The 109,652-nt window shown below is 33.2% G+C and overlaps 13 protein-coding genes and 1 non-coding gene across 33 annotated transcripts; 6 read left to right on the forward strand and 8 right to left on the reverse strand.

Annotated features, from left to right (window-relative positions):
* Positions 1 to 1,122: 1,122 nt before the first annotated feature.
* Positions 1,123 to 3,124, reverse strand: LOC126834338 (holocytochrome c-type synthase). The gene is made up of 4 exons (XM_050566190.1): positions 2,746 to 3,124; positions 1,968 to 2,084; positions 1,473 to 1,877; positions 1,123 to 1,374 (listed from the first exon to the last, which is right to left on the reverse strand). The coding sequence occupies exons 1-4, from the start codon at positions 2,977 to 2,979 to the stop codon at positions 1,285 to 1,287; spliced, it is 846 nt and encodes a 281-aa protein (XP_050422147.1). The 5' UTR covers positions 2,980 to 3,124; the 3' UTR covers positions 1,123 to 1,284.
* Positions 3,125 to 3,298: 174 nt separating this feature from the next.
* Positions 3,299 to 11,384, forward strand: LOC126834337 (uncharacterized). Of its 2 annotated transcripts, none has more exons than XM_050566188.1 (14): positions 3,299 to 3,721; positions 5,799 to 5,914; positions 5,986 to 6,255; positions 6,319 to 6,437; positions 6,525 to 6,759; positions 6,827 to 6,926; positions 7,001 to 7,093; positions 7,247 to 7,715; positions 7,819 to 7,935; positions 8,186 to 8,289; positions 8,805 to 8,939; positions 9,019 to 9,119; positions 9,353 to 9,594; positions 9,668 to 11,384. In XM_050566188.1, exons 1-14 carry the CDS (start codon positions 3,674 to 3,676, stop codon positions 9,787 to 9,789), a joined length of 2,271 nt encoding a protein of 756 aa, XP_050422145.1. In that variant the 5' UTR covers positions 3,299 to 3,673; the 3' UTR covers positions 9,790 to 11,384. The 2 variants fall into 2 exon arrangements, with proteins under 2 accessions (XP_050422145.1, XP_050422146.1); XM_050566189.1 differs by lacking the exon at positions 3,299 to 3,721 and adding an exon at positions 4,006 to 4,207.
* Positions 11,385 to 11,524: 140 nt separating this feature from the next.
* On the reverse strand, positions 11,525 to 54,651 carry LOC126834978 (uncharacterized). The gene is made up of 41 exons (XM_050567240.1): positions 54,382 to 54,651; positions 38,008 to 38,084; positions 32,530 to 32,569; positions 26,033 to 26,114; positions 25,778 to 25,965; positions 25,571 to 25,711; positions 25,285 to 25,514; positions 25,020 to 25,213; positions 24,791 to 24,950; positions 24,178 to 24,721; positions 23,924 to 24,103; positions 23,675 to 23,857; positions 23,407 to 23,589; positions 23,165 to 23,344; positions 22,876 to 23,078; positions 22,027 to 22,777; positions 21,787 to 21,968; positions 21,251 to 21,711; positions 21,062 to 21,173; positions 20,788 to 20,989; positions 20,596 to 20,706; positions 20,263 to 20,514; positions 19,957 to 20,195; positions 19,411 to 19,842; positions 19,072 to 19,324; positions 18,674 to 19,006; positions 18,054 to 18,562; positions 17,091 to 17,974; positions 16,619 to 16,998; positions 16,388 to 16,556; positions 16,075 to 16,317; positions 15,463 to 16,001; positions 14,897 to 15,368; positions 14,774 to 14,830; positions 14,507 to 14,697; positions 14,094 to 14,419; positions 13,791 to 13,977; positions 13,557 to 13,681; positions 12,921 to 13,470; positions 12,177 to 12,290; positions 11,525 to 12,060 (listed from the first exon to the last, which is right to left on the reverse strand). The coding sequence occupies exons 2-41, from the start codon at positions 38,068 to 38,070 to the stop codon at positions 12,029 to 12,031; spliced, it is 10,677 nt and encodes a 3,558-aa protein (XP_050423197.1). The 5' UTR covers positions 38,071 to 38,084; positions 54,382 to 54,651; the 3' UTR covers positions 11,525 to 12,028.
* On the reverse strand, positions 32,640 to 32,711 carry Trnae-uuc (transfer RNA glutamic acid (anticodon UUC)). The gene has a single exon. It is a non-coding gene; the product is annotated as a tRNA-Glu (tRNA).
* An 11,967-nt stretch (positions 54,652 to 66,618) lies between the features above and the next one.
* Positions 66,619 to 67,485, reverse strand: LOC126834562 (39S ribosomal protein L54, mitochondrial). Its single transcript, XM_050566584.1, has 3 exons — positions 67,258 to 67,485; positions 66,961 to 67,161; positions 66,619 to 66,865 (listed from the first exon to the last, which is right to left on the reverse strand). The coding sequence occupies exons 1-3, from the start codon at positions 67,331 to 67,333 to the stop codon at positions 66,753 to 66,755; spliced, it is 390 nt and encodes a 129-aa protein (XP_050422541.1). The 5' UTR covers positions 67,334 to 67,485; the 3' UTR covers positions 66,619 to 66,752.
* Positions 67,486 to 70,156: 2,671 nt separating this feature from the next.
* LOC126834872 (beta-hexosaminidase subunit beta-like) lies at positions 70,157 to 74,420 on the forward strand. Its single transcript, XM_050567074.1, has 8 exons — positions 70,157 to 70,513; positions 71,482 to 71,695; positions 71,768 to 71,883; positions 72,458 to 72,663; positions 72,735 to 72,847; positions 72,901 to 73,102; positions 73,172 to 73,388; positions 73,733 to 74,420. The coding sequence occupies exons 1-8, from the start codon at positions 70,328 to 70,330 to the stop codon at positions 74,084 to 74,086; spliced, it is 1,608 nt and encodes a 535-aa protein (XP_050423031.1). The 5' UTR covers positions 70,157 to 70,327; the 3' UTR covers positions 74,087 to 74,420.
* A 117-nt stretch (positions 74,421 to 74,537) lies between these two features.
* Positions 74,538 to 76,417, forward strand: LOC126834875 (electron transfer flavoprotein beta subunit lysine methyltransferase-like). Of its 2 annotated transcripts, none has more exons than XM_050567079.1 (4): positions 74,538 to 75,344; positions 75,391 to 75,691; positions 75,772 to 75,902; positions 75,967 to 76,417. In XM_050567079.1, exons 2-4 carry the CDS (start codon positions 75,426 to 75,428, stop codon positions 76,302 to 76,304), a joined length of 735 nt encoding a protein of 244 aa, XP_050423036.1. In that variant the 5' UTR covers positions 74,538 to 75,344; positions 75,391 to 75,425; the 3' UTR covers positions 76,305 to 76,417. The 2 variants fall into 2 exon arrangements, with proteins under 2 accessions (XP_050423036.1, XP_050423035.1); XM_050567078.1 differs by having other exon boundaries at positions 75,411 to 75,691.
* A 315-nt stretch (positions 76,418 to 76,732) lies between these two features.
* Positions 76,733 to 81,508, forward strand: LOC126834876 (uncharacterized). Its single transcript, XM_050567080.1, has 5 exons — positions 76,733 to 77,317; positions 78,165 to 78,231; positions 78,355 to 78,469; positions 78,653 to 78,797; positions 78,869 to 81,508. The coding sequence occupies exons 1-5, from the start codon at positions 77,229 to 77,231 to the stop codon at positions 79,011 to 79,013; spliced, it is 561 nt and encodes a 186-aa protein (XP_050423037.1). The 5' UTR covers positions 76,733 to 77,228; the 3' UTR covers positions 79,014 to 81,508.
* LOC126834871 (asparagine synthetase domain-containing protein CG17486) lies at positions 78,287 to 81,714 on the reverse strand. Its single transcript, XM_050567073.1, has 7 exons — positions 81,259 to 81,714; positions 80,997 to 81,197; positions 80,633 to 80,930; positions 80,078 to 80,574; positions 79,844 to 80,008; positions 79,412 to 79,653; positions 78,287 to 79,345 (listed from the first exon to the last, which is right to left on the reverse strand). The coding sequence occupies exons 1-7, from the start codon at positions 81,307 to 81,309 to the stop codon at positions 79,171 to 79,173; spliced, it is 1,629 nt and encodes a 542-aa protein (XP_050423030.1). The 5' UTR covers positions 81,310 to 81,714; the 3' UTR covers positions 78,287 to 79,170.
* Positions 81,715 to 81,911: 197 nt separating this feature from the next.
* LOC126834873 (cytochrome b-c1 complex subunit 2, mitochondrial) lies at positions 81,912 to 83,838 on the forward strand. The gene has a single exon (XM_050567075.1). The coding sequence runs from the start codon at positions 82,038 to 82,040 to the stop codon at positions 83,367 to 83,369; it is 1,332 nt and encodes a 443-aa protein (XP_050423032.1). The 5' UTR covers positions 81,912 to 82,037; the 3' UTR covers positions 83,370 to 83,838.
* LOC126834877 (signal recognition particle 19 kDa protein) lies at positions 83,534 to 85,764 on the reverse strand. Its single transcript, XM_050567081.1, has 3 exons — positions 85,640 to 85,764; positions 85,326 to 85,582; positions 83,534 to 83,788 (listed from the first exon to the last, which is right to left on the reverse strand). Exons 1-3 carry the CDS (start codon positions 85,681 to 85,683, stop codon positions 83,655 to 83,657), a joined length of 435 nt encoding a protein of 144 aa, XP_050423038.1. The 5' UTR covers positions 85,684 to 85,764; the 3' UTR covers positions 83,534 to 83,654.
* Positions 85,765 to 85,835: 71 nt separating this feature from the next.
* On the forward strand, positions 85,836 to 88,065 carry LOC126834874 (zinc finger protein 830). The gene is made up of 5 exons (XM_050567077.1): positions 85,836 to 86,143; positions 86,576 to 86,796; positions 86,857 to 87,056; positions 87,115 to 87,284; positions 87,730 to 88,065. Exons 1-5 carry the CDS (start codon positions 86,022 to 86,024, stop codon positions 87,875 to 87,877), a joined length of 861 nt encoding a protein of 286 aa, XP_050423034.1. The 5' UTR covers positions 85,836 to 86,021; the 3' UTR covers positions 87,878 to 88,065.
* A 341-nt stretch (positions 88,066 to 88,406) lies between these two features.
* LOC126834591 (proteoglycan 4-like) lies at positions 88,407 to 96,287 on the reverse strand. 18 transcript variants are annotated; one of them, XM_050566628.1, is made up of 8 exons: positions 94,306 to 94,403; positions 93,553 to 93,614; positions 93,401 to 93,498; positions 93,215 to 93,335; positions 93,024 to 93,134; positions 90,039 to 91,165; positions 89,841 to 89,939; positions 88,407 to 89,741 (listed from the first exon to the last, which is right to left on the reverse strand). In XM_050566628.1, the coding sequence occupies exons 1-8, from the start codon at positions 94,379 to 94,381 to the stop codon at positions 88,967 to 88,969; spliced, it is 2,469 nt and encodes an 822-aa protein (XP_050422585.1). In that variant the 5' UTR covers positions 94,382 to 94,403; the 3' UTR covers positions 88,407 to 88,966. The 18 variants fall into 18 exon arrangements, with proteins under 18 accessions (XP_050422585.1, XP_050422594.1, XP_050422590.1 ...); XM_050566637.1 differs by having other exon boundaries at positions 88,407 to 90,236; positions 90,732 to 91,165; positions 94,306 to 94,409; XM_050566633.1 differs by having other exon boundaries at positions 88,407 to 90,236; positions 90,633 to 91,165; positions 94,306 to 94,405.
* A 1,897-nt stretch (positions 96,288 to 98,184) lies between these two features.
* Positions 98,185 to 101,468, reverse strand: LOC126834431 (homeobox protein orthopedia B-like). Its single transcript, XM_050566342.1, has 4 exons — positions 100,527 to 101,468; positions 100,368 to 100,449; positions 100,016 to 100,215; positions 98,185 to 98,944 (listed from the first exon to the last, which is right to left on the reverse strand). Exons 1-4 carry the CDS (start codon positions 100,930 to 100,932, stop codon positions 98,313 to 98,315), a joined length of 1,320 nt encoding a protein of 439 aa, XP_050422299.1. The 5' UTR covers positions 100,933 to 101,468; the 3' UTR covers positions 98,185 to 98,312.
* Between the last annotated feature and the right edge of the window lie 8,184 nt (positions 101,469 to 109,652).

The following is a 109,652-nucleotide window of genomic DNA, read 5'->3' on the forward strand; positions in this document are numbered from 1 at the left end:
ATATTTGGACCTCAAAGAATATAATTTAGTCTAGGCCGGTTTCACAACAGACTGGCTAGATGTGCGGTGCGCAATGAAGAAAATCATTTAATAAAAGTTTGAACGCATAAGAAGAAAGTAACGCTTAGACATACTGAATACATCATTTTATTTTTATATATTATTATCACTGAAGTACTCATGTTCTGTGTCAATCATTGTATACAATTTAAAAGCTCAAATTTGAAGGTCAACTCAATGACAACCATTAATATGTTTTGTTAGTTAAAACTTTTTAGGTAATTCATATTAAACATAACATATATTATATATCATATAATATATGGCTCTAAAAAAAAAAAAAAAAAAATGTTTTTGGTGTATTGTAGAAATCATTACAATTTTAGCCTTCTAGGAAAACTGATTAAAAAACTGCATATGTGTATAAGTATTTTATAAGTACAAGTGTCAGCTTTAAGAATCTTTTTATAAATTAAAAAAATATGTGTAGAAATGATGAAGATTTTTTATAAGAAAACAATTATTTTTACGGGTTAATTCCATGGGAAAAACATGGCTCTATAGACTATAGAAACCACTTCATCGCCTTAGGGGTTGCAAAAATATATTTATATAATACGAATATATGTATGCTTAAGTATGTATACTTATAAAATGTTTGTAGGGGTCCAACCTTATTGAAATGAATTTATTTGGGAATGATGGATTAAAAAAAGTTGCGCTCCACTTGCCTAGAAGACTGAAATTTTAAACATTTCTTCTTTTCAATACATAAAAACATTTCAAGGGATAGCAAAAAAAATAATATATATATATATTACTATAAATATACTTTATAATATTATATATATATATAAACTATGGCTTACTAATGTAGAAATTAAAATACAAGTTTTTTTTTTACTTTAGATGTAATTGTCACATTTAAAAAGAAAATGCATATTAACTTACATACTGATCCCTCAATTAAAATTAAAAAATGTAATATAGTACAGTCGGTCAAAACATTTTTTTCAATACTTTGAAAATCTCAATTTCAAATAATTTAAGGTAGGATTTTATAGTTTGGATTGTATTTTGTAACTTTTCTGTAAATAAAAAAGGATTCATAGTATTCATAAATCCTTGAAAATGCTTTTTATTTTCCACCTATTTATGTAAACTGACAAATAATTGTATTTAAAAAATCTACTAATTAAGAACTATAGACTTTATTAAAACAATCCATCGTGGACGCCAATGCATACGGCTCGCATAGACTAAACAAAAATATACAAGTAACAATTATGCTTTATCGGAGTTTTTTAATTCTTCCATTTTGTTCACAACATTTCTCTCCATTTCTGCTTCAAAACGCCATCTCAAATATGAAGCCTATTATAAATTAGTTTAATATTAATATAAATTAATATATACGAGGTGATTAATTGTATATATGAATTTAAAAATATAATAATACAGCTTTTTTATACCTTAGTCCGATCCCAAAGAGCTTGAAATGAGTCTAACGCAGGCCTAACGTCTAGTGCTGCTACTTGGTGTTTGGTTTCTGTTTTATTAATGCTATAGTAATCAATAACATAACGGACGTCTTTTCCACAACGATCGACAACCCAATCGTGTCTGTCAAAAGGCATCTCATAGCCCATCCAATTCCGTATTCTAGCTCTTGGTGAGTAATCTTTAGCTTTTCCGCCAAAGCTTTTGAGTTTCGGGGACATACACTCGTTTGCATGCCACGCTTCCCATTTAAGTACTTCTTGCCAAGCTAATTCATTATTAACATTATGTATTTTTATTATAACTTCCATATCTTTTGGTGACAGATTATCATCCTTCCAGCGCCAACCTTTGCGTAACATTGCATTCCAAAACATCTAAATATTGGAAAACAAAATAACTTGTTACAGCAAAACACATTTGAATGCTTTTGTCTAGACAATTATTATAAAATTATAAAAACTCACTTGGGCTGATGGATAAACCCAAAAGTCGCCATCGGCTTTAGGTATAGTAGAAACTTCTCTCTCAGTTGGTAGAGTAAACGGTTGATCGGGTGCTGGTTGTTGATTAGGTGGAGGCATCTATATTAAATCAACATAAAGAGTAGTTTAAATAAAATGTTTTATCATACTGTACACCATGTTAAATATTCAGAAATTGTTACTGAAATAGTTAGGGTTAAGTTTTAACCCAGTAAACAATGTTGCAGATTCTTTAAAGCCACACATTTTTGAGAGCATGGCTTGGAAATATTTTGATTTAAATTTACATTCCGATTGCACCCTTTTTTTTTTTGAGATTTCTTTCCTTCTAATTAAAAAGCTTTAACGCCCATTTAAAAACTGAAATTTAACTCCTCTAGACTCTTTTTCAAAAGTTAGGTACTTACACTATGGAAATTATTAATGCACAAGTATGCGAATCGGTCGCAGTGCCCTGTGACACCATTCACATCAGTACAGCAACAACTTTTCAAGGCGTTTTTCTAATTTTTTTTTTTTTGTAAATGATCATACATCTAATTTCAGAAATAATTAATACACGGTTTACTTAAAAGATTAATATTATTATTATTGTAAGCACTAAGAAAACATGTGGTGCCACATGTTTGACTGTCCCGAGCACAGCATATTAGCACAACAAAAATTCATTAAGTTCAAGTACCTAAAATTTTTTATGTAAAAGAGTTCGCGAGTTTCAGACTTTAGATTTGTTTTTCGTGAAATTATTTAGAAAAATTACCATGTTTAGTGGATTGATGTCGTCAAGACCACCAGCTACTGCACAGCCAGATTTTTTAGGTTCTTCTATTTTATCCATTTTATTGTGCATTGGACATTCAGGTGGAGGATTTTGTCCGGTGTTTGTTGCAAAATTATGTGGATTGTTTTGCACATTATTATTACTGTTCGATTTGTCCTGACTTACGAAGGACTGAGCTGCATCCGTTTGAGCGTTAGAAACTGTATTACCCATTATAAACTATGTATTTTTTTCTCAGATATTTCTAAATAGTTAATACATTACATAATTATATACAATTGGGACTTGCGTACAAACTACAAGAAGAATAAAGAATTGTTAACAGACTAAATTCCAATTTTTCTCGATTCAGATTATTATTGATAACTCTATAGATCACGGTTACATACCTATTACCTAGATGAATTTTAAGGTTTTCTGGTTTAAGGTATTAATCTACAACCATGGTCGAAAGTTTTGGGCAAGCGCGGATTTTACCTCCACCACTCATGGAAAAATAATGGATATTTTGATATGTTATCACAATAATTGCTACTGTTTTGTTTGTGAATTGTCGTACTTGGCTAGGCTCGGTACTTCAGAGTTTAGCTATGTTACAGAGTTATTGTGTCTTGTCTTGTGTAATTACTGTCTTTTTTTCTCTAGTTTTAGATACTAAATTTTGTATTTTCAACGATTATTGTAAAAATGTATAAAATTCTTTATTCTTCATAATATGTCTTTCATAATTCAATAATGAAGTGTGGACGTGTCTACCAATACTTACATTCAATTTGACTATGAAGTTAATCGAATGAATCTATATAATATTACCGTGTCTGCCTCCTGGTCATAACAGGCAGATCTAAAAAAAAAACTCTAATAGTATTTACCTACATCTTCGTAAAGAGCAAACCATAATATCAAAATGTCCTCTTCGTCAGAAAATTTACTTAACAAGCTTTACAATCGTCAGGTAAAAATCATTTATTCATTAATTATGGTGAAGATAAACTATTTTTACTTATTGTATAATTTGATTTTTATTATTAATTTAATTATAATTAAGATATATATTTGTTATCAACATACACTAATAGTATTTCAAAGTTTATTTGATAACTCTTAATTGATTAAATGTGTGTAATTAAATTGTATCCATAAATTAGTCGTAAGTGAATTATAAGATAAAATTATTGTTAACATGTTTAACAATGTCCATTTTATATTAGCTCAGTTGGAATTTTTTATTTGGTATGTTGACTTTACAGCTTGTTGACAACTTTGCACTCAAATAAGTTTAAAGGCACCTATACACCTGCCGAACACAGGGAGCCGAACCGTTCGCGAGAATCCATCTATCAACGGGTTTTTTGACACGAACCTAACGCGAACCAAGCCGAATTAGGATAGGCTCGCGATAGGTTTGGCTTGCTAGTGTATACGCGGCTTAAAGTATCAAGTGAGATTAGGGCGATGAATACTTTTTTTAAGCATTAGATATCTTTTCCCAAGACAAAATCTGTCAATACTTAACAATATAACAGGCTACCGATAATGTTGATTTACCTTTTTAACTACATATATCCTCATGCTGAATTATTATTATTAACAGGGATTGAAAACGTTGCCAAGCCAAAATATATACTATTTGTTATATCCATTACAAAAGTAGATTAAAAGATTAGTAGTAGCAGTGGCAAACTAGAGACTAAAGTGCCCAGGGCAAGACATTTTTTTTTACACCTTATATTACATATTAACGTGAATAGTAAACCGTACAAAAACACCTTACATTAAAAAGTCCCCGGAGGCAGCTGCCCCCTTCACCTACGGTACCTAGGTACCTATACTACTGGGTCTACTGGGTCAGATAGCTTACCTGATTTTGAACTTGTCTATAAAAAGTTTTTAAAGTTAAGTTATACCTTTTGGAACAATATAAACGTTTTGCTTCAGGAACAATATTTTATATTGTTCCAAAAGACATAACTTAACTTTAAAATATTTTTATTGACTTTTTTTTAAAAGTTCAAAATCAGTTAAGCTATCAGGCTATCATACTACCAATCATTTTAATCTATGTTTGTGGTAGTTATATTAAATAGTGTAAATTTTGGCTTGGTAATGTTTTCAATACCTGATAATCTCTCTTAAGTTTAACGTCCGTTATTCCTGCCAATCGGGGCTTAGACGGTTTAGATTTGGCATTTTTGGGCTTAGAGCTGGCAGCCGACCTAACGCTACCAAACAAGTTGGCCCCAGAGAGAGGTGCATGTGGCCGTGTTTTCCTCGAGACAGTTGCCCGCTTGGAGGAACAAACCGCCAGTGGCCGATATTCGAAACGGCAATCGTGCGTTGATACACTGACACCTTATCTCACTCCGCCACGCACCTGCACCGCCTTTCAATACCTGATAATAAATATTAAATATAAATGTAGATTAAGTTTTATTTTAAAATAAAAAATTATAACTATATAGATTAAAGTGTAAGCGTATAAGTGAATTTAGATTGAACGTTGCACTATTTTCATCCTTAAAATTTTGGTTTTTACATTTATACACAATTACTAAAAGTATAAAATTAAAATACAATATCCTTTGATATTTCTTGCATGAGCGAGTTAAATAGTAACACAGAAAGTTGTCTTGAATAATTTAAAAAATTATAAATAATTAAGCTGGCTCTTCACGTGTCATTTATCTAATTTGTCATATGACCAACATTTGATATTTGGCGAGTATTAAATTGTGTGTAAAGAACATTTAGCTATTCGGATAGCTGTTCGGTATGTACCAAATATTTTCCATTTCATGTTTGTAAAATACACTAAATTAAAGGGACAAGTATTAGTTGTATGTTTACTGTAGCCAAACTGTCGTGTATGTTATTTAAGTATTTTTGTTATGACGAATATTCAGTACACAGCCAATAACGCGTGTGTAGAGCCTACTTTATATAAGTTTTAGAAAATTTTTTAAATTTTTAAATTGTCTTAATTAGTACACTTCTGGGTGCTTCAATGAATATGTTATGTTTTATATTTGCAGGTTTATGGGTCTCTTAAGTATAAATACAATCCTCAGAATAAAACCAAATATTTATTCAAAGACACTCCAGACTACTGCAAATTTTTCTTGCCTGATATTATCGAAGATATATCTGAGTAATTATAGATAATGGTGTTAATAGTAACCATTTTTCATTATTACCATATTATTATGTTTTGTTTTCTAGCCATGTTTTTATGGGCTTAACACGCTGTGGTCAATTTTTATTGACTTATACAATAGCGGATACAGAAAACTTGGTGATCGTTGATGGACCTATTATGTCTTCATTGAGTATGAAGTATAAATTACATTTTTGGGCATTTAGACCTGGTCAATCAGCATATAGGGTTTCAGAAATAGTACTGTTTGAAAATGCTGAATTCAGCGATTTTTTAAATTTTTACATTGTACAATGGCCCAATCGATCCGACAAAGTTGTGATATTTGGTGAAAAGTAATTGTTTTTAATAAGTTTTTTTTACACTATATTAATTTTAATTATCAACATTACTTTTAGCGTTACTTCTGATGACGATGAAAGTGATACACATAAAATTTATATAACTGTTGCAACATTGCCGTCTTTAAATAACTGTAAGGAGTGTCGAGAAGTAGCACACGCACATAGACATGAAGGTAATATAAATATTTGTTCAAAATGCTTAGTAGACCATCCATTTATGGACCTTCATGATGTACATAAATTGAAACCTTTTCTTTCAGATTTCTCCAAGTATTACATAGGAAACACATGCCTTGTACACGGTCTTACAGTCCATACGTCATTTACAGTGTCACATCCTTATCCCCTATTGGAACCATCTATATCATTAAAATACGATAACCATATTATACTCAATACATGCAGTTTTATTCATGTATTAAACATTGATTTAGTTCAAGATCAAAACTTCGAATCAGATCAATCAGAAAATATTAACGCTCCGTTATCCCACAAGTACTTGAAAGTTTAATTATTAAATTGCTTTTTTCTTTTTAACTGCAATGTGTAATTTTTATACCAGGCTTAATGAAAATCTGTCCGAATTTGGCTATAAAATGGCGAATAAAATTGATTCTCAAGAAAGAGGTGTTAAAAGAAGGCATTTCGATACAAGATGTTTTGTATGTATAAATTTGAATTATTTTATATATTAGATTTTGTACTAACAGCAAGTTTTATATTTGTATAATTCTAGTTTGATAAAGAGCAAGATATGACTATGGCTGCTCTTAGCCCCAAAACCAGTTATAACAACCATTATCTTTTAAGAATGAAAGATGCTGAAAAGGTAAATCTAAGTTAAAAAGCCTGGACCTGGCAAAATTTTAACAAAAAAAAAACTTAAATAGAAATATGTGGACAATAATTTTACAAATTGAAAAAAGCACAGTTATAAGATTTTTAACATTTTTTGATTTATTTATTTATTTTTTATATATAGATTTATGATTTTGATGAAAATGACGACAATTGTATGCTTAAGTTTAAATGGTTCAGGAGAAGACGAAAAGCTGACAAAATGTATGAATTTTGTTCCGAAGAAGAAGACATGGAAAATGTGCATCCTTCAACAAAAAAAAGTTCATGTCATTTTCGGGAATCCCCTGGACCGTCAGCCGTTGACCAAACGCCATTATACATTCAAACTGATTATGAAGACGATAGACTTAATGACTGTGATAGAAAAATGTTCTTTGCTCAAGAATTGAATGCAATAATTGCTGACTGGGACTGTTTATCGTCACCTCGATCAGTTACCTCTGAAGACAGAGATCTCAAAAGTCCTGAATGCACCAACAGAAAAATTACCAATGTGCTCAAACCTAGAAATAAAACTCCTTTAGCTAAAAATTCCAAGAGTCCATGTGATAAAAAAATTAGTCTCATGCTGGTTACCGATAACATTCAAGGTATGAAATATGTGTTCAAATTTAGCTATAAATAATTGCACTTACATATTAAAAAAATTATATTATTGTTAAAATTACAAATAAATAAATTTCTATGATTTAGGCAATCAACCAAGCAATACTCTCCGATCTGTGCCGTTGCAAGGATGCTCTGCAAAATTAGAAAGACAGTATATTGAAGTTGATGAAGAAGTAATTTCTGTCAACACAGATATGGATGGTATGTTTAATTTTTTTTTTTCATGCAAAAACCCGTTTTAAAGATATAACTCCTCGTGTAGGCTACATAACATTTACACAATGTTACAATAAATATGTATATAATTGTTTTGATAAAATATGTAAAATTATTGGAAGCGTTGTGGGTGCCCTGTACCATTGGCTAGCTTAACCTAAACGAATAATATGCAGTTTTCAAAAAAAACATTTATGTTATATTTATGTAATAAGAAATTTTTTCTACATTGCAGAAGAAGACGGCTTAACAGGGTCATTATGTGCTTTACCATTATCTGTTCACGGGTCTGGGTCTGCTCAAATGCAAATAGTTAACACTATTAAAATTAATAAACAGGTATTGTATTTGATACTAATTATTCAACTTTGTAGCGCTAAAAAATCATTTTAAAAATTAATTTGTTGTGACGTTTTAAAACATGAACACATTTTTTAACTTTAATAATTTTAATTAAAATATTGTTTTCTTTTAAATATTCAGTTATTTATATTTAGTTTAGTTATATTCAGTTTTATTTATATTGTATGTGACATACTGTATGTCATTTAAGGTACTTTTAAGACTAAAAATAAGGTTGTATATTAATTTTAATACTAATGAGTAAGCGCATACTTATTTTGTAATAATTTTCTGACTAATACTGACGGTCTACCAAGCAAATTTGTATTCAGAACTATTACACAAAACGTTTAACAGAATAAAAATTAAAAATTAAAGTACTATCTAAAACTCAATTATTATATATAAAAAAAATATATTTTAAACATTTTATCTCAATGTACTTAAATGTAAAGTTAAATATAAACTATAAATACATATATTTTTAATTATTACATTATTTGTATTTTTAGGAGAAAAATGTTTGTGTTGTTAAACAAGCAAGTTTAGATTTTGAACACGTCAGCTACAAAGTAGCAGAAATTATTTGTAATCTGGAAGGTCACAAGTTTTGGTGCTACAATGATTACGATTCTGCTATAGTCGATGTATGTAATTATAGTTTAAGGTGTATTGCAATAATTTTTTTACTACACATGATCTGCTTTCTTTTTAAAATTGAAATAGGTCTGTCCTTTAAATGGTGACATATTAATCTCACTTTGTATAAGACTGAACACAGAAGAAGACAAAAAACTAATTCCTCTATGCCAACCAGAATCCAGCAGGTATTTATAAAAATATAAACTAATTTTTACTCAATTAAGTAGTCGTAAAAGTGTACTCATCTTCCTTCTTTCAATGTAAAAGTGCACTCATAAATCATAATGAATATAGTGTACTTTACAATACTCACAATACTCAATTTTAAACTGGGAGACCCGTACATATAGTATACGTTACGACTTCAACACTCATATTATTATAAGTTAGTTTAACTTAACTGTATCTCATTGCACAGGGGTAGGGGTTTCGAGACAAAGTGTATAATTTTGTGGAATCCTCAAGCCGACACTTGTTTCCTAGAAGCGTATTGGCAATTAGAAATGACTGCGGATGTGCCAAACTGTCCCAATTGGAATCCGGCACGCGACGAAGCCAATATACTAAGGCAGTCGCCCTTAGGATTTTTCAACATTCCTATGGCTCGACAAGTTAGGTGTTTATCTCATGAAGTGTGGTCTTGTCAAGTTGGAAACACAAGTAAGTTTAGTGGGTTATACCCTAAATTGTTATATTATCGACTCTTATCACTTATTAATTGTTATAATTACAGATCCGTCTTTGCTAGAAATCAGAGATGACGATAATTTAATCACTATTTTAAGAAACCGGAGAGCTGTCGTAGTCGAAGACAACAATGTAATGGTATTGCTTCGTCACAGACTGCCTGTATAGTCATTTTACTTAACAGTAAATTTAAATTAATTTAAAAACGTGTGATAAGTTTTTTTAATAATAAACAAAAGTAGTTTTTTTTTTTTTCAATTCGACTGTTCTATACTTTTGTATGGAGCTTAAGTTATTATTTCTTACATTTTTTTCTCTTTTTAACTATTATTTTTTTACTTAAGTAGTTCTCTGATTAAATGTATTTTAGAATACAAAATATTAATTCTTAAATAAATATTTAATTTAAAACATTATATTATTTATTATTGTTTTAAAACAAAAAAATTATATTACATTACTTTTCGAGTTATTAAGCCGTGCATTTAAATTTCATGAAAATCATTTTTACTTTTAAATAATAACTTGTAAATTGTTAGCGCGTAAAAGATTTATAAGGTAATTAGTACTACATTTACATGTTTTGAAATTTACTTATTTATTGTGTTTTAAAACCTGAATGTTATTTTTTATGCCTAATAATTCGTAAAATATGAAATAAGATAAATATTATTAATATTATTGTTGTTGTGTATCAGATTTTAGTTATTGAAAAAAGTTTAAAATAGAGTTTTAAATGTAACCAGATTTGAAAAATGTATAATATACCGTTTAACTCGTTTTTGTACACTTTATACTCCGGTCACTTAAGATGATACCTCGTCGTGTCGGCAAGAACTAATTTCTACCTAGCAACATCGTCTTAGTTCGGCACCACCTACCGTGCATACAGATACGATGTGCGCGGCGGCGGACCATAACTCGTCCTTCGCCCTGGGGTTATCTTCTTAAAGTGACCAGAGTATAGAGCATGTAAAAAATTATACATAAGTAACTTAATAACTGCTGTGTATATTATTATGATTTTACCAATGTAAAAAACTGACTAATAAGCTGCTTGAAATGTATTACTCTGTATTATTCTAAATATTGCTGTTTTGCGTACAACTCAAACAAAGCCAAGGCTTGGTGTCGAACATTTATTTTTTATTGATTGTGACGACTTTTAAGATTATTAACTATTTAACATCTCAAGCAGCTACTAGTTTCTATACAATGTGCAGATTCGAATTTAAATTTGGCCATTGTTGATACGTAAAAAAAAATATATATATTTTTAGTGTGCATTTCAGAACAATTTTAAAATGTTTAAATTTAGATTAATTATTTCCCTTTTATTCTTAAGATAATTATAAAAAAATCAATATGTATAATCCTACGGCTGTAAAGTAAAATATATAAATATTATTTATAAATGAAACATCACATTGTCGTGTAACTGTAACACGTATTTTAGACTGTCTTTTTAAAATATAATATTTCAAAAGCGATTACTTTACTTTGCTTTTGTGAACAAACCACTTAACAATTAATGGCAAAGTAACTTGTCTATAATATTTGATTTATAAAATTTAAGGAATAAGCGCTTATAAACGTTTATGTTCGTAAGTCAACTTTGAAGTTAGTGGTGCTGAAAATTAATTTTTTTTTTTACGATTATAGTTATCCTTATATTTTTCCCATTGTAACGTTTGCTTTTTATCTGACGAATGTTCAATTATTGTTAGTTCCTTTTTATGGATTGTTTATTTATTATAATGTCCACAAATATTTATCTTTATTATTATTTTAATAACTTACAGAGTGTTACTATTATATCAGAAATAAATTAAATAATCCACAAATGTATATTTTGTATTCTCATTTATTTAATGGTAAAAAAAAACGTATAATGAAAAAAAAAATACTTAACAAATAAATTAATATTGTCTTATGAGCTATGATATAAATGTTCGATAAATGACACACTTAAAAAAAATAATGTAAATAATTAACGTGTCTAAACTGTACAAAATTTGGTTTACGAGCCAATAGTCTCTTGAATAATACGTATATGCACTAATATTGGATATACAACATTAGGTTTTTGTTAAAATTAATAACAGTTATATTTATAATATCTATTTACATGTTACATACAAAATATTATCGCGTACTTTATGACACTAAAATTTTCATAAAATAATATAATTTATAATTAGGTTTTTTATTTTGAGGAAAGTCCGATGTCGAGCAAAAGTAGGTAGTTGCCGACGGTTCACCGATCCGTGTAAAACTTGTTTTTACTTGTTTCACACGCCGTATTGGCTCTGATTTCTGACCGAGAATCTTCACCTGACTATTACTGTATTTATATATATATATATTTTTTTTTTTTGAGCAACTAATTATTTTCATCGTAGTCTATTCACTGGCATTCGCTTTCAGTATCGCTTTTATCTGTAAATCAACATATTTGGTTATGTTAAACAAAGTGAAATTAATATCATGGCCAAACGTGACAAAAAGTCAATTTGTATAAGAAAGAAATCATATTTTTCTTTGATGCTTCTCACCTTTCTTGCCGTTATAAGCATGTCTCTTGAGTCTGTCGTACAAGTCTTCTTTGTTACCATAAATGCTGGCGTTGGACCTGGCCAAGCTGTTCATTTTTCCATTGTGCAAACTCTCTGTGAACAGAAAACGAGTAAAATTACTAATGTTTACAATTTTAGGATTTTTAAAAACACATTTAGCTTTCAGTTTGTATCGATACGATGATTTATCATAAGCGGCAGTAATAGTTATAGTAAGATATTTGTCGATAGAGTATCCCTAACAGCACCGGCAGTCCATGGATCAATTCTGCTTTAATCCAAACAGGACTCTTGGCTTGGAAACCGCTGGACACGTTCATCATTTATTTTTATAGAGTAGTGCTTAAATAGGCAAGAACAGCAATAGTATTCCCACTAGATAGACCTCCGTCCTTACCTGAATGTAAGGATGGATTATCGTCATAGGTTCAACACCCACCAAGACTCGATTTTTTTAGCTTTTGACTCCTTGTGATGGTTTAACAAGAATTCTTAATTCTACATTAGACTCCCGCGTATAATTCCTACGGAGGGTCATTCGACTACAACGGGGTACAAATAGGACACCATGCCCGGACACTACAGTGGCTCTACAGTCCGGCAAAGTATACTCTAAACGGTGGAAAGGACTTTCCGGTGTTGTTAGGGTTATCGACTCCTCATTGTCCTAAATCTACTTCTACTCTAGTGAATAGTGCGAAACTATGGTAGATGGGCTCGTACCTTTCATGTAAGTCTCGTTGTAAAAGTTGGGCATCTCCCAGCCGTCTTCTTCGTCGTCGTAGTAATGGGCATAGGTCGAGTGATGCGACGGTGCTATGGACTCGGCGTACGGAGCGGCACCGTAGTAGAAGTTAACCTGCGACCCCGTCTGGTCGTTGGTCTGGGCCATCAATTTTTTCGGCTCCTTGACGCGTTCAGACCGGGCGCATATCATCCACACGAACAGCGCGATGACGATCAGGAATATAACGGTGGCGGCGATACCGCCGGCGATGTACGCGAAGTCAGACTTGTCCTCGCAATGAGGACCTATGAACGACCCCACGCACCTGCACGACGGCTGACCCCGTAAGTCCTTCAAGCACGTGCCCTTGTTCTCGCAGTAATTGTCACACACGTCCTTGCACACCTTACCGGTGCCGTTGAACCCTGGTCGGCACTCGCACTTGAAGTCCGACGTTTCGGGTATCAGCAGACAGTCGGCGTTAATGTCGCAGTGCTTGCCCGCAACATTGGCCTCGCACGGGTTCCAACACTCCGACTTGCTGGTCTAAAATCGCATGGGAAGAAAATCGACCGTCGTTATTCGTGGTTCGTAATTTTTACAGGTAATTTACAGGTATATTGTGTACTCACAGCTGCTACAGTCTTTGTACTCATATTGGGTGGACACGGCAAACAACTGGTTTGTTGCGTTGCCGGTTGATAGGTTCCTTTCTTGCATGAAATACAACTGTTTTGCGTGGTATTCAAATAGGAACCTGAAAAACCGAGTACAATAATATCGTTAAGCAAAGTATACTAATAATAGTTTCCATTTTTGCTTTGGTGCAAAGCTGACAACATGATATGTTTTGGTAATATTCTTACCCGGAACGCAGATCGGCAAGGAACACTCTTCGATGCTGGAAGAGCCTGACTGTTTTGTGGTTCTACCGGCCGGACACTGTTGGCAAGCCGGTTCTACTCCTTGCGTCCTATATGTTCCTCTCGGGCACGGTTCGCACTCGCCTTCGATTCCTAAATGCATGCCGTCCGCACATTCGTCTCTGCATTCCTATCAAACCACGAAGAAAAAAAAATATGTCATTTTGTGACACAGGATGCAAACAATAACGAACACAGCAGAAACCCGTTTTACTTCTTGCAAATTTTTACTACCCATACACATACCTCTTGCGACACTGCTTCAGTCGTTCTAGTAGTCTTGCCGAGGCCACACAACAGGCACTTGAAGCTACCCTCCGACGGTTGGTAGAAACCATAACCACAACTTCTGCACAAACCGGCCTCGTCATCGTAGTATTTACCGGCCGGGCATCGTTCCTTACACTGTGAAGCCGATCGGGCTCCAGTAGATACGGTCACACCTTGTCGTCCGGCGATTGCGGGGCAAACCGAACATTGGAGCTGACCCGATTCACTCTGGTACGATCCCACGGCACAAGGCACGCACGTCTTTGTTTCTTTGTCAAAGTAACTTCCAACGGAACACGGCACTGTATCATACGAGTAAACAAAAATTATATTACTTTGCTATCCACCAAGTGCAACTGTTATTAAGGGGTAATCGTAAATGGCCTTACCGCAGTCTGGCGCCATTACGACTTCGCCGACGGGACACGCATAGTCGGATTCCAAATTCAACGAAGCTGGATCCGGCACGGTGTTTGGTAAGATGTCGTGCACGTCAAATTGGTCTTCTTCGAGAATGAGTTTTTCTAATAATCTTTGAATATTAGTTCTCTGGTTGGAATTGCCGTTCACCACGGGATCGCTACAATTTGAACAAACGTTATTGCTTGAGTAAATATAAATAACTTTGTCTTCAAAGTCAACGTTGAAATACATACTTGATGGCCGGGAAGGAAATTGCCACGGAATAAGTATCGCTAGCTTGTCTCTTTTGCCTAAAAGTTAAATATGATTAAAATAATTGCGTATGTACAAACAACTCGTCAGCTTCAATAATTTACCTAATGACTGGAACTGAATCCTCGGTATCAACGTCTCTAGTTGTCCTAGAAGCTTTGTGGTCGCATTTTACGTCGATGTTCAGATCTTTGCATTCGCGTGTTCCCTTGAGAGAATACGAACACAAGTTCCATTCTCTGTTCAACGAGTTAATCGCGTTCCTGACCTTTTGTCTTAGTACTCCTTGTCCAGCTTCGTTACACAACACCGATGTTGGGAATTTCATGTTAACCTTGAACACTCGTTGTGCCGGTTTTGAGGCCGAACACGCGGGGTATACGGTTGGCAATGACGGGTCCTTGGTAGGTCTCCAGAAACCTTCAGCGCCACAAGTATAAAACTTCGGAACGTCTTGAGAGAATCTTAGACCTGGATTACAATTGATTTCACAAACTTTGAACTGTCCACCCGAACCCCAATCTTTGCACGTTTGCTTTCCTCCAATCGGATCTGCTAATACTGGACAGAACTCGGCTATAGAAAAAAAAAATACGAATACAACATTAATTATTTTATACTTAGCTGCGTTTTTATTGGAGCTTAGTGGTTAAAAATAAGTTTTACTTACACAAGACGTATACCCTGAAAGAGCATACAGCGGTATTACCGACTTCGTCGAAAGCTACATAAGCAATGCGATATGTTCCCCATAATAATGTTTGACCGGGTTTGTGGCCGCTTTTTTCTTCAACTCGAACCACACCTACGTTGTCGGTAAATCTAGGTTCATCCCAATTGACAATCGCCGATCCGTTCTTTGCGATCACCCATAAATCTCCTGGACAGTATTCTACATGTGGTGGGATCTTGTCTACCTTGAGTTCCTCGCAATTTGGTCCTGTATATCCAGCTGGACAACTGTGTTGACTACATCTTGACGGAACAATTCTTTCAACGCCTCCCTGAATATCTTCATATCCTGCCCACGTGAGTACCAAACCTTGGTAGAGTACAGGTTCGGTTCTGCAATCACGCACCTGTTTCTGGACTTCATTGGTAACATCAAGAGCGCGTCCCCAGATTTGTACTTTATTCAATTGTCCCTTGAAGCCAGTCTCGGTAAACGTCTTTCTATCAGTTCTCGGCTTGCCCAACACAGCCCAACCACTACAACACATGAGTTACGTATAAACAGTATACCTACATAGCGTTTAAAAAAAACAAATTATTTTTTACTTACAACTCAGGTAACTTTCTTCCAGCTCCGTAGCCTTCCATTTTGCTGGCAATCAAACCTTCAGTGATAAGTGTTAGTGTACCTTGATTCCACACTATAGCTATATGATGCCATTGGCCGTCGTTAATAGTAGTATACTCGTGGAACGACAAGAACACGTCTTGTAACTCTGGGAATATTGATACTTCTACGCCGCTCGAATGAGCTTGGACAAGCATTCTTTGACCTTGTACTACATGCGGTGAACTATAAATATAACAACGAATTTATGAAATAACATAAAAAATTGAATCTAAAAGCTTTTCATTTTACTTACGTTACACTGTATAGCGTAAAGAACACGCCTGGTTCGTCTTTTTGGGCGTACTGCACCCACATAGCGATTGTAAAACTATCCCGACTTCCTGTGAATTGGAATGGAACCGAAAGCGCAGCACTGCTTAATGTCTCTTCCGGGAAACTGAAGTCGTAATCCACTTGGATTGCTAAAATATAAATACAGCATATTTTTAAACGAACTTACTTTAGAAATGCGAATAAAACTCACTCTTTCTACAGTCATCTCCAGTCAGATTAAATGGACATTGACAGTAGAACTTGTTAGTAAGATCGATACACGTAGCAGATGGTGGACAAGAGTTCTCTTTACAATCCACAATATCTTCATCACAGTTTTTACCGGTAAATCCAGGAGGACAAATACATTGGTAGCCAGGTCCGTTATCAATACAGGTTGCTCCATTTTTACAAACGTTAGCTTGACATGCGTCGAACTCGTATTGGCAACCAATTCCGTCATAGTCGCTCGGACATGTGCAATTCAGTCCAGACCCAAAGTCTTGGCATCTACCTCCGTGCATACATGGGTTACCAATACAACGTTCCGGAGCGGTTTCACATTGTTTGCCATCAGTTCCAGATGGACATCTATTCAATTATAAAAATTATTATCATAGTAAGCGTTTTAATTATATATTGACATTAACATTCGACATCATTTTTTTAATTAAAATACTTACACGCAGAAGTAGTCCTGGAACAAGTTTATGCAAGCTGCGTCATTGTGACAAGGTTTGCTCTGGCACGAGCTTATGTCTTGTTCGCATCGTTTACCAGTCCATCCCGGTGGACATTGACAGGAGAACGTGTTGACACCATCGTAGCATTTACCGTTGTTCATACAAGGATTCGAAGCGCAGTCGTCAATATTCTTTTCACACATAGGTCCAGTGTACCCAGGATGGCATACACATTTATAGTTATTGTCCAAATCCAAACATTGGTCTGTTCCTTCGGGATTACAAGGGTCGCTTAAACACTCATCAATGCCAGCTTCACATTGGAGACCCAAGAAACCAGGTCTGCAACGGCACATAAATCCGTCTAGCATGTCCAAACACGATCCTCCGTTTTGGCAAGGTCCGGAAGCACAGTCGTCAATCAGATGCTGACACTTCTTACCGGTGTATCCAACGTCACAAGTACAAGAGTAACCATTAACCAAGTCCGTACAATCTCCGTTATTACCGCAAGGGTTGCTAGCGCATTCATCAATGTTTATTTCACACGCAACACCAGTCCATCCCGGATGACAGACACATTGGTGGCTGAACAATTTATCGACACAGACACCGTTTTGACATGGGTTGGCTGCACATATATCGATTTTCGTTTCACACCGTTTGCCTGTAAAACCAGGCGGGCATGCACACTTGAAATCGTTGACGAGATCGGTACACGCTGCTCCAAGAAGACAAGGCCGTTCCGCGCAATCGTCAATGTTCAAGTCACAGTGTATACCTTCCCAACCGGGCTGACATTCGCATTTGTATCTGCCTTGCTTGAGAGCGGTGCATGTAGCTGCATTCTTACACGGGTTGTTCGGTTCTAAGCACGGATCGATCTAAATAATTACAAAATGTGGTATATTAAAATACAAAGTAAGTGTGAACATAACGGTGGCACTTGTAAATTATACTAACCGTCATATCACAATTCGCGCCTGTGTATCCGCTTCGGCAAAGACAGGTGAAATTGTTAAGACCTGGTTCGTCTTTACACATGGCTCTCTCGGGACAAGTATCATTTCTACAATCAGATTTTTCTTCTTGACAATTTATTCCGCTAAATCCGTTTTTACATTGACAACGGTAGCCTTGAGGAAGATCTATACATGAGCCTCCGTTGAAACAAGGCTGGGACGCACACTCATCGATGTCAACTTCACAACGCTTTCCCGAAAATCCAGCTGGACAGAAGCATTGGACTCCGTGGCCAAGTGGTACACAGAGGCCACCGTGCAAACATGAACTTTCAGTACAAACAAGAGATTGGCATTCATCTCTTCCAGCGGCTCCTACTCCCTTAGTTCTCGTATTTGTTGGACATTCCGTACAAACTGTTTGTCCGCTTAATGATTGATAGAAGTTCATTGGACAAGGTGAACAAGGTGCTAAGCCAGTTTCAGAGTACTGACCAGGAGGGCATTTTGCTGTAATTAAATAGATGATACACATTATTAATGCAACAATACATACAGACAGCGATGTAAAAAAAAATATGCAATTATAACTATGGCTAAATTTTATAATAATAACTGTACCTCTGCAAAAATCTTTATTGGGTGCAGCAGGTTGGTATGTGAACATACTAGCTGGACAAGACTGACATTCTTTAAAACCAGAAGTTGGTGGTTCTGATGTATAACTATTTCTAGGACATTCTAAGCAAGGAACAAGACCTGTGGGGGAATACGTTCCATAGCCACATACCGGGATACAGTCTCTCAAGTCTTTAGAACCCAATTCTTTGGTATAAGTTCCATTGGGGCATTTCATACAGGCGCCCTGTCGATCTCTGTCTTGATAGAAACCACGAGCACACGGCATACAAGTATTTTGTTTTATTCCAGCAAAAGTTCCAGCCGGACAATGCACTAAAATGTGATTATTATTTGTTAGATATATAATTTTTTATTAAAAACATATATTTTATACTTACGACAACGAGGCACTTGGTTTGTATCCATGTTAAGAACTTCGCCGATGTTGCAGGCGAATCCTTTTGATACAGATGATCTAAGGGCTTTCAATGGAGGGCATTGATTGGCGACTGCAGAAATGTTTAACAAAGGTTCAATAGCAGCACTAGCATAAGAAACGCTCAAATCAAACACCAAGTTCAATGTCGATCCACAAAAATCGTATAGCTGAGGTTGGCGTACTTCTGGCACAACTCCCAAAACAAAATCAATCTAAATGAAAATTTTTAATTTTAGCATCAACTGAGTTTATAGTTAAATTGTAACTAAACATATCCATTGCAACAGTGTGTAAATACCTGGACTAAGTTTTCATCTAACAATTGTGGTCTGGTTTCAATGAACGACACGTTCATGTTGACCTTTACAGCTGAACATCTTTCCGTCAATATATCATTTAAAGGCCCGTAATGTTGGCTTAAAATGTCTGCATACTGTCTTAGACACAGTGATGGTACTGCGCCATTTGCGCGATACGTTATCGATGGTACCACGTGGTAGTCAGCCTGGTGCGTATCTTCAGACACACAGTCGGGAACAACCGAAGACGGTAACCACGGACTTCTTTGTTCACAGGTAAACGATTTTTCTGGTAGGCCATCAGTGAATCTATAGCCCGTGTTACAGGTAGCTATGCACTCTAAACCATCATCGTTTGGTAGACAGTTCAATGCACCATTAGAGGGCGGTTTGAGATCCCAATCAACGCATGGAGTTGCTTGCACAGATACCTAATTTATTTACACAACGAAAATATAATTATTGTAACTAATGATTACTAGTGAATATCTAACAAATTTAATGTAACCCAAGAGTGCAACACGTAAACAAATATTAGGTCTTACTTGGAAATAGCACGATGCTTTGTTTCCAAATTTATCTGTTGCTGTAACGGTAACATTTTCAAAATCTCCAATGGCTATAGAAGCACGGTCCGGGCTAAACGCAAGTGTAACTTCTCCAGAAGCGTCGGTCACGTTAATTCTTCTGCGAGTTTCATTAAAGTTTACTAGGTAGCTATCTTGTTGATTCACTAATTCAATAACGTAACTTTGTGGACAGCTCAACTGTGGTGGCGTTTCATCTGATGACATTGTAATAAAAAATATAAAAATAATTTCCCTACTATTATTTTTATAAAAATATTTTACCTGTAACTGTTATGTTAATTTCGCATATGGCCACATTTCCGTCAAAATCAAATGCAACGTATTTCACAGCTGTGTCTTGAAATGTGTAAAATGGTAATTTGAAACTTTGTGGTTTTATTTCAAGTCTAGCAATACTGCCGCTGTTATCTACTGGGACGGGTTCGGTCACATTTACGGGCTCTATTCCGTTGGGTCCTCGGCGTACAAGAATTGGTTGAGTTGGGCAGTTTTGGAATACAGGTGGTTCATTGTCTATGCAATATAATTGTATTAATTAGTTGAGTTGATGGTAAAAACCGAGCTCAGTCTGGTTATGGACGCTACAATACTTACCAACACATGGAGAATGACCATAGTCAAAACCTAATAAAGGTTCTACTTTAGGTTCTTCACAACCCATCAATTCAAATTTCAAGCAAGCATTATCCATGTAGCTTACGATTCCTAGAATGTATCACAGTTTTTTAATAATTTACTTATATTTTCATTAAGATAAATGACTGCCAATGTTAAACAAAATCATACCTAAAATTACAAATCGAGCTTGTACATATTTTGGTAATGTAATCATTGCAAGTTCACCAAAGTTTCCAGGATCTCTCATCGTTAAATTGAAATTCGGGAAGTAAACGACAAAGTTTTCTTTTTCTTCTTGTTTGTAGAAGAAACGAATTTCAGTCGGACGTCCTACAATATCATTTGTAACAACACCTTTCACGAGAATAGCCTATAAAATGTTTTCAATACAAGGTTAATATTAATTAATAATTATTCTTTCCAAATATATAAATCTTCTCACCTTGACTCTATAAATTTGTCCTAAATCTACGCTCACATAGGTGAATGCTTCTTGTTTACCACACCATCCGGTTACGGAATTTAAACGAATATTTCTTGCTTCATAATTTGGTCTATAAACAAAAATAATATTATTTACTACTTTGTAAAAAAAAATTAAGTGGGTGAAGTTAAAAACTAATTATTTTACCTCTCAGATGTGGCGTTGATCGCCGAATCTGGAATTCTACCAGATGTTATGCCCAACGGTTTGATGATTTTACATTCCGGTTCTCGTATACATGAAATCGGACGGGGATTGATCAATATGTAACCTGGCTTATTACAACCAAATTGCACTTCTGATCCCTGTTCATAGCTCGTGGCCAATTGATATCCGTCTGTTGGTCTTCCTGGATCTTGACACACGGGCCCTTCACATCTCAAATCACCGAAATCCCAAACACCGTTAGCTTGGCAACGTACCACGTTATCGTTTTTATCAGTTTGTCCCGCTAATTTGAATGTATCTTGACATCCGAAAAAGAAAGACGATTGATATCTGGTGTCTTTGAAATTACCGTATTCTGCACCGGCAGTAGGCATTGGAACGCCGCAATCCACCCTAGGACATGAAGGAGCCACGCCCGATAACCAATATTCGGGGAAACCCTTAAAAATGTCATAAGAATTATGTAATGCATTACTCGTTTATTATTAAAAAATATACACTCATATAATATTTACCGGCTTTGGATCGTACACACACTGTCTGAAACCTGAAGTGGCGGTGCCTCGTAGAGTCCGGCCTGGATTTTCGCATTTCAACGTGACATTTTCCTTAAAGGGTACAAGAATTGCTTCTTTTTCAAAACGGCTTACTTTTAAGCCTTCGATTTTATCGTCGGGAAGAGATACACACTTAGCAACTAAAAATATAATAATTATAATACGTATTGATAAAACTAGAGGGCGTGAAATAGTTACATTGGCACTGTGGTACTGTCCCATTCCATGCCCCAGCTGATGTACACAAAAGCGACGAAGATCCCGACATCACGTACCCAAATTTACATTGGAAATTGACTAAGTCGCCAAAATGATAAGACTCTTTGGTTGAGAGAATGATACCGTTATCAGGAGCTTGCAAACTAGGGCACATTACAGGAACACAAGTTTTGTTTCTTTGGTACACATCTCCATCTCTCTCTCCACTTTCAAATTCATTAATTGGAAATCCAGCTGTTCCGTTCTTAACATAGAGTTCATAGCCTATGTTACAGGCACAAGCGTAACTTCCTGGACTGTTTATACATTTTTGTTGACAGCCTCCATTATTACTGGCACATTCGTTTATATCAACACAATCCAATCTAGTACAACCGACTAATTCGAGTTTTAAGCATGGTGCAACCGCGAAATCTTGTATCTTTAGTTTAACGTATTGAGCTTCAATGGGCACTGGGAGATTGAGTACAGACAGAGATGGTTCCAGAATACGGAACTCGACTGGAGTGCCATCGGGATTTGTATAATCTCTGAATACATCTGTTAAATTGTTTGAATACTGAATTCGAATAGCCGAAGAAAATGCTATTTTGCTGCCGGAGCCTCTCATGACGCCTTGTGATCTGAATCCACGAATGACAGTAGGCGCTTTTAAGTCTATTAACACCCAATTATCACCGGGTTCAACATGGGTACCGCACCAACCACGTGGAGTATTAAGTCGTATCATCTAAACAAATTCATAGTGTGGTATTTTATAATTGATACGTCGAGTCTGTTGGAAATAATTGTTTAAGACCTAGAATAACATTATTATTATTAACTTACCTCTTTTGTAAATGACGGTTCGGAACCAGAAACAGATATGGCATCATCAGAAATACCTCCATTTATCATGCCAAGATCGCCAATAGGTCTGCAATCCATTGTAGGTGCGAACCCAGTTTTGCATTTACAATGGAAACCACCCGCACTGTTCACGCATTCTGTTGATGCTAAATCACATTGACTAGCGGCACATTCGTTGACATCTAATATAAAAATAATTTATATAATATATTCGTATGCATTCGTATTTAAATAAAATATAATTTAAAAGTTATTTATTTATATTAACCTTCGCATTTTGGAACATTTGAAAAAGTCTGATTCACTCCACATTTAATAATTGATGATCCTCCAGTAAGTTTAAATCCTCGATGACATTGTACACGAGCTTCGTCTCCAAAGAAGTATTTACGTGTTTGGTCCATAACAAATCCATTACTAATTTCCGGTAATTTTGCACATTCAGCGCCTGAAATAATATGTCATTTAGTAATGTCATTTATTAACTTGAAATAATATTTTGAAACTTACGAGAACATGTCGGAACTCCACTTGACCATGTGCCATTACTCATGCAGAGGATTACTGGATGACCTGAACGCACATATCCTGGATCGCACTGGAATCGAACAATAGTACCATAACTACGTCCTCCTCCATTTAAAACGGTAACATTTGAGTGTGGTGTTTCCGCAAGTGGTGGACATTGTGAGGCTAAAAAGTAAAACAAAATGTTATTTATTTTAAATTCAATTCAATATATTTCTATACATTAGATCAACATATTTATCATACAAACCTAAGCAAGTCGGTAATCTTTCCCATCGTCCATCTGCGAGACAAGATACTTTTTCAATAGGCTCATTTGAAGGAAAAGCAAAACCGGCGTAACACTGATACATCGCTTGTCCTCGGTAAGTTACGTTCGTTGATCCGGTTGAGAAACCGTTGTCGATTTGTGGAACAGGACCACAGTAAACCTCTAAAGAATAATAAGAACCCATTGCAATTTCCAACAAATTTGTAATTAAATATTACGTTTCTTTACCTTGGCATTTTGGAATATATGAAACGGACCAATTACCACCAATTAAGCATTCAGTCGTAATCTTTGCCTTTCCGGTAGCAAACTCTTGTCCTACCGGACATGAGAAAGTGACACTTGTTCCAAATGCAGTGTCTCTATTAGACTCTAGTGCTCCTACGCCGGGCTTTAATGACGGACAATCTAAATACAATCAACAAACGAGTAATTAAAGCTATGTTCAATTATACTAGTTAATAACATAATTAAAACCGTACCGGCCGAGAACGTCGCGTGCCATCCTTTTTGGTTGTGTAAAGCGTCAGTCATGAATCTTACCAACATTTCACCACTAGCGGCTGTTAGAGTTATCTTTGGTGGTGTATTTCCAGTAAATCCGTTGTTCGGATGTAATCGCAATCCACTAGTACTGGCACCGTCATATACTTGCACGAAGTCAGATTGATGTACAGTAAAAGAGTCGAATTTTAGAGACAGTGGGCTCAATGAGGGGTTCTTTATTTTAATAAGGCATTCTAAATTGCTAGGATAGTTGGCTATCCCGAAAGTAGGCGAGGAAATGGTACCATTAGCCGCGGTAATAGTAGCTTTGCATCCTTGCGAATATTTAATTTTAAACCCTTTTTTGCTATCGCCCAAACTTGTTTTAAAGTACAAATACATTTGATTTCCCGTCGACATTAATAATCTAGGGTTATTCTCTAAAGATCCAGTCAATCGACCAATCGGTTGACTCTTTGGCGAATCTCCATCCCTAATCAATACAAAGTCTCGATTTTGTTCTAAGCTTAGGTCTTCGATCTAAAAATAAATAAACATTATTTAATATATACTTAAAGGGATCCAAAACAAAATAATAAATATACAGACCTCTAGAGTTATAATTCTTCCTGCTTGAGCAGTAATAGTGTATAAACATTCTAATCCGCCAGGATAGTTATTCGGATATCCAGGAGAAGTTAAGGGCTGTGGCTGTGTTGTAGCTCTTAAGTTACCACCACACACTTGTGGCTCTGTCTTCCAGGACGCTCTTTAAGAACAAACATTGTGTTATACAATTAAAAAAAAAAATAATAAATAAATTATTTCAAAATTTTACCTAAATCCTTTACGTTCCACTGAAGCATCGGTACTGAATTTTATAATCATAAAATTCGATGCTGACACAAACATTTTATTGCTTAAATCCATTTTTCCAGAAAGTGTGGCTAAGTTAACTGCCTTATCCTCTGTTCGACCACCGACTAATATCTGTACAGTGTCGAATGACTTCTCCGTTTCAAACTCTTGGAACTAAGCATTAAACATTTTGAAAATTATATCATCACTTCTGACATAAGTATTTTTTTTCATCACTTATTCACCTGAAGCAGTATGTTATGCCCCTGCGGTCCTTCCAACGTCCATTTACAATTGGCGAGAGACTCGTATTTATGAGGGTAATTTGGAGATTCGACAACGTCACCGCTGTTGGCCATGTAATAATGACAGTTCGAGGAACAGTCCAGTTCGTCAGACCAATCGCCGCAGTCATTTTGCTTGTCGCATTTAAAAGCCGAATTTACGCAACGACCATTAGAGCAGTGAAACGAACCTGATAAAATTACTTCATGAAAATATGTACTAAAACATAAAGGTGTTCAGTCTTACCGGTTGGGCAAGCATTGGCGCGACACAAAAACGGTAGGAGAGATTCGCACGTTTGCAACTGCCACGACTGTTGATCATCAGTCACAGAGACATCAACGCATTCTCCAGACATCGGGTCGGGTTGGGATAACGACCAGAATCCTATAAGTTCAAAACAAGTCATTAATATGGGGTTTTCGAACGGGTTTCAGTTATTTAGGAACCTACCCGAGTACTGTGAAACCAGAACTCCTCCCGCATATTCCAAGGTGTTGGTCCGGAGATCGTCTAAAGATGCCAAGCCTAACCAGTACCGTTGATTGTTTCTATCGGCCGGACTGAGACTTCTTCTAGCCAACGAGGCCGTATAGTTGTTTTCGGTGTACGACTCGATGAGTACCAGATCACTGCCATACCTTCAATTGAAACACGACACAATATGTCAAAATCCGCAGACTCCGATAAAAACCATGATATACGTACCGATTGCACAGCTGAGCCGCGTTCTCCCACGAATGTTTTATACTGAAAAACTTATAACAGTGCAGTCCTTTGAGTTCCCATCCTGAAACAAAATATCGACAATTCTATTAGGTACGTTCATTGATTACAGTTAAGATCCCGAGTATCAGTTTTAGGACCTACGGGGGAAGTTCCCGGTTGCTTCTACAAGACCACCGATACGGACAAGTTTTGAGTACAAAACTAGAAGGCAAACATTAATACAAGCTCTCGCAAAGATAGTACCTATACCTGCGGTTTGATGTATTTGTGTCGGTCAGTTGAAACCGAAACCCCGCCGGCCTTATAAAAATGTAATTTAGTCGATACAGTTTCCATCACGGAGGAACGGCCGCGGCGATTGATATTCAATGTGACATACATTTGTCTGAAAAAACAGCGACGGCGGCACGTACACATGTAGAGCCACGTCACCGCTACTCTCCGTACTTCCACAAAACAGGAATGGAGTATTTCCTTTCCATTTATTGTTAGTACTTTTTTTTTATAATATCTTCGTACATTTTTTTCCCTGTACATTGTTCGTTTTCATTCGGTGAAACTTACTTACGAATCGTTTTTTACGATTTGTAATAGAAATTGAAACTAAACGGTCATATGGCGAATGAATCGACATTTTAGGTCAAAACCTCGTTGACTTTTGCGAAAAGCAAGCCGGCGAAACCGCTTGCAATATTATTTAAGTAGCTAAGCTGTATTAGAATTACGTTTAAAACAAATGTACCGACAAAAATCGTAACGCAGCCAGTAATTATACTCATATATTATAATAATATCATAAAATAACGAAAGTGGTGTCAACAGAGGACACCAAACTCTTGTTGACGTTCAAAACATATATTTTGAGTCATTTTTATGTTTAGAAAGTGTATTCAACATAAATACGCTAAAACGACAAACTAACCCGGTACAAAACTTCCGAGATGTGCTATCAACAATTTGTATCTTCATAATGTGGAGTAAACCGATAAAATCGGAAAGTTTTCATTTTTAAATTATTTTACTTCCTGGTTTCATTACGTGTACAAAAGGTTATAGGTACAAAAAATTTGTGAATAAAAATCCATTATTAAACAACAACAAAAAACTTTCACAAGGGAGAGTGTGAAATTAGGGACTAAAACAAAAAAATCTAAAACTAATATAGATTTTTTTATAACTCGAACAAAGAGTTTCGGAAGTATTATTAATGAGTCATCGAGTTTATTCTATGAATCAGTATCCAATTAATTTAATTAATTAAAAAGCTTGTATCGTTAGGCGTGACCTACTTGTCATTTATTTTTGTAATCGTTTTTGGTTTGATTTTAATGGTGGTAATTAAAACTACCGTGATTAATTAAATAATTGCCCGCTAAAAAAATAAGACCATTAAATAAAAATGAATACAAAGATCAGCTTAAAGAACAAACATTTAACGGTGAATGAAAACTGTCATTTACCTACTGTGCAAAATAGCCATTATAATTATAATATATTGCAGTAGTTATTACATAGAAATATAGGATAAGTTTTTATATATATATATATTTTTTTATAATACAAGTACGTACTTAATAAACGGTGAACATTGTAGTTAAATCGTTAAAGAGCTAAATTATACTTCAATCCGTTTATAGAGTTATTTGTTTGAATATTATTTATGATTAAGAATCCATAATTTTCCCTTCTCTAATGTCCGCCTATCTTCCAGAAGTCATTACAATCACCATCTTCTTAGATAGAAAAACAATGCAAAATTAACTGCAGGGCCCACTGAGTTCTAGTTCAAGTTGTTCAAATGTATTCTAGAAGTGTTAAAAGAAGCAATTCTGGATTAATAATGCAAACAACAAACGTACAATTATTCGAGTTCTGATGTTTTAAATCTCTAAAAAACAAAATGTAGATATGTTCACAATTCACTCCGCATAGCATAAGAAGAGTTAAGCATTATTCCAATAATTGTTTTATCTAGAAAAAAGCGATAAGTAAAAATGTATTATTTTATTTACCTATAATAATTTATTATATTGGATTATTTATGAACAAGTTATTTGTCATTTGTTTCAAATTAATCGTTAATTATTTTTATATCAACACGACCTATTTGTTATTTATTTCAATGTCTGAATAATAAAAATATATAGGTACTATGTTGAAATTATCGGAGATAATTTTTATCCTTAAATAAAATAATCATCTTTTATTTATTAACTTACAAGTAACGTTATTCACGAATACAAAACGATCGTCAGATCATCTGTTATTTATTATCTTGTTTAAATTTTGCACTACTCTGCAATGTCTAGTACCAAGCCATTCATTATAGAATACCGTACATCGAATGGTCCCGTCTGATGATGGTTAAAAGCACCGGCCGTCGCACACTATCGTACTCGGGCAAAGTAGTTAAATAATAATAATTAACGCGTGCCGATAAATTATTATACCTACGTTATCCTTTCGAATTTCGAAATCGCCACGAAAGGAAAAAAATTCCCATGTGACAGCGCCGACATAATATATGCGAGTACGACGACCGCGGCCGTCCGTCAGATACGACTCGAGGCCATATCGGCCGACCAGGAAGAGCGCAAGTTGTAAGAAGTATACAACGATCATTTTTTTCCTTATATATATTTTTTTTATTTCCTCTCCACTCGCCGCTTGGTCCGACTATTAGTGTACTCATCGGCGTGCATTATCCGGCCCGACCGAAACGGCTTTCTCCCGCTGTAGATGCGCCGCACAAACGGTTGCCGTCCAGCCGAACTATCCAATAGCCGGCGGTTCCTCGGTGTGTGTCAGAGGCCGCGTCACGATCCGATGCGCTGTGCTACTCTACTCGTGGAGTAGAAATACATGTATTTCTTACAATACTAATATTATACAACAGGCGGCTATAACGTCCGGCCCGTTCGACGTGACCCCTTCGCGGTCGCAAGTCAAATGTTATCGATTCGCGTTTATTGTGGCTGAGAGAGAGATTCTTTGGGAAGCGTTAATGTGATTTTTCGCAACGGCAACGATCCGGTTAATTGTTTTCGGTACACGCCACGATTTCACAGTGCCAGACCAAACATAATATAATATATTATAATAATAATTAGAAGCGTTACGTGGACTCGTGCACATTGATATCGATGTAGGTATATAGCTTTCCGCTGCTACCGGTTTTCCTGTACGAAAACGCGTCTAGGTATACGTTATCGTATGCGTTATTTTACCGGAACGGGTACGGATTTTTAAGAAACATATTATACCTACTAGAAAAAGAACATAATATACTAGGTTCCGCAATAAAATTTCGCGGGTCAACGCCACGCCGAATTGCTGAAAGCGAGAACAACAATTTATTTAATGTACCTACATGACGATCCAAACGAACTTTCATAAGGGAAAACTAGTTTGAGACTTGGCTCCAATTTGAAAACTACAGCCAAACACGTTGAAATTTGTTCGGAATATCCGGAGAGTGTATTTCGTGCAGTGTCATCGTTTGGGTGAGAGCAAAATGTTTATGGAAAACGCCTTTTGGCACAAATGTACAATTTATGATCGAGAGAGAGAGAGAAATCGCTAGAGCAGACCGGAGTGTTGGTAGATTTTTATGGCTAAAAAATTGTATATGCATGCGGGTATAAATGCATAAAAAAATGTAATAATGAGACTACTCTCGAACGATAAAACCGGCAAAACGCATTAAACAATGTATAATAATATGGTGGCAATAGTTTATTGTACAATAATAGTGTTGCTTTTCGGTAGGTACTTAAAACCAGTAATTCTGAGTACCCGACCAACAACATGGACGGATAGGTTTTGTGCTGTTTCCAATTTACCCCGCTGAAATCTTGTTTTGATATGATCATAAAAAGTAATATAACATTATGCCAATGACCACGGCCTTAGGTTATGACGAAATACAATCAAGTACAATACATTATATTTCTAGTAAGAAAGCGAACCGTGTAGCTTAATTGAGTATATTACGCGAACCACGCACAACGGATAGGCAGGCCACTTCTTCGTTTGAACATAATCTAATAATGTCTTAAGTGTAGCGATTTTTTATGGTCCGTGAAATTACTTTAGTAGCCGTTATTCTCAACGTTTGAATTATAGAGGGTTTTAAACGAAAAAAAACCCCGTTGTTCGACGTAGACAGAAAATTAAACATTTTAATCGGCGATAAGTTTATATTAACCGCTTTTTATCTACCTTACGGTTAGCTATTTAATGGTCAAAAACCACGGTAATATCCAATGTTGGCATATTGGTTTTGGTTTTTTAAACAGTTTTGTCTTGTTTATTCTTTTTTTTTTCCCGCCAAGATATAGGTCGAAACGTACATATTATGGCTAATGGCACGTCGATAAAGGTAAATGAGTTTTCTTGGTCGTTAATTATTTATATCAATTAAATTGATACATTTATTATATAAATTAAATTAGTTACCGCATAATTAACGTATGTCGTGTTTACTAATGTTTTATAATTGCTTCCTTATTGAGTGTAATTAATAATTAAATGTATTAAGTTAAATTAAAAAATTTTAATCGCTTTATTAAAAAATACCATTTACATACCTATGCTCCATTTGTTAACTAATACCCCCTCCTTGACCTTATTGATATTTGTGGTATTTTGTGGACAGAATCAATAGGCTATAAGTGACACATGGCGTGACTGTAGAAGTGAATTTTATTCAATTTTACAGCACAAAAAATGAATTTGTGTATAATATGTTCTTATGTATGTTTTTTAGTTTTCTTCAATATCTCTTTCCGAAATTTATGGAAAATTGTAATCACTTCAAGTATCCTGTACCTGTATCGGTATAGACCGCTGGCTGGTACCACAGTGTTTACTGTAATTATTCGCCCTCGTCCCCTCGGTCAACACGAAACACATACCCCACAGAGATGTAGTGACTAGTGTCCGTGAGGTTATAAGTTCAAGGCAAATCGTATCGACTGTCGGCTGTCCGAGGGCAAAATGCTCTGCGGTAAACGATAGTGTTTCCGACGAGGCGATTCTTTATTATTACCATCGCCCGGCAAGTTACACAACTCTGCACCGTCGCACGTCATTTATAATATATACCTGCAACGACCCGAGGGCGGAGGATGAACATTGTTTTATTGTTTCCACCGCGATACGTATCCGGCTATTGTGTACATTATTATATTATGTGTGTGTGTTGTGGGGGGGCCCACAGGACTCCTCGTTTGCTTTGTAACGATGCCACTACTTAAGCCGCGACTTCCAACTCCATTAACCCGGCACACGTGACGGACCGTGGCCTTCGGTCTCAAGTCTGGTGTGTACGACGTCTTGTAGGTTTTCACATTCAAAAGACCATCTCGCCAGCCCTTATTAATATATCATAATTTACATTGTTTGTCCAATACGACGTTGAGTACACAATGAGACGGCGACCAGACTATATCACAATAGAACCCTCGTTCTGGTAATTTTTTCTTTTTTTTTGTGGACTAAATTAATTTTTCCCCTCTCGGACGTGCCGCGGCGTTTCGTCCCGACAAACGTATTATGCAGAGATCACACTGCGAAGTACATGATGCATCCAAGTTAAAAATTTAAAAAACAACAAACACACACACACACACATACGAGATACTTCATATATTTATATGTATCACTGTAATAAATTAATTAACTAGTGTCGTGAAAACAATGAGTAGTCTATAAAGGCGTTTTATAGACTACTACAATGCTTTGTTGTTTTCGAAATCTTGTTAGCTATTTCAATCTAATTTAAAAAAAAACCGATTAAACCTATTCTCCCGTATGGGGATACAAGAGATATCGACCTAGGCTACGTACCTAGTTTTTATCTTGCCGTAATAGCTATGTGTATTAATGGACAAGAAGAAGAAAAAATCAAAACTTTAAAATAATGATTAAGTTAACATAAATGGACATAATGAAAATAAGGAGTCCGCACAAGAAATAAAATAAATCGATACAATGAGATTTAAGTAATATATTATAAAAAAATAAATTATTATTTGCCTATTAAACAACAATACGTCTTAGAGAAAGTCTAAAAACACCTATTAAAATTTAACAACAAAATCTCACCCCTTACATAGGATGTCTCGTGCAGCGAACTTAAATGACAATTTTAGTGGTTTATAGTATTATATGTCACTTGATTATGTCATTGTTATTTTTGCATTTATTTTATTATTATTTAGTTTATATTTTTATATTATCATTTGTTTAATAATTATAGTTTTATTATTATTATTTTGTTTTTTTTTCTCTCAAGTACAGTATTTGGATTAACGCCCGTTATGACATTAAATAACTAAATAAATTGGGTCAGGTTTGGAGTTGACTGAGAGAAAAATTTATTCTAGAGAATCATTTAAGTGCCCGATCGGTGGATCCAAATAGTTATTATGAGAAATTATGAATAGAAAGATTTTACAAAAATTATGGCTTACCCGATGGACAAGAGAAGAGTCCGGTTCCAGGAGTTTGTATCTGAAAAAAAAAACAATTATTATAATTTTAAAATACATAAAAAAATCACGGTTAAAAACGCAAAATTATATTCCGGTACCGGGAATCGAACCCGAGCCTCCTGGGTGAAAGCCAGGTATCCTAGCCACTAGACCATACCGGATCGATGTATTAACTAAGAAAATTACACTAATTTAAGTTACTCAGCTTATCAAATTGCACATAAAAAAAGTTCTGGCTTGTCAGCTCTGTAATAGACTGTAGAAACTTCAACATTTTGTATATAATATGACAATATTTAATTATTAAAATAGTACCTGTATACATTTTACATAATATTGTCTTAATATATTATATAGCACAAAAGCGACATTTGCAAAGAGTCTTTGACCGCCAAAGACATGATATCTAAGGGCCATTTTTATTACAAAATGAAGAATATATTAATATATTATAATAGGCAGCCATAACAGCTCTTAACTTATATTTAATAATTTATTTTATAACAATTAAAAATTATATTGCTTTTCATTTCAAACGTTTTTCCATTTCGCATTTTATTTATTATTGAATTCTTGATTGTTGTTCACAATAAAATTTGTATACCTACAACTATGCTCCTTGCAGTACTTTATAAAATGAATAGGTACATTTTTAATAAAAAGTAAATTCTGAAATTATAAAATACATTAATAGTATTTTGTTAAAATACAATAATATGTAATAATTATTATGTAACAAATATTTGTTTCACATTACAATTTACAACTATTGTTAAAATGCTTACATCAGGAGTATTTAAGGTATCTATGTTTATATATAACTAGTTTACCGTTTGCCCTGTTTAATTTTAAATTAACTTAGTCTTTAGAAAAACGATAAGCGTTTAACTCAAATATTATAAAATAATAACACCGTTAAAATGTAAAGATAAAAGAATTCCATCTGGTATCTATTGAACTATTGAAGGATTACCTAGAACATGTATTGCGACTATTGTTATTCCAATCAGTTCCGCTGACTAAAAATTACATTTTTTATACAATGGTCAATAGTTCCAGGATGCTGCTAATACTGGATTAAAGTGTTTAACGCATAGTGCTTAAATGCATTGTAACCTAACAAAAACATCATAATATTTTAAGGATTTTTCACGATCAAACGAAACTCGATTGTCTCCAAAATCGTGAACTAGTTAAAGCGATAGGTAGGTATTATAGATAGATATTATATTTGGTTTTTGTGAAATCTTTTTGATTCGCCATAGTGGTCGGGTTTATAACCATGAGAGATCGGCGGCGCCCTAAATAGTGTCAATTATTAATGGAGTGTGTAGTGTTAAAAAATTTGAAGAAAAAAAACATGCGTACCTACACAATAGACTGTGACTAGTTGGCATCTACTAATGAAATGCGGGCATTCCGATAAAACGTTTTAGTTGACCACCGATTAATTCAAAAAACATACATTTCGTTCTCAACACTTTACGGGTACTTATTAAATGACCGATTGACACTAACGCGGTCATTGGTCCTAGGTGCTATGCTATTTTTCTTATATTAATGTGTAGTTTAAACTATTACCGGTAGCATACGTAGCCTCTGTTTTGCTCGATTTTAACCACGATTAATTGGTTTTTTTTATCAAACTAAATCGTGGGAAAGATAGTCCGTCCGGGCACAAATAGACTTTTTTTTATGATTTTAGCCTCTAAAATATTATAATATACCTTTAAAAAAAATCTAAAAATGTTTTAGGTATCTAATGAAAAATTAGCATCATTAAGGTCATTAGAAACTTGGAAATTCACGCGCCAAATACGATGTTGCGGAAACGCACAATTATTTTGCATTTTGCACCCAAACGCGAAGCGACCAGTGAATATAACATGGACCATAATAATTTTGTTTGAACATTTTTAACTAGACGTGACAATTATTTATCAATTGCAACAACATCAGACTTTCTATTAAACATAGGTACACCATCATAATGTAGGTAAACACTTAACAGTAAAACCTGACCTTTGTTTAACCCGACTTCGCCATATTGATACTATCCAATAATACAAAATATATTGTCTCTGATTTTAGACGGTTACAATTACTAATAATTATCTTTATCAAAACGATATAGTCTTGTACGCTTTCGTTTTTAAAGAAATTGAATTTTTTAATGAAAATCTCAGCGCCGACCTTAAATTCTGTAGCGAAATGATAATTGTTTAATATCTCACACAAGTGCACACTGAGTAACTCAATACCTACTAAACAAACCGAATGAGAACGCGTATTGCGTACCTGCTTTAATATTATTCTATGTTCTAGCTATGAGTCAAGGACAATACAATTATCATGAGAGAAAAAAATAACTATTGTTGCCGCGTTATGTAGGTACACGACCAGTTTGCGATTTGAAAGAAGAAACATTATCTTATACGAATTAATAATTTGATAATATGTTCCTATAAGGTCTTCGTTAGAATTTTTTCATTAAAAACTTATACAAAAATCTTATGTGTACAATGTACATATATTTTAATGTTTATTCAATTGCACTTGCATTCCAGCGGTCTTACACATGCAAAATTTAATTAATTAAGAGGGAAAAGAAGTAATTACGTATGTATTATAAAAAAATCTAAACATGCAATTCGTAAGTTTCACTTGTTAGATATACAGAGGTCGACAAAAGGATAATACTGCCGACGAATTGTTTTTTAATCTTGATCTGTAATAATTGAAGGTAACTAATAAATTATAGCAGTGCGTGCAGTGCAGTTTGCAGTCCGCTTGTAAAATACGGTCAAACCAATTTTTTTTTTTTTAAAACTGTAATTTTATTCGACAGTTAAAATATACATAGTATATACATACACTTAAACTCGGAAACTAACTATTTTCTCGTAAGTTTTTTTTAAAAATAATTATAAGGCATGTAAAGAAATAAGATGCATGGAATGTAAAAATGTAGAAAACAACGGAATTGACGGAATATGTCGGTACCTACATTTAATTTTCAGAAAAAATGTTATATTTGAAACGTGTCAATATAACATAACGTTTTTGATAGAGAAGTCAGGTGGATAACATATACTGCTATTATGATCGGTGAAAGTCTGTCGTTTGTGCGACAGATGTCAGTACACTAAATTTGCATTATGTATCGCAGCATCGTGATACTATTTAAATTGAGATCGATTTGATTACGTGAGCTTCTCAAATCAGTTTCCAGTCTTTTTTATTTTTCATTCTTTGTGAGGCGAAAATAGTATAGCGAGTATATATTATGACGCGGACAATTTTAATTCAAACTCTTATAAAAGAAAACGAATTCACTCGCGTAGCACTTTAAGTGGTTACAATTATTATTATTATTATTATTTGTAAGTGCAGTGCAGACTGCAGTGTATGACCAGCCGTTATGAAATATAAAACGTTAAGAGACCGACCGATTGGAAAAGTTACCGATCCAGAGAGACAAATTCAACAACATATTTTGATGTTGAGCGACGCCCGATTAGGTGTATTTTACACATGGGTACAATCCAATAAAAAATAATTATGATGCAACGGCTGCGGTGCATGTGAAAAAAAATCTCAATGGGTGTATAATGTACCTACACGCGTTCATCGATTACCTATGCACAACACCGGAGGACAAATATACATATTATGGATGCTATGAAACACGCGGGCAGTTGGATAGGTTGAGAAACGTAAATAGGTTTTTTCTCATAGCTGATAACATTAGTATACTCTGTCGTGATGTAGCCGTGCTACTTTCACACTATACCTATACCGATTAAAAGTACGGAAATACGAATGTGTGTACACGCATGCACTTAGGCCGTTTGGTTGGATATTGTGTAGCGTACCAACTACACCGCGGCGCCGCTTCATGGACTAACTAAATCTGCAAGAATTTTCATATTTAGGTGAAGGTTTAAACAGTAGGTGTATTGTTAAGCCGCCAATAATATATCATAGTAGTTGTGTATTATAATATTATACTTTACACTGTAACTTGTATGGTAACGAACATGGCATCTCATTTTCTATACGATCGAATCCCAAGGTTAACGAGGAAAAAGGAGCTGGTGTCAATACTAATATATTAATTCACTTCGGTCAAAGTTATATAATGTACACATTATTATGTTATGTTGTAGGATTATTTATTTAAAAATTGTTGGCACGAAAATTGATATTTACAACTAATACTCGATGTTATTGTACAAGAAAATATGCTAATAACGACATGAGACATCCTAAAAAGTATATAATATATTATTATTTATTATGTATACACAAGAATTATAATATATAGACTTTATTAAAACTGAGCTCGTGTACGAAATAAAAGAAGTTTTGTAAGTATAAATCATCGGGAATAGGCATATTAACATATTATATTTTCTAATATTTTATTTATTAAAAATAATTCAGCTAACAATACATTTGTAAAACCTAGCGAGTTTTTAAATGCTGCTCTATTGTGCTAAGATATTAAAGAAGTTGAAACTTCGAGAAAATATAAAAGATATACAAGATCAACCGTTGAAATTAAGTTAAAAGAGGCAATAGCTGGTGTAGTTGATATTACACAAGAGAGTTATTTAAGGAGATCAAAGTCGTGTGCAAGGAACATGGCATGAACCGAGTATGAGTCATTAGAGTGACTATGATAGATATATCCACCAGTAAAGTTTTTTATTTACAGTTATTTGTCTTGTTACTCCTTGTTAAAGTAAAATTATTTATACTTAATTGAAAACCAGTGAACCGTGATTCTTGGACAGTTTTGCTAATAGATTTAAACTATTTTATTTTTAGCTAACGGAGTAAAAAAAAAACATTGAATTGTCGTGCATGAAAGAATATGGTTTTTAAAATTGGTTATTGGACTTTGGTATGTTTATATTTTAAGGTCAACTCATTTTTCATATATTTACGTTTTTTTAATAAAAACAAAATTGGTCAAATTAATATGTATTTATTTGTTATGTACCAACATCGCAAAATGTTATCACAATACGTCTTAGAGGCTTAAAAGCTTTAGTGTTATTATTATTTTTATCTAGACAAATTCATCCGGTGCTCGAACACGCTTTCCCTCTAGAATCTTTTGATGCATTCAATTACATATATTTTAACAAAGGGCTTGAAATAAACGGTGTAAAAAGTGTTATATCATTACGTTTAATGTGAAGTGAACGTCTTAACGTAACCACGAACCACACTCTTGTGCAGATTATTACTATGAATGGGCAGGATAATGAAATTGTCAACCAAATTATTATATTATATCCTTAGATAACTGGAACAATAGACCGTCGACGTAATAAAAAAAACATGTACCTCCCGAAAGTAATACGTGTTTATTATGATGAATATAAATATAATATAATATAATGTTAGTATATATAGTATATAGTATGTTTAATTTTATATAGGTACCTGAGAGAGCACGTATGGTAGAGTAACGACCAGTAGAATGGCCGCATATATTTTTATCCTCATGCCAGCTGGATGATCTGTAACAAAGAAAAAAAACAAAAACTATTACAAAAAATGTTATTTAAAGAAATATGGATCTTAAAAAATGTTTTTTTTTATATATTAGCGTACAGTTTTAATGATGTTATAAACTTAAAAAAAAATACTAAACTATTTAACAAACATGCCGTGGTATTCATATAAACCAGATCAGACACAGTGCGTTAAAATTATTTCCTAATAGCAATAACGGCAATAAAAATACATTTCGACACTATCAATATATTACCGAAAAACGTATCAAAATGTTATTATTCCGAAATCTGATTCCATAACTAATGTTTTATACGGTTCAAAGATTTTTGGTCCATTCGATCAGCTGACTATAAATTGTATAACCGAAGAAGTCTCGCAGCTTAACCTATATTCAACCGTATTCGACGATAATAATAAATAATATCATTAGATCCGATGTTACAGATAATGCTCGAATGCCGAATACACACAAATACGTACCTGGGATACCTACTATGTTTGGTGAATTACTCAAACTTAAGAGTCTCAACTAAAGTCTACGCGTCGACGGCTGTCTATGATTTCTGTCAGAGAACAATATAAATGGAACATCATAAATATTATTGCTTCATTTGAGTTCGACAAATTAGACATGGGAGCCGGTGCAACGCTTAGTCGTACAATTGACATTATGTTCAGTTGCAATATTCGAGAATGTAACCTACCCACGGCGACACCGAGTCTTTGGTTCGCACAACGATTTAGATCTTAAACGTTACCTAACCCGTTTTTTTCCTTCGTTCCTCATTTGATTAATGCTCTGAATCGGAGCCACTATAAAGGTCACTGGGGTGCGACATTTTACTCGTCAGCTAAACTACAATCTACTCGTTGTTCGCCAACAACACCGGCTATACAGATAGACTATATATTATTATGCATGTTGCGGAATCTGTAAATTATTATTTCACTCTTACACACCCGTTGGGTGGAACGCAGCAGCCTTTATGACCCATTTATGTACACATCGAAGTAGATTTTTGGTTTTTTAAACTTATCTGGTTAGGTTCAAGTGCCAAATCGATGTTGTAAATATATGTACGTGTATACACATAGAGATATACGTATCGAATCCGGTTTAATACGGTCTGTTTGATAGCCTGACCGGCGTTTTGGCATAGTGAATTTTATTCGGCTCGTATATATTATAAAAAACGAGTAAAAAATGTTGCCCGGAAAGTAGTTCAATTTAGTATTATAAATTATAATCATAACGATAAATACGCGCGCCGTTTGTAATTGCCGATAAGTAAACATTATGTGTATTATATTTCTATTAGATTTAGAATACTTATTAAGAACAGTACTCAGCCTCGAGTCCTTCCCTTGTTTTTAGCGTGTAATAATTTAGTGGAACTAGGTAAACCACAAGACAGACTGTAGTTGTAAAATATAATGTGCAGGTGTACACAGGCCAACCAGTTTATCCTGTGTATATAAGCTTGCTATATTGTGAGTAGGTAAAGATAAAAATATATTATGTTATAATCTTGTCCCCAAAAGCAACGACGAAGGGGTACTATTATCAGTAATAATGGTTAAAAATATTTTGTTACAGTAAGTACCTATTAGTACACAAGCGTTAAACTTGTTTCTAGAACTTCATTTTTTACATATTAAAACTCGATTTTTTTTATGAAACTACACACCAGTTGTAGCTTATTGTTTAAAAGTTAACTATTGTTCGTTGGAATGTAATTTTAACAACGAATTTTTTTTTTTTTTTAATAGGAAAACGATCATTGCACCGTGCAGTTAAAATAAAAATAATTAATTAAATTTCTTAGTAACAACAACAATGCAGCGAATATTTTAATGAAACCTACATCAACGTAGTATGTCGGTTAGTAGGTACAACCAAAGCCCAAAGATCGAATGTAGATCGAGATAAGACCCTCATATAATATACATAATATGTATAGCCAGTAAATCATACGATTAGGTACGTTAGGCTTTTTGTATGGTGTCGTTGGTGATATTTTTGAACAATAATATTATCCGACTTAATTTCTGGACAGTTAAAAACTCAAAAATAGTATGCTCTTAGATCAATAAAAAGAAAGTAATAATCCCAATTGATCTAAGATTAGAAAAGCATCATCTAAGATTGTGTAATATTTGAGATAACTAATAGGAATTTAATTTACATCTGTAATATATTACCACAGAAGTTTTTAAAATGATGGAAAACGATTTTGATACTATACTATAGTACTAGTACTACTACACGTAACCGACAAAAACTGTTTAAAATCGGGATGACCGCAATGGGTAATTGAATGTAGGTAAAATGTGATTCATTGGACATTTATTTATAGCTTGTAGACACATCCGGGTACGTTTTAAATGGATATTTATTTTATTATTTCTATTAAGCCCCATCGATCTGTTACATGAGCTCAGGTTATCCATATTCATGAGCACGCTTTATGGAAATACATAATAATATTGGATTTAAAAGACGAAACGACTTTGTAACGGGTTTTCGTGTGTGTTGTTAATGTGATTTTACCGTCGACGTCGGCTGTTGACAAACACTCGTGATAAAATGTATACCGTGGGGTAATTCCTTGGTACTTGAAACAAAAATGTTCAAACTAATGTTCAAAACGGCTGGTTAGGTTAGGTTAGGTTAGGGGACCGCACGGGCAGCGCGTGTAAGCATTAGAACCAGTGCGAAAGTCTCAGAACGACGATTTTAAGTGAATTCAAAATAAAACAGCTGTTATTTTCAACCTAAGTCGCAGTAGAGTTTGATAAGATGAACTGTGTTACTCGGAAAACCGCAGGCACCTAAACAGTACTCGGCGGCCGCAATAATTATTTTTCCCACGAAAACCGTGCGCGACAAGTGTCCCATTCTCTGCGGGTTAGACAATTATTGATTGGCTTATTCGTTTGTATCGTCGGAGGGCCATTCCGCTGTAGTCTCACTTGTCCGGCAGTTGATAGTAAGCCGGCGAGCCGCAATAAAGATGGGCGAAAGAATGTAGGACGAACAACGGTGTATGGCCGCGACTTAATAACAGCATTCCAAAACCGGGTTGGGCCGTAGGTACACTCGCACGGACATATAATTTAAACGCATGGAAATTAAGTGCTTTCGTGGGGACTAAGGAAATTTGTCCATCCCCACCACGATAGGTACGCACGTGGAATGTTCGAAATTGAGCGTATCCTCCCGGGGTCGAAGGGGAAAAAATCATAACAATTTTTTAATTAACGAGCCAGAGCGTGTCCTTAAAAATAAAATTATGTTATTAAAAGAGAAAGGTTGTCCGCCCCACTGTCATAATATTTTATATATTTCGTATAAAATACGTTTAATCCATCGTGCGAACGAGCGTCGTTGGTAAAACAATAATGTGAAAAACGAAAGGAAATATGAAGCATTACGGTCTTGTCATTGACACAATAACGTGACTAGTTGCTATGCACTTGAACTTCATTGGTCCGAAAACACATACCGCGGTGTTGTTCGCTAACTAGATGACGCAACGACCGACCTGTTCTAATCCACGATTTAATGGTCTAGCCTCGTGACTTCACAACGTCTAATCGTCTGATTATTGACGTTGGCATTGTTTCGATTATTTTGGACTTTTGGTCGACCGTTACGACAATATAAGTAAATGGTAAACATCACGACCTCACAGACATTTCCTGCAACCAAGTTCACGTCAAAGAACGTATGTCGGATCAAGTCGAAAGACTAATTTCGTTCAAACATAAAACTCCGAAGGTATTGGTTAAAGAGTATTGATTACAAGAAATGTGTCTTGACTGAAGAGTGTTGAAGGGATTACAACTCGTCCAGATTTTTCATGTGGTAATACATTGACCGCTTTGAACATTTCAGGATATGAATCCTAGTCACGCCTTTAGTCACACATAACTATGTAGTTTGAATGTATGCATTTATGTAACAATATGCATTATGATTATTGATTACATTAATGTGTATATATTTAACCTAAATTGAAAATAAAGGCTTAAAAAATGGGCTTATCATGTTTCTTTAGTTCATTGTTGCAACACGGGGAGATTTATCTACATAAATACATAGAATTGTACGGATTTCCATACGTTTTTTAATTTATTCGCCTAAAAAAAAACAGTTTAAAATTAATATCATTATGATTCCGCGCCCTAAATTCTAACATCGGCTACGATTTTATAGAATTTGAATATCTAACCACATACCTGGTTTCAATAATAAAAAAAAAAAATGTGTAGTTGTTATCTTGTGCCGGTTGATGAATTAAAACAGGTTTCTTAAACTAAAATCTCGTATCGTATTAAGTACGACGACCCCATAACAAGTTTTCGGAATTCCAATTTTTCTGTATTGTATCACATACACTTTTATCCTTAATAATGAATTTACAGTTATAAATGAAAATTAATCTCTAAAAAGCCTAAAAAAAAACCTGAACATTTACAGTAAGACTTTCTAAAGATAATAAAAACCGTATCTACCTAGTTTTTTATTTTCATTTAAACGTCGAGATGACAACGCGTGTTTTGTTAACTAAAGTAATTGTTGATAATTAGTATGGACTATGGTACATTAGTAAACAGCCAAAATATGTCCACATTATAACGTAAATAAAAGATTTAAACATAATACAGTTAAGTGAAATTGTTGTTTTTTATTTGGCGAACAGTTTTTAGCCAAAAACACTTAGCGTGTGGTGAAGTTATTGTTAGAGTGGCTCAACAAATACCTAATGACACGGGACTTAACGATGTCAGTTTATGACAGTTTGGATCGTTACTCGTTTATTCTATAGAGCTGATAGGTAGGTAAACAAAATAAAAATTGGAAGATCGACGCTTTTATTCGGTATCAATAAAACGGGTAATTCAGTGACTTCGTCTCGGGTTTTTGTACACGCTGTAGTCGGTTAATTGTATTGGAAACTATATCACCGCTGAACAATTTAAAAACAACAACAAATTGCTATCTTTAATCAGCCAACTGTTCTAACGTAATAATGATATGCGCCGCCTAATCACAAAGCACAATCGTTATTCGACGAAATCCATTTTTCTCCGCCATAATAGCTGTCCCCCCGGACAAACGAAATTGTCTATACTTTATAATATTACATTATACATAATATTATTATATTTTTTTTGGACAGTATTATCATTTCGGCCGTCTACGACCCGCGTCGACCACATTTTGTTTGTACATATTACAAGGTCTGCACAGCGCCTGCCCCCCCCCCCCCCCACTACTCTAATTATACCAACTAGCCAGAACGCAAACCGTTGATTAGGCGCGGGCGACACAAAGCCCTTGGATACCGGTTGCTTTCTCACGAAAATTATCCGTCGAAATAAGTTGTAATGCAATTTTTATAACAATAAAAAATCTCGTTCGCCAGTCAAACTGGGCGAGACAACTGAAACTAGGTTACGACGGTTGCTGCCGAATGTCAGCGTTTTAAAAAAAAAATTGTTTTGTAATTCAATTAAAACGCGTCTCGGGGTTTGCGATATTTGACGCCAGTTCAGTAATCGGTCTATTATAAGAGTTGTGTCGTTTTAAGTGCCACACTGGAATCCGCGTAGGACACTTCGGTTAAGCTGACTGATGTGTTCGTATAATAGTACTTCGCTATTAAACTGACCGAGAACTATATAAGGTATTAAAATAAGTGAACGAGAGCGTTATTTCACTGGATCCGAGATGATTAAAAATCACACATACAACGATTGGGCACGCCGAGCCGAGCTCGGGAGATTTTCCGACATGATGATGAGGCGCATCAAAAAACCGCCTTGATTTGTTCAGCAAGTGCATTTGATTAGAATTACTATGAAATACGCTGAGACTTGACAAGACGATAAGTGATATTCGATGACAGATCGTGTCGCGGTGCGATGAACTCTGGAGAAAAAACCACAGGATGGAGACGCATGTCATTTTTTTTCTGTTTAGTTTTAATTATTTAATTTATGCACCAGCCGACCGAATACTGAAGGCGTACCAATGGGTACGGTTCTTATGCGGAGACGTGTAAAAACGCATCGGAAAACCAACACGGGTCAAAAAACCTGCCGATTATATTATTATTACTATCGTTATTCGAGGAGAATCTACTCTAAATTTATTTCAGTCACACCTATCATTCAAATGTCAGACGGTCCGACGTGAATATTAACAGCTTTGATATATCTATTTCTATGTAAGGATGTGTGTTTCCGTGATCGGAATGGAATATGTGCCAATGACTTTTTCGACTTCAACAATAATAATAATAATAATAGTACTAGCAATGTGGAGGCGAGGTACTCTTGGAAACAATCATAGTGGTTCGACGACACTTCGCAGGTGGGTGTAAAAATAACAATCGGTATAGTATGGAAGATGACGTCATTTTTCTTTTCGGACAACCGTCTTCCATTGTATTATTTTACCGGTCTTCAAAAGACTCGTAAAAGTAAAGGACCCCCCCCCCCGGCGGCATAAACAACCCCTCCCGCACAGGATATATTATATTGAACCGCAGCCAAACACATAAGTGGGTTCGACGTTGAACACCTGCTCTATGAATACATACGGGGTGTACATTATTTTACAACAATGGCTGACTAAACTCAAAATTATACTCTGTGGGGGAAAAAACATACATTTATCAATATTGCTTGTTATTTATTTAAATTAAGAATTCAATCTCTTAGTTAGCCGTTGTCAATAATGCCGTCAATAAGATAATACAATTTTCGATGACAATGGCAAGAGTTGCAATCAATTAGAGTAAATTGGGTTATTTCGTTAATACCGACTTTTCAAACATTAATTTTTGTTCAGTTATCAAACTAAAGAAACGTCGAAACGTGCTTCGAGAGTGACTAGGCATTTTTCATGAGAACTATACAGTAAATACCGTTGGACGTTATGTTTTATTCTTACATTATTATTTAATAAATAAAAATAGACTTTGAAGATGAAAGTATAAAATCTCATATAGAAGTTATGTTCATTGTCCATTGCAGAGACTGCAACAGAGTACTATATTCAAGACACACCCTGTACATATTGCCATAGAACGGTTGCACCACAATCGACCACCTCACGACGTTCGTGCACGCCGAACCGTAACACAAAATGTTTCCCGTGCCCTGTACATTGAGGTAAATATAATAGGTTTACCATAATAACACGTGTGATGTCTTCATACGCATAAACGTGCAAAAAAATACCAAAAATAAAAACCACCTACTCGCGAGTTTCACTTGTTAAAAAAAAAAATATATCGTAGAAAACGCCTACCTTGCGGCTCTTTACAGTAAAAGTGTTGTCACGTCGAAGATTTTCATTTTTTGTTGCGGTATTGCGGTGTGTTTCGACAAAACATTGCATTTCGCTGTTTAGTATTGATTACTTTTACTAAGCCGACCATAAACCGAGGAAAATTCAAATTTGTTGTAACCTAACTATTTATAGTCATCGACAGCCGATGAATAACCGTAGGTTCAAATTCGATTTCAATGTCGGTGATGCTTAAGTACCGGTAAAAATGTATGTATTGATAGAACACTAAAACACTCCCGTGAAATGGGACTCATACAGCATAATTACCAAATTTCTCGCTAAAAAATAAATTCAAAAATTAAAGTATCTTGAACACCATTAAATAATTCAAATTTGACTTCAGGTTTTTGTATTCTAAGATGAATCCTTAGCATCCCTGGGATTTGCAATCAAGTGTCAACAATCATCATAACTCTCTAAAGGTATCGAGTCGCACGTTTACAGTGTCATGGCCGGAGTTTATTTTCTAGAGGCGTTAAGAATTTAAAGTAGTGTCATTCAGGTGATATAGTTTAAACTATAGCTTTTATTTCATTAAACATTAGTACAGTTTCCGTAAATGCCATAACCTCTCGACCCCAACACTGATTGTGACACTGCGTGTACAAATCTTAGATCTTATCCGACACACGGTACCAATTTAGGTTTAAAACGTGGGCCCAAGCGAGTTGACCACTTGACCGGATGGTTAAATAACACATCTTCCGCGTGGCCACCGGTAAATGCCGCAGTGTGTACAGCCTACATTCTTGAAGGCGATAAAGTCGGCTAATGTTACCGGACGAGTTGGTGTATAAATAAACACTGGAGGGCACGGTCGGTCAAGTTTGAACGATTAGTCTTAAAAAAAAAACCATCGTAATGTATTTTATTAAGAATTAAACAACACGCGTTGTAACAAAAAATTCAATTATCAAAGCGTAGATATAGGTATCCCGTACCTACGAATTATTTTTAATGAATACCATGCAGTTTTTAATTACCCATACTATACATATACTATTACTAATAATAATCATATAATTCCTATGGGAAAATGCGAATGCGGAGTGCTTAATTGCCGGGCGGTTCTCGCTGTATCACGAAGGAACTGTGTACGCTATATTACAAGGGAAGACTGTACCGTTCGTTAATTATGTAGGTATACCGCCAAGATGTCGGACGCCAAAAACAGTATTTGAAACAATACGGGTATGCGGAGTCACGGAACAACGTCTTGGTGTCGCTCAGAATTCGCCAAATCACTATTGCATTATAAAGTATGAAACGACATTACACCGGGACGCGTGAGCTAAATCCTATAATCGGTACACCTTTGACTTCATTTGACGGCATTGTACTTGCCGTCTAATTTTAGTAATAATTGTGGACTGCAATCAATTGTATACAGGAACAAAAATAATATACAGGATCGGTAATGTCATCGCAGTTGTCACTATAGAATCCGGTCGGCACATCTTGAGTCTGGATCGACACAATCGCAAAAGTAACAGAATATGTAATCTGACCCTTGATTTTATGATTCAGCCAGGGATTAACAGGATAGTGTTTAAAACTTTTACCATAATTTGGTCGACGAAGTTTGATTCATAACAGGATACTAGAATATTAAATTGAGTCACCATAAAGATTAGTCATCTTATCAGTCACACAGCACACTTTATAAAAAAAACCACATACCGCATTTCCTAAGTATTAGGAATGACGGCGGTATCCGATAAGGGAGACACTACTGACCGAAAAAATAAAAAAAATACACTGAATTCAAAATAGTAAACGTTCCGTATCTAGCGAGATTTTTTGACATTTCAATGATACTTCAACGTTCTTATCCAAGTACAGTTAAAGATTCGAACCTCCAGAATTTCGGGTGGATTCTGGGTTTTAAATACTAATGACAAACTTGTTAAAAAGAATAAAAAATAAGAATTTTAGACATTCTCTGACTCTCGAGTTACATGTTACGAATGCAACTAGACAACGAAAACAGCTCCACCGTATTTACCTTCATTTCGTGCATTCAGCCCGGTTCATACTATAGACGACATTCATCAGGTCATGGACAGACTCGAAAAACTATTTCTAAAGCTTTTTATTTTTATGACACGAACTTCAATGTATAATATTTTATAGTCGTAAATCGTAAATGCTTAATGAGGGCTCTTTTTAAGAGCTATTATAATAAATTGTCTAACCATTACAGTCCATACTGAATTATTATATTTTTTAGTCAGATTAACATTATTCCGGCTGTGCACATTTTTAATTTGAGTATCAACATAACAATCGAGTTTAATTTCTGGCCTCTTAAAGCGCAAAGGTCTGCGAAAGTGCATAATTGCACAGCCTTTGCGTTGACCAGTTGTGACGAGTGTTAGTTGAACTTGTGGACGGTGGGAGTTTTGCGAATTCAAGCACAACGTTGGCAACTACAACGAGTGATGTTTATTTATGTATTAATACGTATCTGGAATACGTGACGGTGGCGAAATGCGCAAATTCTGACTGATTATTATTATTATTATAAAGGACGTTGGCTGTCCGAGAATAGCCTAAGGGAGGAGTAGTCCGGTCACGGCGAGTCGGGTATTGGCATCACGTCGCCGCTGCCGTCTTCGTATTGACCACAGATACTTAACCGACGGTGCCAGCTCATCTGTTATGCCATGCCAATGGACACGGTGGACGTGGCGGTGGACAGTTCGATGCTCCCGACTTCCTCTACCGCGGCGGCTACGTCACTGGGCCAACAACCGGTTTACGCGCGGTAGAAGATCGCCGCGGCGGCGGTTTCATCGCGTTCCCGGCAAACTCGTAGGTCGGCCGGCCGGTGTGTATAATTATAAATGGATTTTATTTTTCTTTACACGATAACAATTACTGTACACACACACACTCCTAATTCGATCCAAATCGCGCGCAAGAGGAAGTGTCAAAATCAAATCTCGATTAAGGCGCAGCTGTCGTTTTTCTCATCGAAACCACCGCCGATCGCTGATGACCGGGTACCGCGAGGAATAATAGTGGCTACAAAAAAAAAAAAAATGCCATAGATAACGGTAACGAAACGATTATACGTAGGTACGTTGTATGGTATAGGTATCCTATTCGGTGGTGATTTAATGAGCTTCTAACGCGTACAACGCGGCATACCGACCGGCCACCGCAAAACCGAGGTTGGGCCGGCTAACGCCTACCGCGTGCCTGTAGTATGTAAATCGCATATTAAACGCCGACCGCAGTCTACTACATTATGAGCTATGTAATGTCACTAGCCTCGATTATTTCTATTCCGTCGCCCGTCTACGCACGAGGAATCCGCATTGGATGCTTAAATCCAAAAGAGTTTAGGCGCCCTTATGGTTCCTCGAAAAACTAATTTTGGCTTTCAGAAATTGTTGTAAATACAATTTTTTACCCTTTTCATTATCGTTTAAATGATAAATTATTGCTATACACAAAAGAGTAGACGATTTTTATTAAGACAAAGTTGAAATACGTTCTGCTTTGCTTTAAATGCATGTCAAATAGACGAGTACCTTGACCTGCGGCTTTTCCTCTTTTTTTCATTTACATTTCAAAACCTCTTTTCGTTGCACCGGATTCCGTATTACTATTTTACTGTTTATATTTACACTACTAGTTAAGATCGCATAACGTGCATGGCAAATAAGCGCGTCTTTTACTTTCAACTGATATAATGATCTTTATCAAAATTTAATGTAAACTCGTGCTTGTTTTTTACTTTATTCTTTGCCACTTAGGGTCCGGTACCCGTAAAATAATAATCAATCAATAAATAATTGATTATAAGTCCATAGCCAACTGCAGAAACGTTGTGGCTGAAAAACGTCATGGCCGCTAAATTTCTGGACCGGAAAACCGCATTCGAGATACTTAATACTCGCATACAACCACGTCGAACACGCATTAAAAATTTAACACAACTGCTACAATTGGGAGGTGTGATGAGTAGAATAAAATGTAATTGGACGAGTTATCAAGTTTAATAATAAAAAGGGTTCATTTGGAATAAAAGAAAGATGTGTGGAATGACTAGAATAAGAAATGGGTATAAAGAGGTAATTTAGGGCTCGCGCCAATCACAGAAAAGAGTAGATATAAATTGAGATACGATATGGGAATGTGGAATAAGGAGACAGAAATGTAATTATTACATAACATGCAAGAGAGATTAAAGTAGAGCTTTAGAAAGCGGGCAAAAAGGTTGTTTAAGACAGAATGCCAGGAGTAGATAAATAGGACCCACCGCTAGACAATATTTCAATGTTTAATCTGTAAAAAAAAAAATGCAGCCTTTGTAAAACGCTGCCCTAGGTAGTACACCAATGCCTTGCACCGGCCTTGATAGGACCACCCGGCCGACCCCATTTGTAAAATATAAGGCGAAGAAGAAATTTGCTTGACTCCTATCATTAGTACAACTTTACATAGAAATTCATTACTGTAGATTGTGTCTATGTTTAAGATAGGTGAACGTCGCGTCGTCGAAAAAAATGACTGTACCTCGTGCAACTAGAGCATGGCCGTAGCTTTTCTGGATCGTGTACGCTGGTACACGGTTCGTGATTTCGACCGACTGTTCTATACATTTGTATTTAAACGTCAAACATCACGCTGCGGTATCTTGTATATTCTATAGGTATAGCCGTACCTATGTCCCGAGGAACGATCCGATTTGCAGAGGATCCCGCAGTGCTCGCACCATTATTCACGGTTCACTTTATCCGTTATCAATTAAATCGTAATAATTGGATTTGCTACCGTATCGTGTAAGAGTGTGTGTTATAAACAAGAAAATTATACATATATAGGTGTACACACACTACACAGTCAATTGTTTTTTTCCCTCAAACAGCTGTACACCTCTATAGATGATCTATAAATAATACCCACTTGTTAATCGAACGAATCCGACCGAGGTACCTTTCAAAAATGTTATAATAGCACACATACAAGTATATATATATATATAGTATACACCTCCGTTCTTGTATCAGTCATGAACGGGTTACAATAACATGTTGACAATGCGTTACGACAGATATAAGTTTTAGCCGACCGTGAAAATCTAAACACACATCGTTACGATGACTTTTGAAAATCGCCAACACACGAGCTTGAAGGCAAAATAATAATAGTAATAATAACGCCGTTGTGTACGATGATATTACATCTATTATGCATAGCTCTAAATCTAATCCTATTTTAATGTATACTATAACCGCTGGATTGACCGCGTGATTAGACTACATACAAAATATGCACAATAGACAGAGCAATTATTATTATTAAGCATTAATGAACAAGCCTGCGAACGTTGCCACGATTGATATAACTGTTCTGCGAGATATGATCGCCTAGCTGACAACCCGTCACGAAAAGTACATGTTGGTAACGTCTTTTTTACCTCACTATACATTGGCAACCCAATATTATAATATTATTGGTCATCAAACCGCCGTGTGCACGATTACCCAACGTCTAACGATACCTATCAAACAATAGTCGGATTGGCGGATGGAAGAGTATGAGTAAGTAAGTGGAGAATTGGAGAAACGTTCATTATATATTGTAATATATATATGTTGTATTGGTTCATATAGTTGAACCGGTAATAAAATGTAAGATTATGGTAACTTGTATGCTGTGTCTAATATTTTTGTGTTGCAACTAATATACATTTGGAAGGAGAACTAGTGGTATATTTTGTTAAATTTATTTTCCTCGGAAAACTCAGACCGCCTCTGTTAACTTATCATTTATCCGTGATATTCGTGTGAAATTGTAATAAAAAGTAAAAACTAATAACGTTTACCATTCGATAGTACACTATTGTATATATTCGGTCTTAAGAACAGACTATACAAGAACAATAATAATAATTTTAAAAACGTTTAAAATATGTGTTAATTGTGTTTCATTCATGCACTGCCATTAAAGTCTCCAGGAGATTCTGTTTACAAAAGCTATAATATATGCTTTCTACGAGTCATTATTGGTATATTCTCAGTGGACCTACCTATATACATACCTTACAACCATGAATAGGTGTCACAAAAAAAAAAATATATATATAAATGTACCTTTAATTGTTTTCTTGGCATTAATTTTCTCTTTAATAGATAATGGCATGTACAATAAATCATTTGCAGATATTGAGAACGGGTCAAGTTCATTCGATCATGCCATTATATTATATTACCACCCAGATAGTAATCGAGTCAATACAGAATGATATTTTTTTATAGTTGACTGTGTTGATTTTAGTCGACACTTGCAGTTATGACGTATTAATTAAAATACCGACTTGGCAAAAATAAGTTCGTTCAATGGCATACACGACCAGATAAATTAGCTGCATAATTTGTCCTCTTATAAAATCAAATCTAGGTCATATAATAAGCTACTCAACCTAACGGAAAAACCAAAATGTAACCCATTCGTTGAACATATTTTTTTAAATAATATAAATTATGTGATAACGTTAATAAATTGAAATACTTATATATTACAAATGTTGAGACCTCTATGTACACAATATATGGAACAAACATACCGACATTAAAATCTAGAAAACTCTAATGTAAGTAGGTAATGTAAACGCATAAACTGTTTATTATTTAATTGACTGTGTTAAATATTAAGTAGGTAAACAACAAGACGTGACTATATTTTGCTAAATCACAAAGACTTTAATGAGCGTTGGATAATTATGATTTATGAGCGCGAGAGCATTATTTAGTTATGAAAGTTGTATCTTTCCTTACTTACATGTGTTTTAATAGATAATTTTTTTTCACACTACTTATTATTTTTAACTCATTTATGACATTACAGCACACATAACCATCCAAACGTTTCCATTATGCAGCATATGCATTTTATCATGGTAACGTGGGCCTACAGCGTTTTATTTCGTTACTCATTGCACTCTCTAAAGTACCGTTGACGGGCACAATTCTGTTTTTAATTGCATATATAATAATATAAAAGTATTTTTTTTTTTTTGTAAGCACAGCAGTATGGCATACAAACGGTGACACGTCGACGGCCTAGTCAAATAGGTAATAAAAATGATTGTGTTTTAAAAACAACGTCGTTTTGACTTGTGAGTTGTGATGTCAAATGAGAGTATATCGCTAAAATTTCATTTGTCGCAGCAATGAGAGTGCATAAAAATAAATATACATATTTTCATAATGAATTATTATTTTCAAACGCATTTTTGCTTTCACAAATCACCTACCATAAAAGCTATTATATCACAAAACTCCAGAATAAAAATAATAATTGACAATTATATCATGTACAACAACAACAAAAATGTGAATCATTTACGATCAAAATGAAAGTGGCGTTCAGTTATCCGAAAGCCATTTTTTTTGGTATTTCCTTTTATTGTTATTATTTTTTATTATTATTTCCTAACGCATACACGGCTGAATGACTTCAAGAATGTGGATGAAAATGACGAGGACCAAGGTAGACGTTTGTCTGGGTCCCGAGGCGCAACAACGAACACACCCAGTCCGAGAGGGGTTGGGCGAAACCCGTCACAATAAGTATGAAACTCAACACAATAGTTTTTATTTTTCCCTCTAATACCCGCGTGGGAGGAATCATATATATTTCTATAGCTACCCAAATACAACTCATGAAATATTACCACCGAACCGTCCTACAGGTGTGTGCGACCGACGCGGCGTGCTATTCTTTTGGTAAACATAGTGTAGTCTGTAGTTCGCAGTCGTGTATGCGTGTACAATGGCCGCGTAAATGAATTATGAAATATACCAATTCTCAAAAGCATACAGTATAAAAATAGTCCATCACCGTTGTTCGTCTATAGAGGCGCACATGTATGCGGTGGATACGGAGTAAATGGCCCCGCTGCGATGGAAAACTCGAAGGTTCTACACAAAGATGGAACATTTTCCGAGGAAAATTATTTTACGATATGGACACAAACATATATCTGATAATGTACCGTGTAATTAGATACCATAACTTTGGTGCCGACGACCTACATTTAAGTACAAAAGGCTATTATCCACGGTCAGATTGACTTCAGATGCGCACAATAGAGTGTATTACACATCTAGGCGTTTATGCGCCTACCGAGATTAGTAATGACCGTAACATGGAATACGTATCCACCAGATACACGACACACATACAAGCTGAGATCGTTGAACATATTCACACATACATGTAGTGGACAAGTATTTGATAAGATATATTTTTAACAGTTTTAGATATTTTGTCGAGACTTTGGTAATAATATTCATTGATCACAGCTTAGAAGTAATTTCTGCCAACAAATTAGTGCAATCGCCAATCGGGACAGAGGTGCATTGCCTTTTTATGATAAATAAGAAAACAAACTGTTAGTTTACTATTGTTTATAGTGAAATTGTTTTTTTTATCGTTTAGTAAATCGTCCATCAAATATAAATATTGTAATGGAATTTGCTAAAAACATAGGGTTTTATTAATTTATATGAAATAATATTGTTATTGTATATAGGAAGTGTTAACAGCTATGACCACAGCACATTTGCATTATTTTATCGATCGAATAAGGAGTTTATAAATAGAAAAAAATCTCTTATATTCCATTTTGATATCTTTGTTAATGTGTGTTGGATCCGCATTGGATTATTAACCAGTAAATAACGTAAATAATAGCGTGTAAAAATTACATTGATACATTTTAGGCGATGTTGCGTTAGGATATTTTGTAACAAGGCTTTAGAGATGTTTAGTTCTACAACCACTTTAAATCTAAAAGTGACTACTGTTGCCACAACAATCTTCTAGTTGTTTTCATGGATTATACTTTGCTACTATCGAGAGATACGTATGACTAAAAACTAATCGAATATTTTATAATTGATAAATTTACTAACCTGTGGATTTTTGTTTAAAATTTTTGTTAATCCGTCAAATCACCATAGTCCTAAGGGAAATTTTTGGCACTTTCACTAGAACGGCCTTTCATGAATTTTACACAATGTAGTAAAGAAAATCACTAATATTTTTTTATTTAACAATACGATCACTTCAATACAACAAAAATAATAATCAAAGGTAAAAAATGCTGGCTAGGGTTAGTTTCTAAACGATACACCGGTATTGCGTTACGACACCTTTACTAGGAGCCGACCAGTCGACACGGGTTATTGTACTTAACTGCTTAGAAAGAAGAAACCTGTTGGCCAAGACGGACAGGTGCGCCCCTACCACAGCGCGCGCAGGTAAAACGGACAAATTGTAGTGGCGGCAACAGCGAGGCGCTATTTTAATAATATAGTGAAAAATCGAGATGATAATAATAATACACATCGTTAGCAGATATTAACATGATCCTTGTAATTGTTTTTTTTTCTGCAGTGTTCGTCCTATATAAGCACATTTGATGCAGTGACCACAAATGGACTAAGCTATAAAAATCCATTTCAAAATTCGAGCTGACCAATGTAATAACGGTACTGCCCTAAATTAAACTCTGTGCCTATTTTTATCCTCTATAAAAGTATAAAACTGATCATATCTTTCTCTTATTGCGGTAGGAATAAAATCACTATAATAAAATAATGATGTTGCGTCGTAAGCGATATACATTATTGTTAATGTAAATCTGGAATCAGCAGAAAACAGAAACCTACATAAGCTCAGTTTAACCTAACCTGACCTAACTCCCTTGTTTTTAACAAGGTAAAAATACTAACAGTTATAGTAATTATTCAAATAAAAAAAAGAATTCTAAGTACTTCTACGTATTCAAAAACATGGTTTGATTTTCAGCATTATCATTTCAATTACACTCATTTAACAGAAGAGTATACAAGTTATACCAGATACACAAGGAAAAAACACCCCCACGAGCTTTATCGAACAGAAAGGTGATTCTACTAAATAAAATAATATTTTATTTTGTCTTAAGTATCATTAAAGAGAATTGCTAAAAGTTTTTACTATGAATTTCATAGTACACTATTAATACATTCATTTTTAATATCGATACAAGTTTTTAAAAAAATCTAAATTTTCATGTTTAAAAAGTATAGTAATTGCTTATAAACATATATTTGATATTGGGATTATTAAATTGTTGTATCAACTTTGACTGATAAACTAGACACATGTGTTTTTTAAGTTAGGCACTTCCTTATAAGGAGCAGTCCTTATAAGATACGCGGTGTTCATTTTCGGAAAATCGCCTCAAGAATTAAAATTCCTTCACATCAGTCATCAACCTTTTATGCATAGCCATAAATAAATCCAGTATTGAACGTTCGTATTTAAAGCAATTTGCCGAGTATTATTTTAAACATAAGACTTTACGGACAAGTTGTACATTGAACTGTAATTGTACTTATCTGTATATTTTAATGTATATTGTTAATTGTTTACTAAAAGCTCAGGTATTCCATATCAACATCATTACAACAGTTTATTTACATAAGGATAAAAAATATCACACTAGTAGGTAGTAGATACCTAACACTTAAGCTCTTTTTTTTTTTACATATTAATAATTTGTTTTGTAAAAAATTTGTAAGTTTACAGAAATTATATATATTTTGTGGTGCGGTTTTTTTCGAAAGCTTCAAAACTCAACGGTTGTACGTGATAGTTGTTATAAATCCTTGGTGGTTACCTTGACTTTAGGTTTAAAAGTGCACTAAATTAATTGCTTATTATTTAGGTCATATACTATTTATTACTCAGTAATCTATGTATGCAGTAAAAAGTTAATTATTAATAAATTATTATTTTCATAACCTGCAAGAGTATTATAGGACGAAGAATTCTATTTGGTCTTACTACTACATGTATAGAATGTATAAAAAATGTAATTTAAAGAAAAAAAAAATTGTGCATTCCTGAAATTTAACCAGTAAATTAAAAAATAAAATGTTATAATAGGAACAACGTCCGCGTGATTTCTCGTGTTAAAAGCAATTATTTACTGCAGTCTGCAATCATCGTAAGTATTCGAATACATTTAACGACATTACTATTTGTTTACTCCCAAAAGGCCAATTGGTTATGGCTACCACAATAGATGCATCCTGTTCATGTGATAGGCGATAGCAAAATGTACCTTGGCGTAGTCGTTAAATAGAAATTGGTTTTCAATTAATCACACGTGTAATAGGGTTAAGTGTTAATTGTTTTTAAAACGGTAACAATATAATTCGGGAAAAGACAATAGGAACAATGAAACAAACCGCAAATTGAAATGAAAATTATTCTTCTTATCATCAATGATTATTGTATTGTGCCGAATTCTCACTGTTAAAGCAATTCTATATTATTGTTTTTTTTTTTACATTCATCGGTAATCGTTAAAATATTCTATTATCGTTTATGACCCGGAGTTTGCTTGGTTTTTGCGCTTAGGTGTAACTTGTTCATTAAGTTAACCATAGCTTTGAATTCGAGTAGCTAAAAATCAAAGGACCTAATATTTAACTCGAACATAAATGATAACTCATTCAATCTCATTTGACCCAATGAAGTAAATGCAAGCTAAGTATAAATCATTAACTTGCCCAACCTTGACCACAACACAAAGTGAACCATATAATATAAATTATAAGCAATGCGGTAAGAAAAATATTTGAATTTCTTTTTTTGTTTTTACTAAATAGAGTAAATAATTACCTGTATACACCGCTTATTATATTATGGTTGTTAATCATAATTATAAATAAAGGTAATATATATTTTGTTTTTATAACATAATATGGTAAACTCATAAAGGTACCAATTTCAGCATCTTAATATTTGTTTTTTGTAATTATTTTTTACCATTATTTATTTATTCCTATTCCGGATGTATTCCATAGTTCTGTTATTATTCCAGTGGACAATATATAATCTGTGTCCGTCAAGGACGTCACACAACTTTTGTCCGCACGTAAAACGTATAATATCAAGGAAAATACACTTTATTTGAAACTAAACCGTTTTAACGCATATTTATATACAAATAAAATTAACGGTAGAAAAAATTGTAGTACTTTAGATTTGATACAATTTATCCAGGCTCTGTTATAAAAGTTGAAATTAAATAATAAATATCAATATAGATGCCTCTTTGTCATGTTAATATAGACATTTTAGGCCGATGTCAAATTTTATCGAAAAATTGCCTATATTTTGCTGTTTCGTAATTATTTGATTTGACGCCCTTTAAAGGAGTTAGTCCTAGTAGTGCTATACCCACACAGAAAAAATATATTTTCACTGAGTGGGTAACGGCTTCATTATATTAAAATACTTTTTCCGTCGGCGAAAAATATATTATTATTATGAAGTATAAAAACTGTTGTAGCTATATAATATTATGTAGGTACAAATCAGCGGTCAGTGTGGTTACCCGGTCACGGTGTTGTGACGACGTTAAAAAACGAGGGGCGATCTCCTCGCGTGTGATTTTTGTGTCTTGACCGTAGTACTTAAAAAATATAATGAAACGTGGAAAATGGGATATTATACAGGCGACCAACCGAAGGAATAAAAAAGGGCGGCGGCGGCGCATGACGTTGATCTGCAAAAATTGCGGCGGCGTCGTCGTCGCACACGCTTTGACTTTCACCAGCGGAGGGAAAAAAATGCATCTATGACAAAGAGGCTAGGACACATTTTTTTATCCGTCCCGTATGTGTAATCCGGTATTGGTTTTCACTTCCTATTATAAACTTGACCGCGGTCGTCGGCCCGCTGACGGCTTTTTGATTTGAGCGCAAATACAAATCTCGAACGCGGTTTCGATTCCGAGCCGCCGCCTCGTGTGTTTCATGAAAATATATTTTTCAGAAAGATGACACCGCCTTTTAACGACCGGTTGTCGTCGCCGTATTCGTCCTAATCATATACCGACGCAACGTGTACGTATATTATAGGGTGGCTTTTTTTTCTTTTCGTTTTATTGTTGATTACCACCCTTAATGCAACAGGGTGCGGTCCGGTGAGATCATCACAGACGCTCACTGTAATTGTTATTTTTTTTTTCCCTCGTTATAATGGATTTATCTCGAAAATGCGACGGCGGCGAACCCCGTAAGACCCGCGTGCACCGCACTGTATAATATGTTGCACACACATAATATGATTATATTTCTGTATACATATAATTTGTTGGAATGCGGTGTGGGCTCCAAGGTCGACTACAAACCTTTCGGTCCCGTACACGCACAGACGCCAAGACCTCGTTTCGTACGAGTAGACTTCATGATGTGGCTTCGTTTGTGTGTTTACAAAAAAATATACACAGTGTCCCGCCACCGGTAGAAGCGATATTTCCAGGCATCGATTCTGACCAGGGCCGGTCTGGACCACTGTGCCATTGTGCTACAGCACAACCGACCCTACCAAATTCGCCAATGGTAAATAGACATACAACTCAATAGAGTTGGCCAAAATCCGGATTTTCGGATATATAGGTCGAGTCGGGTTTTAGAATTGCAACCTTCTGTTGTAATTGAAATATGTAATAACACACTGCATAAATTAGCCTAAAAATAACAAATAAAATAATTCGTCAATACTAAATACCCTAAAATTTGGAAAAAATAGAAGTATCGATTTTACGTTGCGGGACACTCTGTATACAACATGAAATATTAACACATAAAATATGTATGCCAACATACTCACGCGAGCGGTATTTTTGTATTTATACATTATGTATGTAGTACAATAATAATTATACAGTATACCAGTAAAGAATTTATAGAAGTTTTTTATTTTTTCTCTCCAACAAGAAAAAAATCTACTACTACAAAAAAATAAAGAGATCGTTAAGTATAAACGATAGGACATAACTATTAACTTACTATAACAACGCTTACGACTTATCTGTACTCAAATTAGGTTTTATTTCATAGTTTTAACTGCTTACATAGCACTTATAAACTCGGCCTAAAATTGCAATGATTACCATATAGCTAATTTCTTGTCTCTTTTGTTTCCGGTTGGCCTAACATTTTCGTTGTATTTCCGATACTATAGATTTTACATAGAAAGCGTTATTTTTGAACGTTCGACCAACCTGTATTAAAAAAAATCGTATATTCTATCACCTTTAGAGTACCCCTACGTATAGCTAAGGTCCATACTTTGTATACCAGTACAAACACACTGGACCGCCTGAGTCATACGCATAACTGTATGTACCGCCCAACAGAATACATAATGTAAGCAATAATATGATGGGCGGTCGGTGAAAAAACCGTTAAGTACGTTTTAACAATAATAATAATAATAGTAACAGTATAATATATATAAGGAGAGACTTCAACGATGGGACCCACACCATGGCTAATTGTCATTACATTTTGAAAGTATTATATATCTATTTTTTATTTTATTGTATACTTCGCGGATATGCGATACATGCACATCACGTGTGCTCAAATACTTTTTCGTCTTTCTTAAGGGGAAAAAAATCATTTTGTATTTTATATCATCGCTATTAGTGTCCATATAGTACGTGCTGGTACTGTGGTCTGCGTGTGTGTGATAACGTTGGCTACCTATTGTTGTCATACTCGGTACAGCGAAAAAAAAAATCGCTATGATGCCACCGCGTATGATTGGTTTGGAATGTTTGATGTATAGGTCACATGTGTTATCCTGTACCGTTAAGAAGCCCGAGGGTCATCGATACACAAGAATGTCTCATATCATTTTTTAATTTATGAAAATCATGCCCGCGAGAACGTAAGAAAATCTTTTCCGGTTTTTGTTTAGTGTTCCGGCTTTCTATTGTCTTTCTCTCCTTTTTGAAAAAGCTTCGCTATCATTTTTTTTTTTTTTAGTTTGTATGCTTTGAACATTTACGGATACGCCGTGACCGAAATTAAATATATTTTCTCAAAAATAATTAACACACACGTTTTCATAACAGTTTTAACAAAACACAATTTAAGTAAAATCATAATTAGTTATGTTTTTAAAGCACACACTTGAAAAAAAATGCAACATAAAAAAAAACATATACAGGTACAGTTATACAGATACAGTTGGAAATGTTCTCGGGTTAATTAATGTATAATTTAAATTTAAAAGACCACTTATATCGGTATAGGTTAAGAGTGTAAAGCACTAAGTAGGTAGTGGGTATACGGACGGCGTGTATAATCTAGATCAGATCGTTATATAGAATTTATTATAATTATTTCGGCGTAAAACATAAAAATAATTACTCAATAAGCATAATATTAAAAAAACCAATCGTATTAAAAACCACTAAGAGCAAAATTTGCAATTGTTTTTTTTTTAATTTGTTATAAAAAGGTTATTAGCCTGTGTAATTCATTACCAGAAGTTTTTAATACTTATATTACAAATCATAGTATCCGAACGGTGTATATTGAATAGTCTGTTCTGGAAATAGAAATTGAAAAAAATATAATTATCTATTTTTTTTTAATTAAAAAAAATCATTAGAACATCACAGCGTTTATAGTACAACATTTAGCACAACAAACTATATTCGGAATACAATTAATATTTTATAGCGCTTATCTATATATATATATATATATATACCATGTACAGTATACATATATATTATGAATGCTGATGTCCTAGTGCTGGAGGCTGCGGTGGTATTGGTGTCAGTAGACTTCTCTCATTATGTCAACCCCAGGAGGTTGCCGGAAATGATTTAACATTTTTGGACTTGATGAAATACCCCACCCCGCGTGTGTACACCGTATGTATACATTTAAAGACCCACATTAATTAAGCATACACGATTTCAAACTTCCTGATGTACGTCTTATCTGATTTTTATTTTTGTTTGTAATTGCAATTAACGTAATGAAAAGCGAGATATAATTTGTTTCGCTCATGCTAGACTAGCTTTTTTTCTCACGTCCCAGTAAAAAAGTAACGTTTATCATTATTTCTGTATACTATAATTTCAATGATTTAACATTGTGGAAACAACGCCTGTGATTAATGTTTTATGTCTAAATTATTTTTTTTTTTTCATTCTTTCAATTTTAAACTATAATATGACTATTAAACACTAATGACTATAAACACAAATATAATTTAACAACTTCGCCTTAAGTTAAAGGAATAAAACTTTTCATAAGTCTGATGCATAGCAACCAACGAACGTCCGATTTTGATAAGTTATAATTTAATACATTTCTGACTGCGGTTTCACATTAATATGGAATGTAAATAATTGTATACAAATAATTTATTAGTGCTCAAAGAATTCCATACACGCAATGTGAGAATGCCACTCAACATAATTACACCGGGCCACACCTAAAACTAATCATAAGTATTTATTTTTTAACCATCCGTTATATTTTTATAATATATTACCTGTACATCTGAAATAGAACGATTTCAAATTACTATCAATTTTTATTCCAAAAAAAATTTAATTAAAATTTTGATCAAAGTATTTTTATCGAGGTTAATGTAATTATTATTTTATATTCTGAGAAAAGTTCATTGTCAAGGTTTCGTCATGGATCATGTATCGTACAAGTGCTGTGTGTTGGTAAACAATGTCACATCTTTTCCGTATAGCACTCTGCTCGTCCGGTTTGATGTCAAGGACCTCTCCAGTGTCTCTTTGCTGTAAACATCGCATTTGAATTGGTTTTCCGTTAAAATAATTATGACATATTATAGTAAACGATTGTTGACACATAATTTGTTATACTTTAAAGTAAGAAAATAAATTATAGCTTATATTATATTTTTCTCTTTTCGAACAGAGTATAATAAATACTATCATTAGTACTTAAAAACTAAAACGTTTTCCCAGATTCCCATTTATTCATTTTATTTTATCATTAAACGACAAACAATATTATAGATACTGATGTAAGAAGTGATTTATTTTTGTGACTTACAAGTTATAACTTATAACCAATAACGTTAAAATGATACAATTTAGAAGATATGTGTACAATAGAAAACACAGCTAGTGGCGAAATAACGGTAATACTAGTACTAGAGCAAATCACGTGATTTTTATGACAGCTCAAGGCGAGACAACGTGTCAAATAATATAAGTGTAATTTTATATTGTAATATTGTATACTCTCATACGGTATTATCGCCGGATATTATTAGTATTCCACAATATTATACCAAGTATTTTAAAATTAACGTGGAAAAATATAGTTAATTAACAAAACGTTTGGGACGTGATTCGAATTTTCATAGAACACGTTATACTTTATATGAATTTGGTTTTTTTTCTTCAAAATCTGGTACACATAGTTTTGTTGTAAAAAAGTAAAGAGTGAAGGCCCTTAAAAACTTCTAAGTAAATAAGTGAGTTGGTATATTATAAAGACCAAAAATATGCATACATATACATATTTGATTTTATATACCACACACAATCCGGGTAGAAAACATTCCTGTTGGTGTGGCTTGACCGAAACGCCATTTAATTATTTCTCCCGGGTGAAAAAAAAATTGTTCCGTTAGTCCGTTCATGAGATACACGTACAGGATAATAGCTGTGCTCAAGTGACGTCATGACCGACCACGAAACACAGTTAAACATATATATAATTATAATTTAATATCATAAACCTGCTCGCAGACTCCAGATAGAGGTCGTCTGTAGCCACTATATTGCCGCTGCCGGTTTGGGTTTATAAATAAAACAAAAATTCGCATCGTATTATAATTATTATTATTCACGAACGCGTTATCCGTTTTCATCTTTGCGAATGTTGTTAGGCTTGGCGAAAAACAAAACAGTAATACAACTAGGAACGACTTAATTATTGTGATGTCGAAAACCTGTACTTGGGACAGTCGGACGACTCTGAATCACAGACCTCCTATAAAACTAGCTGGGTATGATAATTACACAGATCCCAGCCGAAATTCGAGATGAGCTCGGTACTACTTTATATGAATATCTATGTTTTTAATAACTTTAGATGTAGATAGATGAATGTCTATAGATAGTTACGTGGCACGGATTGTCGGCAACCGGATTCTTCAGACCCACTCTTATTACTTGTAACAATTTTTTAACGATTAAACAGTAATCGATCAACGTTATCGAGTATAATGAATCACAGGATCTTATTCGTTTTGTTTTTATTTTCATTAGGACGTTTTATTATAAGCCAAGCTTGTTGTCTGCATACCTATACCAAGTACCATCTCTATAATAAAATACTAGATACCTAATAATAATATTGTTATGATAGGGACGTCAAACGGCTCATCTTTAATTTCAAATTAAACACGTTACACGTGAGGAGATACTAACAATATAACAACAGTTAATCATAAGATCAGATCTTCGGAGTCCAAAATTGAGTCTATTCAGTTTTTGAAACTGAAAGATAGCCGCGGAAAGTATGTGGTAGCTAATCAGTTAGTAAGTCATAAAAAGAAACAAACAGATACGTCTTTTGAGATGACAGAAAAATGCTGTAGTCTGTAACTTAGGAAAACGAGGTTGGCGTTGAATTAACCAAAGAGAGACCAGAGAAAATATAATTAATTATTTGGTCATTTTCTGCTATTGGATATCCGAAAAATATGTTATTTATTAAATATGTTTAAAGTTTATTTATGTTTTTAAAAGTGGAAGTAAAATAGTTTTCTTTATTAATATGGTTCATTCGTTTGGAAAAAAATAATCGACTTAAACTATGGATAGATTGAAAAAAAAAAACTTGTTCTATAAGCTAATGCCTTTATGGGTGGAATCAAAATGAAAAGTCGAACTCAACCGCTCTCCTCCTCTGGCGTCAATGTCACTTTTATATGTTTAGTCGGCACTTGGCAGCAACTCGAATCGATATATACCTACAGAGCCATAATTATTTTATTTATTGTAGATGTCGAGCGTAGTATTCCCTATTAAACGATGCGTCGATGCGATGGCGACACAGTTCTAGAAAAAATCCATTATAACGTCCAAGAAAAAATGTGCACGGGTTTCTAAAAGTATACAGGACTACAGTATGAATACTAACTATAACAGATCCTTAATGATATATATATACATATATTTATACTTAAATATTATTTTGTTTTAAATAATCAAAATAAAATATATATTATCTATTGTATATATTTGATTGAATATTCTATTTTTAAACAAAAACTATAACATTTATTGAAATAGAAAGTTGCTTATTGTCTTCCTGTTGTGTTTTAGCGATTCGGTAATTAATTATCCATTATGCTTTAGTTAAAGGAGGTTAATTAATCACCTTGCCAATGAATATTATGTATTGTTTTCATGATGTATTATACGTGCCTAAAGGTAGCTATTCAAATATGTGGCATATTTGTATAAACCGTCTTTAAATGCAATATTTTACTTCACCGTGTAAAAAAAAACTTATGGCCCGCCGCCAGACAGTATAATAATAAAATTAAGAAAGGTATTTTTTTTAACACAACCTTGAGAGAGTATTTTCGGGTTTATTGGTTTACACTCGTGTGTCGACCCTAATCATATTTTTTTCCACCAATGTATACCTCATCTATCTAGCAGACTACCCATATAATTTGTCAAATAATGATTGGATTACATATTCAGTAGCGATTGCCAGTAAGTGGTTTATCTTTGTAAGTAGCCAACTCGTTTTTTTTAAGGTATGAACGTAATCAATTGTTAATATTATTAAGGAAAGCAAAATTATAATTTCAATTATTTACACAACTCAAATTTCAAGAGTAGAAAAAAACAAAAACCTCGATTGTTGTTATAAATTTTTGCTTTAATAATTATGCACTTACTTACATTAACCTTTGGAGTAGGTTCATAGCAGTATCTCTAAAAAGAACTAACATACCTAATAACAAATTCCAATCAAAACTTAATATTGTTGAATGTATGGGCATGAAATGGACAAATATTTTTTTTGCAAAATTATAAAGTCCTTTACTAAAACGCCATAGACTTTGAACTTTATTAAAAAAGTGAAGACGCATTTTCTAAAATTTGGTTTTACCTACCTAGACACAATATCTACAAAATAAAAAGTTTAACAATTATTTATTTATCAGTACATGTGACGCTATCTATTGACTGAAAATAAAAACATTAACTCAGTGAGTTAAGCGGGCGTCGTACCGCCCATTTTTAAGGAGTAATGTATAGGCAATTTTTTACAAAGTCTTAATTTATAGGTTAAATTGTAATGTGTAATTATTAGTTCAATAACTGTATTTTGGTAGTTAATTTATTTTTTGGACTATCGCAGCATCCTTGAAAGCGATTTAAAAATGTTTTTTCATCTCTACATGTTTAAGCAGACTGAAAATAACTCGGTTAATTTTAGTTTTAGAGTAAAAACACCTATTATAAAATTAAAAGAAAACAATATTCCGGAGGGCAAGACTGTGCATTTTTTTCATTGTTTCAAATATAACGTTCTATACATAGTTTCGAAATAACGACTATTTTAACATTTTTAAATGACTGTAACTTTTCAAAAATGAATTTTTTTTTTTTAATGCACCGTCTTGCGGTATATTGTTCCCTCTTAATTTTATAATGGGTGCTTTTACTCTAAAACCAAAATTAAGAGAGTTATTTTCAGTTGAAATAAACATGTTTTACCACTAAAAATCACCGGTGCGACACTCTCTTAATGTTTAACCTTTCATAATTTACATAGGAGGATATTATACAAATATTATAAAAATTATTTTATGTATACATTAGAGTGGCCCTTATAAGGGTTTTTGGAGATTTAATATTTGTTTTATTAAATTAATTGTTAACTTTTGAGTATTTAGCAAAGACAAAATGTACCTAATATTTTTAATTGTAATTTATCAATCATTATATATTTTTTTTTATAATTTAATTTTACTCTAGTATAAATGGAAATAACTATTGCAAAAATGATACTAAAAACTGCAAGAATTATTTCTTGAAATGTAGTAAAATATAAAATTAAACATTTTTTATAAGTTAAAAATCATTTAAATATGATAAAGTGTTTTTGTTTAAAACTTAAGAAAATATGTGGGTAATAAACTATTTAGGTTTCTTTATGCTTCATTTGTTGATAATCTGGTTTATTATGTATCGTCTGTATATAATTAAAAATGCTTATCATTTCTAATTAATTGGTCGCTTAATAAAAAAATCTTAAAAATATTTATAACTTTTTTAATAAAATATTTATTTTACATAATAATCATTCATTAATTTAATGATAAATTTTTTTGCAATCATCACTTTAAAAAATTAATATATTTTATAAATACTACTTACAATCTATACACTTTATTAAAATTTTTTTAACTTATTTAGTAAATTATTTCTTCTCATTGCCATTGTTCTCACTCTAATCCAATATTGCTTTGTATTAGGATCCAATTGTTCAAATGGTATGGGTCCAGCTTAAAATAATAAAATAAATTCAGAAATATAAATCATAGCAAATCTAAGTTAGACAATAGCGCTAGACTTAAATAAAATTGATCTTTATACATACATGTATTAAGTTCCCAAAGCCATTCAGGGTACTCTGAATCTGGTTTAAGTTCAACGTCTTCACCTCCTTCTTTAAGAATATTACTACCACACACATATTTTACTAATTTGTTAGCATCCGTTTCAACTGGAAGTTCGGTTTTTTCTGAAACAGGACCTCCTTTTCCTAGTTTTTTCTTTGATTTTCCCAAAGACATAATACCTGAAAACAAATATGTATGTATGCTTATTAAAGGATAATGCTATACAACATTTATATGTTAATGTATTATTTCATTTAAAATATTGATAGTATTACCGACAGTCGCATATGTATTGTTTGGTGCTTGAAAACACATTCGAGCTGTATTTAATCGAATTAGTTTTAAAAACATCTTAAACTATTTCAAAATATTTTACAACTAAGAATTGTACACCGAATTATAACTCGGTATGATTGTTTAAAGATTTTTTAATTCTACAAAATGAACAAAATACATATTAATATGTAAGTTGTAACAAATAATAATTGTTCCACATTTTTTTTATCATCGAATGGTCGCCGGATAACATTGATAAGATTACCCACTACATGAACATAGGAACAATTTTACAGATAGTATGTTTGCGGTTTATACGGAATACCCTAGACCTATTCTATAATAGGTAATGAAATAGGTTTATGTGAATGCCTAATAAAAATGTTAATTGAATACCAATTATTTCTAAATCTATCTTCCTGTTTTCGGAATCCACTCACAAGCAATCATTTTTACAATCACGTTTTATTATAATAAAATAATAAACAGAATATGGAAAACATTGTACTCTATATAATATTGTGCTCTAGCATAATAAACAAAATATATTACTGTAGTTACTACTTAATTAAAGAAAACGGCTATAAATATTATTTAAATTGCCATTGGGAAAAAAATACTTTTAAAAAAACTATAAATTATGCTTAAATCATTTTAAACGATCAATTTTTTTTTTTTTTTTTGGAAATCGTACAATCTGTAATATATTTAATTACAATAAGCACAAAAGATACTATTTATGGTAAGCAAATATATTGAGACAGTAGGCTTGATAGAAGGGGCCAGCCAGTGCTGGTACTTCATGACGTGTGAAATCGTAGATTAGTCAACCAATAGGTCGCGACACCACGTTCGCTTTAGGCGCCTACTGGGGTCACCAGATAAAAGCGATAAAATTAATCCTAATACAAACATATTGTTAAATAAGTTCTAAAAAAAATTAAATGAGCCATAAATGTATCAACTTTTTGTGTGACCCAGCATTTGAGTGGTATTATAATTTATATTTGATTAGGAAACTAAATTCGAAAATAATTCATTATCGGATTACATAATATTCGTGTTTAAAAAAATTTGAATTATTTAATTATATTACATGTTTAAGTACCTATTGAACATCTAGGTATACCTAATGGCTAATGTCATAAATCATAATGTTCTATTCGCGATTATTCTGTATTCATAAAATAGCATATTACATTAATAATAATATCTATGTAATATCTTCATACTGTATATATTATTGAAAATGTATGAATAAACAACTAAAAAAAAAGCTATGCACCCTTAGAACTTAGAAGGAGTGAGCGTTAGAAATTAAAATACTCAAAACAGAAACCTATGTACAAATTATAAAGCCTGAGGTATGGACGTTGTGTACAGGATACAAGTAGGAATTATGAAGACATACAAAAATAGATGAAATTTGTGATTTATAGAGTTGCTACTCGAAGGAATTGGTCCAGTATTAAGAAAGTTACAGTGTATACAGACACAAAAAAGCCGATATCATGGTAAAACCAATAGCATCTCTGCTTTGCATCGAAGCTAAAATAATAATAGTATACAATCAGTGCAATATTGCAAGCTACGATAAACATACAAGTGTTGAAAACATTAGACGCCCTACTTATAAAAAAACTGTAATCTGTAGTCTGTATCATTTTTCTGGATAATTTTAAACTTAACCCAACCTGTCAATTTGTGAATCTATAGGACGAAAATTAACCTAACCATTATATTATAATTTTAAGGATAAGATTACAACTCGATTATAAAATCATAAAATTGGTTTAAAAAAAAAATGGCATCCTTTATTTGAGCACACCTAAATAACAGTTATTTAAGTTTTCCTGAAATTGTTGAATTTATAGATTGGACTTATCCTTCTTCTTAGGCCGGATATTTGTTTTTTCATGACCGCTGTTAATCACAATCAAAAGATTATATTATGAGGAGGAAGATGAATGCTCTACGTTCCCTTTAGACAAAATTAATTCTCATTGTTGCGTTTATTGACTTCAATGAATGCTACAGACATTTTTGTTGTTAAATAAATATTTTGTTAAGACTACAATTATATACACAATACGAATAGACACACCTTCCTACCACTTCACTAAAACTCATAAAGCGTTTTAAAATATTTCTATTATGTATTTATACATATACATATATGTATGGATTTCACTATCCGGTTTAGTCTAAAACAATAATATGAGTCCCTTAGAGCTGTTTACTTATCTTCTGTAGTAGGAATTCAGGATAGTAACTCCTGTACTCTATATTTACACATTTTTTGTTAACCGAAATAGTCTGTGTGTAAAATCCGGTGTCCGGGACGCGTTCTGGCCATAATTTACACTTTTTGCTATAATTAAAAAACATATTTATACCCTTAAAATACTGTTTGTTTGAATGGTTTAACACAATTTATATATCTCGAAATATGTGAAATCTAATACATATGTGATAAAAAAAAAAGTTTCTTATTGAGTTATCCTCAACGTTCCGAAAAAAGGACAGAGTTACTAGCCGACCGAAGATAACTCGGTTAAAATAAAAATTGTCTTCATTTGATAATTTTAGGATGTCTTTGTTAATTTGCTGATGTTTCGGAAAAATCGCAGAGTCCGTCTTTAAAGTGATAGTCGTCATTTCACCATTGAACAAAAACATGAGATACATATTTTTAACCCATGTAGGGTTTAACACATTTAAAAAAAAATTACTTTATTAACACGTTAGTCTAAAAGATCCCCCAAAAAACTTATCTACGGTGCTAACCTATTCGGTCGATTCGTGGTCTCGATTGACTAACGCCTATATATGCATAGTAGTTATCTTGTTAGGATAATTACATAGTATAGTTCATATTTCACAATAACGTACTTCCGTACGGCTTGTTATGATTTCTGTAGTCGGATAGTTGTTGTAGTCGGCATAGACCATAGTGTAAACCGGCTATTATACTGAATACGACGTGTGTTGTTAAGTATATCTCTTCTAATTTTTTTTATTATTATTACATGAATTTGTTTTTGTAACATTCTCAAATTAAGCTTAATAATGAATTTTAACTGGATTAACTGTGTTTTGTTTTTGTTAATTATTTCACCAATAATAACGATAACGTCTGGTCAATATATTAATCCTCAATTACAAATGACTCATGGCGAAGTGTGGCCAAAACCTTTTAAGCAAAAAAATACCAATGTATACCATAAAATGGATCCTGAAACTTTTAAATTTAAAGTAAGTTTATAAAATTATATTTGTCCTCATATTTTATTAAAATATATTAGGTATATTTGATTATTAAATTAAAATATTTTTTAATAGTATTATGTGGTACAATAGTAGGCAATAGTGCTTGTTTGTGATATGATTAATATTGTAACCGGTAATACTTACTAAATGTTAATGTACAGTTCGATTAGGTTTTCACTGATAAGTTATTTGTTATTTTAATTTAAGGAGCAATATAAAATATGAATGAATTCATAATTTGGTGATGAATTTGAAATAGCCTTGTCATATAAGTTTATTTCGACAGGAACCTTGATACTATTAACAAAAAATATTACTACATATATAATATACTTCTGACTTCATAATATGTTTACCAATAAAATTACAATTCAGTTTACTGCCACTGACTACACTGACTGTGGTCATTGAACTGCGAACTAAAAATTCTAATACTTATTTTGAGGATAAACGAATTGTTATGCTTTGAAAAAAACGATCTATATACAAATAAAACCTAGTTTCCTTTATTGTTTTAGCCTTTTATTTCAAATTTTCGTTATTTTTCATGTATGTGTTATTGTCAATATCAGTGTTATTGCTTCAAATATTTTTCACCACTTTTTATGGACATTTAAAAAAAAAAGAACCCTTCAATGAAAAAGACGGCCTTATTACAGAGGGACTAAAAGTTGAGATAAAAGACTAACATTTTAAGGAAACTATTTTTTATTTAGGAATCATAGAAAATTCATTCACCCACAAAACAAGGACCACCCAAATCTTATAAAACAATAGATTTTTTTAAGCTTGAGGTTTATACTTTTCGTTCAAAAAATAAATGTCTGTGTAAAGTGAAAATATGAATATTAAATACGGAAAAAAATTGTTTTAACCTATTAGTACAAAGCATTAATATTTCAATGTAATGTGTATTTTACATTTTCAACAAAATTGTCTGTTGTGTTATAAAGATTGTAGGACAAATTTGTGACGATCTTCAAGAGGCACTCAAAAGATATGATAACATATTATTTTTACGAACAACAAATAATTCCAAAACCGGTGATTTTGTACATATGTTTCCAAATTCTACGTTAAAAGGGCAATTTAATACACTAAAAGTGCAGCTAATGTCACGCTGTGACAACGAGGTACAACATCCGTCTTTGTACATGAATGAAAGATGTAAGATGTTGAATATTTTATCAAAAATACTTTAATACAAATAATAATACATTTACTAATACATTTTTTTAGATTTTATAAAAATAAAAGAAGGTACAGGCATATTATCAGCATACTCAATTTGGGGTATCTATAGAGGCCTCGAAACGTTTTCACAATTGATTACTTTAACGAATAATGGCACATTGGTAATCAGCAAACTCTATAATATTATACATAATTTATTAGTATACAAATATTAATATTATTTAAGTAAGTAAGTTCATAAATAAATTTTGTACCTTATGAACTCGGACCACAAATTTGATCACTTTTAAGAGATGCTCACGCATTGTACACCAATACTTCTTTTAACGTTCTCGTCACTCTTTTTCTTATTAAATCCCTACACCTAATACTATCGTCCAAAATGTCTGCACTCTGCACAACAATGATTGCCTTAAAATAATTTTTAATTATATACTTCTAATCGTCGTAATTTGAGATTTTTTTCTTTTCATAGTAATTTTACCGTTTCATCATCTTTTGTAACATGAACAAACCAACAAATTCCTTAATTTTAGTTTCGATGCAGAGGTGATGTTTGTTAAAATAATAGGACTAACTGTATCATGTTATAACACTAGTGTTCATCTAAATATTTCTAATCACTCTTAGTGACACATAATAATAACACTACTTATAAAGTGGTTTATAATTTGCTATAAAACGTCGTTTTTTCGTTATGCCACATAGTATGTTATTTCGATTTTTTTCTTTTAGTTTATTATCAGGGATACAACCATAAAGGATCATCCCAAATACAAACATCGCGGATACATGTTAGATACTTCTCGTCATTTCTTAAGCTTACAAATGATATTTGACTCATTGGATGCAATGGTGTATTCAAAATTAAACGTGTTTCATTGGCATATTGTAGATGACCCGAGTTTTCCGTACCAGAGCAGTTCTTTTCCTAGTCTCAGGTCTGATCTAATTGCGCCTGACCTCTTGTAGTTTTTCAAAAATTGAATATTTTTAATTTGTTTTCATGCAGTGAGAAAGGAGCTTACGACCAATCATCTATTTACACAAAGGCAGATGTAGAATGTGTCATTGAGTACGCAAGACTTCGAGGCATCCGCGTCATTCCAGAATTTGATACACCTGGTGAGTATCAATCGTCAATAGCTATAACAGTTTTAACAATTCTGGTTTTGCAGACCACACTGGGTCTTGGGGTCCCGGCGGGATTCCTGGCTTGTTGACACAATGCTCCGAATCGGATCCAACTAGTTTTGGACCAATCGATCCAACGTTAGAACAAAATTATGATTTTATAAAGACTCTTTTTACCGAAATTAAAGAATTGTTTAAAGATCAATATTTTCACCTTGGTGGCGATGAAGTTAGACACGGTTGCTGGTGAGTGTTTATGCATATCAGTTGCTGTCCGTATATAGTCTTATACATTGATTTGTTAATTTACAAAAGGGATAACAACAAGAGAATACAGGAATTCATGAAAAACAATAGCATACACGATATTTTAGAATTGGAGAACTATTTTTTCCAAAAGATCTTCAAAATAACGAACACTTTAAAAGCCAAAACCATCGTATGGGACGAGCTGTTTGACGACAAAATTAAACTAGACCGCAACACAGTTGTACAAGTTTGGCAAGGCGATTACATTAACAAGACTTTAAACGTAATATTTCTTAACTTCTAGTTCCCATCATAGATTAAATATAGTATAGATGACATCTACCGTAAATGGACTTGATGGTCCTTTTTTGAGATTTCATAATAGTTTTATCACAGTGAAATCCAGAAGTGCGGATAAAATACTTGTCGTTTGTTATACAAGCGTTGCCCATCAATTTATGCTACTATGTGTGTTCACTGTTCAATAATAATTTATTCTACGAAATACAACATATTTGTTGTCTAGTAACTATTGAGCGAATAATCAATTGACGAGTTATAACCACAGTGTAATACCAAAATGTCAATTAAACAAAAGTTATTATATATTTATATTACATATTGCAGGTTTTAAAATCTGGCCATTATGCGTTATTGTCTAGTTGTTGGTATTTGAATTATGTCAAATACGGAAAAGATTGGCTGGATGTCTACAGATGTAACCCAGGTAACTTTTCTATTGAACCAAAATACAACCACTTATTTTTGGGAGGCGAAGCGTGCATGTGGACTGAATACGTAGACGATTCAAATGTTTTGCCATTATCGTGGCCGGGGGCGAGTGTCGTAGGCGAAGTGCTTTGGTCCCATCAAACAAATGAAACGGAAGCAGCGCCGAGGCTTGAAGAACACATTTGCAGACTAAAACGCAGAGGAATACCGGCCAAACCATCTAATGGCCCTAGTCATTGCTACTATTAATTAATTATAATTAGTAACATTAACTCAATATGTAGTTGTTATAGTGACTTGTTAACAGTAACACACCTTGTTGGTTGTTACTATTGGTGGGACTATTCGAATATTCGAATACTTTATTCGCACGAATTTTCGTTATTCGAGTAACGAATATTCGAATTTTTTAATCTAATATTCGATGGGTTATTCGAATATTCGATCTGATTTTTCGAATATTCGAATATTTCATCATTTTCTTTGCAGGATTAATAAGATTAAAAAAATAATAATTAAGAGACAACTAAGGTGTCCTTGATCAATTTTTAATAATTTTTTAACAAAATAAATATAATTATAACGAAATATTCTTTTGACAAAATAAATATTATTACTTATTACAACAAATAAGATTTTAACAATTTATAAAGATATATAATTACAAAAAAACATAAATTTGACAAAATATTCGAAAATTCGAGTATTTGAATTATTTTCATACGAATAGTATTATTCGATTATTTGAATAATTCGAATAATAGAAAAATTCGATTCGAGGTCTCAGCTCTAGTTGTTACACATTTTTTTTACAAAGCAAGTCTATTTTCAGTGGGTTATAAAGTAACAATTACATTATAAATTAATTACTATAATAATTAAATTATATACCCAAATATTAATGCGCAATATGCAGACATAATTCTTTATCTACTAAACACAGTATGATCAATAATTTTGGACGCAGGACGGTACAGAATGCTCTATGCATTTTATGGTCTAAGACTAAGTTAAAAACACGTATGTATGCAAATCAGTTATTTAATTTTTCCTACCACTTGTTTTTTTAAAATGTTTTTAGAAACCACTGAGTTTTCTTATCATTTGTAGGTAAATAGGTCTTTAGCCTTATCATTTATAATTTCACAATTCACTATTCTAATCACAGACTTCTATACTAACTACTAGAAGTCTGCGATTCTAATTTAAAACTTCTATCAGAATAATGCAGTAGGCTTTTCACGATCACTATTAATTTTGTTTAAGATTTACATGGTGAAAAATATTGTAAATATTCTATGGAGTTAAACTTTGAATAATAAATGTACGATACTTATCTATAGTTACTAATATATTATAGATATTTAAAATGTCAGAATACTAAATTAAATGCATCAGAACTGCAGAAAATTACCTGTAAAAACTACCTAAATCAGCATTCAACGATAGTTGGTCTGATAAAATATCATGCTTGGGTATTTTTTCTTTTAATCATACTTTTTATGTAGTAAGTAAATTAATTAAGGACATATTTCTTAGTTGTCTAATTATAGAAAATTAACAAATTATATAGTTCTAATTTTTCAAAATGAGTGCACAGCTTAAAAAAACTGTTCATTTGTTACTGTTGCAAAAGTTAAATTATAACCAGCTCCGTTACTGTACTGCTAAAGAAAAAGATTATGCTAGAAAAATAAAAGAAAGTACCGTTGTATGTTCAAACCATTTGACACCAGAAATTAAACTGCATTTAATTACGGAACAGTGCAAACTATGGTATTCGACAAGTGATGAATGTGAATTTGAGGATCCATTCTGGGCATTTTATTGGCCCGGTGGACAAGTTATTTCTAGGTAACAATTTGAAGAGAGAGAGAAATGTTACAGATTATAAGATGAACTAACTAATTTTTTAACATTTGTTTTACTATTAGATTTTTATTAGACAACCAAAATCAAGTAAATAAAAAAAAAGTTTTGGATATTGGCAGTGGAAGTGCAGCATGTTCTATAGCTGCAGCTATGGCGGGTGCTAATACTGTTACAGCTAATGATATAGATCTCGGTAAACATTTTTTTTTTAAATTGATAATTATGTTTTATTTATATTTTTTTATTTGTTAAAATAGTTGCATGTGTAGCAGCGACATTAAATGCACAACTGAACAATGTTAAATTGGAAATTTCATCTGATAACTTTTTATTCAGTGAAGGTTTGCAGTATGATGTTATTATTATTGGTGACATGTTTTACTCAAAAGAATTAGCTGACGTACTTTGGAAATGGCTATTTAAACTTTGTGATAAAGGACAAACTATACTAATCGGGGATCCTGGTAGGCATTGTTTTCAACCTGATCAAAATTTACAGAAACGATTAATAAAACTTAAAGAATATAATTTAACTGAAAACTGTTGTTTGGAAAATCGAGGATTTTCTACAGCATCTGTTTGGACAATAAATTAAAGAAAATTTTGTTTGAGTTTAAAAAAAAAACTTTGTTGTAGTTTTTTTGTTACAAAATATATTAGGAAGAATATAATTTTTTTTTTTGTCAATATTTGCTCAAAAAGGCTTTAAATTGTGAAAAAAACATTCCTCTAATGTGTTTTCTTTCTCCCTTTGTATTTAAACAAAAAGTCTTTTACTTATGACACATCGTCGCCGACTTAAAGTATCTTTTGAGCAGATAGACAACAAAATCTCAAAATCTAAACCAAATCTGACATCCAAATTCAAGTTTAGTTTACTTACTACATTTGGAATAATTTTGTAAGTATCATTCAGCAGGTTTGAAATGTTTATCTCCCGAACATGATAAAAACTTATCAAAAGGAAAAAAACAAATATTTATACTTAACATTACAATTAATATCTTATTATTGCATTTTAAAGTTTTAAGAAGCAAAAAGTTGGATCTATGTTGATCTATGTAAATTAGGCGATTATTGCGATTGATTTAGAGGTTTTCCAAAAAGAAAATGTCTGAATTTCATACAACTAAACAATAAAACATCGGTAAATTAGGTACTTAATATTGGTAGAAATTTACGAAAATAATATTTTGATTATAAAACGGACAAAATGGCCGCCACTGCGATACTGATGGATATTTTTAACAAGCATATAATATGCTTACCATAATGGCGGACCACGCCATATACCATTTTGCAAACTGTATTCAAAACGCAAACCTATATCAATTATGTATTTGTTACAACAGTTACCGTATTAAATATTATGCCAGTGGTCTATTTATGTCTATATTTTAATGTATCGATTTGAATTTTTTTTAAAAAACTGGCAGGATTGCCCTTATTTTTCACTTGTGTTAATATCAGTTGACGAAATTTTACTTTTATGAACGCAAATATTTTTAAGTAATAAAGTATGAATTCTAAACAGTCTAATCGTCAAAATAACATTCCTCATCCATACACACGTAATTTGATTTTAACTAATGACAAAACTAATAAATCGTAAGTTGTGTCATTTATTTAAAAATTATTTTTGTTTTAAGATTTACATTATTATGCTTTTTTGACGTAGAGCATGTTTGATCAAATAAATATGTTTTCGACCTATACTCCTAAATTCTACACTTCATTTGTTAATTTGCTTGGAAGAAATTTAAATGTAGGTACTAGGTAGGTTTGATAATTGAAATGTTATTTCACAGTTTTCGAAGTATATGTTGATATGATATCGAAAAATTAAAAAAAAACTGATATATCATAATAAAACCAAGGATATCAAAGCTTTCTACTATACCTATATATTATGTACTTATTTATGATAATTATATATAATGTAAATATGCAACAAAATATTACAAAAACTATTATTATTATATATTATAAATGGATGTGTACATTTTAACAGATAACTTTATATAATATTTAGTAGTTAATAACGTTCCTTTTAATATAAAACACTTTCAAAGTTAGTATGTTAAATTTACTACTAGTTTTTGTTGCTTAAAAAAAAAAAATTGATCAAATACATGCGTCAGGTATAGCTTAATATATAAATTAAATCAATGATTTAGTATTTAAGATTATTACGTTGATTTACTTATATTTTAAACGGAATAAGCTTAAACTATAACTTGGAACTGTATTATGTTTTTGTTATTTGGTATAATAATATATTTTGTTGTACTATCAAAATCTATAAATAACTTTGAAAAGTGAATATTATTTTAATATGTCAATACTTTTAAATTGATATTTTCAATACATATTATTTACTAAAAAACCATAATTTATCATTACTAATTGAGTATAAACTAATAAAAAATATTTATGATTTTGATTTTATGTTTAGCCCAACAAATTCCAGTGCAATAAGGATAAGTGAAATAACAACTACCAGCAATGTTACAACATTTAATGTAAACAAATACCTATATTATATTATTTTTTTTTAAATTTAATTTATAAAAATATTTTACTTATTATTATGACACTAAAGTATTTTTAAAATACACGACTGTATACTTAGTAAAATTTCATAGAATCCCAATGGTGTTTCTGATATGAAACTTTTGATTGGAAACGTTGAACAAATTTCACACTGGAGCAGAAGATTGTCTTTCTTACCAGCCACAGACATAATATACCAAGTGTACGGTAAGATAATAATTAAAAAAAAAGATTAATTGCGTACTAATACAAATTTGTTCAGTATTAATAATTAATTTACAAAACAAAGAAAATTGATAACTGCACATTTTTTTTAATAAAGTCATATTTTAATAGATATTACATTTAAGAACGATTAAGTGATTTTAATTAAATTTGTTAATATGTTAGGTATTTTGAGTTCCATAAAAACTGGGAAAACAGAATGTGAGAAAATGATTTGTTTGCGTGGCCAACAAGCAGGATGCGCAATAGTATGCGTATTTTATGAAATAGATAGGAAATTACAAGCCATCGCTCAAGGAAAATTAGTTTTGTAAGGTTTCATTAATGTAAATAAAAAATAATTATCTATCCTAATACTAAAATTCTCATATTATCTTACAGGTGTACAGGTAAAGCTATAGGTATAAATAAATTTCAAATATTTACAGTAAAAGAACTTCGTCCATACGATAAAGTAGCTTTTCACAGAGCAACTGTAGTAAGTCAGTGGTCAGTCGATGAACTTTTGAAGTCTAAAAATCCTTAAATTAATTTTTATTTTATAGAAAATACATCAATAGTCTCTATCATTAATTAAAAACAAAATAAAGTATTAAAAATATGCATACAGAAATAAGGATATTAAAGTATTAAAATATATTTAATAATTAATTAAATGTAATAACTGTAATAATAAGTCTTATTTATAACCTATCGCTTATGTCATTTCCGTTTTCTTTATTATTTGCAATTCTGGAACCAAATTGCATTGCTCTCTTAGGAAGGAATGCTGTTTTTACTAGTCCTAATTTAAAAGCCGCTAATCTCAATAACAACTTTTCACCAAAATTATTCTGGTATGGATCCTTAGGCCAACATCTAAAATTCAACACAGCGTAAATAATTTCACTTTGTTTATTAGTGGTAAGGGAACATTTGTTTTACCTTTGCCACGGCATTAGACCTCTAATAAACTCTACTAGATCCTCTTCCAAAAATGGTGTACGTAGTTGACGACCGTGATCACAGCAGACACGATTGTCACGACCAAGATTGCGCGACGGCAATTTCAAGAAATCTTTTTCAAATTCTTCACCTAATTGTTTCCAGCCTTGTCTTTGTAGGATTTTACGGTATCTTGTATAACCGCCCAAAAGCTCGTCGGCACCCATTCCAGATAACAACACCTGGTTTTTATGCAATATAAAACATAAGTCGTAAGAATATTTTATAAATTAGAATGGATATCTACTTAACAATTTTTATTTTTTTTATATTTACAATTTATCTGCAAAGAAAAAAATCTAGTTTTTTAATATTTTTAGCTTCATTGTGAAACTGAGAAGGTATTTTGAGTTAAAAATCATAATTACATACTCTGGCAGGTGTTTTATATGATTTTCCTTTGCAAATGCCAATCCCTCGGGATGCAAACCATAATGAACAGCCAAGACTATCATCCAAAATTGTTTTTAATGGATAAATAAGATGCCGGATTGTCTCTAATCGTTTTTGCTTCAGCTCTGAATATGAAATATTTAACTAAATACAGAATGTACAACATTTATGCTAGCAAATAACTATGATATACATATCAAGTTTAACACATACTTCTATTAGGTTCCAACATCGGGTAGGACAGAGCTTTTTCAATTCTTCCAATGTGTTTAAACATGTTTGTCTATCTGGACAATTATAATTACCCAAGTCTGTTGGTTTTTCAAAAGAAACGTTTAACAAATCAATTGGTTCATCAAATTCTACAAAATTTGATGCTAGTAAAGCTAGTATGGCTGAATCGATACCCCCCGAAAATAAAATTGCTATTTTGGCGTGATCACATTTGAATTCACACATTTTACAAGCTTTTGGCACTATGGTTGTTCTTTTCTCAACCGATTGTGATAAAAAATGTATTAGATGATTGACATTTGTATTTAACTCTTGATCCAATAGTAAGTCCGACATTTCTAATTGAGAATTAGAACACAGGATAAAATCTTCCGGGTCTGAAATTTGAATATCTATGTGTTTAAAGAATTCTAATTCATTTGTAATATTGAAATCACAGTCATGACGTATATGGGACCATGGCAATAGTTGAGGTTCTGTAATATAAAAAGATAATGTGAAATATATTGGGAGTATAATATCAGCCGTTAATACTTTTAAGATTGCATGAGTTCAAATCAAATTTGAATAACCCAATTGCAGGAACTTCTTCTAAGTTGGCCATATCTTTGTGAGCAACAGATGTAATCACTATTTTATTTGCTTCGATGTTCCATAATAAGCTAATGCGTCCAATCGGGTCTCTTCCCACCCACAAAACTTGCTGTTCACAGTCATAGTAAATAATAGAATAAGGTCCTCGTATAGAAGTAACAAGTAATTCCATATTGCCTCCATTACACAGAAAGTCTGATATAATTTTAGTGTCGCTGTCTTTAATACTGGCATTTATCTAATCGAAAATAATTTCTAATCAATAAATAAAAAGATTTAAAAAATCAACAAAAAATTGACTTACGGGTAAATTCCACTTGTAAACATCGCCATTCCATAATAGTATGTTACCTTTGTTATCTATATACGGCTGTTTGGTCGGACACTCTCCTTGAATCCATAACGTGTTACCAGAAAATTGACCCGTGTAATTATTGACAACAATTTCATGTGTTGAGTACACATCAGGTCCTCTCTTTTGCAATGCTGACCTACATTTATTAAACTGCATACAAATACAAATGCATTATTCAATTATCAAATTATAATTATACAATTACATTTACCTCATTGCACACGTCTGGTCCCTTAACAAACGAACAAAATATACCACACATGACGGCTTTCCAGTAAAGTATAGGTCGAAGAAATTCTAGTTTTTAAAATACAAAGAACATCAAGGTCGTCTTTTGACATTTTAACGTACATTTACTGCTTGTAAAGGCATGCTAATAACTGAGTTATTACAGGCGTTTTTAATAATTCAACGATCGGTTATCTCATCAATATATAACTATGTTAAAACTTGAAAGAAAAGTGCGCATAGTGATAATAAATAATATGTTATTATTGCATTTTATCCAAATTCATTTTTTACACCAGTATCACGATTTACGCGGCTGTCACCGCAATATAGAATATTAATTATTATCATATATTTAGTAATACAAAATGTGTACAAAATCTATTTTATTACTAAACTGACATATGTTATTACTTATTATATAGTTAATACCTATTAACAATAATAAATAATATAATAATAATTATAATTAACAACGAAATTTATCTTATCACCCATCGCCGGTCGGTTTTCTTCAGAGTAATAATATTGGTTTTTCAAAATAGCTGATAACAGATTTACCATTTCAAAGATATTATAAACGAGCATATACGATTTTTGATTATCAGCGCAGCTGTTTGTAAGTCTTGGATTTTTCACTTACAGTTCGTCCTCCTAATGCAAGGTTTTTGTGAACCTGAAGTGCCAAAACGTTTTTTTATCACCCGCAGTAGAACGTTGTCCGATTTTTGTGAATAAGTAACTAAATTTGTTTTTACTACAATGGCTATGTCAACTTTGAAGACTCCAGTTCTCAACAGCATTGCAAAACGCTGTTACGCCACAAAAACGGCGGCGCTATCCGTCAAGGGACCAGAAATTCAAACCAAAAAGTTACCAAACAACACTTTGGTTGTGGCTGCTCCCTCTTATCCTACCAAAATCGGTCGCATTTCAGTCACATTCCTGGCCGGTTCGCGTTATGAAGATCCTGAAAACGCAGGTATTTCAAACCTAATACGTAGTAACGCAGGACTTTCTACTTCTTCGTCAACTACGTTTGCAATTTTGCGTAACTTGGGTCATTTGGGTGCCAACTACTATGTTAGTTCTGATCGTGAAACCATCACTTACACTATTGAGGCCCACAAGGACAATCTCATCGAAGGTCTGAAATACTATATTGAGTCTATTTCACAACAAACGTTCAGGCCATGGGAGTTGACTGACAACCAAAACCGTGTGGAATATAATTTATCGTTTACGCCACCAGAATTAAGAGCTCTGGACTTCGCACATAAGGCTGCTTACAGAGACACTCTCGGTAACTCAGTAATTTTGCCTAAGTATAACATAAAAAAATTGGGTTCCGAACATCTACTATACTACGTCAAGAAGAACTTTACCACTGACAATGCAATAATTTCAAGTATAGGAGTGGATTTAGATACACTAGCTCGTGTGTCTGAAGACTTAAATTTACCCAAAAGTCAAGATCGCAATGTGGCCAAAGCTAAATACTACGGTGGTGACGTTAGGAAAGCAAAAGATTTAAATACTACTTATTTAGCTGTTCTTGGCGAGGGTATCAAGTATGGAGACTCTCAAAGTGCTGCGTTTGCTGTGCTTGAATATCTGTTGGGCAAAGGATCATCTGTAAAATGGAATAACGGTCAAGGAGTATTAGAGCAAAGTATCTTAAAAGCTGGCGTATCTGGCAACTTTGCTGTATCTGCGATAAACCTTAATTACTCAGATTCTGGCGTTTTGGGCTTTGTGTTAGCATACAGCGGTAAAGATTCTAGCAAAGCACTAAATGCTGCTGTACAGAGTTTAAAATCCCCAACAATTACTGACGCAGAAGTGGCTAGAGCCAAGAAACAACTATTATATTCACTCGTTTCAACTTCAGAGAACGGTTCTCAATTTTTGCAACATATTACTTACCAAGCATCCGTCAGTGGAAATGTGCTTCCCCTTGAAAAATTAGTGTCTGCTGTTGAAAAAGTCAGTGTTGAAGACGTAAAGAAAGCCGCCAGCAAAGTAGCCAGTAGCAAATTATCATTAGGTGGTTACGGTGATGTAGCCAGTACAGCTTATTTGGACAGTTTGTAATTTAGACTAATATTTAATATTTAAAATCCTCAATCGTTATTAGTGGTTTGAACTTCACTGAGCCTATTGTTTATTTATAAAAATGTCTCAACCATTCATACTGTCTGTTATGTAATTAATTACATTTGTGTATTAAAATAATATGTACTTGTCATTTGACAAAATAAAATAGAAACTTAAAATAATTGTATTTTTTTTTAAACAAAATTTACAATGCATACAATTTTTATTAAAACAAATTTGCTTAAATTTTTATAATTATTTTATTGTAGTAAGACCATACGATCACTTGCGACCCTTTTTTTTTTTGCTTCCACCGGCTTCATTTTTGGATTGGTTTTGCTCCGGTCCACTAGCTTTTGTAACCCGACTTTTCAGTTTTGGAATTTGTACTCCACAGTGTTTCATTATACTTACACCTATTAGAACAATATTTTTTAGGCAACAATAAAAAGGTTGTTTGTTTTTATTTTGTGGCTAAAAAGACATATTTAATTGGATTAAATATTTGACCATGACACGGCATACAGGTTTAAAATCAACATATATATACCTGTGGCTTGGGTCTAAAAGAGCCAATGTGAATTTTGGGCATAAACGAGTTAGTCCGCTAACTGCAAAAATTGAAACATTCTTTATATATTGTGAAAAAATCACACTCTGAGGCCAAAAAATGAATTACTTATGAAGAGTTTGGTAAAATAATTAACATATGCCTAATAGAAAATAAGAACTTCAAAGCTAAATAAAAGCTCATTTTCTGAAAGTTGCAAAAAGTGAGATTGACCCTCTTAGACCCAAGCCACAGATATATATAAATATACATTTTTTGTCTTCTGGAACAAAATTTTAAATGTGGAAATAATAACTTAATGTATTATAATAAAAAACAATAGAGATAACATTAAATAAAATGTAAAGAAGATATTATATTCATTTATATAATAGAAGAATTATTAGCACATAAATAATACTGCGATTAAAAGAGAATATAAAATACGAATTGAAAGTTAGTAGAAATTGTTACAATAATAATAAAATACGTTCAATAAAATAATGAATTTCAATTAAAATAGAAAACCTTTTTTAATATTAAGCGCGTTTAAGGAATCGGATAATATTAAGTAGCACAAAAGTGAGTCATGAGTTATAAAGTCAATTAAAAAAAAATATTTTACTCAGTTGTGAAAAAATGAAAAAAAATCTAAAGGGGCTCAAAGGAGGCCTCTAGGTATATATAATTCATTATACCTATATTGTATTATAGTTCAATAAAATATTTATCATTTATTTTAAGAATATAACAGTTTGTTGTTTTAACCCATTAGCGCCTAGCGTTGCCATATGGCAACATCCAATTTTTTCTAATTTTTAAGTACACATTTTCTTTTTTTCTTTTTTTAATTCCATCAATTATTAAAAAAAAACTCCGGCATTAATGGGTTAATTGAATTAGTTTTATTTATACTCGAAAATATTGAGTACTCATTATGGAATTAAAAAAGTTTATTTAGCTTAACAAAATGTATTATCTTAATTTATATACAGACATTTTAAAGAAAAAAAGTTTTAAAAATTCGCTTATGGAATAATAATATTATAATTTAAATGTATATACTTTTTGAACTAATTTTGCTTATTAGAATCAAGACTCAAATTTCTCTAGTAAATTGTTTCTAAAGCTAAAATTTATAAAAAAAAATATCAGGTATTATTTTTTTAAACTACAAATTTTTCAATTATTTTTGAACTTAGGAAGTAAATTGAATAAGAAGTTTCGTATTCAAAATCCCTCCACTATATGTGCTACTGATTGTACTTCAGTTTGGTTGTATAAATTTAATATTAATGGATAGACATTTTCTAACTATCTGCTATGATACTTTACCACTAAAGAAACGAATTAGGAATTATTGTTCTAATTTTAAGAAGCTGATTTGGAAAAGAGAAGCTTACGTGTAGGGAATGTTTCGTTAAAAGGTGTTCCGTCATCATTTTTAAGCTGAAGTCGTATGCGACCCCTAAACGCCCATTCTTTGCTACATTCCCGCGAATACTGTTTGTTTTCCACTTCGGCATTAAAGCCAGTGGCTTTAACTACTTCGAGGATTTCTTGGTAAGTCGGATTCTCTACTGCAAACTTCTTTGGGATCACACGTCCTTCGGCTAAAGTTTTCTTGTTGTTTATATATGCAGGATAAATACAAATCCATCTAAAAAATAAACAATATAATATTGAAATATTTACTAAGTTAATTCAGATGTTTTACTTGGCTCGATCGCTTGGTTTTCTCTCAGCATAAATACTTGCCATTTTAAAGCAATTTCCAAAAATATGAAAAATGAAATAAAATTACTTTTCTATTTTTCGATGATATGGCACACGATAATAACAATTTACATTATTTTTAAGATGATAACAATTTGATAACGTGTTATCAATAATTTTAAGTTTTTGATAGTAATTTTGTTTTGCTTTACCCGTTTACCGACAAACTCCTAACAATAGTTGTTACTTGTTTAGATTATTAGGAATTCATTATTTAGTAATTAAACGTTTTAAGTGAAAATGCTTTGACAAGTTGTTAATAAACATATGACTTGCATAACAATTATTTTTAAGTTTACAAATCATTTAATATCGCACACGAAATGGCGTCAATGAGTGCAGCAAAAAAGAAACAAATATCTCAAAACGAGTTACGACTATTGATGCTCAAGCAGAAGTTACAAACGCAAAGAGTAAAGAAAAAAATTGATTCGCCTCTGGCAAAATATCCTTTTTTTATTTTACAAAATACATACTGTCATCATATAGGTGTTATATATTATTGACAACCTTATAATCGTCATCATATATTAATTTATTTAGCAGGCTAAAACTACCAAATTTAATGTTCTAATAATTATTATTTAAGGTAAATATAATAGTTAAAAATTATTGAGACAAAACATATCAATAGATAGAATGCTTGATATCAAACATATTACATACAATATAAAACTAAACATAGTCGATAAAAAATGTTAAAATATAGGTTATAAAATATTATAATCTATATTTTAACAGTTTGTATTAATTATGTTTAGTTTTAAATTGTATTGTTTGTAGTAAAAACTTTTCTAAAATGTTTATCAACAAAAAAGACTTTCTGCTTAATAAAATATACTTGTTTTAAATAAATTCCATAACCTTATATGTGAACGTATAGTAACAATGGTCAATTGTCCTGCGTTGTTTGTAAGTTGAATATTAAAGATGATTCGTTGTGGAGCGATCATATAAAATCAAAAGTTCACAAAGAAAACATTACTAAACGAAAGCCAGAATCATCCAAAGTAACTGAACGATTGGGGGAACCGATCAAAAGTTTAAAACGAACATTTCCCGTACAAGAAACCCCAACACCACCAAAGAAAATTAAAGGCATAAATACATTATTTAACTATTTAACTTAGATAGATTTTAATATTACTTTTTTTCTAGGTATATTGAAAAATGCAAAACCTAAACAAGATTCAAATATTCCTAGTGATTTTTTCGAGAGTCCCACTAAAAAAACGCTAAAAATAGTTGAACCAAATGTAGAGAAAATGGAAGAAGAAACAGTAGACAATGACGAATTAAATATTGATAAAGGAGAACTTCCTAAAGGATTTTTTGACGACCCAATGTTGGATGCTAAAGTGAGATTTTTTTAAAAATGATATATTTCAACCAAAATGTATTTTATATTTTTTGTAGATTCGAAAAGAAGAGTATGTTAGTTCAATTGATGAAGAATTTATTAAGTTTCAAAAAGAAATGAAAGAAGAGAATTTATTGTCTGAACAAATTATGGCTGATAACGAAGACGAAACAACATATGGAAGACAAGTAGAAGAAATCGACGAACAGATTAAACATTGGTCAAAGTAAGTTCTAATTAATTTAAAAATGATTCTGTAATTGATAAAAAAGTTTTTTTACTTGACAGCCAACAGATATTTTTCAATAAAATGGTGTTTTTGCAATAGATATAATTTTAAGCTGGCTTTTTTTTAAATTTTTATTTTCATTTAGGGAAAATAGAAACATTAAAAAAAGTCTTTTAATGTGTATGTCTATTTTTGGAGGGGAAATTAATGCAGATTATAATTTTTATTTTTTATTGTTTAATATATTTTTTATTTAAACTTTTTTGTATTGCTAAATAAATAATTAGTTAAAATAAATATTATATTATAATATGGGGAAAAGTAAGTTTTTTAGTTGAACTTAAGAAATCTATTACAAATGGGTAAAGAAAAGTAGTGGAAAAGAAGAAGGTACTTTTATGTTTTAAAACTAAATGAGTTAAGCTGTTGTTTAATGTTGCAGAGTTATCGAGTTGGAGAAAAAAAGAGACCAAATTGCCCAAGTAACTGAAAATATGGATAATATAGAAATTAATAACGATTCGATCGAAGAAGAAGAATCCGATGATAGTGATTTTGATGAATTTATAGATTGGCGGTCTAAAAGTTAATTAATTAATACAATTATTCTTGTGTATTATTTGTTTAACATACTCGTCACATTATTTTGAATTGTATTGTTGAAAATAAATTGTTATAGGAGATTTAATTTTGCACACCTATTTAAAAATGTTAAATTTTTTTACATTTTAAAAGTCATTGAATATGCAAGTCCATGCAAGTTTTTTATGATTCATTTTTTATAATGTTAGAAAAAAATGAACTAAGCTTAATAATTTTTTAATATATTTACAATATTGAATTTATAATATAATAACCTAACTCCTAAGTTTAGTTAAGATTAAATTTAATCCTATTAATTAATTTTATAGGAATGAGTGGTATGAATAATTACAGATAGTTTTTAAAAATAAAATCATTTTTTACATAAAATGTGTTTTAAAATTTCAAAATATTTGCTATCTCAAGCAATTTAAGTAAACAAATAATGTAGGTATTAAAATTGTTATTAGTATTGTTTTTGTCTTTAGTGTGTAGTACGTAGCAAATTTTTGTTTTGAAGTTAGCAAAATACAAAAAAAAAATGTTAATAGTTTATTTATATAGAAATATTCAATAATGATCAACAAAAACATATTCACCAAAAGTAATATGACTGTAAATGATAGGTAGTAATAGTTTAAATAAAACAATAAACAATAGTTCAAATAAAACAATTTAAAAGTATAATACATTTTTAAACTTTTAACTATAGGTTTTGGATTAAATTAGATTTAAATTATAAGATATACACGATTAAAAAGGAAGCGGAGCGTAACTATAATAACGTGAAGGAATAAATCTATGAGTTTTATTATAGCCTTAGAACGTCTAAATCAATTCCTTGTGAAACCGAGTACCTAATTAAATACCCCTTTACCAAGACATGTGCGTTATAATTTATAAACATCAACAGATTTCCCAATCATTAATCTTGGTAAGTTTTCTGGCAGGAGATTGATTCTTCCGGGGGGGGGGGGGGGTCGTCATTTGGATCATGTGTAATTTGTGAACCGCGGGTTTGGTTTTTCAAGGCATATGTTCGCTATTTAAATGTAACGTGTTTTTTATATCTGGCGTTCCCCTCGTACATAACAATATTACAAGCCGACTGTAATCAGTAGAGAACACGCGAGTACCGTTAAGGTCGACAGTAAGTTGGTTTGAGAAGCGTCGTTTTTCTTTACATCCGGATCGTGTTCGTGCCGCGGAGTGGTGATTTTTTCGGGCGGCGGCGACGTTGCCGCTGTTGTAGGGTTTTTCGTTGTCGCGGGGGGTGGTTCCGTCCTAGGTGAGGCGGTTGTGGGTTTTGTCGTGGTGGCGGAAGTAGGGGCGGTCGGCTCTTGCGTTATCGGATGTGGAAGGGCAGAGGGCTCATATGGGTCTTCGGTTGCTACGGATGGCCCGGGTTCGGTCGTATGTTCGGTCGGCGGTGTCGAGATTTCTTGATCTGTGGTCGCCTCGGAGTCTTCGGTCTCGTACGTCGATGGCTGTCTCGTAGTGGACGTCGTTGTAGATGTTTTCGGCTCAACCGGTTGTTCAGTTTCTAAAGTTTGCGTCGACAACGTGTCCTTTGTTGTGCCTGTGACCTCTGGTTGTTCTGTTTCCGCGGGGGGCGTCGTCTGAGCTGGATGACTTGTTGGATCGAACCACACCTCGGTCTCTATCGTCTGGTCTATTGGTGCATTAGTACTACTTTGTTCTTTGGTTGTTGTTGTATTAGATGGGCCTACCTCGGTGTATTCGGTTTCGTCTGCAGCTGTAGCGGGTGCTAAGGTTGTAGGTTCTTTAGGTTTGTCTGTTGTTGGGTCAGGGAATTCTGTATATTCGGTGTCTGTGGTCTGTTTTATTTCTGCAGGTGTAGCGGGTGCTAAGGTTGTTGGTTCTTTAGGCTCGGCTGACGTCGGATCTGGGGATTCTGTAAATTCGGCGTCTGTGGTCTGTTTTATTTCTGCAGTTGTAGCGGGTGCCAAGGTTGTTGGTTCTTTAGGCTCGGCTGACGTCGGATCTGGGGATTCTGTAAATTCGGTGTCTGTGGTCTGTTTTATTTCTGCAGTTGTAGCGGGTGCCAAGGTTGTTGGTTCTTTAGGCTCGGCTGACGTCGGATCTGGGGATTCTGTAAATTCGGCGTCTGTGGTCTGTTTTATTTCTGCAGTTGTAGCGGGTGCCAAGGTTGTTGGTTCTTTAGGCTCGGCTGACGTCGGATCTGGGGATTCTGTAAATTCGGTGTCTGTGGTCTGTTTTATTTCTGCAGTTGTAGCGGGTGCCAAGGTTGTTGGTTCTTTAGGCTCGGCTGACGTCGGATCTGGGGTTTCTGGAAAATCGGTGTCTGTGGTCTGTTTTATTTCTGCAGTTGTAGCGGGTGCCAAGGTTGTTGGTTCTTTAGGCTCGGCTGACGTCGGATCTGGGGATTCTGTAAATTCGGCGTCTGTGGTCTGTTTTATTTCTGCAGTTGTAGCGGGTGCCAAGGTTGTTGGTTCTTTAGGCTCGGCTGACGTCGGATCTGGGGATTCTGTAAATTCGGCGTCTGTGGTCTGTTTTATTTCTGCAGTTGTAGCGGGTGCCAAGGTTGTTGGTTCTTTAGGCTCGGCTGACGTCGGATCTGGGGATTCTGTAAATTCGGCGTCTGTGGTCTGTTTTATTTCTGCAGTTGTAGCGGGTGCCAAGGTTGTTGGTTCTTTAGGCTCGGCTGACGTCGGATCTGGGGATTCTGTAAATTCGGCGTCTGTGGTCTGTTTTATTTCTGCAGTTGTAGCGGGTGCCAAGGTTGTTGGTTCTTTAGGCTCGGCTGACGTCGGATCTGGGGTTTCTGGAAAATCGGTGTCTGTGGTCTGTTTTATTTCTGCAGGTGTAGCCGGTGCTAAGGTTGTAGGTTCTTTAGGCTCGGCTGACGTCGGGTCTGGGGAATCTGTTGGTTCGTTGTCTGTGCTCTGTTTTATTTCTGAAGGTGTAGCAGGTGCTAAAGGTGTAGGGTCTTTAGGCTCGTCTGATTTCGGGGATTCTTGTTGTTCGGCGTCTTTAGTTTGGCTTCCGTAGGTGTCTGCTGACGTTGGGTCGTCGGATTGTGGTATTTCAATATCTGTTGAGTTTGATCCATAGGAGTCTGATGTTGCACTATTGGATTCTATTACTTGCACTTGTGATGTTGCGAAATTGGAGTTGTTTTCATATGAGTTGTGTATCACTAATATTATCCAATTTTTATACTCAGCGACGCTGATAGTCATTGTAGATCCATTTTGACGGGAGAATAATTCGGTCAGCTTACTGTTGCAATAAATTGGTGCACCGTCTTCGTCCTAAAACCAATATTGGGCTTAAATTTTGCGATAAATTAATATGTTATATTCGGTCTTACACACAATAATGCTGCATTATCAATTTTAATGAATAATTAACTTAGAACATCTAACCAATATTTGTCAACTCTCCTAAACTAAATTTACCCCAAATCTTCTTGTCATTATTTTAACATTGGCGTCCCTTAAGTAGTATCTAATTTTTAATTCTAGGACACTGCCTCAGACTTGCCAGTTGCCCCATTTGTTCTTCCTTTAGGACAGGCCCATGACACACACTGGGCGACGGTGAGGTCACAAGTCTTGTGATAAATTCACTTTTAATTATACGTTTCGTAGTGAAACTATTTGATAGGTATAAGTATAGATAAATAATTTAATAAACATTAAATGGTTTTATTTAGTTTTTTAAGTTTTCCTCTATATAAACAGTGTTTACATTTTAAACTATTTTAAAATAAATGGTACGCATGTATTCTGTTTAATTATTAAGTATAGAGTAATGTATTGAATATTTTGACTGATCGATTAGAAAATTTATTAATAATTGAAGTATTGTAAAAAAAAAAAAATAATAATAGTAACTAAATTACTATTATTTTTGTGTTTTATGTTAAATTGATCATTCTGTATAAATTAAAAAAAAATCAGAAGTATCAACGGAAAATCATTGTTAAGTCAACATTCTGTAAAAAATTAAAATTTTATTACTAGGGTAGGATCAGGTTTGATCTCTATTACAATTTGTCATTACATTTTTGTCGCAATCAACCATTACGACATAATAGTTAATACACAACAGTTTTTTTTTTATAAGCAAACCATACTTTGAATGTATTATATTTTTAGATTATTTTGGTTCCAAAAAATTATTTTTTATTAGGTATGTTGTTGTTGATGAGGAGTGACCGAAGAGTAAGGCGCGCGACAGTGTGTTAGCGCTCTCTGTCGCTAGTTCGACACTAGGTCACGGGCGCTCCGTTTGTTAGATACGATATCTGTAGAATATCCCATACAAGTTTGGAACTACTTAAAAAAAACTTGTTGCTTTAAGTTATAAGTTGAAAAATATGTACATTTTTTGGCTGTTTTTCTCGATTTTGATGAGGAGGCGGTGATTTGTTCTAAATTGTTTAACTTAAAAGTACCTTTTAGGTACACTATTTCCGTCATCTATAAACTTGATGTATGAAAAAATCGATTCAGCGGCTTATGAAATATCGTGAGCCCGGAACGAAAATATAAAACTAAATACACATTGTAAAAAAACACCCGAGAAGCTCCTTATCGAAATTAAAAAGTATAATATTTTATCAACGCCAACCTTTGCTCACCAGATTAGGCGAACAATTAATTTCTATTGAAGTAAACAGTTGAGCCGCATGATTGAAACCGATAACTTAAAAACTATTGCGGCTTTCAACTTCGTTGAATCGAGTCATAACATTTAGTCGAATTGAGTACGTCGAAAATCGATCGTTACATAAAGAAATCGGCCCAGTGGTTAAAAAGTTATCGTGGATAGGTCAAGGTACAGAACTAGTAAAATAGAGTACTAAAAACAAATAACCAATACTTATATCACCAATACTTTCTTAGCTCCACATAGAAGGTAATATTGAATTTTTATGAAATTAACTTTTACCTCATTTCGGATTTTATTTACAGATTCGTGTTGACGGGTTCACGGTGAATCATAGAACAAGTACGTAGGTTGACAACACGAGTAACATAGCAAGGCTTCAGTTGAGTTATAGGTGAATTGTACACAGTAATATGAGCGCCTTTATTTAAACGGTCGGGTCAATAGTTCATACACACACTCCACTAACGATATCAATAAAAAAAGTGTGCTTACGCCGAAATAGCCGTTGCTGCAGCTTTTTCTGAGCGAGTAATCCGTTTCTGACGCTAATTCGACGGCCGGCACGTTTCTCGAGAGGTCATCAGTTTTGACCGCAGGCGTTATCTGTATGAAAACATTTTTAGAAGGAAAAATAAATAAAGTAAGAATCCAATTAAAAAAACATTGTAATACATTTATTTTACCTGGATCAACGCTATGCTGTTGGGTGTTGTAGGTTGCTGCACCGACCGGACGGCATGTTCGCTAACAACTTCCTCTGGATTCAAATGGTTTTGGGACGTTACGTAGAGGTCGTCGACGGCCCTGAAAGCCATCATTTTTTTTTTATTAATACCTAATCCGTGGTCGGTTATCGGTTCCATTCTCACTTTGGCACACAGCTGGCCGACGTCAACACCCAACTCGGATCGATCAGCGTCCCGCAGCACGAATATTCTGTTTCCGAACGACTCCTTAGCACGACCGCCTTTTCGAGAAACAATCATTAAGTAACACTCGAATGTGTGTTTGTTTGACTTACCTGACTAGTATATTGAATAGCCGCTTTGTCCAACGGGTTTGGTACTGGATTTCCGTTTGAATCTGTAAAAACCAAACGAATCGTAACGACTAAATTGTTACTATTAACTGTGGAGCGTTCCACTTTAACTAACTAAGGATATGATCATTTGTGTAGATAGAGATTGGGGGAGGGGGCGCAAAATAATTTTGCTGAAAAAAACAATTAAGATGTGCTAATTTCAAAACTATAGGTGCTTTGGAGTCGTTTTTGAGTTTCTTCGGAAAATAATAATAAGGCGAGTAATATTTTTAAATAAAATATATATTAGTTTTTATGTTTTTTTTTCTAATATGAAGTGGAACCTTCCTCAACATTCAACCTATTGATAAAGAAGTGGATTAAGCCATCAAAATAGTTATCATGGATGATGGGTTCAAGTATGAGGTGTAAATTATGTACTGACATATACAATTGCTTGAATACATGCAACTTTACCAAAAACTTTCATGTCTTGTATGTAAAAAAAGCTTTACATACAAAAAATTATATGTAACGAAAACCATGATACTATTCTGGATACTACTCAGTACTTTCAAACAAAGTCCTTTATCTTCTTCTAATAAATGTATCTTCTTGTAAAATAACGGTTGTTCTAGTCAGTATATTATAGTAATAATGTTTAATAGTCAAGATTAGACTGCTTTAGAATTGTCGGTATAATCCTAAAAATATGTAATTATAAGGACTTCTAAGATTAACATTTATCAGTACCTAATATTGCAGAAAATTCGTTTGAACCATCGAGCCGTCGAGACAGAAGACATAAAGTTCGTCTACCATTCCACATTACAAAAATTACGCAATCGGAGGTCAAAATCGACGGAATTGTGGCAGGTACGATGAAAATTTGGCCAACAAAAACAATTATTTGCTGAAAAGGGATTTTTTAGTCAAAAGGTTTGTGCGCAAAACTGATAATAATTTTATTATAAACATAATTTATAAATTACAATCTGTAAAAATAATATTTTAATTACAATTTAAAGTTCAACATTCATTGAACATACTTGTTTATCTGTTGAAATTTCAATACAAATTTTGTGAACTTTATCACTTTTAAATTTATAAATAAACAAGAAAAAAAATACAAAGTTAGCTCAACTATTTATTTAGTTATTCCACTAAAAATGTATTGTGTCCCTTGTATTGTGTATTAACTATAATTTTTACTGTATTTTTTTCTTTTTTAAAATTTAAAAAAGTGGGCTTAATCAGTATTTCGTCCACTTATATATGCAAGACGTTGTTATATATTTTATGATATAGTTTTTGTTTTCAGGCGAATTGTCAGTTGTAAACAATGTTCTTAGTCTAACTCTAAAGAAACTACGATAGTTGAGTAAAAAATATTTAACTATAACTAATTAACTCGACTGTTTAAGCTTATTAACATAGTTGGTTATCCGGTTATCGTATGTACAATAAAGTTTCGAAATTATTTATTATTGGTTTAACACAAGGTTTATTTGTAGTGCTTTCACGTGCGTGCATATTAATCGTTATAGGCAACACGTTTTTCCATTTTTTTTATCTATTTTTTATTGACGGAATAGGTAAAATATAACAAATGTTTAATACATAATATTACAAATAATAGGAAATTACAACTATGAGCTAATTTACGCAATAATAATAGTACGATATTTTTAACAATAGGGATCATTGTTAATACCACGGATTATAAATAATAATACTTAGTAGTAATGGGAATGTCCGGAAATATTTCGGAAAACCGGAACATCTAGATGTATCAAATTGAGTTACATTTTTCATTCGGATTTAATAGCATACTAATGGTGCGAGAAAATGGTGATTTTAGATTTATAGCTTCAAGATAAAGATACATGAATAAAACAAATTATAACTGTGTTTTATAAAATTAAAGGTAATGTTTAGGATTATATTTTGGTAAACAAATTTAATAACGGGTATTTTAAGTTACCAGTGCCCCTTATTTCAAATAATAAATCTACCTAAATATTTAAAGTTTACTTCCGTACATACTTTATGAACAACTACGTACCAATTTATAAAACAAAATAACTCAAACATTTGATTTCTATAGTTTCCTGTTGTCTACTTTGGTTTCGGCGCCAGATATGCTGCTACATTCAATTGGGTGTTTTTACTTCTTTAATTTGAAAAATTGAAAATTGAATGTTCTGATAAAAAATATTTGCCATTGTCAATTTGAAAAAAAAAATTTAAGTATCAAACTGCATTCAACCATAAGTAATACGTTTTTTGCGGGATACTTATTGAAACATTAACATGTTTGATGAGAATATTATCAGGTTGTTGAGATTTTGTAAGTTTAATGAGCCGTTCGAGTCTTGTATCGTAGATAAATGTTGAGCTTAATATTATACAATTAACACTTACCTCTGAATCCATGTATTAATCCGATTACTATTAATATGTGTTTGATCATTTTATAAAAATTGAGTAAAACTATTTAAAAAAAAAACCGCGAACACTGACGGCCACATTAAGCGCGGGCGGGACGGATAATAATGCACTCCTACAATTTTCGTAGTTTCTAGATTGTGGTGTGAATACCTACTGCTGTAATTATCTTTTTGAATATTATTGAGGCGTTCGATTCACCTGGCCGCAAGATAAAGCACTTCAGGTGTCAGACAGTCTGGTATTATCAAAACTAAAACGTTTGTAATCGTTGGACTGCGGCGCCCGTTCATTTGTACATTGATAAATGATAATTAATCGTGTACACCTATGTACAATACTCGAAATAATGATGTTAGTACCTAGCTACACAAATGTAATAACACATAAATCGGAATAGACAAATCACTCGAAAACACTGTCAAGTTTAATCAGAATAACGGTAGGCGTTTGGTTTTTTTTTTTTGCAACTAAGGAAAACCCATGGGAATATTGCAATGATTGCATAAATTGTTTACGCACGTAGGCTTTTTGCGTAGATAAGTCCAGAACTGTTCGTGTCTTTTACTAATAACCAAAAACGCGTTCAAATTAGTACAACAACAATAATACATTTCAAGGCGCTTCGTTGATCACCAAGTCGAGTTACTTTTAAGGATAAATAAATATTGAATAGCTCTGGCCAACCCGCATAAGCCCCATTTTAAAATGCGAATACCTAAATTCCGAGTTTGCATATAGATGTACAATTGTTAAGATAAAACTGCTCTGTTTTTCAAAAAATTGCGTCTATTGAGACACGTTTAATTCACTCAAAACAATATTGTACTGCGCACACTTAACATACGCCCTCGATAGTGCATTAGTGTTTCTATTAATTTTAATAGTTAAAGTTTAACCATCAAGTTGATATATAGGTAAGTATATAGTTTGTTTATGTATTATTTAAAGCACGACTACGATATTGTTATAGATTTTATAATTTTCGAAAAAGTGTCCATTTGCTTAAAAATTAAAACACACTGACTGTACACAATATTATAATATAAACGTTAAAATACACGTACACGGTATTACTTAAAAATAATAAAGATAATAGTAATAGTACTAATAATAGTTTAATAAGGCACAAACTAGAACGCATGTGGGGTAAACTGCGTATAGGTAATCACGTTGCCCAGTTAGTAGGTTATACCGTTTATAAGTATAACCGACATGCGTTTTTACACACAAATTTACATAATATTAAATTAAATGGAAGAGTTACGTAATTTTGTTATACCTAATACAAAATATTATACTATAGGTAAAGTACAAAAAAAAAAAAAAATTAAATAAAAAACTAATAAATTAATAAAAAAAAAAATATATATATATATATAACTAGAGAGGATATATATAACTAGAATGAGGCATTTATAATAAGTAATTTAAGAAAATACAAACTTACATGTTATGTTACTTAGAATAATAATTATTAATAATATTATTTTATACATACCTACGTTATGTCTTCATAATAATTTTATTTCAATGGATAATAATCACTAATTATAATACATTAATTATTGCTATTAAAAACATTTATAATAAAATTATTGGGCGTGACAAATTAAACGTGTATTCGTCATTTTTGAACGACTAGTTTTTTTAAATAGAATATCGAATGCTTCATACTTAAATTATTTTACCTAGTCTTATCAGGGTTGAGTTCCAGATTATATTTGCCATTTATTTATAGACGTATTTTAATAAGTCGGGACGTTTAAAGGTTTTTAATATCATGTACAAATTAAAAATCTTGCGTTATTGTTAACTAAACTCTTTTGGTTAGGTGTTTCGACCAAAAGTAACGTTTTTGGAACATTTTTAACAAAAAACATTTTTTAATCATATTAAATCAATCAGGTTCAGTGGCGTTTTTTTAGTTCTTGAAGAAGAGGCGAGCAAAAATTCTGACCGTGTGAACGCGTTCCATGAATTAGCACTTATCACATTGGCAGTCCGTAACCAGCCAGACACTGGCTTTTTAACAAACCATATCTTTTTATAAGTTAAAACGTTTTTATCAGCGATGGATTTAAGTTAATTGAATTGTAATAAAGCAAAAAAAAAAAAAAAAAATAGGAAAATTAAAATAAACAAATATTCTTGTTAAAATTCCTAAAGGTTGCATTAAGACTTTCAAAGAAAAATAGATAAATTTTATAGCGCTAATTAAATCGCTCGTTGTATTAACACAAAAGACACGCTATAAAGTGTTAATCGAATTCAGTCTGATACTCGTAAGTGTCAAACTGAAATCGCCTGTGTCAGTTGATGAAAGGCGGCAGTGGCGTAAAGGGCGGCTCAACTTTGATCACTCCGGACTCTTCCTCCCGACACTCCTGAGAATCGTCTTGACTCCTTGTTTGTGGCTGTTGTTGTTGTTGCGGCTGTTGTTGTTGATGTTCGATCTCGTAGCCCATGGCACCGACCATGTCGCCGCACTCGACCGCGTCCTGCTGCAGTAAACCGGCTATGTCCTGGTTCATGACGTAGGTGTCGACCACATGCTTGTTGAGCTGATGGTGTCCGCCCGGGTAATCGCGGTCTGGCGACGACTGATGATCTTGCAGCGATCCCATCAGGTCCGACCGGCCGAGACACTGCATGCCAACCGGAAATTGCAGGCCCGGGCTGTCTTGTGGCTGCGGCGCGTACGGACCGCCGCCGAATCCGTTGCCGTTGTGGAACGCGTTCGGCGGGAACGGCACGGAGTTGTTGTTGAGCAGGTTCAGGTGCGTCAGGTCGCCGTAACCACCCCCGTAGCCCCACGGTTCCGATCCGCTCAACGTGACCGGCGAACACGTGCCCAGCGACGGAGATACGTTGCCGCCAAAAGTGGTCAGAGTGGTGAACGAAGTCGAGCTTACCGAAGAACCCGGCGATCCAGACGGGAACACTGTAATACAATAGTAATTATTAGGAATGAGACTTTAAAATTCTAGTTTTACAAAAAAAAAAAAAAATGTTAGATAGAAGCTATTACTTGAAAAATGCAATATAAGTAAACAAATATCTAAATAAAGATACAGTACTTAAAAAAATTAAATATTGAATAAGAAAATTGGTAAATTTTCTAAAACTATATGAACTTTGATCATCAAGATTTTGTAAATTGCACCACTGCAGAGTGCAATAATTGGTGGTAATCGTACCAATGCACTTCTTGTAGTGTAAATCGAATTTTCATAATTATTTATTCTTTGTACAATTTTTATTGATTTCTCATTCAGTTTGAATTTCACAATTTTGTTTGTTTTTTTAACCTTAATATTGTCCCGAATAATATTATCTGAATAGGAAGTCAGTCTTTAATATTCAAACTAAAAAAATATATCAAAATTCGATCACTCGCACTCTAGGAAGTTCTACCCGGCACCCCTTAATCATGAAAATTATTTTTTTACCACAAAACTGAATATTAAAACAAAATATTTTGTAATAAGTTGACACGATTGGAATTCATCATAATAATTTTTTTGACAAATATTGCCTATATTTTCCCCTTAAGTCGGTTATTTTAAGTTTAATCTTTTTGGTAAAGTATTTGGTATAATCAGAATTTACATAGAGTTTTACTTTTTTTAATTATTCACAAAAAATCAGTGAAATATGAATACAGGTCCATGGGGTAGCTATAATAGTCTTACACTCCAAGGCTTGAGCCGTGTGCTAGCTAGTTACCTACTGATTTTTATTAACTAGTTTTCTGTTTATAAACAATCACTTTAAAAATGTTAAAGTAGTCAGTGGTTTTGCCGAGAGCTTTATAAATAGTAAGTCTGTTTGGGAACTGAAAAAAATTGGTACACTTAACTTAAGCTCCATTTGAAAAAGGTTACTTAAAAAGATCTGAGTTACTTATAAAATTAAATAAAAAAATGATTTATTAAATTCATTCTGGTTCTGTTATTTGGGAAACTTCAATGGGCTAATATTACATTGTTTTTTTTTTATTTACTGTTCTTACCCGAATTGGTCAGATAAACGGTTTTCCTTGGCGGCTCCCTCTTCCTCCATTTGGCTCTTCTGTTTTGAAACCATACTTGTACACGGGACTCGCTAAGTTTTAAATTCAACGCCAACTCTTCCCTGGCAAACACGTCCGGGTACGGTGCCCTCTCGAAGGCTCGTTCCAATTCTTCCAGCTGATGTGACGTGAATGTGGTCCTGCGCGAATACAAAAAAAATAAATAATCTTTACCTACATATTTAGATAACACCCAGCATATTATTGTCAATTTCTATGAACGACCGATGGGATTCAACTACTTTAAACCATTTGTACCCCTAGATTTCACATAGTGTATGTTACAATGTACCTGGTCTTTTTTTTTTTAGTTCCGTTGCTGTCGGTGTTCTTGGATTTGGACTTTTTGGGCACCGGTTGTTCGGCGGGCAAACCTATACACAGAAGAAAAAGGGTTTTAAATGGAAAAACAAAAATCCGTTGACTACATCGAGCACTTGTAGGAACTTACCCGACGGTTGTACGCCTCCCCCCGGTAAGTTTGTGTCCATTTCCAACTTGATGTGTTTCGGTCCGTTGCCGTTGGCCACGTCCGCCGACTGTACTGGTCCGCCGACGGGCAACTGGAACAGATCTTCGCCCATCTGCATCTGCCGGTCCTGGTGGACCTGGTGGTGATCCTGGAGATGGTGATGTCTGTGCATGTCCATGTCTTGCAGTTGATGGTGCTGGTGGTGGCCGTGCATGTCTTGCATGTGGTCGGCGTGCGCGGACATTTCGTATCCCATCAGGTCGGCGGGCTGTTGGAAAGCCAACAGCGGTTGGACGTGCTGGTGTTGGGGTGGCGAACCGGACTTCTGGTGGTGTTGATGGTATTCGTTGAACATCATGGACTCGTCGAACGCGGCCTCGTCCATGACGGTCAAGGGGTTGGTCTACACGACTTGTGTATAGAAGCGGTAAAAAAAAAAAATATCAAGCAAATTGAAGTAAAAAAGAAAATCCGCAAAAACGGATATCGATTTGCGGTCGCGACCGCGTGTATAATTTGTTTAGATATAATTATTTTTAATTGACACCGACAACAACCGTGTGTTTGTGCGTGAGTGCGTGGCGGTGGAGGGGGTTGAGCCCGTTAATTTCTGTTGATTGTCTACAATTGAAGCGAATGATGGGCTGAATTGGGACGGCACGCCGCCGAATATATATATTAAATAAACTTCGTTTAAGGGCAATTTAAAAAGCGAATACGGCGCGGACACCCGGGTTAAATTGACCGCACGACTTAAAGCATTCGCGTCGCTCCTTCGGCACGAACAACACACCACGGATCAACGTGCACTGCGGCGGAGACCAATAACGCGTTTCGTTGGACGTGCGTACGGACCGCGTGAAGTTCCAAGTAAAATTAAATATACACAAAACGTGCGACCCAAGTTTTTGCATTCGGCATTTCGTCGTGCGGCATATGTAAGCGTGTATGTGTGTGTGTGCATGGGTTTTTCGGTGCGTACGTGGGACGCGACCAATAGGGTCGTCTGGGAGTGGTGGGCCGACGACCAATGGCGGCGCTCCATCGGTCCCGTCGCGTATCCCTGGCCGTCCAAAACCGTCGCAGATATTATTACGTATCATTGTCCACAGTGCATAATGTACTCTAGCACGACCTGTCGACGTCCGTCGGAAACCGTGGACTCATCATCATTGAATAATGAATAATATAATGATAATAAAATATTATATTATGTCTACTATATATTATTATTAGTATACATACCACTTATTTATATTTAAAGGTCTCATGGGCTTTAATGGGTTTTTAGAGAATTTTGGTCCATTTTTTCCCTGTTTGGCATAAATGCAGTTATGTTCTCAAACGATTTCCCAATTACTTTTTTCCATAATGCAGCTTTCGATGTTAAAAACAAGGGCGAAGTCGGATTAGTCAAACTTACAAATGAAATTGTTTATAAAACCTTCATTTAATTATTGGTAGTTAAAAAAACCTGAAAGACTTTGTCAAAATAAACTTTTTATTCTCAAATAAACTGTTATAAAGGATAGTACATAATATCACACGAAGGGCACAGAGAAAGAAGGGTAGTACTCCATGTATGAAAATTTTAGAGTATAGCAAAAACAAAGTTCGTGAATTCCTCTCCATCTTACATAAGAACAAAAAAATCTCATTAAGTGCTACTCTACTAAAAAATGTAAACAATCTATTTAAACAATCTATTGACATAAATAAAAATAATTAATGGCATATATTGAAAAAAACTATTTGAAAAAAAAAATTCATAAATGGACTACTACCCTCTTCCCCTGTGCCCTTCGTATTGAATATTAAAATAATGAGCAACAAATGTTTTGATACCATTTGCAGGGATTCAGCTATCTACTATTAATCATTTTAATCAACATTTGTTGTAGTTTTAACAGATAATATAAAATTTAATGTGGTAACGTTAATAATCTCATTTCCGTATTAAAATATTATTTCGGTCAATTACTATACAGTGTTTAGAAAATTTCCATTAAAAAAACGTTTATTTTATATAGTTCAAGTTGTTTGGAAAAAATGTGAAAGAAAAAAGGCACCTATAGTCTATACACAAAAGAACATATTAATTAGGCTGAGCTTAAATTCAAGGAACTGTTATGGCAAAGGCATGTAAAAATTATTAATACATAATATCAACTATTGATCTTCCGTAAGACAAATGGAGAATCATACAGGAACAGTAAAGTATTAAATTAATATTTTATAAATGCCATGATAATGTTTTAAACATAATATCTTTTGGCTCTTAAAACAATTACACCTATTTTAATTAAATTTGTATTATATTCCAAAATTCAAACATATAATTTTTTCCCACCTCCGTCTATTTATGCTTATAGGAAGTATTATATTATGCGAAATAGATAAATAAAAAATGTAATTAATTTTTTTTTGGTGCTATGATTACGAGACTTAACAAACATTTTTATGAGTGTGCATTTTATAAAAAAAAACAATCGCAGTTGGAGCTTTTATGATAATGACAGAACGTTTCAGTATAACTCTCGAAAAAAACGTTTAAATGATAAACTATAAAATAAATATCACCTATTTATAATACAACTAGATATCCGAATTTCTATAGCGGCAATATCGAACATTTGAGTCAGGAAAATGGCCAATTTTTATTATCAGAGAGGCGAGAGCCCCTCGTTAATTGTTTACAAATTTCTACTTGAAAACATTGAAATTAGGTATGCGGAATATGACAATTTATTTTACTATTGCAAAAATATGGCATTATTTCAGTACCTAGGTCAACTATTATGAACTTAAAAGTTCTTAAAATTTATTTTACTATGATAGTTTTTATATGATCCTTCAATATCATTAAGCATAGTGTGAACAATAGGTTCTTTAATGAGAAGTACATATTACATGTCCACTAATTATTATTTTGGTAATATTATTGATATTTTAAATAATTTTATATTTAAATAGTATTTTATAGTAGGTAAGTTTGATAATGTATTACTCATACTTAATCGATATCCTTTTAATATTTTTGTTTTTCTGATTCTTTGGCCTTTTGTACAATTAGTGACAACACGTAGGAAGTAAAATTTTTATGAATGACTAATGGGATGAACTTAAAATAAAAATTCAGTAAGTAAACGAATGTCAAATGTTATAACTTATATGTTATAATCAATAGCTACATAGCAACATATACTTTATAAGAATTGTTACAATGATTTTTACATACTTACTATTTGTACGTAATTAAGTTACATATTAATTCCAATAGTTTGTATAGTTCATAAATATTTAAATTGCTCTACATGTTAATGATATATTTTTATAACATATTTTCTGTTATTAATATTTTATTTCGTGCCAAAATATTATTTAAAATATTTTTTACAATAATAAAAACTACTGTAACAAATAACGATTATTATGATTAAAAAATATATGTTTGCTGTGCGGGTTACAGTAGTTCAGTACTGTATGATTCCGGATCCCTTTCCGTAACAGTTGAACCTTATTGGTATTCCCCGTTAGAGTGGCTCATACGTTTATCTCGGATGCTTAATTTGTTTTCAAGCTTTTCATAATGAAAATTTTAATACAACCAAACTTCTTGCTCCTACTTTTATTACATATTTTTCTAAATCCCCTATTTTGAAACCGTGTAGCGCCTGAGAAACCGAACGTGTGATCTCAAACGTCGTTACCTTCGCCATCAGATAACGTTGACATTTCACCGTCCGGAAGTGTATTTGGGTAAACCGCAAAATTTGTCCAAAAAAACCCAGTTAAAATTCGGTTCGTTTTCACCAAAATCGCAATGCCTATATATATGTATAGTATAATCTCGATGCAATAAATACAATAACAATTATTGCCCACTTCTGTCGGATGGGGTGCGAGAGACCGGGCGATTAACCTCGAAAATGCGGGACGATTATAGAGCTGCAGAAGCGCCCTTATTATATTATATTTTGTGTTATTGCTTGTATTGTTTTTTTTTCGCTCTCTATACACGCACTACATAAGTTATTATTATTGTACACCGTAATAATATAGGCGATCCCGTCAAACGATAAACGTCTGTTCTGTGCCGCCCAAACGATTCCCATGTTAATGTTTCGTCACAGCATAACATTATACACGAGTGTCCATGTGTGATTAATGCGCCCTGCCGGTAAACAGTACACATTACTTTGGCCACCACAGGCAAAGCGGGTAATTTAACACGCAAAAGTCACCTCCCTCCCCCCCCCGGGCACGCCCCTGAGCCCCCTCCCCCCAAACTAGGTCGGAGGGATCATCGCAAAACACCAGGTTTATCGGTGCAAGCCATCTTCGTCTCGACAATACAATCTCGTGCTTCCGGTTTGGATCCGAAATGTCGATATACGAGACGGTCCTTTCTGTTTTCTCAGCGGTGCCAAACACTATTGTGCGCATTACAATAATCAGATGTTCATGCCCGAACACTTTTATATACTATAAATGTATATACATCAATACATGTATGTATAAACCGTTAAGCACAGTTTTTTTCTATAATTACCGAGTGCATAAACGGGTGTCGTGTGAAACGATTCGGTTGGTTATAAATTATAACACATGCACGGTTCAACGGCTCGGTTTGCTTTAGTTTTATAATTAGTAATGCCGTTATAACTTACAGACGAGTGATGACCGATGGCCAATGACGATTATTGTGATAAAAATGTATGCGATTTAGCGACTTTACAAAACGCAGTTATGCTCGGCTAAACTATGAAAAGGAAAAAAAAACTAGCACCTCTTTAATCCCTTTGAGTAAAATTCGGAAATTGCTATTTTTAAATGATTACTAATAATTAATATATCAGCATAATTAAAAATATTCAGCATGGATTTTTTATCAGCCAGTGGAAAAGCAGTTTAAGGTTTCTAATTAAAAAGTTATAACAATAACGGTTAATTTTTTATTAATTACTACTTACTGTTATTATTCGTATAATATTATCTACATGTCAATTAAAATTAAACTAAATAAGGTATATAATCAAGATAAATATATTAATGAATTAATAGAGGAAAACAATATAAATACATTTAAATTTTATCAAGTACTAGTGGCAGAAATTAAACTGTTAATGTGAAATATAACGCAATTTTTTAACGATTACGTTAAAAAGTTTTTTTTTATGTTAAAAACAAATGTTTTATTTTATTTTTTAATTGATAAACAATATTATTAAGTATAATATAAATGGTTAAGAAACATTCTCTTGAAAGGGCGGGGGGGAGGTGCAGCGTTTGGCCTTAATGGCTCGTTAAGCTGTACAAAACGGTTTTAACATATACCGATGTATTCTGATGTGAGAAAACGCATTCAAATTTAACTAAATGTTTTAATTATTAGAATAACTATTTATAATATTTCAAAGTAACAATAATTTTAGTTTGTCCAACTATATATGAATCACTAAATACAGAAAAGGCACATGTCCACTATTTGTCAAAAATCACTTTTTACAATATTAAATTTAATATTGATAAATACATGCTTTTGTGCACATGTCCTATTTTTCGTCCAAAATTTCAATAAAATAAAATATTTGTGACTCATTATTATCAAATAAACTACTGTACATCATATTAATGTTATTTTTATTTATGGTAATAAAAAAGCTACTTATTTATAAGAAAATGTTATATTCTTAGTAAATTGAAGCATAACGGCACATGTCTAAGACCTTAAACATTTTTATGTACTTAGAGTTTTATAATATTTCTCTAAGTGGGAAGTGGTTATAGAGCCATGTATATCATGTCTTATACTAAATTATTTTATAACATACAATTTGCAATTGCATTTTTTCCAGACCTATTAAGTTTTCTGTCTCTCCTGAAAAGTTTTAGAACTTGTACCCTTTCTTTATTTAGCGATTCATATATTTTTTTTTTTTCAGTGTACACAGTTTTCGGACACGGTCGAATAGGAAGGAAGATTAGTGTGGCACGATACACAGGGTAGGTACATGGGAAATTAATGTGCAATGCCGTCGAGTCAGAGACTCATCGCTTTGGGTGCAGCTATGCGGGTGCCTGTGCTGTTGTGTACTTGTGTGGGGCTCGTGCGCGTCACCCCGGGTAAAAGGATTTCGGCACGCGACCCTGCCCTCATGTCGTACAGCATATGTTTCACATGGTGGCGGCTAGTTCAAACCGTAGTTTTTTGTGTAAACCTCACACCGGAAACATAATACATCATAATTGTTATTCTCACGGTGCCAAAAACTCATCGGCAACAATAGTTACCACGGTATGGATTTTATAAAACTAAAGTACAGTCGTGTACACTGTTTTCTTTTTTGTGTGTTTATAAAGCCGTCCAATCTCTCAACCGGTAGACACAGGAGCTGTTTTCGGTTTAACGATTGATGTTCACATCGAGAAGGTCGGCGTGGACCAAATTAAATAGACCTATCCAATGAAAACAAATAAATAATGATCGTTGTCGTTTGTTGTTTAAAATTTAGTTGAATGAGCGAAAAATTAACTGAAAAATATTAATGTTGTTCGTTTTATTGATCTTTGGTTACTCTTAAATTATATTTCGGTTATTTAACCCACCGAGTTAAATTATAGGTCACTCGACGCTCAACTAAATTTTTCTGAGGAAATCTAGTTTATGTCTTGTGCAAATTAAAACGATACGAATATTTTTTGATAACTTTTTAAGTTTCATACGTTGATACTAAACACGGAGAAATATTTAGTAATTTTATAACATTGTAAATCAGACATTTTTTTCAAAAAGAAAAACTACAAAATTGCTATTATTTTAAGATCTATTAAGACATTAAGTGTCTCATGTACAATAGTAAATAGGCGAATAGGCTTAAAACCTATGCAGATTTTTATTAAAAAATATCGACCTACGTCTTCCGTTGTTTTAGAAAAACTGCTCTTGGAAAACATAGTTTTATGCGTTCTTTCAAATGTAGCAATCGAGACGTAGGTCCCTTTTACATCTGTATCATTGGAACCACCCTTTTCTTTTCAACTGCAATTTTTGTAAATTCTCCTAATGTGATTTTCACTACCGTGTTAAAAGACGGCCAACGGCCACGTGTGCCGAAGACAAGTAAACACTTGTGCGAGTCACGACGTTGAATCGATTATTATTTTCTCCTTATAGTCTTTTTTGTTATTTATTTTTTTTTAAATATATATTTTTTTTTGTACATCCGCTTCTGTCGTCAAACGACAAACTGGGATCAGACAAAACCCGCAGCGCAGTATCGCATCGCCGGCATATTGCGGGGTCGCCATGGCATGTATTTTAATTGAAACCAATTTGGTCCAATTGAAGTTAATAAAAATTCTCCGGTCGTTCCCCGTGGGATGTCTACGTCTCAACGTCACATTAAACGTGTCGTTAATGCCGCACGCTATTCTTGTTGATTTTTTATTTTCTTCACGCGATACACAGCCGATGATGCGGACAAATAATATAAATAAAACGGAAGGCTCCAAGATAACGTATGGGCGAGGTTGAAAGTGAAACGGCTCACTGATTCATCGATAAACACATTATAGATATTGTAAGGATATCATATAGAAAAGAAATAAAATATTTTTAAAAACGCTCTAAATCGAAAAAAAAAATACACTAGCATAATAAAAGCGTTTACGCTCTATTGTATTAGCTATTTGTTTGTTGAAATATTTCATTATTTTATTGCTTTACTATGTATAACCACGAGTGTGGTTAAAGCTTATTGTAGATAAAAGTATACATTGAAACAATAACGTGATGATCCGAGATTACACAGACTAACAAGCTCTTGACCATGTCGATTTAAGTACACAACAGATAGTAATGTAAAAAATGGAACATGAGTACTCTACGGATTAAGTGAAACGGTCGTCTAATTGAAACCGCTAAACACATTACTTTGTATTATTATAATTATTGTAGTACTGGGAGGGACAACAAGTAGCATTACATTAACATCGAATGAGCTGATCGAATGGCAATTGGTCGTTTTAGGTGAACAGAAAAAATACACATTTTTTTTGTTAACACGAAAGCGCGTTGTGTTGCATCTGGCGTCGCCTTATTACTACCCACTGAGCAATTATTATTATAATGAAAATAATAAATTATCAATTATACAATTATTATAAAAATAATTTCTTGATCGACTTCCTATGATTGCATTTTACTATAATTAGTAAGGCCGACCAAAAATAATTTACAAAATACAATTGTTTATAAATCTGCAATTTATTTGGTTAGTTCAATCGAATCTACACACACTAAACCGATAAATGAAAATACGTTTGTTTTCTTATTACATATGACTTATAGATTTTCTCTGAAGACGACAAAACCTTGAACCTGTGTAAACATACACATAACACAACAGCTTGCATCACATGTTGGCAGGTAAGCGGCGTTATCTTTAGTATACTTGATTGATTTGATTTTTTGAAATGTTTGATTATGATAAATAAGCATACCAATTGAAAATGAATGGTAGTAAAAATTGAACTATACTTTAATATAGTATTATACCTATCGGCGTTCGACTAGATTTCATGTTTTTTTTTAATAATAACTAATTCATTAATCCTACTTCTCAAACAAAGTGTAGAATATTTATATTACAGCTTGTGTTATAACATAAATTAATATTAATATGAAGTAGTACATTTTTATGTTAACACTAACAAGATACAATAAAATATTTGTTTTCTTTACAATATGTAGTTCAACTAGAACAATAGGTAGAAATGTCATAATATACTTTATAAGTGATATTTTGGTTAGATATTAAATAAAAGCACTGTCGCAAACATTTTTTTTCTCCTCTACAATGAAAACTAGGCGAGGAAAAGTTTCTGGTAAACATAAAAAGGTTGGATTTTTTTGGCCAGTCGCAAATGCATTATTCATTTCCCATTTAAGTAACCTACAAAATATACTTTGTCAATTTTTTTTTTTTTTATTGATCATTATTTTACAACCCGGCATCTATGGCCATTAGTTACAGATGTGGTGGAAAAAAGTTATTTACAATGGGTATACATTAAGTTTGCGTATTCTAATAGTTAAGAGCC

The sequence above is a fragment of the Adelges cooleyi genome, unplaced genomic scaffold (assembly GCF_023614345.1).
Source record: "Adelges cooleyi isolate 19-005CV unplaced genomic scaffold, UGA_ACOO_1.1 ACOO_flye_CR_arks_rails_tigmint_CR_PRNA_21, whole genome shotgun sequence".
In the NCBI taxonomy this organism is placed as follows: Eukaryota; Metazoa; Arthropoda; class Insecta; order Hemiptera; family Adelgidae; genus Adelges; species Adelges cooleyi.

Coding starts and splice junctions, on each gene's coding strand:
- LOC126834338 (XM_050566190.1), bottom strand. CDS start 2,979: ATGGGTAATACAGTTTCTAACGCTCAAACGGATGCAGCTCAGTCCTTC. Junction 1,878..1,967: donor GGGTTTATCCATCAGCCCAA/GTGAGTTTTTAT, acceptor TCCAATATTTAG/ATGTTTTGGAATGCAATGTT. Junction 1,375..1,472: donor CTCTTTGGGATCGGACTAAG/GTATAAAAAAGC, acceptor AATTTATAATAG/GCTTCATATTTGAGATGGCG.
- LOC126834337 (XM_050566188.1), top strand. CDS start 3,674: ATGTCCTCTTCGTCAGAAAATTTACTTAACAAGCTTTACAATCGTCAG. Junction 6,760..6,826: donor AACGCTCCGTTATCCCACAA/GTACTTGAAAGT, acceptor TTTTTATACCAG/GCTTAATGAAAATCTGTCCG. Junction 7,716..7,818: donor GGTTACCGATAACATTCAAG/GTATGAAATATG, acceptor TCTATGATTTAG/GCAATCAACCAAGCAATACT.
- LOC126834978 (XM_050567240.1), bottom strand. CDS start 38,070: ATGAGGATAAAAATATATGCGGCCATTCTACTGGTCGTTACTCTACCA. Junction 25,966..26,032: donor GCGGCTCAGCTGTGCAATCG/GTACGTATATCA, acceptor TTTCAATTGAAG/GTATGGCAGTGATCTGGTAC. Junction 24,722..24,790: donor GAAGAATTATAACTCTAGAG/GTCTGTATATTT, acceptor ATTTATTTTTAG/ATCGAAGACCTAAGCTTAGA.
- LOC126834562 (XM_050566584.1), bottom strand. CDS start 67,333: ATGTTTTTAAAACTAATTCGATTAAATACAGCTCGAATGTGTTTTCAA. Junction 67,162..67,257: donor CAATACATATGCGACTGTCG/GTAATACTATCA, acceptor ATTTGTTTTCAG/GTATTATGTCTTTGGGAAAA. Junction 66,866..66,960: donor GCTTTGGGAACTTAATACAT/GTATGTATAAAG, acceptor TATTATTTTAAG/CTGGACCCATACCATTTGAA.
- LOC126834872 (XM_050567074.1), top strand. CDS start 70,328: ATGAATTTTAACTGGATTAACTGTGTTTTGTTTTTGTTAATTATTTCA. Junction 72,664..72,734: donor AGTTCTTTTCCTAGTCTCAG/GTCTGATCTAAT, acceptor GTTTTCATGCAG/TGAGAAAGGAGCTTACGACC. Junction 73,389..73,732: donor ACATTAACAAGACTTTAAAC/GTAATATTTCTT, acceptor TACATATTGCAG/GTTTTAAAATCTGGCCATTA.
- LOC126834875 (XM_050567079.1), top strand. CDS start 75,426: ATGAGTGCACAGCTTAAAAAAACTGTTCATTTGTTACTGTTGCAAAAG. Junction 75,692..75,771: donor GGTGGACAAGTTATTTCTAG/GTAACAATTTGA, acceptor TTTTACTATTAG/ATTTTTATTAGACAACCAAA. Junction 75,903..75,966: donor AGCTAATGATATAGATCTCG/GTAAACATTTTT, acceptor TTGTTAAAATAG/TTGCATGTGTAGCAGCGACA.
- LOC126834876 (XM_050567080.1), top strand. CDS start 77,229: ATGAATTCTAAACAGTCTAATCGTCAAAATAACATTCCTCATCCATAC. Junction 78,470..78,652: donor CATAATATACCAAGTGTACG/GTAAGATAATAA, acceptor TTAATATGTTAG/GTATTTTGAGTTCCATAAAA. Junction 78,798..78,868: donor GCTCAAGGAAAATTAGTTTT/GTAAGGTTTCAT, acceptor ATTATCTTACAG/GTGTACAGGTAAAGCTATAG.
- LOC126834871 (XM_050567073.1), bottom strand. CDS start 81,309: ATGTGTGGTATATTTTGTTCGTTTGTTAAGGGACCAGACGTGTGCAAT. Junction 80,931..80,996: donor TTTACAAGTGGAATTTACCC/GTAAGTCAATTT, acceptor ATTTTCGATTAG/ATAAATGCCAGTATTAAAGA. Junction 80,009..80,077: donor GATGTTGGAACCTAATAGAA/GTATGTGTTAAA, acceptor TTCTGTATTTAG/TTAAATATTTCATATTCAGA.
- LOC126834873 (XM_050567075.1), top strand. CDS start 82,038: ATGGCTATGTCAACTTTGAAGACTCCAGTTCTCAACAGCATTGCAAAA.
- LOC126834877 (XM_050567081.1), bottom strand. CDS start 85,683: ATGGCAAGTATTTATGCTGAGAGAAAACCAAGCGATCGAGCCAA. Junction 85,583..85,639: donor AAACCAAGCGATCGAGCCAA/GTAAAACATCTG, acceptor TTTATTTTTTAG/ATGGATTTGTATTTATCCTG. Junction 83,789..85,325: donor TAACGAAACATTCCCTACAC/GTAAGCTTCTCT, acceptor TTGTTCTAATAG/GTGTAAGTATAATGAAACAC.
- LOC126834874 (XM_050567077.1), top strand. CDS start 86,022: ATGGCGTCAATGAGTGCAGCAAAAAAGAAACAAATATCTCAAAACGAG. Junction 86,144..86,575: donor ATTGATTCGCCTCTGGCAAA/ATATCCTTTTTT, acceptor TTATATGTGAAC/GTATAGTAACAATGGTCAAT. Junction 86,797..86,856: donor ACCACCAAAGAAAATTAAAG/GCATAAATACAT, acceptor CTTTTTTTCTAG/GTATATTGAAAAATGCAAAA.
- LOC126834591 (XM_050566619.1), bottom strand. CDS start 94,381: ATGTGGAATGGTAGACGAACTTTATGTCTTCTGTCTCGACGGCTCGAT. Junction 93,615..94,305: donor CGAATTTTCTGCAATATTAG/GTACTGATAAAT, acceptor TGGTTTTTACAG/ATTCAAACGGAAATCCAGTA. Junction 91,166..93,023: donor GCAGCAACGGCTATTTCGGC/GTAAGCACACTT, acceptor TATTGGTTTTAG/GACGAAGACGGTGCACCAAT.
- LOC126834431 (XM_050566342.1), bottom strand. CDS start 100,932: ATGGACGAGGCCGCGTTCGACGAGTCCATGATGTTCAACGAATACCAT. Junction 100,450..100,526: donor GGGAGGCGTACAACCGTCGG/GTAAGTTCCTAC, acceptor TTCTGTGTATAG/GTTTGCCCGCCGAACAACCG. Junction 98,945..100,015: donor CGTTTATCTGACCAATTCGG/GTAAGAACAGTA, acceptor ATTGTATTACAG/TGTTCCCGTCTGGATCGCCG.